At 42.6% G+C, this 128,363-nt stretch overlaps 1 protein-coding gene across 1 annotated transcript; it reads left to right on the forward strand.

Annotated features, from left to right (window-relative positions):
- The first annotated feature begins 54,005 nt into the window (after positions 1-54,005).
- On the forward strand, positions 54,006-117,321 carry LOC126176254 (uncharacterized). The gene is made up of 5 exons (XM_049923400.1): positions 54,006-54,180; positions 65,842-66,062; positions 84,973-85,176; positions 105,099-105,244; positions 117,192-117,321. The coding sequence occupies exons 1-5, from the start codon at positions 54,006-54,008 to the stop codon at positions 117,319-117,321; spliced, it is 876 nt and encodes a 291-aa protein (XP_049779357.1).
- Positions 117,322-128,363: the final 11,042 nt, after the last annotated feature.

Raw genomic sequence — 128,363 nt, forward strand, 5'->3', positions numbered from 1 at the left:
GTTCGTGCTGGACGTGCAGGCCGCGTGAGACGCTTCATCCAGTCCCAAACATGCTCAATGGGGGACAGATCCGGAGATCTTGCTGGCCAGGGTAGTTGACTTACACCTTCTAGAGCACGTTGGGTGGCACGGGATACATGCGGACGTGCATTGTCCTGTTGGAACAGCAAGTTCCCTTGCCGGTCTAGGAATGGTAGAACGATGGGTTCGATGACGGTTTGGATGTACCGTGCACTATTCAGTGTCCCCTCGACGATCACCAGTGGTGTACGGCCAGTGTAGGAGATCGCTCCCCACACCATGATGCCGGGTGTTGGCCCTGTGTGCCTCGGTCGTATGCAGTCCTGATTGTGGCGCTCACCTGCACAGCGCCAAACACGCATACGACCATCATTGGCACCAAGGCAGAAGCGACTCTCATCGCTGAAGACGACACGTCTCCATTCGTCCCTCCATTCACGCCTGTCGCGGCACCACTGGAGGCGGGCTGCACGATGTTGGGGCGTGAGCGGAAGACGGCCTAACGGTGTGCGGGACCGTAGCCCAGCTTCATGGAGACGGTTGCGAATGGACCTCGCCGATACTCCAGGAGCAACAGTGTCCCTAATTTGCTGGGAAGTGGCGGTGCGGTCCCCTACGGCACTGCGTAGGATCCTACGGTCTTGGCGTGCATCCGTGCGTCGCTGCGGTCCGGTCCCAGGTCGACGGGCACGTGCACCTTCCGCCGACCACTGGCGACAACATCGATGTACTGTGGAGACCTCACGCCCCACGCGTTGAGCAATTCGGCGGTACGTCCACCCGGCCTCCCGCATGCCCACTATACGCCCTTGCTCAAAGTCCGTCAACTGCACATACGGTTCACGTCCACGCTGTCGCGGCATGCTACCAGTGTTAAAGACTGCGATGGAGCTCCGTATGCCACGGCAAACTGGCTGACACTGACGCGGGCGGTGCACAAATGCTGCGCAGCTAGCGCCATTCGACGGCCAACACCGCGGTTCCTGGTGTGTCCGCTGTGCCGTGCGTGTGATCATTGCTTGTACAGCCCTCTCGCAGTATCCGGAGCAAGTATGGTGGGTCTGACACACCGGTGTCAATTTGTTCTTTTTTCCATTTCCAGGAGTGTACTTCTTATTGATGCTGACAAAAAGCTCCTATCTACGACCATTTTTAAGTTTAAACTATCAAAAGCATTTCGTAAACAGAGCGCTGGTGTAAAATGTGTGCAATTTTGAAGACATGGTACGTTCATAATCCCTCTACAAGCAGCTTTTTTTTTTTTTTTTTCGAAAGGTGACGTCGAAATCGGTAACTACGCATGTAAGACAAATAATCGACTTAACACATGGACTGTTCAGTTGATTAGCTCAACAAACAAACATTAGTCACCTCCTTAAACGTGCGCTGTAGGTGGTGGAGAACCGGTACCAAGAATTCATGTGCCTCCTGGTGCTGATGTGTCTCAAGACAGGGAAGTGGTACATATGTACCTAACGGTTAATATAGAACTGGCGCAATACAATTATCAACGTGGAGACATGACAGAACGGCTGAAAGGAGCTATCATATTTGGGCATGCTCATGACCACACCGTGAATGAAGACCCCAAATTTGGTGGTGTATCAACGCAGGCTGTCCAAAGCATCTACAAGTAATGGAGCACGACTGGCAACTATTTAGCAGAGTGTAAGTACAGTGGCCATAAAAAGATCTTAACCGACAAGGCCTTCTCAATGACAATCGGTTTCAAAATGGCTAGGAATTATTGTTATCAGTGGACGCAGGTCCATCTCAACCAGTTTCTGAGCCAACGTCGCGAAGGGAATTCCATGCGATGGTCAATTTGAGTCGAGTACCATTGGTCGCAGGGAGACATAAAATTGCACCTTCTCAATGGCCGGGGCAAGAAGTCAACTAGACAGTAGCTGAGTGGAGGTGTGTAGTGTAGTTGCAGTTGTTGTGGTAGTTTTATACATCTGGCGCTCTGTTTTACGAGGATATTGGACGTGTATTGTTATTATAATTAAAGAACAATAAAAATAAAGTAATTCACTTAATATGTGAACTGATTTATTTTTGTTCTTTTTAAATTACACTCATCTTCAGAAAGAAACAAAACACTTTGAACACTAGAAATAGGACATTCATATTCACAGGACATGTACATTATTATGTTCTGCAGAAATGATTAGCATGCCAATCACCTCGGTTCATCATGTGTCCTATTGCCTAGCAGGCATACGGTCCGCCATGGGCACTGATAACTTGTTCTATGCGTGATGGCATCGGCGCGTATAAGGCGCGAATGGCATCTTGTTACACTTAAGGGGACATTGTACGTGAAATTCGTTGAAATTTGACATTTTCTGTTTTCTACTCCATAATGTACTTTGGACTTTCCTGAACATATTGGTATAAAATACATTAAAATCAGACAATTGTGATACCTTCAAAAAATATTTTCAAAGTTGACAAGTGACTGTCAAATTTCGCGGGTACGCATATACTGCCACAGTAGAGCAGTCATATCATAGGAACTACACAGTCTAGAAGGCTGTGAATTGCTTTGTTTTGTGCCTACTGCTACGTCTCAGAAGTTGGCATTACGCATAAACCTAAAAACCAAGCTGGGTAACACAAAACTGTCTGATGGCAAGACAATAAAATGTGCTGGAAGACTAACGGACAAAGTAACTGATGAATAACAGGAATATTATGGGAAGACCATTAGAGATAACTGTGACAATTTAGAGAAGATGAAAAGAGCTGTGTGCAGCACTTTCTTTCATCGAATATCAACCGACGAAAAGCCATGTCATGCTTTGTGTCCACCTCCACCAAACACTTCGTGTAAATATAGGCAAGCTGAATTTTCTGGCACCCTGCTTGAATTTACACATAAACATTCTCTTCCTTTGGCAGTAATGGAGGCAATGAAACCTATTTACAGAAATTTGACAAATCCTGAGCTACTAAAGAAAATGATTCAAATGGCTCTGAGCACTATGCGACTTAACTTCTGAGGTCATCAGTCGCCTAGAACTTAGAACTAATTAAACCTAACTAATCTAAGGATATCACACACATCCATGCCCGAGGCAGGATTCGAACCTGCGACCGTAGCAGCAGCGTGGTTCCAGACTGTAGCGCCTAGAACCTCACGGCCAGTCCGGCCGGCAGCTACTAAAGAAGTGTTCACATGGGGAGACCCAGAATGTGAATGAGTCCTTCAATAATGTTGTGTGGTGCCGAGTGCCAAAAAGGTTTTTGTTGGCCTTATGGCTCTAAAGTTAGCAGTATGTGATAGTTTTTTTGTTGTGGTTTTAGGGCGCAAAGAGTATGTGATACTGTAATGACTTTTAATGGTAGGAACTATGAAAGACTTAAGGTTCTGGAGAAGTTAGGCATAAGATTTGGACAGAACACAGCTAAAGGACTGCTGGAACTGGATGAGCTTCGATTGCGTGAAGCAAGAGTTAGTTGCTCAGTAAATGACAAAAGAAGCAAGAAAGAAAAGGAGACGGCAAGCATTGGGCTGTTGTGACACTGACGAAGACACAGACTATAGGCCAGGGCAATTCTAGTCCATAAAAGACGCTGAAATATATATATAATAATTTGTAATAAACATTTTTAAACCTCAATATCTCTGAACTACAGTTTTTGCAATAAATGACCTGTTTTCATGGAGACATGAAATTTTCACAGCATGCCAAGTGTAAGACTCAACACATATTGAACTAGAGTAATTAAAATATCCTGAGTTGTTTTGTTTTTATGTTCATTTATTTACAAAATTCTGACAAAAAATTGAGAGTTTAAAAAAAAGGTAACATGCCCCAAAATACAATTTTATTAATAATTCTAGTTCAGTGTATCTAGAAAGGTGCATCCAATAATTATGGAAAATTTTAAGTTGGTGTCTTAAAAAGTTTCCAAGATAATGGGTCACAAAATTTGATAATTTAACATTGGCGGCATAGGACATACAATGTCCCCTTAACACGGCCTCCTTTGGAATAGCCGTCCATGTTGCATTCACCAGGTTCCAAAGTTCATTTGTGGTGGTCGGCATTGGATCACAGTGCTGCGCCCGTTGTTTCACCATATCCTACACATTTTCGGTTGGCGAAAAGTCTGATGATCTCGCAGCCCGGGGCAAAAGGCTGACTTCCTGAGACACCAAGAAGGCACGTGTTCGTGCAGCAACATATGGTCGTGCATTTGCTTGCTGAAAAATGGCGTCTGCGGTGTTGTGGAGAATGGGTATGCCTAGGGGTCGCTAAAAGTCATTCGCGTAGGTCACACTGGTCACTATGCTCAAGATTTGCAGCAACTGTGATTCGTGGTTGTGCTCAATAGCACCCCACACCATAAGGCCTCGAGTTGGCACTGTATGTCTTGTACTAATGCAGTCACTGCGATGCCGCTCCCCTTGTCAGCGGGGAACCAAAATGTGGCTATCATTTTCAAACAAACAGAAGCTGGATTCGTCTGACAACACTATCTGATGCTATTCCTGTCCACAGTGACGTCGTTCCGTACACCATTGCCCTCTAGGATTTTTCTGCAAATCCGCCAGAGGTAGGCGGAGAACTGGACGACGCGCACTGTTATCTCTGATAGTGCACGATGTGTTTCATTGTTCCACTACTGCGCCAGAACCAAAGAGGACGCTGACCTATCCTGCAATGTCATTCGGATGAGGTGTCGATCTTCTCGAGGGTGGTGTGGGTGGTCCCATCAGACCCATCTCGTCTTGTTCTGTGGTTTTCCGTGAACCATTCTACACACATCCGTTGCACTGCCGAAACGCTCGGTCTTACACGAGCAGCAATTTTCCGCATGGATGCGCTACATTCTCTCATGCCAATAATGCGCCCTCTTTCAAACTCACTAATTTCACGGTACGGTTCGCACATACATCTGCAAGGCATGCTACACGTCTGCTTAATTCGCGCTGATCCATTACCTTCAGTTAACAGCGACAACGAGAGCCACAGGCACATTTTACAAGTTGCGCCGCGATATCGATTTTGGCCTAGAACTGCGGGCCGACACGGTTCAAATGCTAATCATTTCTGCAGAACACACTAATGTACATGACCTGTGAATATTAACGTCCCACCTCTAGTCGTTCAAGGTGTTCTGTTTTTTTTCTGAACATGAGTGTATGTTATACACTACTGGCCATTAAAATTGCTACGCCAAGAAGAAATGCAGATGATAAACGGGTATTCATTGCACAAATATAATATACTGGAAATGACATGCGATTACATTTTCAAGCAATTTGGGTTCACAGATACTGAGAAATCAGTACCCAGAAAAACCACCTCTGGCCGTAATGACGGCCTTGATGCCCCTGGGCATTGAGTCAAATAGAGCTTGGATGGCGTGTACAGGTACAGCTGCCCATGCCGCTTCAACACGATACCACAGTTCATCAAGAGTAGTGACTGGCGTATTGTGACGAGCCAGTTGCTCGGCCACCATTGACCAGACGTTTTCAATTGGTGAGAGATCTGGAGAATGTGCTGGCCAGGGCAGCAGTCGAACATTTTCTGCACCCAGAAAGGCCCGTACAGGACCTGCAACATGCGGCCGGGCATTACCCGCCTGAAATGTAGGGTTTCACAGGGATCGAATGAAGGGTAGAGCCACGGGTCGTAACACATCTGAAATTTAACGTCCACCGATCAAAGTGCCGTCAGTGCGACTAAGAGGTGACCGAGACGTGTAACCAATGGCACCCCATACCATCACGCCGGGTGATACGCCAGTACGGCGATGACAAATACACGCTTCCAATGTGCGTTCACCGCGATGTCGCCAAACACGGATACGAGCATCATGATGCTGCAAACAGAACCTGGATTCATCCGAAAAAATGACGTTTTGCCATTCGTGCACCCAGGTTCGTCGTTGAGTACATCATCGCTTGCGCTGCTGTCTGTGATGCAGCGTCAAGGGTAACCGGAGCCGTGGTCTCCGAGCTGATAGACCATGCTGATGCAAACGTCGTCGAACTGTTCTTGCAGATTGTTGTTGTCTTACAAACGTCCCCAACTGTTGACTCAGGAACTGAGACGTGGCTGCACGATCCGTTACAGTCATGCGGATAAGATGCCTGTCATCTCGACTGCTAGTGATACTAGGCCGTTGGGATCCAGCACGGCGTTTCGTATTACCCTCATGAACCCACCGATTCCATATTCTGCTAACATTCATTGGATCTCGACCAACGCGAGCAGCAATGTCGCGATACGATAAACCGCAACCGCGATAGACTACAATCCGACCTTTATCAAAGTCGGAAACGTGATGGTACGCATTTCTGCTCCTTACACGAGGCATCACAACAACGTTTCGCCAGACAACGGCGGTCAACTGCTGTTTGTGTATGAGAAATCGGTTGGAAATTTTCCTCATGTCAGCAGATTGTAGGTGTCGCCACCGGCGCCAACCTTGTGTGAATGATCTGTAAAGCTAATCATTTGCATATCACAGCATCTTCTGCCTGTCGGTTAAATTTCGCGTCTGTAGCACGTCATATTCGTGGTGTAGCAATTTTAATGGCTAGTAGTGTACCAACGTTTACAGGCATACGGGTCTAGTATGATAAGGATGGGACGAGTAGGCAGCCGTGGCCTTATATTAGGAGCCACTCCGGCATTTACCTGAAATAATTTAGTAAGGCCACCGGGATCCTAAATCAGGATGGATGGATGAAGACTGGAACCTCCACCCTCCCACTCACAAGGTTACTCTCTTCAAAACAATCGGTTTACCCTTAGTGCACAATACCGTTTAACAAATAAGTTATTTAATAACGAAAAAGACTAATGCTACATTGCTCATTCATTTCTCACTCTCAGTCACTGCACACGTTACACACCCTGTATACACATTGTTACATAACATTACACACACTATAAGCTGATGTGAGGACCATCTTGTGCACCGCAACTTCCCATTTGGTAGCTTGAAAAACTGAGTCAGTATTCCTTTATAATGAGTGAAGTGTTGCATCCAAAAAGAGGATAAAATGTTAGCTTTGGAAGTAATCTTTTACAAAAGGAAAAAGAAGGAAAAATATGGTGCTAGTATGGGAAGTGTTATATGGAATGTTAAATGTTTTATTATCGTAATTATTAGTTTTTTGTGTTACAGCTTTTACAAACCCATACTCTGCGTTAGCTCAGTAACTCTTCAGTGCATCTAATGTATTGATTAACAACTACCTTTCAACTGCCTTTTTAAATACGTTTGTTCTGCCAATTTCTATAATCTCCCTCGGTAATTTATTGTACGGTTTTATTCCTTGCAGAAAACTGTTTTGACCTGGCAAAAGTAAGATCAGCCTAGATCTTGTTCTAAGCTTATGGACAGAGCTGTTTGTGCAGTAATTATCAAGGTTATTTTTGATATGTTCAATTGGCTGATAAATGTATTCACATGGTACAGTTAAAATTCCCAGTGTTCTGAACTACTATTTCTTGTTATTATTCTTATGGCCGTTTTGTGCAGTTTGGAAATTGTGTTCATGCTTTGTGCATTTGTTCCCCATAAAAGAACTCCATAGTTAAGAACTGAGTGACAAATGAATAGTATACTTGAAAAAAGAGACAGCATTGGTCGTATATTTTTCTATTGCAAAATCGATTTTCTGTCACTGAGTGACCATCTTCAGTGCTATATTGTATAACAAATTGGGATGCACTGTTGTTACTAAGCTTACGGCAATCACATAGACTGAGGTCGACCTCAGTCTATGTGATTGCCGTAAGCTTAGTAACAACAGTGCATCCCAATTTGTTATACAATATAGCACTGAAGATGGTCACTCAGTGACAGAAAATCGATTTTGCAATAGAAAAATATACGACCAATGCTGTCTCTTTTTTCAAGTATACCTGTTACCTGGTCGTAGTGCACAAGACAACATGGAGTCGCCAATCAATAAATGAATAGTATCTAAACTAAGAGGCATTGGCTGTTATACACTGACGACAGAGCTCTAAGTGTATAACATGCTGATGACATTCTGTTTGTAAGTATCTTTGTGCGTTCCTAACACCTCAGCTGATAATCAGTTTATATTCCCAGAAATTTTGCGTTTGCTACGCAGTCTCCAGAGGTGCCATCTACATTTAATTTAACAGTGTAATTTTCCCTCTTGAAGCTGGAATTCATGGCATTTGTTTTCTTTGTGTTCAATTTCACATCATTGCTTCTTGACTAATTGTAAATATCCTTAATGGTTTCAACTGCTTTCTCTACAATAAGTTCTCTTGTTTTCTTAGCGACTAGCTGTCATCAGAGAAGAGAATTCTTTCCCTGTGGCTAACACTACTGCAAAAATTAATTGGTGTATATCATGTACAGTACTGACCCAAAAATGCTACCATGAGGAATTCCCTGATTAATATATTTTGGTTCTAATAAGTGCTTTATTAAAAGTTTAAACTTGTTTGAAGTATGTGTTATGTCTACCCTTTGTACCCTATCTGCTAGGCATGACTGGAACCAGTCATTAGCTACCCCTCCTAACGTTTCTATAGTACAATCTTATGGTCAACATTATCTAAAATCTTTGAAAATTCTAAAAATATTCGTGTGTCATAACCATTTTTGTCAAGAGCATCAAGAACCACTTTTGTGGATTCTACTGTGGCTGGTTCCGTACATATACCACTTCGGAAACCAAAGTGTGATTAATTTAAAAGGTTGTATGTATTCAAGCAATTCATTAATCCGTCTTTCATAACTGATTCTATTATTTTTGAGAATGGTGGCAGCAGATAAATGGGCCAGTAATTTTTCTACATCTCCTGCATTACTTTTCCTTAGCAGAGGTTCAACTCTACATCGACATCTATATCGATATTTCGCAATCCACCTGACGGCGCGTGGTAGAGGGTACCCCGTACCACTGATAGTTATTTCCTTTCCTGTTCTACATGCAAACATAACGAGGAAAGAACAACTATCTATATGCCTCCGTATGAGTCTTAATTTCTCGTGGCTTATCTTTGTGGACCTCACGCGCAATGTATGTTGGACGCAACAGAATCGTTCTGCAGTTAGCTTCAAATGCTGCTTCTCCACATTTTCTCAGTAGTGTTCCTCGAAAAGCAAAAAGCTTTGAACCTTCCTCTATCCAGTGACATGCTCAATGTGTTTATATCTTTTATAGTTCATCTGTAATAAACAATCAAAATGTGTTCTTCCTTTTTGAATCATTCGGTATACTGTAGAATTTTTCACGGGTTTTATGCTTGTGTATGACATTTATGGAAACTAAAAATTTCCTCTGTAGGAATCTTTATGGATTCCGTAAACTACAATTGTATGAAACCTCCGTCCGTCCTGGCGACCTTGATAGCAATAGATACCGACACCCTGGTTGATGCCGTGTTCCTTTATTTGTATAAGGCATTCGATATAGTTCCGCGATGTCGCTTGATGACCAAAATACCAGATCGGTTTTGTTCTTGGGTTGGCGAGTTCCTGGAAAACAGGACACACCATGTTATTCTCAACCCGGAGAAATCTTCGGACGCAAAATGAATTTTGAATGCACCCAGAGAAGTGTTGTAGGACTCTAACATTTACAGATGACGTAGCGAATGAAGCTGGATGTTCCATGAGGTCTATCGCGGATGACGCTGCTACATACACACAAATTGCAACGCTACAGAAATGTACAGAAATACTGGTAGGGCTACAGAGAATCGACACTCGGTGCAGGGACTGGCAGTTGGGCCTCAGCATAAACAAATGTAACCTCTTGCAAAATTAGACAGAAATAACTATTAAAATATAATTATTGATAGCAGAACATCCACTGGAAGCAGTCACGTCCATCAAATGTCTGGGAGTATTCGAAAGGAGCGATTTAAAGTGTACCGACCACATAAAACTAATCATAGGAAGGATCAGCCAATCAGATTTTTTGCAAGAGTCTCAAAGAAGTATAGTCCACCCACGGAGGAGGTAGTTTATAAAATCCTCTTTCGACTAACGCAGTTTACACAAGCCTCGTTTCACTGGTATGTGAATAATTCTCTTCCGTCTGAGATCAAGATAAAGGAAATTGATAAAGGAAACAGGGAATGAAAATCAGCAAGTTTCGTCATTTAGCGAAAGCGTCACGAAGATGCTAATCAAACTCCAGTGGCAGACGCTATAGGAGAGGCATTGTGGATCAAATCGCCAAAACTGTTAGTACATTAATCCCCTTGTGAGACAATGTCTTCACGGAAAATTTCTGCGGTCGCCTACGGAACCGTGATTGTACCCTGGCGTCCACCACTCCGTCTTCAGCGATTCGACTGCCACGAATGTCTTTTTTCAGGGCTTCAGAAATATGGAAATCGAAGTTGGAGAGATCGGAACTGTATGGTGAATGCGTACGATTTTCAGCGCGAAACTTCTGTTTCTGCTCGAAACAACCTTGGCCACACATTACTGTCTTCTTCTAGATATTTTATTTTACACTCACAATCAGCACCTCAAATGCTATGTTTTTAACAATAGCTTTCATGTATTCAAAAACTGCCGCTGTATTTACTTCAGATGATTCTTTCTATAGCCTCTACATTCTAGTATTGAAGACGTTCTCATATTTTCATCTTGTATACTGTCAAATGTTAGAACAATCATTTCGATCCATCTCAGTGCAGTCTGTTTTTACAATGTTACCATTATTACTGTTTATACTTTTCCACGCCCAAAAACATTTCAGTTTTACTAGATAGTTGTCCGATCCACATTGGGCTGCTCTATAAGATGTTGCGACATTTACCTTAAAAGTATTTGCTTGTTTATTGATAATATAGTCTATCACTGATTGTAGGTCTCTGGAATTCTGCTGTCAAGGATATCTACGAATGTCTTCGTATTCGAGAAGTGTGTTGGCAATTTGTAAATTTAACTGTTCACCAATTTCAGTTAATCATTCTCCATGGTCATTATATTGTGCCGCTCCGTTTTTGACTACTGTCGCAAACGGTTCTCTTATTCCTACTCTTGCATTCTTGCCCTTAGCACCATCAATTCTTTCCTTCCTGGGAATTTCACAATATTGGAGTTGCCCGGAAAGTATCTTTCTAAGTCGTTTGTGTCATTCGTTGATTCTTCTGTTCCAATAACGACAACTTCTATGGTGAACAATGTCATTCCAACTACACTCACGCTCATAAATTAAGCATACTGCTGATACATGGTGCAACAACGCTCTGAAGGGCAGTTTGCGGGTTTAAATCACCTCGGGGTATGACCACGCGATGCATCTAACCTGCGGTCGTCGCACGGTGGCGCTGGTAGCAGTCCACATACGCAGAGGTGTGTTGGCACATGTCAGAGTACGGTGCAGCGAGTAAGTGTGCAGACGTTTTCAGACGTGCTAATGGTGACTGTGTGATGAAAATGGCTCAAAGAACACATATTGATGACGTTATGAGGGGTAGAATACCAGGGCGACTGGAGGCTGGTCAAACGCAGCAGGTCGTCGCACGGGCCCTCCGTGTGCCACAAAGTGTGATCTCAAGATTATGGCAACGATTCGAGCAGACAGGAAACGTGTCCAGGCGCTACAGTGCGGGACGTCCACAGTGTACAACACCACAAGAAGACCGATATCTCACCATCAGTGCTCGCACACGGCCACGGAGTACTGCAGGTAGCCTTGCTCGGGACCTTACTACTGCCAATGGAACAGTTGTCTCCAGACACACAGTCTACAGACGACTGAACAGACATCGTTTATTCGCCCGGAGACCTGCAAGGTGCATTCCGCTGACCGCTGGTCACAGGAGAGCCCGTAAAGCCTGGTGTCAAGAACACAGTACATTGTCATTGGGACAGTGGTTCCAGGTGATGTTCACGGACGAGTCCAGGTATAATCTGAGCAGTGATTCTCCCTGGCGTGAACCAGGAACCAGATACCAAACCCTTAATGTCCTTGAAAGGGACCTGTATAGAGGTCGTGGTTTGGTAGTGTGGGGTGGGATTATGATTGGTGCAAGTATACCCCTGCATGTCTTTGACAGAGGAACTGTAACAGGTCAGGTGTATCGGGACGTCATTTTGCAACAGTATGTCAGCCTTTTCAGGGGCGCAGTGGGTCCCACATTCCTCCTGATGAATCATAACGCACGGCCCCACCGAGCTGCCATCGTGGAGGAGTACCTTGAAACAGAATGTATCAGGAGAATGGAGTGGCGTGCCTGTTCTCCAGACCTAAATCCCATCGAGCACGTCTGGGATGCTTTCGGTCGACGTATCGCTGCACGTCTTCAAACGTGCGCATGGTGATCATATCCCATATTGATGTCGGGGTACATGCGCAGGAAACAGTGGCGTTTCGTAGCACTTGTGTTTCGGGACGGTTTTCTCGACTTATCACCAATACCGTGGACTTACAGATCTCTGTCCTATGTGTTCCCTATGTGCCTATGCTATTAGCGCCAGTTTTGTGTAGTGCCACATTCTGCAATTATCCTTAATTTACGAGCATGAGTGTATAATAATACGTACGTTAGTAAATTCTTGATTCTTTTCACCATATTTTCTTTATCAGGATGCCTTGATCCTGGGAGTGTTTCATGTCCTGTCTCAAAATATGTACGTGTTCATCAAGATCTTCCTCCCCATTACCGTTCCGCTTCGTTTCAGAGAATATAGTAACACCCACTTCGAATGTGTCGTTTTCTGTAGGTGATATATTCAGTTTAGTGGAAATATCTTGTATATTCCTACATTCAAACGTCATTTTCGTTTTTTCATCGTGAGCTCGTCGTCTGGAAGAAAATAAAAAGAAGATAACTTGGATAGGACCAATGAAACTGAAAATGAAACTAATTACATTTTGTCAAACAATACAGTACCGGTAATCGAAAAAATTTAACAGCACAAACCATGTCAGAAACTCCAAGAGATCATAGAGTAAAAATGGATACAGAGAAGCAGCGTAAAATAGATGGAAACATATATATATGTCAAACATGAAGTCAAAAATGTGGAGTACGGGCATTTATTTAAGAATAAGAACGTAAATCATATTAAATGAAGCAACAAACTTAGCGTCTTAAAACACGAAAAGGACATCCAGAAGTGCAAAAAATGTTGAAGGTATGAAGAAAAGCAAACTTCAAATAGAACGTGGCGTCTTTCAATGACAACGCGTGAGTTTCAAAATAACCGTAGTAAGACGATACTGAATTGAACAAAACTCTTCGGAAATGTTTTAGAAATAATGTGAAATGAGAGAATGAAAGGTTCGAGTCAAAAACAGTAAGAGTATGAAAATAAAAAAGCAGATTTTTTGGTTCATAAGAACCAAGTGTCATCAGACAAGATGGTAGTAACTAATTAACAAAGAAGAGAAAATTGTAAAAGAGTTCCAGATATTCTTTAAATATTGACATAATTCGAGAGCTGAATCAGAAACACAGATAGTTAGTCATAAGCCAGAACAATTGGCAACAAGTGGAGAGAGGTAAGGACATGCTTGAAGCAACCAGCAGAACAGAGACATCCTTGCTGATATGAAGGTGTAGAGACGCATTACTACATGCGACAGAAACTAAACTACATAGCAAACGCCACACCTGATATGGACAGTGGTAGACTCTTTGATCCATTTACAGCATCTATAATTGGATGACGAGCCAATCCGTTAAGTGTGTGGGCAGTCGTTATGCACTGTGTCCAGTTTACAACCCCATCGGTGTGGTTATGTAACAGTGCGCAGTTAGCCCAACGATACTCTTATATTAAGTGCTTTCTATTTTCCCTTCTCATGAGATGGTTATGTATTCTAGTATCAGGTTTGATATCACTTTCATCTGTTTATGTGGAACACATAAGCAAGCATGAATGAGCACTTACCAAGGACGCACATAACTAATCAAAGCAATATATGCCACGTGACGCACGTAATAACACTTATTTAAATTTCAGAATATTTTCAGCTCGACGTAGCACTTAATTGCAGCAGACTGGCAAGAAACATACAAACCGATAGTTGTTACGTTTTTTTCGTGCTTACCTTCCTCCTGGATATGTGGCGTGTTCCTTCCTGAGCTCATCCTATTAAGCAAACAACAAAATAACTTCAATATTATGCTGATAAAATTAATTTGCAATTTTTTGACAGCAATCAATGAAATTATGCTTGACTAAAAGATTTATTCTTTAATATTTTCTGCCATCCAAAAACAAAAAGGAAAAACTAATAATACCATGAGATTCTCGCTTACTGGTCTAAAGAGCTAAATTACAGGAATCTGGCGAGGCATTTATCACATACTTATTGCACCTATGAACTACATAGAAAATAGCTTATACATTCGTAAAATTTGTAACATAATAAATAAGTTATTTAAGAAAGCGTAAAATTTACGACTTTTTCAACCGACTATAGTACACACTCGATTTAAGGTCGGCATAGTCACATTAATGGAACGAAATAAACGTTTTGTGAACCTATGTAAGAAACCATAACAATTATTATAACTGTTATAATGACAGATCAAACATACGATAATGCTGAGATCTACTGATGATACAATCCTTCTTGGGGAAGCAAGGAGTTCTTAAGCGAACTAGAAAAAAGAAGGGATATTCTGCTTAACGTAGTATTAACAGAACAAAGGTGAAAGTACGAAAGGGTCACCCTATGAAAAGTGAAGGTTCTGTTAGGTCTGCAAGACTTCGAGTCCCTTTGTTCAGTGACAGATCAACAAATCTCGTTCATCAAAAAGTCAGTGTATACAGTGTCATATTCAGATTTCAGATGTGTGATTTTTATTTCTATGTTCATAATTCATTGTAAATTGAACAAATGTTAAGTCCGTAACCATGGGATGACCCAGATGTGTTATCCGGCATACGATAGCGTGTGTAATAACACCATTAGGAAATAATTTATGTGTAGCTATGTTTTGCAGAATTAGGAGTATTGTTTATGGGGCAACACTAGGTAAGCTACGAATCAACTGTAAATATGGATGAATCTTATGATTATGAACATAATCACGACACTAGTCTTGAATCAGCAACCATTTTTGTTTTGTATTGTGATTAATTCAGTGTAAATTATATTTACACTAGCTTCGCGCTCAATGTTTCACTCTTGTAGACTGTGTTGATTTCAGTTTCCTTTAATCCAATTTTTATGTTGGTCACAAACTGCAACACCTTCTAAGCTTTTGACACTAATTAAGGCCATAGGAGCATGGTCTTTTCCGAATGTACTTCTGGCCAAAAAGTGATCCTTGTAGCTACACTCAAAGGTTTTGGTTACCATGCCTTTTGCGTTCTCATGATGATATTTCAATACAAACATCCATTCCTTAACAAATGTTTATTTATATCTAGTCGAGACATGAAACACCTATTTTTATAGATTTAGCTTTAAAATTTTTTTTAATATAACGAAATATTTTCTTAAAATTTTGATTCTTTATTTCATCGCCTTAAAGTTTGAATTTACAAAAACAGCGAAAAAAGTAATTTTTAATTTCTAACAGAGAAGCTAAATACAATTTCTCATAGATTTAGCTTCTAAAGTGGTTTCATAATGAAATAATTTCATAAACGTTTTCTTCCTCTATTTCAATCGCTTAAGGGGTTGCATTTCCATAACAGTGAAACACGTATTTGTTGATTTCTAATTGAAAAGTCAAGCACCAATTTTGATAGATTTAGCTTCAAAAATGCTCTTACAACGAAAAATTTCCATAAAAATTTTCAATTCCTATTTCACCCCCTTAGGGATTAAAATTCCAAAAATGCTCAAACACGTATTTCTTCATTTATTACCGAGAAACCAAATACCAATTTTCGTAAGTATTTCTTCAATATTCCTTTAAAAGCGACATTTTTCAAAACCCCTTTAATCCCCTGTTTCACCCCATTAGGGATGGAATTTCGAAAAATTCCTTCTTATACGATGCCTGCACTATAAGCTTAACACCCCTTCAAAATTTCTGGTTTCTATCCTAAGGAGTTTGGACTGGTCAATAATGAGACAGTCAGCCAGAACATTGCGTTATATTTGAAAATGTTAGGAGAAATGATAAATGATGTTGGATATGTCCTACAGAATTAATTTATTTAGTTAATCAGTTTCCGGCATAGAAGACAAACATTAGACTTTAACCTTAAAATGTAATGATGGACTTGTAAGCCGAAAACCGGTTACTAAATAAATTAATCCCGTAGAACATATACAAAATTGTACCACCTCATTTATAATTATGTTGTTCTATCAAAAACCGATGGAGAAATTAATTAACATGATAAGCAGAGTTGCTCAAGGATTTTAACATTCCATACATTCTAAGATGTATCCTTTACTCTTTTATTTCACACTAACACATTAACACTCACTCTCCTGCAGGCGTAATATTCTATATTACATGCTGTGTGTTCACTGCTCACACCAGTGATTAAAGTGTATACATCCTAAGTTAGAAATGTAATTGTAGGACAATGTAAGAGGACCATGACTAAGGAATTTATTGCTAGCGCACTCGAGCAGATGTAACTTCGATGGATTGCTCACACGCTGCCTGTGATATGTAAGCTAGAGAGTAGTAATAGATATGTAAGCTAGAGAGTAGTTATCGAGTTGTATAGCTCACAGAGAGCACTTGTGTGCTGGAGTTCGGACAATGGTGTTTTGTAGCTCGAGAAGAGCAGTAGGGTTATAGAATTACCGAGGCCTGTCGTGGAGAACAATGGCGGTGCCTGAGCGATGTAGTATAAGGTAAAAGCAAAATATTATTGTTCTTTATTGCCGCTAGCATATGTTAATTGCTACAACTGATTTTTGTACTATTGTTATATCAAAGTCCCATGTAAATGTTTTCAAAAATCTTTCAATAATAATCTTCCTTCTAAAGATAACTTTTGTCAGTCATTCATCTGAATTTAAAGTTTTTAATAATTTCTCCTATCCATAGTCATGCCGATTATCGTCAAGAAAATCAGTTGTCTTTCATACATAACAAAATCTAGTGGCCAGCATTGCACTGGGCTGTGCCAGAAAAATTTCTTATAGGAGCAGATATATACGCGTTATCCGGCGATATCGTTGAGGTAAGAATTTTCAGTTTATTCAGAATGATTTTTCAGGGCCATGACGCGGCACTGCTGACGTCCAGATTTACCAGTTTACATTCACAGTAAGTTAATTATTGAAGGATTACATTACGAGATTCCTTTTGAATGGTTATATATAAGTCACATTTTTACCGGGAGGTTAGTCACTTTTTTTATTGGGAGGTTACGGAATTTATCTGTTGGGAGGTTACAACCCATTAGTACCTAAACTATGTAGTTGTGTTGACTACCTCCCATACCACACCGGCAGTGCCGAGTATGTCAATAGCGCTGCTATCTCAAGTCACTAAATATTTTTGAGTCAAACAGTGTCACTGCCAGAACCACACGCCCTTATAAAGACGGCACCCGAGACCATAAGCAATCTACTTACTTCAGCTAGGTATTATTCAGATGGCACTAGGAAGCCAATCCTTCTACGCCTATAGCCATGGAACAAATTACGAAATAGACACTGATTCTGGTTGGACTTGGCATTGTTTCGTAGCATTGACTCTGAGAATCTAATTCCGTGTAGGATTCAGAACGCATGCGAAACACTGTCTCGCAAAAACCAGATTCAAGATGCAATGTCACGAACTCATCTGGGTTGCAGTCTATACGCAGGTCTCCAACAGTGAGTCGCAGCTTTGCATCGCAGTGCGAATCGGGCTTCAGACTACTGTAGGGTACGCTTTCATAATCTCCGTCTATCTCTTTGTCGGACGTAAACACGGTGCTGCAACGAATCTCAAGTCTTCTCTTTCTTTGCCTGGTAAAACATAGCGCAATATTGGTATCCGTGTTAAACTTACTCTGAATAAAGCATAGCAATACTGTATTGATGATTTTGAAGTTATGTTCACATACAGCTAAATAAGTGACGTGAGCAGCTCATAAATATATATACATTTCATGCTACCGTTACCGTTTACCTCTGGTAACCTAACCGCTGTCAGTTTTTCCTGCTGTCTGCGTTGTGTCTGATTCCGCAGCTCGAAGTGCCTTCATTCGTTTCGAACAGCCTCAAGCTTAATAATGGACAAGTCAAGAAGTCATCTTTACATGACAAGACATAATGTTTATTCTTTCCACATGTAGCTCTCCTAGAACTAACTTCACTGCATGTAGTAAGGAAAGCTTGATGAAATCCTGTCCTATTGTAAGAGGTTTCTTGGTTTGAGAGACTTGAACAACGATGAAACTTCAAGACCACCTTCCGTTGACTGGAAAACAACAGCTCGAAGAATCCATGCGTGAACTTTTCAGTATAATATCTTTGCTTTCGAAGAATTCAATGTCTTCCCTTCAAACTCTGCATGACTTCTTTTTTAAATGGCTGGGTTTCATACTCTCTGCTGTTAGCACTTCACTGCACAGAACATACAGAGGTTTCTCATTAGCTTTTATAAACTATCGTGGTAAAACTCCATGACCGTAAAGTATCTTTCTATGATATTTTTACCTGGTGACATGACTCCTGAAAACGGTAACGGTAGAAGCCTGCGAAGTTACAGACGGTCCGGGCAGCTATTCCAGAATAGAAGTTTCACTTCAGATAATTACGTAACTGGTAACTTCCTACACGGCCTAGTCGCTGTTGTAAGGTGTATTCTGTATTTACATTGACAACTGTCTCTTCTTTTTAATTGGTTGTGTATCACTCTCCATATTTCATACCTCTTGATGCAGCTTTGTCTAGTACTAATTTTATCTTTTTTTTATTAGTTTTGTTTATTAATAGAAACTGTTATGTAGGCATGCTATTCCTATTTTGTGCTAAAGGTTTTCCTGCCAACTCCATTGTTATTTATGTACTGTTGAGTTTTTACTATTTCATTGCAAAGATGTTACTTACTGTATGTTTCTACCTCACTCTAGATGTGTTACTCCTCTTCCAATGTTGTCTGCTAACATTTAACTTCTTTGGTGATAATACTCAGTAAATGTCTGAAGATGGCCTTGTAAGTCGAAAACCGGTTAGCAATAAAAGTAATATTGTAGAACAAAAGCTAACAGGTGCTTTTCATTTATTATTATATAAGACCTTCTTTAGAGAGATGTCAATTTTGTTAACAATATACAAAGAATAAATGATTAGAGGTATTATTGTAGCTTTTTGTTGTTACTACTTGCCCCGGTAGACGTTACAACTTGCCCCAAGCACGAGGTAAGTTGTAACACCGCAGTTCTAGCAAATAATTGATTGTAAAATAATGACCAATAGTTATGGTATTATTTTTACTTCTTTTGGTAGAGGAAGAGTTACAGCATCCAACCATCTTTATTTAGTAGCAATTTCATCAATGGATCTCAAGATATATTAGTTTTCATGAAAATTGTTACAACAAGCCCCTCGCTCCCCTACATCAGATTGGTCGATGACTGTAAAGTGCCAGTTGAATGGCGGGCCGTCTATAGACAGGCAAAAATACTGCGTCGCCACAGTCCTTTAAAAATGATTTTTTCTGTATTCAGAGGAGTTATCAGTCAGATCGTTGGGACGCCCACTCCTGGTCGCTCGTCGCTAGCCTTGAGTAAGCTCCAACAAGCCTATTGTCTCACTTTTACTTTACTGTTTTGCTAGTGAGTACTACTTCTGTTAACTCTCACCTCAGCGTCTCAAACACTGACTCCTGATATCCAACCAGTTGCATCCTTTGTTTTATTAGTGCTTAGAATTAGTCTACAGTGTGGTAGTTAGTCTGAAGGAAATAAATACTTGTAAATTTATTCAGACACTTGAGTCCTCTGAGTCTCCTGCGAGTATCTCATCGAGTCCCAAAATCCACGCCTCTCGTGCATTCCCTGCGGCAGTGATTAGTGATGTACAAGCAATCAACATGCCATCACTGGAAGTCTGTCTTTCTGCATTTGCTCCTAAATGCGCGGAGATTGCAGACTGGCCTTAAGCCCTTTTTCCGTCTCTCCTTGGAAACTAGCGGCGTGTTTACTATCGTGGGACCCTTAACTGATATGCAAGTGAGGGGGGAGAATCACAACGCTATGCAAGTCACACATCGAATCTGCACAAGGTGTGAAATGCAGTCTTATAAAGGCCCTGATACAAATCATTTGTGGGGTGGCTAGCCTCTCATATAATTTATTCATTAAATTAAATTATGAAAGTTTCACTCCATAAATTACGATGAGAAAGCTTTCTGGTGAATGTGACTGTTTAACAGGTAAACGCTGCTCTAAGAATTTAGAATTACATTTATTTTCCTTTAACAGAACACAAAATTGGATTCGTACAATGAACAGTCCTGTATATTAATGTAAAACCAACATGTAAACAGTCCTCACTTGATAGAGGTGTCGGCAAGAAACTAGTGCAAACGACACTGAACGGGATCTAGTGTGCTTCTCTACTACGAATGTATGACTAATATAAAAAGTGAAATGTAGAACAAGTGGATAATCGGATGCAGTACCACTATATGACCTAAGGAGGCAAAGTGATTCTATGGATGCCATCGCTGAGGAATCTCAATTCCAATTTTTAGAGGTTGAAATATCAACTGAAACCCTACAGGCCGGAGCTGCGTATATTACCGACGGTACGTCGCAAGGCGGCGTGCTGACGACGGCTGCAACCTGTCGTCGGCTGCGCTGCATGGAGATGGTCTCCGCCTTGGAGACCGATCGAAGCACGAACGCGAAAGGAAAAAAAGTCTGAGTGTTTGTCGCGATGGCCGGACAAGTGAAACCTGAATGAAATTACTCTGCAACAAGGGTGGCAAAGCACGCGACCGACTCTTGCGGCGGCCAGACAGCCTAGACGGCGCGCTCTCTGCTTGTGCCAGAACTCGACCAATCGTCGCCAATAAACTAAACTTTCGCTTCCTAGACTCCCACAACCATACTCCGCCAGACTAGGCACCAAAACGTTCCTTCCTACCAATTCCCGACGATGATTGCAAATGCATGCTGTCGTAACGTCGAAAGGCCTATCATAGCCTCCGCCAGGACTTCGCGCGGAAAGCATTTTGACGACGGGTGTCAACGAAATGTGATATTTGAGGTGCTTTGTGTCGCGCCTTTCTGTCGGCTATGCCATGGTGTTCGGCAACCATTTCTCTGAAGCGTCCGAGACAACAGTACAGCCGTGGCGTCGAGCTGGTGCTTTCCTGTGCAAAAAATGAGGCATTCGTGAGAAAACTGCCCACAGCCATTGTTAAATAGCGAGCTTCCATCTCTCTGGCCCCTGAGATCAGACATCAAAAGAGAAAGCCGCTAGCCAGACGTCGGGACTCTGGCCGCAAAATCTCACTGACTGGACAGCGTCCCACCTCCTGCACGCTTTGCATGACAGTATAATAAGATATCGAAATGACATTAATATGCATGTATGAAAATTCATACATGCAGGAGACTCAGGGGACTCAAGTGTCTGAATCAATTACCAAGTATTTATTTCCTTCAGATTAACTACCACACTGTAGACTAATTCTAAGCACTAATAAAACAAAGGATGCAACTGGCTGCATATCGGGAGCCAATGTTTGAGACGCCGAGGTGCGAGTCAACAGAAGTAGCAATCACTAGCAACACAGTAAAGTACAAATATTGAAAGCACCACTTCAAGTGAGAAAACAGGGTTGTTATACGAGTTACCAGGAGTGGGCGTCCCAACGATCTGCCTGATAACTCCACTGAATTCAAAAAGAAAAAACCATTTTTTAAGGGACTGTGACGACGTCCCGCCAATCCACCGGCAATTTACAGTCATCAGCCAATCTTATGTACGGCTCTGCACCTCCCTTGTATCTCTGGCCAAGCATTTTCAGATCTCCTACTATATAGATGGGGATGTTCCTGGCTTTTATATTAACAAGCTCCAAGTTTGGTAGCAACAGCATTCAGGTGAAATCTAGATGTCACTGCCCGTTCTATTATGGCTGCCAACAATACTTTTTTTACGTCACTTGGCCACATTTGGAGGCCTCTCATCAGTTGGCACAGCTGTTTCAGCAGCTTTACTCATTTCCTACCTCTCTGTAATCCACTGACTTCGCTGTTTTCAGGAGCAAGTACCAAGATTGCTGCCTGTGCTACGACGTACGTGTTTGAGACCATCTCGTAATGTTACACCTTACAACAGCGACTAGTCCGTGTATGAAGTTACCAGTTACGTAATTGTCTGAAGTGAAACTTCTGTTCTGTAATAGCTGCCCGGACCGTCTGTAACTTCGCAGGCTTCTACCGTTACCGTTTACCTCTGATAACCTAACCGCTGTCAGTTTTTCCTGCTGTCTGCGTTGTGTCTGATTCCGCAGCTCGAAGTGCCTTCGTTCGTTTCGAACAGCCTCAAGCTTAATAATGGACAAGTCAAGAAGTCATCTTTACATGACAAGACATAATGTTTATTCTTTCCACATGTATCTCTCCTAGAACTAACTTTACTGCATGTAGTAAGGAAAGCTTGATGAAATCCTGTCCTATTGTAAGAGGTTTCTTGGTTTGAGAGACTTGAACAACGATGAAACTTCAAGACCACCTTCCGTTGACTGGAAAAAAACAGCCCGAAGAATCCATACGTTAACTTTTCAGTATAATATTTTTACTTTCGAAGAATTCAATGTCTTCCCTTCAAACTCTGCATGACTTCTTTTTTAAACGGTTTTTTAAATGGTTGCTGTTAGCACTTCACTGCTCAGAACATACAGAGGTTTCTCATTAGCTTTTATAAACTATCATGGTAAAACCCCATGACCGAAAAGTATCTTTCTATGATATTTTTGCTAGGTGACATGACTCCTGAAAGAAGAAAAAACTGTCTGAAGCGAGAGTATTAAAGAGCAAGGTAGGCTGGTGTTTTGGTCCGGAGTAAGTGTATGAAGGCTCAGAGGGCTTGCCACCTTGCATCCAATGCCAAGACACAAGGATTTCTTTCTAACAACACAATCGGAAGTGGTATCATAGACAAGAGATTCGATATTTTTTACACATACTCAACGAAATAAGATCAGGTCACTTATTTGTTACATGAATTGAGCTACTTGTTCCCTGCTACTTGTCTATATTCTACACGTAAAAGACGACGGCCTGGAAGAAGAATACTTGTTCGAGGTATTACTGGACGCTACTAAACGCGGCGTAGGTGTTTTCTGAACAATGAAGAATTTTGTTGAGAAAAGTGAAATACATTGGTCGAATTTGGTAGGTGTATGTACAGACGAAGCACCTTACATGTGTGACGTTCACTCTAGATTACGCATATTGATTAAAGAAGTTTTACCAAACACTGCATTCAGCCAGTGCATTATAACATTATATCTTTATACCTTTGGCAGTGAAAACACTTCCTCTTGATCTGTTGAACGTACACACTCACGTGGTGACGATGGTAAACTACGACCGAGGTACTACAGTAACCACAAGAGTTCTGAAAGAGTTGTGCAAAGAAGTTGGAGCCAAAATGATGTGTTTTGGGTCTACACAGAAATAAGATGGCTATCACATGGCAAGATGCATCATAGAGTGCTTTGTTTTTCGAAAGGGCGAAGTCGGAAAAGCAGAAAGATTCACATACAAAAACAGCAGATAACATATTTATTTCCAAAGTGACATATCTTTCAAGGATAAATGGCGAATATTTTGACAGCACAGGACGAAGTTGCCAATTTTCGTCATAGATTGGAGCTTTACCAACGTAGGGCTGATGTTCAGGACATTTCGATTTTCCCAGTACTGATAGCAATGTTCGACGCTCACTCAGTGAAACATGCTCACTCACGCATGAAATAAGTCATCACTTATGAGCAGTAAGAAATTCTATCAGTACAGATAACTACTTTCATGGACTGGAGAATCGACAAATAATTGCCTCGGTCTTAAGATACTGAAGTTCAAACCAAAACAGAATTTCTTGGACTATGTGAAGACAAGAGACTAAAAACAGATTTATCAAAAAAAGAACAAGCAACATTTAGGAGAAATATTTGTGAAGAGTATGCAGTATCATCAGAAAAAGCGTTAAGAGTAGTGGTTCTATTCGCCGTGACTTAAACGTGCGAAAGTAGATTTACGACTATAGTGACAAAGAAAAAAAGCAAGGAACCGATTGAATTTGGTACACGATTTACGATGTTGAAAATAAAATTATTATCTGTTTCCAGTAATTATAAAAATAGGACTGTTCAAATATTTCTTCTTTTCAGTGTAAAATTTAATAAGATACTAAATTCTGTTGCGCAGTGTTGTCTATTATATGATCTAGTTCAGGAGTAATGGCCTCAGAGAAGTTGGGGACCACCGATATAGTACAACACTCGGAAACAGCTCAGAACATCCCACTGTCTCTTAATTTAAATATGCTGAAAATTTGCGGAACATTTTAAAAACTTACACCTACGTTAAGAGCTATGAGCGTTTGTTGAGTAGAGGAGATGTGTTTCACAGAAGTGTTGATAGCTCCTCAGGTATGCATTTTAGAGCCCATGTTTACTGGGCATTTTTTTCCTTGTTTTATCCATACTACCGCCTCCGAAAGTTGCCTGCCCTACAATCGCAGCAACAACAGTAGCGTTACCTTTTTTTCCACTGTCAAGAGGTATGAGAACAATTTTCGCTTATAACTTTCGACTCATTCGTTTCCGGACCAGTGTCCCTTACTTGAGCTTGATACATTTATCCTTCCCCATCATGCCTGAAAGTTTGTAACACCATCAAGGAATCATCCTGTATATGCACACACGTACAGGAGCCTGTACCTATAGCTTCGACGCTCTGTAGCGGCGTTGGATAATGTTTCCGGACATGGGTTCTTATTCTCATTTTGTCCCTCTAGACACCTTCTACATCCACTCGAAGTCTGTTCATGCAATTATGAAACACCCTGTATGGAACAGTTTCCAGAAAAATAAAATTAGTATGTCTCAACAGAATATTAGGGGACTGAAAACAAGGTAAATGAGCTCCTTGTATGCCTCGAAGATGTGGAAAATTCTGCTCTGAAGAGCTCAGGGACTAGCATCATTTTCGTGTAGAGGAACATCGGGAAAAGGACGAATTGCAACATAAGTAAAAGTTGGACACAAAGTCAATAATGTTCATACAAGCAGTTTTTGTGTAGATTAGAGCCTAGAAGCAAGTGCTTGTGAGCTGTTACTGTAGAATACTTCCACTGTAACTGTAACAGTCTAAAGATCGCCTCTAGGAAACTTACAGTAATTTATGAGAAATCTAGATACATTACTGAGCTGCCAGACAAGAAGAAATCGTTAGATGTATGCGGAGATTTCAATGTATTATAGATTTCTTAAAAGATTGTGACAAGAGAAATGAACTGGAATCATTGTTTGACCGTTTCAGTCTGACCTCAGTGGTTGGAAATTTTCCATCTCGCGTGCAGGAACTTTTTTTACACAGTCTGCAGACCGAAACAATTAATGTGTGCCTATTTGCTAATGGGCTATCTGATCATAATGCACAGTTAATGGAAATAAACAATGTGGTGCTTTACAGCTGTGAGACATGTTCATACAATGCAATGAGGCTTATTAATGAGGACAGGGTACACTGTTTTAATAGTGAGTTAAAAGAGGTACTGCGGAATGAGGTATATGTAGAAAGAGATGCTGATGTGAAATTCGATATATTCCATCGAATATGTGAGTCAGTATTTAGAAACAGCTTTCCTTTATTGAGGAAGTCCATTAATAAAACAACTAAACCATAGATAACTAAATGGGTTAAAACTTAATGTAAGAGGAAGAGGGGAATTTGTATAGAGGCCAGAATAAGTCAAGATCCGAAATTATTAGCATTCTATAAAAAAATTCTGTGATATTTTAAGGAAAGTAATTATAACGTTCAGAAATAAGCAAAGAAATTAATAATGCAGGTATTAAGATCAAAACTATATGGGGTATTGTGAAATGGGAGACAGGACAGCCAGTTAGTGTACAAGATACCAACCAGTTCAACTAAATGGCAGAGTTATCAGTGATAACACGTAAGTTGCAAGTATTTTTAATAATAATTTTATAAATGCAGCTGCCAAAATAGGATTAAATGATTCAGTTGACAAAGCAAGAGAATATATTAAAAATATTGTTTCATATAACTTTAAACAACTATAAGAAACACCAACACCCTTCACTGAAATTAAAAGAATTGTAGAAATTCTAAAAAAAACAAAAGTTCATACAGTGTTGATAGAATTTCAGACATACTTTTGAAAGAGAATTCTAAATTGATAAGCAACGTCCTTACTAATACAGTATATGTAATGTATTACAGGAACAGGCAATTTTTCCAGACAGATTACAATATGCAACTGTTAAGCCTCCTTATAAGAAAGGTGATAAGAAAGACTTAAATAATTATCGTCCAGTTCCCTTACCGATGTATTTTTGCAAAATATTCGAAAAAGTATTTTAGTCCTGCATTTAAATAGAAACAACATAATAAGTACATCACACTTAGGATTCCAGAAGGGCTGCTTTACTGAGAATGCTATGTATATATTCACTCACTAAATATTACAATCCTTAAATAATAATAAATAATAAATTTTGTGATCTCGCCAATGTGTTTGATTGTGTAGTTCATGTTACTCTCTTTAAAAAAAAACTTAGAAAAACTTAACTGAAGGATTTACATAACAACTGGTTTGAATTATACTTAACAAACGGAATGAGAAATCACATGCCGAACAACTGAAATAACATTGAAGGGAGAGAAAATTTTACCGACTGGCGAGAAATCATGAAGGGAGTTCTGCAAGGTGCAGTTCTGGGTCCACTCCTATTTCTTATACATATGACTGACTTTCCATTTAAAGCTCATCGAGCAGAACTGACTCATTCTGCAAATGATACTGATGTTGTAATAAATCCTATTAGGGAGAAAGCAACAGAAGAGACTGTTACTGACTTTTCCAATGAACTGTTGAGTAGTTCTTTGTGAATGGAGTCTCCCTTGATTTTGAGAAAACACGTGGTATTCAGATCTGTACAACAAATAGATGCATACCAACAACTAGTATAACACATGAAAAGGCGTCAGTAAGCAGGGCAGAATTGTCCAATTTTTAGATGTACATATGGTGAAACATTGGAACTGGAAGAAGCATTTTACTGAGCTGCTCAAACAGTTGAGATCAGCTACTTTAACTCTTCTTATAGTTGCTATTCTTGTAAACCAATGAATGAACCACCTTATATATTTTGCATATTTCTGCACAGTAACGTCTTATGCAATAATTTTCTGGGGTAACTCACCACTTAAAAACAAAATACTGATTGCATGAAAGAGAATAGTATCAGACAGTTTCATCATTGGCACAAACAATAGATTTGCCTCGCTACCACCGTCAGCGAAGGAAGAGGCTCAAGTAGTTGTAAGTGTAGTCAGCACTCAACAGACTTTCACTAGGAAACGAACTGTTGCAAAAAAGTAGAAAATAGCAGGAACGTTCTGTTGTTAGGTAGTAGCCATGGAAGAGGTGTTGACCAGATCTTGCAGGAAAAAATAGGTGACAGGTACAAGGTCACGAGTATTTTCAAGCCCAGTGCATGTCTTAGCCAAGTGGTAGAGGATGTAGGATCATTGCGCAAGGGTTTTACAAAGCAGGATCATGTTGTGGTAGTGGGTAGAGCGGGAAACAGTATCGATAGGGATCAGGGCTACAATATTGAGTGTGACCTGCTAAAAATAGCATCTGCAACGGACCATACAAATGTTGGCTTGGTTCCTGCTTTCATGCAGTATGACTGGCCCCAACTGAACAACTCTGTCAGGACGGTCAATATGGAGCTAGATCAACTGATTTGGGTGGCTACTTGTCAGGCATAGGTTTGGTTCCTGTTGATGGTATTGGTAGTTGGGACTTCAAGAAACATGACCAGCATATCAATAGGAAAGGGCAGGGTAAACTGTCTGGATGATAGCAAAGTCTTTAAGGGGGGTACTGAAACTCATGGGAGTACTTTTTTAGGCTAAGATCAGAGTCCAGTCATCCTACATTGGTTGAAATTAAGCTTAATGAGAAGTTCAGACAGGCAGGTACTAGAGATGTGAAAATATAACAAGATTCTCGTAACAGTAAAGTGAAAAATAATGTTGGTATGTCACAAGATTTACATAAAAGCACAGTGAAAAATAACGTTAATATATTGCATCAGAATATCAGGAGATTAAAAAACAAAGTAGATGAGCTTCTTGTATGTTTAGAAGATTTAGAAACTGAGGGTGGAATAGATGTACTATGCCTGTCTGAACAACATATAGTCAGAGGTATGGAAATGGTAAATGTAGATGGATATAAGCTTTCAGCACATGTAAGTAGAGACACTGTGGAGAGAGGAGGAGTTGTCATACATGTTAAAATCAGTCACAGCGTGAAAAATTTGGAAACTAAATTTTTTTGCGTAGATCAACATATAGAAGCATGAACATTTGAGCTTAAACTAAATAATGGCTCTTTTATAAACGTAGTCATGTATGATTCTTTGTTGGACTACCTATAATTAGGAAAGCAAATTTGTGGGGATATCAACATAGATTTTCTGAAAGAGTCTGATAGATAGCTTGACCTTGAAGTATTACTTAGTAATTTCAATTTGACATCAGTTATTGATTTTCCTACTTGGGTGGTACAGGAAAGCAGCACACTGATAGATAACGTTTTCATAGACCAAGATAAATTTAACCAAATAAAACCTTTTCCTGTTAAGAATGGTCTGTCTGATCCTGATGCACAGCTAGTTACAGTATATGATATAGCTCCATACATCAAAGCAAAAAAGTCCTCCAAAACAGTGCATTCCATTAATGATATAACAATTCAAAATTTTAAGGAAAGCTTGCAACAATTAAACTGGGCAGAAGTGTACAGGGAACATGATGCTAATTTAAAATTTAACCTATTTCATGATACCTTTTTGAGTATATTTGAAAACAGTTTCCCTAAGAAAACAGTGTAATATAATTGTATGAAACCATGTAAAAAGCCATGGCTTACTACAGGGATAAAAAATCTTGTAAACAGAAAAGGGAAATGTATCTTATAACTAGGAAGAATAATGATACCAAAACAGTGAAACATTATAAAAACTACTGCACTGTGTGAAGAAAAGTTATTAAAAAGACCAGAAGTATGTGCATTATGTCTAAGCTTAGCATCTCTAATAATAAAATTAAAACAATTTGGAATATTGTGAAAAGAGAAACAGGGCAACTGAGAGCACAGGAAGACTGTATTTTTATCAAACACAATAAAAAGTTTGTTAACAAGAAGTCAAAAGTAGAAAACATTTTTAATAATCATTTTAAAATGTTGTAGAGAAAATAGGATCCAGGTATTCATTAGAAAATGTAAGGCAGTATATAGAAAATGCAGTACCCATGCAATTTAATAAAATTGAAATTCAACCCACCCCTCCTACCGAAATTAGGAAAATAATAAATTCACTAAAAAGTAAAAGCTCACATGGAATTGATGGCATTTTCAACAGAGTAATGAAAGCATGTTCCCAACAAATAAGTAGGATTCTCAGCCACATATGTAGTAGCTCACTGAAACAGGGCATTTTTCCAGACAGACCATTGCTTAAAAAAGGGGATGTATCTGATGCTAACAACTACCACCCAGTCTCACTTCTGACAGCTTTATCCAAAATTCTTGAGCTAGTAATGTATCCAAGAGTAGCATCACATATTTGTAAAAATGAAGTATTAACAAAATGTCAATTTGGTTTTCTGAAAAGGCTTTTCAACCGAAAATCCTATACATGCTTTCACTGATCAAATACTAAATGCATTGAATAACCGAACATCACCCATTGGGGTATTTTGTGATCTCTCAAAGGCTTTTGATTGTGTGAATCATGAAACTCTTCTAGATAAGCTTAAGCTTTGTGGTATGTGTGGGACAGTGCACAAATGGTTTAATTCATACTTAACTGGAAGAATACAGAAGGTTGAAATTAACAGTACAGAAAGTCTGCAAAAACCAGCAGAGTCCTCTAACTGGGGAGGTATCAAGAATGGTGTCCCACAGGGTTCAGTCTTGGGTTCCTTATTGTTCTTAATATATATTAAAGACTTGCCACTTTATTTTCATGAAGGTGAAAAACTAGTCATTTTTGCTGATGATACAAGTATAGTAATCACACCCAAAAGCAAGAATCTGCTGAGGAAATTGCAAATAATGTGTTTCAGAAAATTATTACATGGTTCTCTGCAAATGGACTCTCATTAAATTTTGAGAAAACACAGTTTATACAGTTCTGTACAGTAAATGGCATAACACCACTGATAAATATAGACTGTGAACGGAAGTCTCTTGCTAAGGCAGAATACTCAAATTTTCTTGGTGTGTGCATTGATGAGAAATTGAGTTGGAAGAAACACATCAATGATCTGCTGAAACGGTTAGGTTCAACTACTTATGCTACTAGGGTGATTGCAAATTTTGGTGATAAACATATCAGTAAATTAGCCTACTATGCCTATTTTCATTCATTCCTTTCATATGACATCGTATTTTGGGGCAATTAGTCATTAAGAGAGAAAGTATTCATTGCACAAAAGCATGTAATCAGAATAGTAGCTGGAGCCCACCCAAGATCACCTTGCAGACATTTATTTAAGGAATTTGGGATATCCACAGTACCTTCGCAATACATATATTCATTTATGAAATTTGTCATTAATAACCCATCCCAATTCAAAAAATAACAGTGAAATGCATAGCTACAACACTAGACGAAAGGATGATATTCATTATTCTGGATTAAATCTCACTTTGGGGAAAAGGGGTAAATTATGCTGCCACAAAAATCTTTGCTAATTGGCCAAATAGTATTAAAAGTCTGACAGATAGCCAACCAACATTTAAAAGCAAATTAAAAGAATTTATGAATGACAACTCCTTCTACTCCACAGATGAATTCTTAGATATGAAGTAGTAAATGCAAAAAAAAAAAAAAATTAATTCATTCATTCATTATTTTATGTAAAGAAAACTTATGTTAAAGTGACACATTCCACATCATTGCAAAATGTCATATTCATGATCTATGGAACAAGGATTAATGTATGTATGTATGTACATGAGCCATGAGAATAATATGTGGTGTTCACCCACTGTCGTCATGTAGGCACCTCTTCAACGAATCCGGCATTTTATCTACACCATCACAACACATCTATTCCCTAATAAAACTCCTCGTAAACAATGCACCACAATTTGAGCAGTATCTACAACACTAAAGTAAATACTGACCCTCATTAACCATTATTATTAAAGTTGTCAGTGTATCAAAAAGGGATTCAATGTGCAGCAACAAAAATTTTTCATCGTTTGCCCAATACCATAAAATGTCTGACAGATTGCAAAGCAAGTTTTTGATCTAACCGAAATAATTTATCCTAGACAATTTCATCTATTCCACAGACAAATTTTTATGTAAACAATGATAGGCTGTAAAGTAACAAGTTATTAAGTTGTAGTTTCATAATTAGGACATAAAAATTATGTGTTCTTTAACGAGTTTCGGTAAAAGAATCGTTAAAATGATCGAAGGAACATACAACTGATAAATATATTTTATACTTAGTGTTCATAAAGACTGAGAAGAGATATATTAATAAGACAGGAATTGCTTAAGTCCACCACAAAGGAAACCGAATACATGCTGCGTTACATATGGCAACACATTCAAATGATCTTATCCCCAAAGAACATAATAAATATCTTTCTACCCCCAGAAAATGAATAGGCTCTACCTTACTGTTGTTGTTAATTTTACCTACTCTAGTAACCTGCAAAGAAGAGCTAATGCCCGTTATATTTTGATTTTAAAACATAGTAGACGAGGACCAAATGTAAAAAAAAAATAAATGTTCAAATGTGTGTGAAATCTTATGGGACTTAACTGATAAGGTCATCAGTCCCTAAGCTTACACACTACCTAACCTTAATTACCCTAAGGACAAACACACACACACACACACGCCCCCGAGGGAGGACTCGAACCTCCACCGGGACCAGCCGCACAGGAGGACCAAATATGACACAGCACTTTATTTTACGAGATATGCGTGAAATATTAACAGGCCCATAATTTAAGTTGCCATCAACATGTACAGTACAGCGTTTACTACAGCTCTTTCCTACTCACACATAATAAATAATGCTGCTAAAAAGAAACGGATTTTTTTTTTCATGTGTGTTTGCGTTGCAGGCAGGCCTTGCAGATTAAATATATGCTGTTCTCTGTGGACAAAAGGCCACAGAAACATTTACGACCCAGCGTACCTGCTCATTTCACAAATATTTCAACCCTATTGTTTCCACAGACTCTCAAAGAGTACCCCAGAATCGTAGCGTCTTTACGTTCCCGAGTCTCTGGAGGCATGCTTTACGAGAAATGCATCGATAACTTCCAGAATCCTTCGAGATATGCTTTGTCATTTTCCATTTCCACCGCATAGTGTACTGTCCTTCGTGTTTAATAAGCAATATCGTATGTTAGCTCATCACATTTGCTACTGGTCCTAGGCGGAGAACGTTGTTACACTGTACCTTAACAGCACAGCATTACCAAACGATGTCAGAGATGCATTTCATATTATTATTTTCCTTAACAAATGTTTTTCGTTAAATCAGATTTGCCTATCAATTGCTTTTTTGTGGCAGTGGAATAGTAATCAGGTAAGAGCACACTTAAATTTAAACTAAAACGAAAGACTTGTCGCCAGACATCTGAAGCTATGAATAATATTTACATTAGGCGAAATTTATTGTTCAACAAGCAGATCGTGAAAAGAAGTTAACGATTTCAGTATTCTAAAACTCAATGTAAGACGCATTCAATATTGATCTAGTTGTTTTGTTAACTATTCGTGTTTATTAAATCATTCAGATTTATGTGTATATATAGTAACCATTTCATAGTATCTAGATAAGAATGGTCATAGTATTACCTGTATTGTTTGTAAAATTTCTCGTCGACTTTGTTTCTGTTGTCTTTCAGTCGATTAACTTTTCAAGATTTGAAACCATAGTTTTCTTGTGCGTCATGCTTTATTTCTCAGCACCTGTGAAGTCTTTTGAATAATAACGTATTCACAAACTCTTCCTGATTAATAGCCATTCAGCGTTGTTTCTTCCAGCACCTGTCATTTTGTTACTGAATAATCACTAACGTGCACACAGCACCTACGTTACGTTACGAAGCAATCAGTTAAACTGTTTACTATATTTTCACAACAAATACAATAGACTGAACGAGGCTTCTTACATCTACTTGTAGAAGTGTTGCAGTCTTTTGACAAACCTTTTAAGGTGAGAGGAATAGCTATTTCACTAAATGTGTGCACACATGCTGACCAATCGCAACAGCCGCTGTAAAGGGGACGATGTATCGCTCAGCTCTCTTGTAACAGTGTGACGTAAACAAACAACGAGCGAAAAGTCACAGATACAACACACTTTGTTCTCGCCCGAATTATAAAATATCTTTGACAGGCGTTGCGTGTATGTGCCTTTAAGAGCCCCCACATGAGCAACGGATCGCAGCGATTCGCCGCCAGCGGGATCGCCTGCAATCGGTCCTTAGCCTCGACATCCCAAACACTAGCAATTTTCCAAGCACTTTCAAACTGTGTAATAAATGTCACTGAGTTGAGAAGTTCCACTATGTAAAATGAATCTCTGCGTTTAGTATCAGTTACAGCTGATTTCCGTGTTCCCAAGAATACTTGCGAAACACAAATTAGAAATAAACGAGAGTTGTGATTTATTAATAGGGTTTTGAAACATTTTTCTCGGGATCTGTAGGTTACTTTGTAGAATATATGACGTTCTTCTTTGACGGCAAATGGGTTGTGTACATCTTTAAAACGTGCCAGTACAATTTATTCTACGTTTATTAGTCCTAAATTCCTGTTTTTATTCATTATTTTTCTAATTTAACTGCAAGTATTTACACAATTTGCTCGATGTGTCTACAGAGATGATATCAATAGCAGCACTACTGATTGCCACAACTGTTGTTATAAATTGTATGAAGGAGGACCAGATTATATGAAATAACAAAAGACTTGAGTATAGTTGTGTAATAGATTTTCCCTTAACATTTCAATTAAAATATCCTCTAAACATTACAGTGGGTATCTATGTCACTCTGTTTAGAAGTTAAAAACTTTAATAATCCGTATAATTATTTCATAAATAATTAAAAATCATAAGAGCGAGCCCATTGCATCACGACTATTACTATGAAGTTTCCAGCAAATCTACTTCTATAGCACAAGCTTCAAAATGCTAACCATTGCGAATTTGTAGAGTACATCTTGTATTACATCTTATAATGGCAACTCAGAGCAGTTCGTGGTCTCTAGATAACTATACATCGTAACGTAAATTTCTTGCTCACGTGGGCAAAACTGCACATCCACGCTTAATAAATAGAGAAACCAGTCGCAGCCATGTTACCACAAACCGCTGCTATCCAGCGAGCCAGCCATGCTGCGTGCACGAATCGCATGTGATTCATCATATTGCCTGTGATTTCCATGCGATCAGCGATCACCGACCGATTGCTGCGATCTACGAGGATATCGGTCGCCAATGCGACGGATCGCTGCGACCCTCGTTCGTGTGTAGGACCCTTAAGGATGTTTCAGGGAAGGCAACTGGCGCGAATAAGACGAACCAAATTAACAAAAATTGCTGAAAAAAAAGAAAAAAGACAAATCCGCACTAAGTATAAAGAGTCAAGTACAATTTACATGGCAGAGAAAATGGCGCGCTATGAAGAAATGAAGAGAAGAAAGTAGAAAAATTCCAGACTGGCTTATCATAGATGCCGAAGTAATTAAATGATGATGCTAACAGGATTAAGGGCACTGTGGTCTTTAGTTGCCCTCGAAATCAAAAGTAACGCAGCTCTAAATCACATGATGGTGAACTGAAGCAGTTGTGGTCTCTTTAAGAAACTACACAGGTACCTCCCTCAAGTACGAGGTGCATTCAAGTTCTAAGGCCTCCGATTTTTTTCTAATTAACTACTCACCCGAAATCGATGAAACTGGCGTTACTTCTCGACGTAATCGCTCTGCAGACGTACACATTTTTCACAACGCTGACGCCATGATTCCATGGCAGCGGCGAAGGCTTCTTTAGGAGTCTGTTTTGACCACTGGAAAATCGCTGAGGCAATAGCAGCACGGCTGATGAATGTGCGGCTACAGAGAGTATCTTTCGTTGTTGGAAAAAGCCAAAAGTCACTAGGAGCCAGGTCAGGTGAGTAGGGAGCATGAGGAATCACTTCAAAGTTGTTATCACGAAGAAACTGTTGCGTAACGTTAGCTCGATGTGCGGGTGCGTTGTCTTGGTGAAACAGCACACGCGCAGCCCTTCCCGGAGGTTTTTGTTGCAGTGCAGGAAGGAATTTGTTCTTCAAAACATTTTCGTAGGATGCACCTGTTACCGTAGTGCCCTTTGGAACGCAATGGGCAAGGATTACGCCCTCGCTGTCCCAGAACATGGACACCATCATTTTTTCAGCACTGGCGGTTACCCGAAATTTTTTTGGTGGCGGTGAATCTGTGTGCTTCCATTGAGCTGACTGGCACTTTGCTTCTGGATTGAGAAATGGCATCCACGTCTCATCCATTGTCACAACCGACGAAAATTAAGTCTCATTCATGCTGTTGTTGCACGTCAACATTGCTTGGCAACATGCCACATGGGCAGCCGTGTGGTCGTCCATCAGCATTCGTGGCACACACCTGGATGACACTTTTCGCATTTTCAGGTCGTCATGCAGGATTGTGTGCACAGAACCCACAGAAATGCCAACTCTGGAGGCGATCTGTTCAATAGTCACTCGGCGATCCCCCAAAACCATTCTCTCCACTTTCTCGATCATGTCGTCAGACCGGCTTGTGTGAGCCCGAGGTTGTTTCGGTTTGTTGTCACACGATGTTCTGCCTTCATTAAACTGTCACACCCACGAACGCACTTTCGACATATCCATAACTCCATCACCACATGACTCCAACTTTCGATGAATTTCAATTGGTTTCACACCACGCAAATTCAGAAAACGAATGATTGCACGCTGTTCGCCATTTTAAGTATTTACACAGTTCTCATTCTCGCCGCTGGCGGTAAAATTCCATCTGCTGTACGGTGCTGCCATCTCTCGGACGTATTGACAATGAACGCGGCCTCATTTTAAAATAATGCGCATGTTTCTATCTCTTTCCAGTCCGGAGAAAAAAAATAGGAGGCTTTAGAACTTGAATGCACCTCGTAATTTGGGAAATCAATGTAAACCTAGATCTGCATAGCCGGACTACAAGAACTGAGCTGCTTTCATATGCGATATACACTGAAGAACCAAAGAAACTGGTACACCTGCCTAATATCGTGTAGGGCTCCCGCGAGCACGTAGAAGTGCAGCAGCACGACGTGGCATGGATAGACTAATGTCTGTAGTAGTGCTGGAGGGAACTGACACCATGAATCCTGCAGGGCTGTCCACAAATCCGCAAAAATACGACGGAGTGAAGGTCTCTTTTGAACAGAACGTTGCAAGGCATCCCAGATATGCTCAATAATGTTCATGTCTGGGTAGTTTTATGACCAGCGGAAATGTTTAAACCCATAAGAGTGTTCCTGGAGCCGCTCTGTAGCAATTATGGACGTATGGGGTTCCCATGAATGGATACAGGTGATCAGACATGACGCTTACTCACGTGTCACCTGTCAAAGTAGTATGCAGACATATCAGCACTCACTCATTTGTTACATAGTTTAATTCTTAATTTCTTTGCGTGTTTTTGGTACCTGCATTGTTTAATTCATAAATTTCGGGCGTATTATAGTATTTGAGAGTTGTAGCATCGCGTTTTAGTACTCGAATAGTGTTAAATCGCGTAGTCTCCTTCCGCCGCCGAGCAGTGTGTCAGCAGTGCACAAGTGGCAGCATTACTGCATTTACTAGGCAATCTTGTATTTTAATAACCGTTTAAATTTTGTGTCGTTTTGTTTGCGCTCTCTGTAGATTAGTTCAGACGTTCTTTGCACAACAGTTTTTATCATGGATAGGGACTGCAACTGCTGTGTTCGGATGCAGGCTGAGTTGGCATCCCTTCGCTCCCAGCTTCAGGCAGTGTTGGCTTTGGTCACACAGCTTGAGGCTGTTGCCAATGGGCATCACTGTGGGGGTCCGGATGGGGGTTTGTCGGGGACGGCCAGCTCGTCCCACGCATCCCCCGATCGGACTACGACTGTGGTTGCCCAGGATACTGCCCGCATTGAGGCTGATTCCTCACCTGTGGTAGAGTGGGAGGTCGTCTCAAGCTGTGGCAGGGGGCGAAAGACATTCCGGAGGGCTGAACGGAAGGCCTCTCCAGTTTGTCTGACGAACCGGTTTCAGGCTCTGTCTCAGGCTGATACTGATCTTCGGCCTGACATGGCTGCTTGACCTGTTCCAGAGGTTGCCCCTCAGTCTGCAAGATCCGGGCAGTCGCAGAGGGTGGGCTTACTGGTAGTTGGGAGCTCCAACGTCAGGCGCGTAATGGGGCCCCTTAGGGATATGGCAGCAAGGGAGGGGAAGAAAACCAAAGTGCACTCCGTGTGCATACCGGGGGGAGTCATTCCAGATGTGGAAAGGGTCCTTCCGGAAGCCATGAAGGGTACAGGGTGCACCCATCTGCAGGTGGTCGCTCATGTCGGCACCAATGATGTGTGTCGCTATGGATCGGAGGAAATCCTCTCTGGCTTCCGGCGGCTATCTGATTTGGTGAAGACTGCCAGTCTCGCTAGCGGGATGAAAGCAGAGCTCACCATCTGCAGCATCGTCGACAGGACTGACTGCGGACCTTTGGTACAGAGCCGAGTGGAGGGTCTGAATCAGAGGCTGAGACAGTTCTGCGACCGTGTGGGCTGCAGATTCCTCGACTTGCGCCATAGGATGGTGGGGTTTCGGATTCTACTGGATAGGTCAGGAGTCCACTACACGCAACAAGCGGCTACACGGGTAGCAGGGGTTGTGTGGCGTGGGCTGGGCGGTTTTTTAGGTTAGATGGCCTCGGGCAAGTACAGAAAGGGCAACAGCCTCAACGGGTGTGGGGCAAAGTCAGGACATGCGGGGACCAAGCAGCAATCGGTATTGTAATTGTAAACTGTCGAAGCTGCGTTGGTAAAGTACCGGAACTTCAAGCGCTGATAGAAAGCACCAAAGCTGAAATCGTTATAGCTACAGAAAGCTGGCTGAAGCCAGAGATAAATTCTGACGGAATTTTTACAAAGGTACAGACGGTGTTTAGAAAGGATAGATTGCATGCAATCGGTGGTGGAGTGTTCGTCGCTGTTAGTAGTAGTTTATCCTGTAGTGAAGTAGAAGTGGATAGTTCCTGTGAATTATTATGGGTGGAGGTTACACTCAACAACCGAGCTAGGTTAATAATTGGCTCCTTTTACCGACCCCCCGACTCAGCAGCATTAGTGGCAGAACAACTGAGAGAAAATTTGGAATACATTTCACATAAATTTTCTCAGCATGTTATGGTCTTAGGTGGAGATTTCAATTTACCAGATATAGACTGGGACACTCAGATGTTTAGGACGGGTGGTAGGGACAGAGCATCGAGTGACATTATACTGAGCGCACTATCCGAAAATTACCTCGAGCAATTAAACAGAGAACAGACTCGTGGAGATAACATCTTGGACCTACTGATAACAAACAGACCCGAACTTTTAGACTCTGTAAGTGCAGAACAGGGAATCAGTGATCATAAGGCCGTTGCAGCATCCCTGAATATGGAAGTTAATAGGAATATAAAAAAAAGGGAGGAAGGTTTATCTGTTTAGCTAGAGTAATAGAGGGCAGATTTCAGACTACCTAACAGATCAAAACGAAAATTTCTGTTCCGACACTGACAATGTTGAGTGTTTATGGAAAAAGTTCAAGGCAATCGTAAAATGCGTTTTAGACAGGTACGTGCCGAGTAAAACTGTGAGGGACGGGAAAAACCCACCGTGGTACAACAACAAAGTTAGGAAACTACTGCGAAAGCAAAGAGAGCTTCACTCCAAGTTTAAACGCAGCCAAAACCTCTCAAACAAACAGAAGCTAAACGATGTCAAAGTTAGCGTAAGGAGGGCTATGCGTGAAGCGTTCAGTTAATTCGAAAGTAAAATACTAGGTACCGACTTGACAGAAAATCCTAGGAAGTTCTGGTCTTACGTTAAATCAGTAAGTGGCTCGAAACATCATGTCCAGACACTCCGGGATGATGATGGCATTGAAACAGAGGATGACAAGCGTAAAGCTGAAATACTAAACACCTTTTTCCAAAGCTGTTTCACAGAGGAAGACCGCACTACAGTTCCTTCTCTAAATCCTCGCACCAACGAAAAAATGGCTGACATCGAAATAAGTGTCCAAGGAATAGAAAAGCAACTGGAATCACTCAACAGAGGAAAGTCCACTGAACCTGACGGGATACCAATTCGATTCTTCACAGAGTACGCGAAAGAACTTGCCCCCCTTCTAACAGCCGTGTACCGCAAGTCTCTAGAGGAACGGAAGGTTCCAAACGATTGGAAAAGAGCACAGGTAGTCCCAGTCTTCAAGAAGGGTCGTCGAGCAGATGCGCAAAACTATAGACCTATATCTCTGACGTCGATCTGTTGTAGAATTTTAGAACATGTTTTTTGCTCGAGTATCATGTCGTTTTTGGAAACCCAGAATCTACTATGTAGGAATCAACATGGATTCCGGAAACAGCGATCGTGTGAGACCCAACTCACTTTATTTGTTCATGAGACCCAGAAAATATTAGATACAGGCTCCCAGGTAGATGCTATTTTTCTTGACTTGCGGAAGGCATTTGATACAGTTCCGCACTGTCGCCTGATAAACAAAGTAAGAGCCTACGGAATATCAGACCAGCTGTGTGGCTGGATTGAAGAGTTTTTAGCAAACAGAACACAGCATGTTGTTATCAACGGAGAGACGTCTACAGACATTAAAGTAACCTCTGGCGTGCCACAGGGGAGTGTTATGGGACCATTGCTTTTCACAATATATATAAATGACCTAGTAGATAGTGTCGGAAGTCCCATGCGGCTTTTCGCGGATGATGCTGTAGTATACAGAGAAGTTGCAACATTAGAAAATTGTAGCGAAATGCAGGAAGATCTGCAGCGGATAGGCACTTGGTGCAGGGAGTGGCAACTGACCCTTAACATAGACAAATGTAATGTATTGCGAATACATAGAAAGAAGGATCCTTTATTGTATGATTATATGATAGCGGAACAAACACTGGTAGCAGTTACTTCTGTAAAATATCTGGGAGTATGCGTGCGGAACGATTTGAAGTGGAATTATCATATAAAATTAATTGTTGGTAAAGCGGGTACCAGGTTGAGATTCATTGAGAGAGTCCTTAGAAAATGTAGTCCATCAACAAAGGAGGTGGCTTACAAAACACTCGTTCGACCTATACTTGAGTATTGCTCATCAGTGTGGGATCCGTACCAGATCGGGTTGACGGAGGAGATAGAGAAGATCCAAAGAAGAGCGGCGCGTTTCGTCACAGGGTTATTTGGTAACCGTGATAGCATTACGGGGATGTTTAACAAACTCAAGTGGCAGACTCTGCAAGAGAGGCGCTCTGCATCGCGGTGTAGCTTGCTCGCCAGGTTTCGAGAGGGTGCGTTTCTGGATGAGGTATCGAATATATTGCTTCCCCCTACTTATACCTCCCGAGGAGATCACGAACGTAAAATTAGAGAGATTAGAGCGCGCACAGAGCCTTTCAGACAGTCGTTCTTCCCGCGAACCATACGCGACTGGAACAGGAAAGGGAGGTAATGACAGTGGCACGTAAAGTGCCCTCCGCCACACACCGTTGGGTGGCTTGCGGAGTATAAATGTAGATGTAGATGTAGATGTAGATCAGGTGTCCCATATCAATCCAACTGCACATGCCCCATACCATTACAGAGCCTCCACTAGCTTCAACAACCCCTGCTGACAGGCAGGGTCCATGGATCCATGAGGTTGTCTGCATACCCATACACGTCCATCCGCTCGATACAATTTGAAACGAGACTCGTCCGACCAGGCAACATGTGTCCAGTCATCAATAGTCCAACGTCGATATTGACGGGCCCAGACGAGGCACAAAGCTTTATGTTGTGCAGTCATCAAGGGTACACGTGTGAGCCTTCAGCTCTGAAAGCCCATATCGATGATGATTCGTTGAATGGTTCACATGCTGACACTTGTTGATGGCCCATCATTGAAATCTGCAGCAACCTGCAGAAGGGTTGCACTTCCGTCACGTTGAACAATTCTCTTCAGTCGTCGTTGGTCCCGTTCTTGCAGAATCTTTTTCCGGCCGCAGCGATGTCGGAGAATTGATTTTTTACCGGATTCCTGATATTCACGGTACACTCATGAAATGGTCGTCCTGGAAAATCCCCACTTCATCACTATCTCGGAGATGCTGTGTCCTATCCTCGTGCGTCGACTGCGACAGCAAGTTGAAACTCACTTAAATCTTGATAACCTGTCACTGTAGCAGCAGTAACCGACCTAACAACTGCGCCAGACACTTGTTGTGTTATAGAGATGTTGCTGACCGCAGCGCCGTATTCTGTCTGTTTATATGCCTTTGTATTTGAATGCACATGCCTATACCAGTTTCTTTGGTACTTCAGTGTAGATCGGATCCACTGCTTTTCCTGTCAGTACAACGAAGAAATAATCTGATTACTCAGCACGCAAACGGGAACATCCGAAGGTATTGCGCATCAATATCACGATCGAATGAATAGTACATATTATTATTATTATTAATGAGCATCCAGCAGAACTATCATTCATTAAAACTTAAAAATATGTTTTATACTCAAAAATAATGATTTTTTGGAGTCAGAATAGTAGCTACAGGGTAATTCTCTGATAATGTTACAAACTTTCAGGGATGATGGAGAAGGGTAACGCATCAATTTGGGATAAGGGATTCAGTCAGCCTCTGACAGAATCCACGCACGATACAGTGGTCGATGTGCAGTGAGCAGTTTTCGTCCAAAGCATTGAGCGAGTTCATTCGTTTGTTTGGAAGGGGAGGCCGTCAGTGTTTGCCACCCTTCGGCCGGTCAGCGATGACAAAATCGAATGCACACTCTGCAGTCCATCTCAAACGATTTTACGGTAACTATTCTGCAAAAATTTCATTTTTACGTTACTTCTAGCTTTATATGCCAGATTCATGATGATGTGCCCATCATTTCGTTAATGGTAATTGTTATTGAGATATAAATGTGGAAGTGAGGCACTCCGCGATATTTGAAAAACTTTGCAGTGAAAAGTAGGAGTTGCTATGATTTTCCGTTTGGTGCATATTGTATAATATGTTGCTGTGTATGAAATTTAGCTAAAATACTGAATGTTTCTTTAGAATTGGGGTGATGTCTCTATCTATCACCAATCTCGAGAAAATTAATGTGATGTAGCACACTAATTTGCCATCGTGCTGCCCCAGCGATAAAGCTAGAGTGAAATATTCATAACATTCTTAATATTTCATAAACAGTTTGAGATATTGAAATAAGATTTTAGCACGTGACAGCACACAAAGAGGAGAGTATTCTGCCGTATGGTTATTATGCAAAACAATTATCTAGTGTGTCACTTCACCAACAACTGACTTTTTTGATGAAAGAATTCATTTTTAAGGGTCATCGATACCTGTTGAAACGAAAAGTGCTAAGGGGTTTTGAAACAACGTAAGTGAAGACTTAATTTGTACCGAGATTATGCCTTTTCATAAGCTACTGACCTTACATATCCTCAGTTCCTCAATTAATAAACCACTGTTTCAGAAATCTCTCGCAATTGCGGCTGCACAAAATCTTAGAGTGTTGAGACTGTGTAAACTCCACCTTTTTGGCAAAAGAAGCAAATTTTAACATGGCAACAAGAGAAACTTGTAGGTTTTACTCCAAATTCGCCACTCATGATGCTTCTCTGAAAGTTACAAATGGTTAACTACTCAGGCGAAAATAAATAGCTGCATTCTCAGTGGAATTCTTTTTACATACAGTACTAACCAAGGCAGAGGTGACAGATCTTTATGAATGGTCACCATGCAAGTGTGGACATGGAGGGGCTCCACTTAATATCTAGAAAAAATGTGAGGGGAGGTTTCAGTTTAAAGTGGCACTTCCCCTCCAGCACTCAGCATTTCCTCTAAGTACCTGTCAGTAACCCCTCACCCACATCTCCCTCCTCTGCCGCTCCCCCCACGCATGCCCTGCCGACTGCGCATCTACAGTCCATCGTATTCTGCTGGTCTTTGGGGCTCTACATGTCACGATGAAAATTATAGTAAGTAAGACTTACACATGGCTCACATTCCATGCATGTGATAGAATATTTACATTAGACTGTAAACATTTTGATTAAATCATAATTTGTTCAGCCGTTCAAATGTTCTATATTTAAATAAATATTTATATAGTTACACTTTCTTCATTGTAAGTAATGTCTCTGCTCTGGTGAGAAGTTGTCGTCCACAAAGGATTAAACGCTGTAGTAATAGGTTGTCGTGTGGTATCACAGTGGGCAGCCAATAAGGATGTTATTCTTGAAATTTTCCCAGCGTAAAGCGTATTCCATGAAGTTTCAGGACTGTAGTTGGATAACGGTGACTTCCTGCCATGAAAGACATCATGTGGGATGAGGAGATGCTAGGTTTCTTTGGGAGAGGAAGTGAAGGGTGTGGAGATGGAGAGAGGGTGGGACACATCAGTAGAGGTGCAGCAGCAGGCAGGAAGTGGAGAGGAAAGGAGACACCAGGGAGTGAGGAGGATCGATGATGGTGTAGAGGATACAAACATGTTCAAGGAAAAGGAGGAGATGTGGGAAAGGGATGAGGTAATAGAGGATCCTGACAGGGGGTGGGAGACAGAGCACATGGCGTTCAAGGATATGGCGGGCTCTGTACAATTTAGGAGGGGCAGAGATCAAGGCTACACTGGTGTAAAAAGGCTGGGACAGTTCAAGAATTTGTAGTTATGAAGGTTGGTGGAAGGATGCAATCCCCATGTCCGGCCAGACAGGAGGTTGAGGAGATGGAGTGTATTGTGGGCATTGTGCTGGATAGTTAAGGAGATGGGGAGCCCAGATGAGGTGATGGTCAAGGTTGAGGCCAAAGTATTTCAAGATGGGAGTAAGTTGAATAGGACAGTCATAGATGGGGAAGTAGAAATTATGGAGCTGTAAGGAGGAGTAATGTATCCTACAACGTTTATCTGGGTTTTGGAAGGATTGATTCGAAGGAGCCACTGGTTGCACCAAGTGGTAAACTGTTGAGGTCAGTTTAGAGGGAGCACTGGGGCCATTGAAGAGTAGGATGGAGGGCAAGAAACACAGTGTCATCAGAGTATTGAAGGAGATGGACGGGTGGGCAATTTGGGCACATCAGCAATGTACAGGAGATAAAGGACAGGAGAAAGGATGGACCCCTAGGGCACGCCTGTAATAGGGTAGAAACTATGGGAATTGATATTATGAACAGTGACATACGAAGGACTGTGGGAGAGGAAAGAGGCATGAGACAGATAAAGTTGATAGAAAGGGCGTAGGTCTGGAGCTTGAAATGGAGCCCAGAACGCCATTCATAGTTATAGGCGTTCTGGATTACGAGGGGAACAAAACTCGCAGAACGACGGGAGTTTAGGCAGAGGGAGAGGAGATGGGTAACGTTAGGGAGCTGGTTGTCGGCAAAGAAGGAGGGCCAGAAACTACATTGAGTAAGAGGAAGAAAGTGGTGTTGAGTTAGGTGGTGATGGATACGGCAGACGAGGATGGATTCGAAGACCTTGGTGAACACAGAGGTGAGGCATATGGGGGGATAGGAGGTGGTGTCAGAAAGGAATTTGTTGGGTTTAAGGAACAACAGGATGCAGGAGATCTTCCATAGGTCAAGATAAAAGCCAATGGAGAGGATGGTGTTGTACAGAGTGGCAAGGGCGGCGAGGAAGGTGAGAGGGCATTCCTTGAGGTGGCGGTAGGTCATGCAGTTGTGACCATGGGCGATGTTGCATTTGGAGTGGAGGATGAGTTTGATGTCGTGTGCTGTAATAGGAGTGTTCAATTGTGAGAGTGATAACTAGTCCAAGTATCAGCAAGTAAGAACCAGTGGCGGGACAGTGGCATCAGTGTGGTCAAGGACATCATGGAAGAGAGAGTAATCAAAGTGAAGGTCATTGGGTATGGGAAAGACTTGGGAAAGGTGGGAAGCAAAATGATTAGCCTTACTGAGGTCAGGGAAGGGGCAGTTGTCATGGAGGAGTGGATAATGTGGGGCAGGATGGCTACCAGTAAGGTGGGGGAAGTACACCAGTACTTCGAGGAGTTGACAGGGAGGGTGGCGTTGAATCATGTGCATGTATGGCGCCATCCCTGGCGTTTCTTTGCTGTCAGAAGGTTTCTAATGGGTCTTTGTAATTGCCAGTGGCACAGGAGTGTGTCCCGCTCACAAGTACAGAGGAAGAAACGGTAAAGCCGGTGGGATTCTCGAAGGACAGGATGGCATGTGGAGGAAGGGTAAGACGGTGGGGGTGGATAGATTTGGTGGGAACATGGGCCACCACAGCTTCAGAGATGGTCAGTAACAGAAATGAAGTACTTGTTTAAGAGGTTTGCAGCACTACATACACTTGTTATTAAAGTCTCATTTATTTTTAGAGCTAGCTGTTCCTCTTCCTTTTCGGCCCCACCTGTCTCTGTCTTCACTACAACCCATACAGTTCCTATCTTGTTGTCTGATGTAATTATCTTTCTCTCATAATAAAGCTGCTTTGATTTCTGGATTACTTGCTTCAATATTTTGCAATATTCCTTGTAATGCATTACAATTCTAACATCAGAGCTGTTCCTATATAGTAGATAAAGTCTCTTTTTGTCCCACATGATGTCTTTATTCCTTGTGTAATCTACGTTTTATTTTTTGACTTATGTGTGATTTGAGTTACTTTTATGGTAAAACAATTTTCAAAGTGGAGGTAACTTTATTAATGAATGCATTTGAGTCAGAAGTATTGTAAAAATCTATTCAGTTCATGTCTTTGGGCAATTCCCTGAAGATTGGTTTAATGAATCTCTCCATGCAACTCTATCCCGTGTGAGCATCTTCTTCTACAAATAACTACTTCAACTTACATCCTTCTGAATCTGCCTAATATATTCATCTCTTGGTCTCCCTCTACGATATTTACCTCCCAGAATTCCTTCTAGTACTAAACACTTGATCGTTCGTGTCTCATAATGCGTCTTATCAACAGTTTCCTTCTTGTAGTCAGGTTGTGTAGCAAACTTCTTTTCTCCCCAGATCTGTTCTGTACCTCATCGGTTACTTGATCTATCCATCTAATCTTCAGCATTCTCTTGTAGAACCACATTTCAAACGCTTCTATTCTCTTCTTAATTAAACTGTTGTCGCCAATTTTTCACTTCCATACATGGCTACTCTCCTTTTGAGGAAAGACTTCCTGGCCCATAAATTTATATTATACGTTAACAAATTTCTCTTCTTCATAAACGCTTTTGTTGCCCTTGTCAGTCTACATTTTATATCCTCTCTACTTCGGCCATCACCAGTTATTTTGCTGTCCAAAACTCATCTACTACTTTTAGTGTCTCGATTCCTAATCTAATTCCCTAGCATCACTGACTTAATTCGACTGCATTCCATTACTCTTGTTTTGCTTTTGCTGATGTCCATCTTACATCCTCCTTTCAAGACACAATCCAGTCCGATCAAGTGCTCTTCCAAGTTTTTTGCTGTCTCTGACACAATTACAATGTCATCGGCAAACGTCAGAGTTTATATTTCATCTCCTTGGACTTTAATTCCTACTCCAAATTTTTATTTGATTTCCTGTACCTCCAGCTCATTGTACAGATTGAAAGACATCAGTTATAGGCTACAGGCATGTCTCACTCCCTTCTGAACCACAGCCTCCTCTTCATGGCCCTCGACTCTTATAACTACCGTCTGGTTTCTGTACAAGACGTCAAGATGTAAATACCCTTTGGCTCGCTGTATTTTACCGCTGCTGCCTTCAGAATTTCAAAGAAAATATTTCAGTCAGCATTGTCAAAAGCTATATCTAAGTCTACAAATGTTAAAACGTAGGTTTGTCTTTCCTTAACCTGTCTTCTAAGGTAAGTCGTAGGGTCAGTATCGCCACGTGTGTTCCTAAATTTCTCCGGAATCCAAACTGACCTTCCCCGTGCTCGGCTTCTATAAATTTTTTCGTTGTTCTGTAAAGAATTCGAGTTAGCATCTTGCAACCATAGCTTATTAAACAGATATTTCGATAATTTTTGCACTTGCCAAAACTTGCTTCCTTTGGAATTGGAATTATTACATTCTTCATGAAGTCTTAGGTATTTCACCTGTCTCATACATCTTGCACACCAGATGGAAAGGTTTTGTCATGATGTGTTCTCCCAAGGATCTCAGCAACTGACAGACTGTCGTCTACTCCCAGGGCTTTGTTTTGACTTAGGTCCTTCAGTGCTCTCTCAGATTCTTCTCGCAGGATCATATCTCGCATATCTTGCATGTCATCTTCATCTACGTCCTCTTCCATTTCTGTAATATTGTCCTCAAGTATATCTCCTAGACCCTCTACATACACCTCCACCTTTCACCTTTTCCTTCTTTGCTTGGGCCTGGATTTCCATCTAAGTTCTTGATATTCATCCAGCTGCTTCTCTTTTCTCTAAAGGCTTCTTCAATTTCCCTGTAGACGGTATCTATCGTTCCCTTAGTGAAATATGCTTCTCAATCCTGATGTTTATTCTCTAGACCATCCTGCTTAACCATTTGCACTTCCAGTGAATTTCAGTTTTTTAGACTTTTTTATTCCCTTTCGCCTCCTACAATTACTGCATTTTTACATTCTTTCCTTCATCCATCAAATTCAATATCGCCAGCGTTAGCGTTTTTCAAATATTTGTACTAGGCCTCGTCCTTTTACCTATTTGATCGTCTGCTGCCTTCACTATTTCATCTCTTAAAGCTACCCCTCTGCCTTCTACTGTATTCCTTTTCCAGGTTCTTGTAAATAATTGCCTAATGCCCCTGTGGAAGTCCCAACAACTACTGGTTCCTTAAACTTATCCAGGTCCCATTTCCTTAATTTCCTGACTTTTTACAAGTTCTTCAGTTTTTATGTACAGATCATAACCACTAAATTGTTGTCAGAGTCCACATCTGCCCCTGGAAACGTCTGTAAGTAGGCTGCTTAGGTGTTTTTATTGGTAACGCCACGTAGCGCTCTGTATGAAAATCACTGGCTGTGCTGTGTGCAGTCTGTGGCTGGTTTGCATTGTTGTTTGCTATTGTAGTGTTGGGCAGCTGGATGTTAACAGCGCGTAGCGTTGCGGAGTTGGAGTTGAGCCGCCAGCAGTGGTGGATGTGGAGAGTGAGATCGCGGAGTTTTTAGAGCGGATGATCTGGAGAGAGACAGTAAATTTGTAAGACTGGATGTCATGAACTGATATATATATTATGACTTTTGAACACTATTAAGGCAAATACATTGTTTGTTCTCTATCAAATTCTTTCATTTGCTACCTATGCCTATCAGTAGTTAGTGCCTTCAGTAATTAGAATCTTTTATTTAGCTGGCAGTAGTGGCGCTCGCTGTATTGGAGTAGTTCGAGTAACGAAGATTTTTGTGAGGTAAGTGATTCATGAAAGATATAGGTTATTGTTAGACAGGGCCATTCTTTTGTAGGGATTATTAAAAGTCAGATTGCGTTGCGCTAAAAATATTGTGTGTCAGTTTAGTGTTGATCAGAATAACTAAAGAGAGAAATGTCTGAGTACGTTCAGTTTTGTTCAGCTGTTTGAAAAGAAAATAATGTAAGAGGTTTATCAGCTCAGTCATTCATAAATTTTTCTAAGGGAACGTTTCACGTCTTACATTTTAAAATCTGATTTCGAAATCTCTGTCTTACCGTTATGTAATCAATATGAAACCTTCCGGTGTCTCTAGGTCTCTCTGACATATACATCCTTCTTTCATGATTCTTAAATAGAAAGTGTTAGCGCTGTGCAAAATTCCCGCAGTCCACACTCACCTACAAGGAGTAACATGCGGTAATTCGTTACCTAAATTTAAAGGGAGACGACGCTCCAATAATCCATGAACTGGTAAAAATGTACAACAACAACGCAAAATCAAATGTTACAGTGGCTGGGTGGCACAGTCAGTTCACTGTGTTGAGACAAGTCTGAATGGCGAAGAGTGATGTGGCAGAATCCAGAACTGCTGTGGTAGAATCTCGAATTGCAAGAGGCTTGGAAACCCCGGAACTCGAAGAGCGACGGGTCATAATTGTGGTGATGGTGGAAAAAAGTGAAAATCAGTTGTGTATCGGCATCTAACACGACGTTTTGAGCATGAGACAGGTCGCCGCTCGATAGGTTCCGCGACTGGTGACACTGTTTCAAAGAAAGCCCGCCGAATCGAGGCAGTAGCGGAAATGCTGCGTTGCAGCCTGATGACCTCTAGCGCTGCCTATCACCAAGGGTAAACGAAGAAGCAAAGTAAGCAGTACAGTATATAGATATACCATAGCCGTAAAACGCGACGGCTCAGGCATCGGGCAAGCTGACGCTGGGTATTTTTTTGGGGCTGCCGTGGTGCGGCGCTGCAGATTAAGCTTGTAAGAGGCAAACAATCACAGGAGCGCAGTACGGAAATCTCTTGATGAGGTTAAGAAAGGATTTCAAGACGAAGAGTCGAGGGAAGATTTCCAAGGAGTTGGTTTTCCTCGACGACGAAGCCCCAGTTCGCTCTGTTCAGTCAAACGTGCTGCTTTTTGGGCTACTGATCTTTGCCTAACTTCCCAACGCCACCGTGTTCTTCTGCTATGGCACCCAGCGACTGCTTCCTCCTTCCCCGAAGTAATTTTCGATGTGCAACTTTCCCTGATCAGCCAGAAAGCTGACTTCGAGGTCGCCACCAAGTCATCCATCGCAGATTTTTTCTCAGCAATAGATGACATCATGTCGCGTGTAAGGGTAAATATGTACAGTGTGATTCTGTGATGATATTACTAACTTTCACGAATGATGGAAAATTGTAAGTGTATCAATTTGAGGTAAGGGACCTTCGTCCAGAAACGGCCAAATCGAAAGTTATAAGCGAAAATCTTTATGATTCTTCTGACACTGGAATACACGACCGGTACTGTTGGTGCAAAGATTGAAGGGTAAGTATGATCCTGGAACGTTTCCCATATGTTATTCGTCGATGGATGTTGTTCCAATATGATGAGGGTTCGTGAGAGCCTGAATCAGACATTCCCTGGAAAGTGAGTAGACTAAGTAAGTCCTGAAACTTCCTGGCAGATTAAAACAGTTTTGATCTGCCAGGAAGTTTCATATCAGCGCACACTCCGCTGCAGAGTGAAAATCTCCTTCTGGTAAGGAGCACTTGCACCTGATGTCACCCTATTTGATTTCTTCAAATGTGTTTGAATTCCTAAGGGACCAAACTGCTGAGGTCATCGGCCCCTAGACTTACACACTACTTAACCAACTTATGCTAGGAACAACACACACACCCATGCCCGAGGGAGGACTCGAACCTCCGGCGGGAAGGACCGCGTAGTCCATGACATGGCGCCGCGTGGATTTTATTTCTTCTCATGGGGCCACGTGAAAAGTCTTTGGTACGAGACGCCTGTCGAGACTGAAGGGGACCAAGTGGTAAGAATTCTCCCTGTCTGGGAACTGTTCAAACGACGCCGGACATATAAGAACGGGTACTAAGCCACTTCGTGCGAAGATTCCATGCATGCATTGAGGCAAGGGAACGCCATTTGCAACAATTGTTTTAGATGTTGCAGCTTTTGAAACTTGTGTAGTTAAGGGGCTCCGGAAAGGCTCAAAATCATGAAAAGTTCAATTTTTACTTTTTTACGTTTTCTGAATCTGCAGACTATTACCTTCTAATAGATATATAATTTATTCAATTCCGAAGACTACAACTATTTTTAAATTTTTTTTGAAATGTGTTCTACATGGGCGTGACCCACTGTGGCGCTGTTAAACTGCTGTCAAATGGTGTTATTATTAACGTCCGTGTTCATCAGGTACATTTTAGTGATGTGAGATAAAGTATGTGTTGTGGCTAACCTGTGATGGTTCAATATATATCGCTGGCGTGATTGTCGATTGTTTCATGTTTATTTACTCTGTCGTTATCCCGAATATATTCGTAATTAATTCTGTTTCTTGAGTCTCTGTTTTGTTGAAGTATAATAATGAGTAAAAGTAAAGTTGCTGTTGCGACTTTCAATGATGGCAACATTGTAAGGTGCAAGGTATTTAGAAATATGGGAATGAAGATAGGTTCTAACATGGTACGAGTGATGCTTGCTTTAGACAAGGAACGCCTTCGGGCTGCAGACAGGGCTGTAAAGAGTCTAGAAATACAAGCAAGAGTAAACAGGAGGAGGAACAAGAGGAAGCTGGAAGAGGAGTTTGCAGAGGATGAAGATAATCCATCCTATGGACCTGGAATGCACTAAAAAGTTAATCCAATCTTTGTCGCTCGATTCCCAAAACTTTTATTTTCTCATACTAATTACATGTTTTCTAAGGATCTTCCACACATATTTGTTTCAAACTTTCAGTAAATGTTACACAGTACCTTCTGCATAATTTAACACAGCCTTTTTCCAAAAAACTGTATATTTTTGAATATATAAATAAAAAATTGCAAAAAAAGTTGTGAATTTTCATTACAATTGAAAAAAAATCATCTTTAATAACTGAACTAAAGTTTTGTAAAATCCCTGTGTTAAGTTGTAGCTCATATTCCAATAAATAATCTGTAAAAAGTTCAACTTCCTACCTCAAATACTTTGTGAGAAAAGATGTAATTTATAAGCGTTATTTTAACATTTCAATTATAGGGCGTTCCGGAGCCCCTTAAATGGAATTAATTATTAATATACCGTACGCACAGAATTTTTAGACTCTGACAAGTTACACGCGCTGTTAATAGACAATCAGCAGGGCAAATTATCTAAGGGTATTGGAGAGTATCAAGCGATAATTATGTACGTCATGATCAGGGTTCGGAAGTTGGAGTCCTCTGTTTGAGTACTGCACGACGCTAAAGAAGAGCTTAACTAGTTTTTCTCGCGTACCTTTCGACTTGCCATACTGCCAGCTGCCGTGTCCGAGCGGTTCTAGGCGCTTCAGTCTGGAACCGCGCTGCTACTACGGTCACAGGCTCGAATCCTGCCTCGGGCATGGATGTGCGTGATGTCCTTAGGTTAGTTAGGTTTAAGTAGTTCTAAGTCTAGGGGACTGACGACCTCAGATGTTAAGTCCCATAGTGCTCACAAGGGAACCTCCCCATCGCATCCCCCTCAGATTTAGTTATAAGTTGGCACAGTGGTTAGGCCTTGAAAAACTGAACACAGATCAATGGAGAAAACAGGAAGAAGTTGTATGGAACTATGAAAAAAATAAGCAAAATATACAAACTGAGTAGTCCATGAGAAGATACGCAACATCAAGGATAATCTGAGCTCAGGAACGCCATGGTCCCGTGGTTAGCCTGAGCAGCTGCGGAACGAAAGGTCCTTGGTTCAAGTCTTCCCTCGCGTGCAAAGTTTTTTATTTTCAGACAATTATTATCTGTCCGTCCGTCCGTCCGATGCGATCACTTTTTTGGGAGTGATTATCACATCGACAAGAAAACCTAAATCGGGCAAGGTAGAAGAATATTTTTACCCATTTGCCAAGTGTACAAGTTAGGTGGGTCGACAACATATTCCTGTCATGTGACGCACATGCCGTCACCAGTGTCGTATAGAATATATCAGACGTGTTTTCCTGTGGAGGAATCGGTTGACCTATGACCTTGCGATCAAATGTTTTCGGTTCCCATTGGAGAGGCACGTCCTTTCGTCTACTAATCGCACGGTTTTGCGGTGCGGTCGCAAAACACAGACACTAAACTTCTTACAGTGAACAGAGACGTCAATGAACGAACGGACAGATCATAACTTTGCGAAAATAAAGAAAGTAAAATTTTCAGTCGAGGCAAGACGTGAACCAAAGACATCTCGTTCCGCAGCTATGCACGCTAACCACGGGACCACGGCACTCCTGATCTAGCATTGTCCTTGTATTGCTTATGTTGGACGTGGACTACTCAGTTTGTATATTTTGCTTTTTTTTCATAGTTCCACACAACTTCTTCCGGTTTTCTCGATTGATCTGTGTTCAGTTTTTTAAGGCCTATCCACTGTGCCAACTTATAACTAAATCTGAGGGGGGTGCGATTGGGAGGTTCCCTTGTCAGAGCCATCGTTGCCGTACTAGGGTCCGTTACCTCAAATAATTTACCCTTCTTCATCATTCCCGAAAGTCTGTACCATCATCACGGAATCACCCTGTATAAAAGGACTAACACCAAGTTTCATGTTTGCTGCATGATTTTCGAGACGATAACTAAAGTTTTCTGATTACCTCTCGTAGGTTAACTGAGGACAGCGATGACAGGAAGGAATCATGATCACAAAGTTAAATACAATAAATTAGTAGAAAAGAGAGGTACATGGAAGTACCAGGTACGGTAAGGTGCGGTGAGTGACGGAGACCGAGGACGGCAGATTGCGGAATACGGAAGCGCGTGGCCACAGCGGCCGGCGTCGTGCCGTGCGTCTCGCGAGCGCCTCGTCTGCCATTGTGCATTGTGGCGGCCGGTGCCGCTCTGTTTGTCGCGGCAGAGAGAGTATCCGTCGCATATATAGGGCCACCTGCCGCCGCGGGAGCGCTTCTGCTGCACCATGGCTGCTGGGAAGCTGCCGGCGGCGCTGCTGCTAGTGGCACTACTGGCTTCGAGCCCCGCGCGCGCCATCGTGGCCGGCGCGGCAGCCAACGACTCCGCGAGCGAACCCCCGGCTGCCGAGGACCAACTGCAGCAGCTCCCCTCCTCACACAGGAGCGCTTCCGCCTTCCCAGGTACGTGGCGTTTCAGTCGAATGGCCCGAGTGTGGAACAACGAAGTGTTCTGTTGGCAAGATTCTAATGAACACTTTCAGAGATGCTCAATAAGCAATGCAAATCTTTTTCCTGAAAGCAGGTTGGGTTAATTCAATATACCATACTATTCCCCACTCTTTTGCTACAAAACCCTGATTCTCAACATAATCTCCGTTCAACGCGACGGCCTTACGCCACCTTACTGGAAGGGCGTCCGTCCCCTGTAACTGAGTGGTCAGCGCGACAAAATGTCAATCTCAAGGGGACCGGGTTCGATTCCCACAAAGAGAATTAAACTCCTGAATCAAGCACATGAGACAAGACAAGTACTTCACAGAAAACGCAGCACAGTCCCTGGTTCTACATCTATATCTACATTTATACTCCGCAAGCCACTCAACGGTGTGTGGCGGAGGGCACTTTACGTGCCACTGTCATTACCTCCCTTTCCTGTTCCAGTCGCGTATGGTTCGCGGGAAGAACGACTGCCGGAAAGCCTCCGTGCGCGCTCGAATCTCTCTAATTTTACATACGTGATCTCCTCGGGAGGTATAAGTAGGGGGAAGCAATAGATTCGATGCCTCATCCAGAAATGCATCCTCTCGAAACCTGGACAGCAAGCTACACCGCGATGCAGAGCGCCTCTCTTGCAGAGTCTGCCACTTGAGTTTGCTAAACATCTCCGTAACGAACGCTGTCACGGTTACCAAATAACCCTGTGACGAAACGCGCCGCTCTTCTTCAGATCTTCTCTATCTCTTCTGTCAACCCGACCTGGTACCGATCCCACACTGTGAGCAATACTCAAGTATAGGTCGAACGAGTGTTTTGTAATCCACCTCCATTGTTGACGGACTACATTTTCTAAGGACTCTCCCAATGAATCTCAACCTGGCACCCGCCTTACCAACAATTAATTTTATATGATCATTCCACTTCAAAGCGTTCCGTACGCATACTCCCAGATATTTTACAGAAGTAACTGCTACCAGTGTTTGTTCCGCTATCATATAATCACACAATAAAGGATCCTTCTTTCTATGTATTCGCAATACATTACATTTGTCTATGTTAAGGGTCAGTTGCCACTCCCTGCACCAAGTGCCTATCCGTTGCAGATCTTCCTGCATTTCGCTACAATTTTCTAATGCTGCAACTTCTCTGTATACTACAGTATCATCCGCGAAAAGCCGCATGGAACTTCCGACACTATCTACTAGGTCATTTATATATATTGTGAAAAGTAATGGTCCCATAACACTCCCCTGTGACACGCCAGAGGTTACTTTAACGTCTGTAGACGTCTCTCCATTGATAACAACATGCTGTGTTCTGTTTGCTAAAAGTTCTGTTCTGTTTGCTAAAACTTCATTATGAGCACATTACCTATTGACTCCTCAAAGAATGCCCTGTCTGCTTTTTAGTTGCCATTGCAACCCTTTACACCACTGTCCTCGCTACATGTTACTATACTGAACTGTGGGAAACGTTCAAAATCCTATTTTTCCTCAAACAGAGCAAACCCCTATTGACGGCTCCTCCTACAGCTCCATCTGTCACACCTCAGAGTTCAGCAAACTTGTCTGATACATTCATCAACACCTGAATCAACACCACCTCCTTCCCATTAACCAGTGCGGTTTTCATCCCACCTTCTCCTCTGATGACCAGATCCTGCACATCACCCATCTCCTATCCTACCAGATCAACACCCATAAATCTGCTATTTTTGTCTCCCTCGACACTGAGTATGCCTACGACCATGTATGGCATTCCGGACTCCTTTTCGAAGACCAAACTTACGCACTTCCAATTAATTATGTGAATCTTATTGGATTGTTTCCCTCTAATCACTGTCACAGTTAACAACAACTCCCCCACCTTCCTTCCCACTGCAGGCGTGCCCCAAGGCTCCATCCTCTCTCCTTTCCTCTCCCCCCTTTTACATAGCCTATATGCCCAAACCAGTTCCACCAGCGCACCTCCTTCAGTACGCTGATGATACCGCTTTCGTCGCCTTCTATCCTGCATTCCAGAAATCCATTCGAATCCGCCTCAGTCATTTTTACCTCCTGATTAACCAGTGGCTTCTCAAGTCTAATTTTCAACATTCGTCCATAGCACCACATCTCAAATGCTTCGATTTTCTTCTGTCCCGGTTTTCCCACAGTCTATGTTTCACTAACATACAATGCTCTGGTCCAAAAGTACATTCTCAGAAATTTCTTCCTCAAATTAAGGCCTATGCTTGATACCAATAGACTTCTCTTGGTCAGGAATTCCCTTTTTGGCAGTGCTAGTCTGCTTTTGATGTCCTCCTTGCTCCAACCATCATGGGCGATTTTGCTGCTTACGTAGGAGAATACCTTAACTTCATCTACTTCGTGTCCGCCCCCGGTAGCTGAGTGGTCAGCGCAACAGAATGTCAATCCTAAGGGCCCGGTTTCGATTCCCGGCTGGGTCGGAGATTTTCTCCGCTCAGCGACTGGGTGTTGTGTTGTCCTAATCATAATCATTTCATGCCCACCGACGTGCAAGTAGCCGAAGTAGCGTCAAATCGAAAGACTTGCACCCGGCGAACGGTCCACCCGACGGGAGGCCCTAGTCACACGTTATTAACATTTACAGGAAGGGCCAATGTACCGGAATGGTACCACTGTGCTGGTCGACGTCGGAGCCAAAGTCTTACCGCATCAATAACCTTCCCATCATCCACGTACTGACTCCCGTGGCCGGCCGGTGTGGCCGAGCGGTTCTAGGCGCTACAGTCTAGAGCCGCGCGACCGCTACTGTTGCAGGTTCGAATCCTGCCTCGGGTATGGGTGTGTGTGATGTCCTTAGGTTAGTTAGGTTTAAGTAGTTCTAAGTTCTATGGGACTGATGACCTCACATTTGACTCCCGTGGAGTGCATTCTTCATTGGAACAAAGAGCTGGAATTTAGAAGGTGTGAGATACGGACTGTAGGGAGTGTGATGAAGAACGGTGCAGTGAAATTTTGTGAGCTCTGACTCGTGTGAGGCCTTGCGTTGTCATAGAGAAGAGGGATCCTTTATCGTATGATTATATGGTAGCGGAACAAAACACTAGTTGCAGTTACTTCTGTAAAATATCTGGGAGTATGCGTACGGAACGATTTGAAGTGGAATAATCATATAAAATTAATTGTTGGTAAGGCGGGTGCCAGGTTGAGATTCATAGGGAGAGTCCTTAGAAATGTACTCCATCAACAAAGAAGGTGGCTTACAAAACACTCGTTCGACCTATACTTGAGTATTGCTCATCGGTGTGGGATCCGTACCAGGTCGGGTTGACGGAGGAGATAGAGACGATCCAAAGAAGAGCGGCGCGTTTCGTCGCAGGGTTATTTGGTAAGCGTGATAGCGTTACGGAGATGTTTAGCAAACTCAAGTGGCAGACTCTGCAAGAGAGGCGCTCTGCATCACGGTGTAGCTTGCTGTCCATGTTTCGAGAGGGTGCGTTTCTGGATGAGGTATCGAATATATTGCTTGCCCCTACTTATACCTCCCGAGGAGATCACGAATGTAAAATTAGAGAGATTAGAGCGCGCACAGAGGCTTTCAGACAGTCGTTCTTCCCGCGAACCATACGCGACTGGAACAGGAAAGGGAGATAATGACAGTGGCACGTAAAGTGCCCTCCGCCACACACCGTTGGGTGGCTTGCGGATTATAAATGTAGCTGTAGATGTAGATGTAGAAGGAAAATTTCGTTTGCATTTTTGTGGCGATGAACACGTTGAAGTCGTTTCTTCAGTTTCCTGAAGGAATCACAATATACTTCAGAGATAACTGTTGCAACTTGAGGGAGGACATCAAACAGAATAGCCGCTTCAGAGTCCTAGAAGAGAATCGCCACGACTTTGCCGGCTAAGGATGCGGCTTTGAACTTTTTTTTCCGAAGAGACGTCATGCAGCCTCACTCCACGGATTGCCGTTTTCTTTACGTTTCGAAGTTACGAAACCATGTTTCATTCCCCACCAACTCACCGTGCTTTTGTTTACCGCCAGGCCTCCGTAGATATTCTGCAAGCGCCCATGAATATCTGCGCACCTCGAGCTATCGAAAGCACGGTCAAATCGGGTATAAGGCGAAATTTGTAACTGAACTGAGGATTTCGTGGAATACACGTAATGTTCCCTTGGATGGAAAATCATCGACACGTGTAACAGTAACTTCAGTTGTGCTCCAGAGATGTGTGTAGGGACCAGTACGGTTCATATTGCATATTACTGACCTTAAAGACAATATTAATGCTATCCTCAGACTTCTCGCAGATTGCGCAGTTATTTATAATAGTCTCAGCGCGGAAGCGCTGTAACAAATATGCCTGAAAAGGCTGCATGTAGAATCGCGGTTTGTAGGGGTCTTGGTACTCAGCTTCTGAGCAAGGAAGACGAGGCAAAAAGTTTTTGGTTTGGCCCGGACCAGCGGCCATTTCTACAGCCGCTCGAACATCTGTTTTACTGTAGCTATATTACAGTATTTTAAGCAAGGTTTGAACGACCAACCGGAGCTGGCACCCATGTAAATTGTGCGAACTGATTAATTTCTTTTGCTGTGTTCAGCTAACAGCACTATGTGTATGTACATTGTTCTCATTTTGAGTGCAAAAACAGTCACCCTCGTTCGGATTTTACATGCGATAACAGTCGCCCTAAAATAACTACGGATTGGGTGAGACTGAGAGTTCATATTTGGTACAACTGTGTATTGGTCTTTGGTCTAAGATAACTCATAACTGTTTAAAAAAATCTCGCTTAATTTGGATTTTACGTGCATAAAACGCATTTTTCTGAGAGGTTTTTGAAGAGCGCAACTTCTATACTTTAAACTTGTACGAATCGGTTCAAATTTTCTACGAAGGAAGAGAAATTGATAAAGTAACAACGATTTTTTTTATCCTATAATCTTTATCCGTTGTCGACAAATTATTGTTTACATTCGAGTTAAATGCACCATGTAGGATTCGTTCTTACCTTAATTCAGTGGACGGAAACGTTTAAAGCGAACCAAATAAATAAAATACGGTAAAATTGAAAACTCGCGAAAGGCCATAGATTCCGAGTTATTCAAGATAAACGTGCAAAAGTGACAAGTGACCTTCAAACGCACCTCCACTCCCAGCTTCAGCCCCCACCGGTCAGGATTTCTAGTATGTTGTTCACGGCACTCCCTCCAATGACTGTACAAATATTTGCGACTGCGCGAATTATTCTCACATACGACCTGTTTAGTCTTCATTGTCTGGTCTTATTAGGTCACCGGCTTAGTCGAGCACTTACAAAATGTAAAACTGCCGTTTGTGTAAATTTCACCTAACAACTCTGCGAATTTTAACAGCATAAAATAAACAATTACTTAATTGTATTTGGAAGACCTTCTGACTACGAAATTACTGCGCTTGTAAGGGTTAAGTCTCGATCGCATTGACAACGTAATTAGTTTTAGCCTAACGTTTACAAAAATGGTTCTTTCATTCATTACACTCACTGGCACATTAAAATTAATAATGTTATCGAAGCAGCCAACTATACTGGTGGCTTAATAGCCCAATCAATAAAGACCAAAAGGATCGAATAACGGGAATAGTTTGTGCAGTCGAAAATTTTTGTACAGTTGTAGCAGGGAGTGCAGCGGACAACGTAGTAGAAATCCTGACTGGTGGGGATTGAATGTGGGGTAGAGATAAGTTTGAAGGTCACTTTTGTACGTGTTTCCTGAATTACTCGGAAACCTTGGCCTCTAGCGGAAACGTATCCTAGTACAAAAGTTAACAACATCAAATTTCCTCCAAAAGATCCTCTCCTTTTTTTCTGAAGAATTAATAGTTTGTGTGTAGCGAGTGAGAGAATATGAGAATCTCGCACGTGGTTCATGAAGGCCAGCTACAACGTTGCGGTTGCATGAAACGACAGCGGTAGTGGCAGCTGAATAATCCTGTATAAATTCGTAGTCTTCTACACCCGATGATGATTCATCATTATCAAATATAAAATGCTAGAATATTAAAACTAATGAAGTTTAACGGTGTTGCAGCATGTAAATCGCGCCAGAAGTACGTGAGTTGTTCTGTTAGAACCTATTGTCAAACAGAGAACCAGACGGAAGTGAGTTTTCAATTCGGAGCACAAGTGACGAATCTTTCCGATTAAAATTCATAATACAGGGTGGTTATTAATTTGCGGGACCATGACTAACGGTGAATATTAACCACAATATGTAGGATAATCTCTGTGGGTCCCATTGTCAAATAGAGAACCAGACGGAAGTGAGTTTTCAATTCGGAGCACAAGTGACGAATCTTTCCCATTAAAATTCATTATATAGGGTGCTTATTAATTTGCGGGACCATGACTAACGGTGAATATTAACCATAACATGTAGGATAATCTCTGTGGGTCCCATTCAACTTAGTCTGTTTCATAGCTATAGAATGAACAATAATTCGAACAGCGTTCTAGCTGTGCATAGTTGCATCGATTTCTGCTTGCTCGTTCTAACCAGAGCTCACTACCGTCAGATAATACATGAAATTTATCTTTTGTTGTTACCACAGTGGTAGGCGCTGCTACCTCCTCTTGGTCGAATTCATTAATGTAATTCGGGCGTTAACATTTTCACCTATTTCTCACGCCAAATATACAGGGAGATATTCTGCACAAGATCTTGGAAGATTTTTTTTAAATTACTGAGCTGGTTAGAAAAATGAGTACACATCACTGGGCCTTATCTTAATCATTTTGGACATGTAGATGACTGATTTGTATGCCTCGTTGCGGGACTTCAATAGAGAGTGTTAGATCTCTATATACAAGGCGATATAGCTAAGCTGTTCACCTCAGAATATTTCTGCAACCGCTTAAGATAAGCGTAATTTTGTTTTCAACCAGATGACTTGTGAGAAACTCCTCTCTAAACTACGTATAGTCTTTTTTTCATAGCCGTATTAATTACGGAGATTTCGGTATCAATATCACATTTTCAAGTGGAACTTAGATAATTTCTGCTGCTAGTTTCGCTGGTCGCAAAGACAGCGCTTCACTCTTTAACAACCGATTGCTAGTTTCAGAGTAAGTACACCATTTAAAACATGGAATTTAATTATTTTTATGATGAAACCGATTGCTATCTTATGCAGAAGTTCGTCATTTCATTCCTAAATAAAGAAATACGTCACGACGGATAAGGAGGAAACAGAGTGCCCCTTCGCCATGATAGCGGCATAAAAGGTACACAGAGAAAATAAGAGCCGACTATATCGTTCACGTGTGTCGATTGCTGGTTAATCTGAACAAAGTAAACTAGATATGCTACTCCTTTATGGAGAATGCAAACGGAACGCCAAGAGAACAGTTGACTTGTACGCAAAAAGACATCCCGACAGATGCTGTCAATTCAGCGAATGTTCTGGAAATTGTTATTGGAAGAGCACTGGAACACAATGTTGAGGCTAAGGAGAAAGCTTGTAACGAGCGGAGCGAAAAAATTAGTCGTTCCGGCAGTTATTGCTCATAATCCACATGTTAGCTCCAGAGAAACGGCGAGTGATTCTGGACAAAAACAGGCCATCGTTGTTGCATTTTGCACTTAGACAGCTTCTATCCATGTCACGGGTCACTTCATCAGAGGCTTAACCACTGTAACTACAGAAGATGCACGGAATTCTGTCGCTCGGTTCTGATGTGACATCAGGACAATAGGTTCTTTCTGTTTACCATGAGAATCAGGGAAAGCTAGATATAAGAAATATACGTTATTGGGCCGCTAAGAATCCAAACTAGCTGAGGAGTTTGAACACCACAGCCAGTGGATTCTGAATGTTTGGCACAGGGTTGTTGGAGACTACGCAACTGGTCATTACTTCTTTGAAGAAACTTTAATGGTTAAAAGAGAGGCACAATTTTTTTTACCGAAGTGCTACCGGCTATCCTACTTGATGTACGTGGTTGTGCTACCAGTTCGATGGGTGAAGGGTGCCCGGCTCACTACTGGCTTGTGGCTGGCAAAGACCTCACCCAGTCCTTTCTTAGTCTCTGAATGGGACATAAAGGCATAATAAGTTGGCCTACACGGTCGCCTCACTTGACGCCAGTCGACTTTTATTCTGGGATGAACTCAAAGATGAAGTCTCTTCACAAGTTTTGACGATCCAAGAAGATTTAAAACGTCGCCTCGTTGCAGCATGTGCAATGACATGGAAAGAATCTCTTCGACCGGTCCAGAAGTCCTTGCACCAGAGGAGGGACAAATCGCTTATATCCACCGTCATTACCTACTTTTTAATGTCTGAGTATGCGATCTACGCCGGCCGGTGTAGCCGTGCGGTTCTAGGCGCTTCAGTCTGGAACCGCGTGACCGCTACGGTCGCAGGTTCGAATCCTGCCTCGGGCATGGATGTGTGTGATGTCCGTAGGTTAGTTAGGTTTAAGTAGTTCTAAGTTCTAGGGAACTGATGACCACAGATGTTAAGTCCCATAGTGCTCAGAGCCATTTGAACCATTTATGCGATCTACTTCCCAGGTTTAGAATAATAGAACTGCTGAGAGGCCAACGAACTACCGGAAATGAAGAGAGTCTAAGGTGTTACAACTGTCTCAGAATGTTGTAGTTGCTAGAGCTATGCTGTCACTCAGGAAGCAACAGCGAGCTACCCGGCAGCGCGGCGATAATGCAGCGGCGAACGAGGAACGCCAAACTGCCCCCGCGGATGTCTGAACGTGTTTGATTACTAGCTGACAAACCCAGCGTTGCTCGGGGATTCATTCTGTCAGTTTTCTATTAGGAACGAAAACAAAAAGTGAACTGTGTTTGTAGTGAAGCATCGAAAATATTCTTTGCCATGTATTCGTGAAGATACCATTCAAATTATGAAACGGTCGTACAAAGAAATGTGCGTTGCGTATAAACGCATAAGTACAATATCCATATTAAGGAACACGATCCCGGACAGCTCCTGTACATTGCGTACAGCTGCTTCGAATGTCTACAACGCGGTTTTGTAAACGTCTCTATGGCAACGCCCCTTCGTAGCTCTATAGATGGCTATGGTTTTCGCATACAGCTGTTCACCCTTCGCAGTTGAAACCTGTGAAAAACCCTACCAGATGTCAGGGATTTCCTTAAATTAACTCGACTGTAGTAGTGTCTTAGTAGTGTGCGTATGTATACATGTATGCATGTATGTATGTGTATCCCACAGAATAAATTAAAACGTCATGCCTGGTGCAGCAGTTTTACTGCACGAACAGCGAAAATGTAGTAAGAAATATTTCTTTCCTTTCATCATTTTGTAGAGGATGTCAAAGAGAAAAAGTCTCGTAAAGGTTTGAAATTGTGCGTGAAGTTTGTTGCAAGCCGCTAAGTTCTCTCATTATCCAATATGGCATGAATACAGTCAGTGGTATATGTGAATACCATCTGCAAATTTTTTTTCCGAATAGCAGAAATAAATTAAAACGTCATGACTGATACAACAGGTTTGCTGCGTAACCAGCGAGAATGTAGTAACCGATAATTTTGTTTTTCCTTTCATCATCAAATTTCCGCCTGCTTAGCTGGGTGATAACGTGCTCGCCTCGCATGGAAACGGGCCCGAGTTCGATTCCCGGCCGGACTGGAGATTTTCTCCGTTCGGGAACTGGGTGTTGCGTTGTCTCCATCATTTCACCCTCATCACCGGCGCCCAAGTCGCCCAATGGGGCGTCGACTCAAATAAGACTTGCAATTGGCGGCCGATCTTCCCCGGGTGGGGCCTCCCGTCCAACGATACCATACGCTCATTTCATTTCATCATTTCGTGAAGGGTGCCAACGAGAAAAGTCTCGTAAATGTTTGAAATTGTGCGTGAAGTTTGTTGGAAGTCATTAGGTGCTCTCATTCTCCAATATTGGACGAATATAGCCAGACTATTCGTGCGCTGTGATCTACGTTCTTTTCACCCCCAGCTCCATTCTTTTAAGAGGTAGGTGAGGTAGGTGGTACTTACCCCCACAAGAGTTCTTTTCCGACAGTTAGCAATATGCGTACATAATTCAGTTGAAATCAATCCAGTGGTTTATGAGATGTAGAACATACATACATACACTTTTATATCCACTTTTATAATATTTGTGAAACGGGACAAACATTTGTACGGTACTAATTGTAATTGTTGACTGGAATACTCCCTTTCAAATTCTGAAGGTGGCAGGGGTAAAATACAGGGAGCGAAAGGCTATTTACAATTTGTACAGAAACCAGATGGCAGTTATAAGAGTCGAGGGACATGAAAGGGATGCAGTGGTTGGGAAGGGAGTGAGACAGGGTTGTAGCCTCTCCCCGATATTATTCAATCTGTATATTGAGGAAGCATTAAAGGAAACTAAAGAAAAATTCGGAGTAGGTATTAAAATCCATGGAGAAGAAATAAAAACCTTGAGGTTCGCCGAAGACATTGTAATTCTGTCAGAGACAGCAAAGGACTTGGAAGAGCAGTTGAATGGAATGTATTGTGTCTTGAAGGGAGGATATAAGATGAACATCAACAAAAGCAAAACGAGAATAATGGAATGTAGTCGAATTAAGTCGGGTGATGCTGAGGGAATTAGATTAGGAAATGAGACTCTTAAAGTAGTAAAGGAGTTTTGCTATTTGTGGAGCAAAATAACTGATGATGGTCGAAGTAGAGAGGAAATAAAATGTAGACTGGGAATGGCAAGGAAAGCGTTTCTGAAGAAAAGAAATTTGTTAACATCGAGTATAGATTTAAGTGTCAGGAAGTCGTTTCTGAAAGTATTTGTATGGACTGTAGCCATGTATGTAACTGAAACATGGACGATAAATAGTTTAGACAAGAAGAGAATAGAAGTTTTCGAAATGTGGTGCTACAGAAGAATGCTGAAGATTAGATGGGTAGATCACATAACTAATGAGGAAGTATTGAATTGGATTGGGGAGAAGTTTGTGGCACAAATTGACTAGAAGAAGGGATCGGTTGGTAGGACATGTTCTGAGGCATCAAGGGATCACCAATTTAGTATTGGAGGGCAGCGTGGAGGGTAAAAATCGTAGAGGGAGACCAAGAGATGAATACACCAAGCAGATTCAGAAGGATGTAGGTTGCAGTAGGTACTGGGAGATGAAGAAGCTTGCACAGGATAGAGTAGCATGGATAGCTGCATCAAACCAGTCTCAGGACTGAAGACCACAACAACAACAGTTGTAATTATTGCTGTCGCACTACAAGTCATCCCCATGATACAGATACACAATTATTTCGCTAGAAGAAAGCAATGGTGAACCACCCCCACTAGGGCCCTGCCCAGCACAGCAGCTGTCCCAAACGCACATTGCTTCAAGAGTTCTTCTTAAGGGGCAGCCGCAACTGTACAAGTCCATTTTGAAAAAATGAAGAAACCACAGGACAGTCGCTTAGTCCACAGTCTTTTATTGTGTACAAGACTATTTTCGGAACACTTTTCTACACCAGGAGATGGAACTTTAGGTGTTCCGAAACTGTGCGTGTACGCAATAAAAGATTGTGGATTAAGCAGCTGTCCTGCGGTTTCTGCATTTTTCTACATCTACACTATTTGAATATGGACCTGGCTCTGACTATACTCGATGTACTGATGTTACAGCATCTGGCAGTTATGGGGTGTATGGCAGCGGCGGGCTGGAACACGGCGGCTCCTTCGTCAGTGGTCCAGGAACAGGTGTGAGCTACGGTGGCGCCGGTCTGGTCGGCGGCTCCTATGGCTCGTATAGTGTGGAGGGCGGAGGCAACGTGCATGGGGGCTTTGACCACCAGCCCCTGCCGCTGCCGCATCCTCATGTCCCGAGCCATCACCCCCACTACCCGGTAAGCGACACTTCTACTAGTTTAGTCCTTGCTCCTCTCAAATACTCTACTATACATGTGTGTTTGTTGCTACAGTAGGAGATACATTTATGAGCCTCAAACATTATGGCTATTGCCCATCGCGAGACTGAATACTCCCTCGAGCACATGATGCGGTAAGGAAACTATACAAGCAGAGCAGAAACCAGTGGAGAACCATTCTAGCTATGATACGGGCCACAAACCAGATGTCCACTGACATATCAGACTTCGACAAACAGCAGACCGTTATGGCCCGGCATCTGGAAACGGGCACTTCGGAAACGGCAAAGCTGGTCGACTGTTCGCGAGCTACAGTAGACAGCACCTATGGAAAGAGGCTGAAGGATGGTGAAACCACGAATAGATTACAGGTTGTTGGATTCCCAGGCTTCATTGCGGAACGTGGAGGTCGGACCATGCCTGCTCTGTAATGCAGGAGAGGCGGCGATCTGTGTCATACCCGACGAGAGAATATTATGCTGAGTCCAACGACTTCGTCAGCTGTGGTTGCAGTGGATACGGGTTCATCGAGACTGGAGTGTGGTCAGACGATTGACTCTTGTTATACCAGGTCAATGGTCGTATCTTGAGACGCCGTTATCCTGGCGAATGGCTTTTCGAAACGTGGACCGCGCCTCAGATGCAGTCTGGTGGAGGCAGTATTATGCCGTGGGGGACATTCACTTGTGCTTTCACAAGTATAATTAAATAACTTCACCTTTGACTTTGGCACAGATAAGGCAGCTACTGCGTTTAAACTCTCTTTTGATTTTCCCCCTAGATGCAGAGATTTTAAAGTTTTGGGGTGTCTAATATAAAAATTTGTGAAAAAAATTGCCTATAGTTTTATATGTTTTTTTCGTGGCAACTGTAACGAGAGAACGTGTTAAATACAGGATGAGCTGGCGGTCGGAGATTTCCGTTTCTCCGGTTCTCAGAGAATGCCAGACAAAGTCGGATAAAACTACTACAACTCGCGATGAAAACCCCGTCTCTCATGGCAGCTAAAGTAATCGCAGTCGCCATAAGAGTTTCTCGAAACAATTTCAGAATGAGACGGTTGAACAACAGTAGCAGTATTATATCTCTTTACTAACAAACTGGTCGCTTAGGGAACGTCTTTAACACACAAGCTGACGGCGAAATATTTCGCGTCGTGTGGAGTGTGTTAGTAGCAGATTCGCCCATCATTGTTAATTTGTGAAAAAGCACTATGCACTGGATTGCAAAACACACTAATAGTTTTATGAAAGTCCGGGGATCCAACATCGAATAAAGGTTTGTAGACGATATTTACCTTCTTTTTCACAAAATAAATTTTTTATTCTTGATAATTGCGATTAAGTTGTATCTCCTCTGCCCTTCAAATTACATCTACATGCAAACTATGTATCTGACCCCCATAAAACAATGTCCAATCACCATTCCTTATCTCCAAAATTACAAAAGGCATCGATGCTCTTCTTCACAGCAAAGAGCATTGTTGTCTCAATTACAGTAGCGTATCATCGCTGGCACTCGCAGCCGGAATATTACAATAATATTAATTTACCGCTCCGCTGCGTCATTAAGGTGCACTTTTTTTTCGTTCAAAACCATAACATACATAGACACAACTAAAAGATTTTCACACTTAGAGCTTTCAGCTAATGTCATTTGTCAACAATAAACACACATACACACACACACTCACGCAAACGCAACTCACACACTTGACTGCAGTCTCTGGCTACTGAAACCACACTGCGAGCAGCAGCACCAGTGAATGATGGGAGTGGCGACTGGGTGCCGGAAGGAGGCTGGGGGGGGGGGGGGGATAGTATGGTGGGGATGGCGGACAGTGCTGCAGGTTGGGCGGTGGGCAGGGTATAGGTGAGGAGGGTGGGGGAACTACTGGAAAAGGAGAGAGAGAGAGAAATAAAAAAATAAAAAAATTAAATAAATAAAAAAAGAGAGAGAAAAAGACTGGATGTGGCGGTGGAATGACGGCTTTGTAGTGCTGGAATGGGAGAAGGGAAGGGGCTGGATGGGTGAGGACAGTGATTTACGAAGTTTGAGGCCAGGAGGATTATGGGAACGTAGGATGTATTTCAGGGAAGGTTCCCACCTGCACATTTCAGAAAAGCTGGTGTTGGTGGAAAGGATCCATATGGCACAGGCTGTTAAGCAGTCATTCAAATGATGGGTATCATGTTTGGCAGCGTGTTCGGTAACAGGGTGGTCCACTTGCTTCTTGGCCACAGTTTGTCGTTGGCCATTTCATGCGGACAGACACTTTGTTGGTTGTCATGCTTACATAGTATGCAGCACAGTGGTTGCAGCTTAGCTTGTAGATCACATGACTGGTTTCACAGGTAAATTCAGTTACATTCCATCCTGGATTTTCGATTGTTTGATACATATGAGTTTTCACTTCGCATGAAAGATATGACGCAAATAAAATAAGCGCATTACTATACACCATAGAACCCTCAGTTCACATCACGTAGGGACATTACACAAGGCACCACGACAGTTGTGGACTGCGTACCATTATTATGGATAACCTATTTGATATCTTCCCCTGCGGCGATGGCATCTTCGAGAGGACAGCTGCCTCTGTCCTAAGGCCACAATCGTGCTGCATTTCTTTGAAGAGCATAGCAATGAACTAACATTCGTGATTTGGCTACCAAATTCACATGATCTGTACCCAGTGGATCACATCTGGACATGTGGACCACTAATGCACACCAGCTCTGCCCCCACAAATTACCAGCTCGTAATTTACGGGAACTGCGTGACCTGTGCATTCACATATGGTGCCACGTATCTCTGGAGGCCTACAAAGAACTTGCCAAACAACTGTATTGGTTTGCAGAGATGAACCAACACGCCAATAAGATTTTCATTAAGTTTTGTATCATCAGTGTATGCTGCATCGCAGGGGTAACTACGAATTCGGTTCTGGCAATAATAAGAATTTTTCCCATTTAATACTTTGAACATGCCTAGAAGAGTCAGATAGCAAGATCTAGCGTCCCATTGACATGGATGTCAGTACGGAAGGCCGGCCGCGGTGGTCTAGCGGTTCTGGCGCTGCAGTCGGGAACCGCGGGACTGCTACGGTCGCAGGTTCGAATCCTGCCTCGGGCATGGGTGTGTGTGATGTCCTTAGGTTAGTTAGGTTTAAGTAGTTCTAAGTTCTAGGGGACTTATGACCTAAGATGTTGAGTCCCATAGTGTTCAGAGCCATTTGAACCATTTTTGAAGTACGGAAGGAGCACTAGACCTGCAGGGTGAGGATGGGGAAACAAATACGGACGGAGTCTTGTGAAAGGAATTACCCTAGTATTCGCCTGATGTCAGTCCAGAAAAGCGTCATTTCGGTAAATCACGACTGCTGGGTATTACACTCTTCACAGCAGATGGGCCGAGACATGTTTTCACTGTAGCGTCTAGTTCCCTCCTTTTCTTCGAGTAACATAAAGAATGCGTCAGTTTCAATTATCTCCTCGACTAAATTAAGCAGCGACAATGAAATTTGGTGAAGGTGTCAGTCCTTCTCCACATAGGCACCCGTCAGTGCAGCATATATTTCCCAACGATCGATGACATGACAGCGATCTTCATTGCAGAAGTCTCTATTTTGGCTATTCAGGAAACATTCCACCTCCAAAATTACATCGTCGTCATTCTTGATATGCATGCGACGCAATGGTTTCTTCGCCCTGCGAAACAGAGTGAAGGCGCTAGGTACCATGTCAAGAGAATACGATGGAGTGGGCTGGGGTGCTGTCACGGCGTATAACACTCCCATTACCGCGACAAGATATTTCGGCAGTAGGAAAGAATGTTGCTTCTTGACGATAGTGTACCAAGGAACATATGATATTTTTTGGTCGGTACTTCAGTCTAGTGACTGATTCTAGAACCAAATGAAGGAATGCGAACTAGGTACCACCATAAGCAGTTTCCGCCATTTCTTTATTGTTTTTGTTGCTGCTAGACATGAGGTTGTGTTTTGTGTAGCATTTGTAATTATTTCCGCTTTACATTCTTGAGTGATGTATAATAAAATTGAGGTGAAAAAAGTGATGGGATACCGATATATATACATACAGATGATGGTTGCATTTCGTACACAAGGAATAAATGGGCAGTGCATTGATAGAGCTGTCGTTTGTACTCAAGTGATTCATGCGAAAAGGTTTCCGACATGATTATGGCCTCACGACAAGAACTAAAAGACTCTGAAAGCGGAATGGTAGTTGGAGCTAGACGCATGGGACATTACATTTCGAAAATCGTTAGGGAATTCAATATTCCGAGATGAACAAATCACGACTGTGCTGAGAATAACAAATTTCAGGCTTTACCTCTCACCATGGACAACGCAGTGGCTGTCGACCTTCGCTTAACGATCTGGAACAGCGGCCTTTGCGTAGAGTTGTCAGAGCTAACAGACAGGCAACAATGCGTGAAATAACCGCAGGAATCAATGTAGGACGTACGACGAACGTATCCGTTAGGACAGTATGGTGAAATTTGGCGTTAATGTACTATGGCAGCAGACGACCGACGCAACTGCCTTTGCTAACAGCACGACATCGCCTGCAATGCCTCTCCTGGGCTCACAACCATATCGGTTGGACCCTAGACGACTGAAAAACCGTGACCTGGTCAGATGAGTCCAGATTTCAGTTGGAAAGAACTGATGATAGGGGTCCAGTGTAATGCAGACCCCACGAAACCATGGACTCAAGCTGTCAACAAGGCAATGTGCAACCTGGTGTGGGATGTGTTCACAGGGGATGGGCTGAGTCCTCTCGTCCAAATGAATCGATCATTGGCTAGAAATGGTTATGTTTGGCTACTTGGACACCATTTGCAGCCATTCATGGACTTCATGTTCCCGAACAACGATTGAATTCTTATCGATGACAGTGCGCCATGTCACCGGGCCATAATTGTTCTCCACTCGTTTCAAACCATTCTGGACAGTTCGAGCGAATGATTTGGCCACCCCGATCGCCCGACAAGAATCCCATGGAGCATTTATGGGACATAATCGAGAGATCAATTCGTGTACAAAATGTTGCACCGGCAACACTTTCGCAATTACGGACGGCTATACAGGCAGCATGGCTCAATACGTCTGCAGGGGACATCCAACGACTTGTTGAGTCCCCATTGTCACCTCAGTGCATATTAAAGCTATTGGGCACATACAGTTAATTTTTCAGGTGCAGAATTTTATACTGTTATGTTTTATAGTGCTATGTTAATAATTTTAGAACTATTTTATGTGTGGACGGTTTATCAATACCTCGTCCGTCACGTGCCTTGTTGTACCTTCGAACAGACGAAGATCTTACTGTGGAGCATATGATACTTCGAAAGAAATGAGTTTCTTTAATGTCTTAAGAATCTTACCATCCTTGAAAATGGAAGTTTGTGTTAGTTCCCTACAGCTCCTACTTCAAAATTTATTTATCCTGTAACATTTTTTTAATAATACTTCTGTTCAATTTGATTTATCTCGCTGATCGTTACTGTGTAGTAGAGCAATAATGATACAAATAGAGTATTAAATACCGTATTGACAAGATTTTCTCTCTGCTGTAAAGTTTTTAAATTGCAACAAAATATTTGTTCCTAGATACATGACCACGTACTTTTGAACATGATTCACATTTGAAAAACCTTTATTTCACAGAGTAATTGTTATAATTTCGTAAGAAGACTACAGAACATAAAAATTAAAAATGGAATAAGAAATATACCAGGGGAAAAATGCTCCTATTGAAGCACAAAAAATTAGAATATGTTCCTGTTTATTTAATAGACTCTGAATGAAAAGTGGAGTATCAGCTGTCTCATTCTATTTTTCTCAATACCTTTAAAATTTTCCCACTGATTTCGATATGCGAAAGTATTCGCTCTTTTTTAACATACATGTCAATTCTTCACACTACCTGTTTCAACATACTAGCCCCGGTCATCAGAATAATTCAACTATTCCCCTAAATTCATACATGTATTTTATAGTTTAATTATTTATTCCACAACTCCTGATGTGGGAACGTAGCCTTCTGAACCAGTGGCAAAGGCAAACACTCCTTTCATCACTGCTTGTCGATGTCGAAAAACAGTTACGCGTTGCTCCAAAGACAACCATCCGATTTCACAATAGTGCATGTTTAACATGAATGTAAATAGAAACGTGAGGTAAATTTAACTTACGTATTGGAGTACAAAGACTTGTTTTCAAAAGAATCAACTGATTTTACAAGAGTATATGTTTTACGTGTATGCACATACAACCTTCGGATTGTTTTTGCAATTAGGACCTTGAAGGCTACTGATGCTATGCGAGATCTGTGCGCCCATAACAGCCACAGGTTTAGTGCGGTACTCTCGAAGAAAATCGAGAATTGCACCCGTCGAAACGGCGAACGCAAAACATGTTTTGCTGGTATGTCACCTTGGTCTCGACTTGACGCAAATTGGGTAACGAACAAGTCAGCTAGCACCACCATGGAGACTCCTACTGGCAATCGTACGAGCTGGTAACTTACAAGTGGGGCCGACGTAAAGTTTTAGTTTAAATTCGTGAGTTAAAATTTATGCAAGTTTCTACGAGGCTTCGACAAAAATACGGAAACGCCAAAACACGACACGTTATCATGCTTAATACGATGTAGCCAAACCACTGGTAGTCAACACAGCTTCCAATCGTTTCGGAATGGATAACTACAGATCCTGTATGGTTTTCAAGGGAATCTTCCCCTAAGATAGTGACAAGTTCGGGTAATGATGATGGAGGTGGATAGCGATGACGCAGATTTCACTCCAAATTAGATCATGAAGACTCAATAACAGGTCTAGTGGCTGTGGTGCCCAGGGGAGATACGATAATTGATTCTCGTGTGAACAAAACCGGTCCTATACGATGCGAGCAGTCCGAACAGGGGCAATATCGTCTTCGAACACAGCAACACCATTAGAGAATAGTATAATAAACAGTGTACAGCACCGTAGTTCCTCCTCTAGATTGTCGCACAGATGACAAAACGGTAGATATCGAAATAGACGACAGAGGGATAGAGAAACAATTAAAATCGCTCAAAAGAGGAAAGGCCGCTGGACCTGATGGGATACCAGTTCGATTTTACACAGAGTACGCGAAGGAACTTGTCCCCCTTCTTGCAGCGGTGTACCGTAGGTCTCTAGAAGAGCGTAGCGTTCCAAAGGATTGGAAAAGGGCGCAGGTCATCCCCGTTTTCAAGAAGGGACGTCGAACAGATGTGCAGAACTATAGACCTATATCTCTAACGTCGATCAGTTGTAGAATTTTGGAACACGTATTATGTTCGAGTATAATGACTTTTCTGGAGACTAGAAATCTAATCTGTAGGGATCAGCATAGGTTTCGAAAAAGACGATCGTGTGAAACCCAGCTCGCGCTATTCGTCCACGAGACTCAGAGGGCCATAGACACGGGTTCACAGGTAGATGCCGTGTTTCTTGACTTCGCAAGGCGTTCGATACAGTTCCCCACAGTCGTTTAATGAACAAAGTAAGAGCATGTGGACTATCAGACCAATTGTGTGATTGGATTGAAGAGTTCCTAGATAACAGAACGCAGCATGTCATTCTCAATGGAGAGAAGTCTTCCGAAGTAAGAGTGATTTCAGGTGTGCCGCAGGGAAGTGTCGTAGGACGGTTGCTATTCACAATATACATAAATTACCTTGTGGATGACATTGGAAGTTCTCTGAGGCTTTTTGCGAATGATGCTGTGGTATATCGAGAGGTTGTAACAATGGAAAATTGTACTGAAATGCAGAAGGATCTGCAGCGAATGGACGCAATTGAATCTCAATGTAGACAAGTGTAATGTGCTGCGAATACACAGAAAAAAAGATCCCTTATCATTGAGCTACAATATAGCAGGTCAGCAACTGGAAGCAGTTAATTCTATAAATTATCTGGGAGTACGCATTAGGTGTGATTTAAAATGGAATGATCATATAAAGTTGATCGTCGGTAAAGCAGTTGCCAGACTGAGATTCATTGGAAGAATCCTAAGGAAACGCAATCCGAAAACAAAGGAAGTAGGTTACAGTACGCTTGTTCGTCCACTGCTTGAATACTGCTCTGCAGTGTGGGATCCGTACCAGATAGGGTTGATAGAAGAGATAGAGAAGATCCAACGGAGAGCAGCGCGCTTCGTTACAGGATCATTTAGTAATCGCGAAAGCGTTACGGAGATGATAGATAAACTACAGTGGAAGACTCTGCAGGAGAGACGCTCAGTAGCTCGGTACGGGCTTTTGTTGAAGTTTCGAGAACATACCTTCATCGAGGAGTCAAGCAGTATATTGCTCCCACCTACGTATATCTCGCGAAGAGACCATGAGGATAAAATCAGAGAGACCAGAACCCACACAGAGGCATACCGACAATCCTTCTTTCCACGAACAATACGAGACTGGAATAGAAGGGAGAACCGATAGAGGTACTCAAAGTACCCTCCGCCACACACCGTCGGGTGGCTTGCGGAGTATGGATGTAGATGTAGATGTGTACAACTGATCAACCAAATGGGCCATATAGCCCTTGGCAGTAATGCAGCCTTGCAGAGTAACCGTGGGACACGTAGAATACCACGATATGGCTGCCAAATTCATAACCGAACCCCCGCCATGTTCTGCTCTTGGGACGTAAACTCGGCCAAAAACTGAAAGCAGTGCGAAACAAGAGTCATCCGACCACAAGACATTCCTCCATTGCTGCATAGCCCAGGTTTTATGGCTTCGGCACCACGTTCTCCTGTTACGGGCGTTTGCATGGCTGATGAGTTGCTTTGCAATTCCAGCTCCCCCTGCACTTCCTTGCTTATGGAGACGCCTTCGCGTTACTTTGGTGCTGACAGAGCTCCCAAGTGTATTATCCAGTTCTTCAGAAAACTTTTGCAGATGGTGACCTTTTCTTTTCGTCACATCCCTTCATAATGGCACAACACCTGGGAGGCAATGAGTTCGGGAGCAAAGTGTACGACTGCGGACGTGGTTTCAGCCGAGACGACAGCGTCTACGATGCGGCACGTGCCTTTCCGTAGTATGCTCCCGCTCGTCCTGAGTCAGTCGTAGTGTAGTTGCGACCGCTGCTTACAGGGGCGATGAACCAACTAAATGGTGTGGCAGATCGACTACCGGCGAGGCTTGCTCCGTCGTGGGACCATCTGAATCCCCAGTCAAGACGGTGCGTCCTGCTAACGCGGTCATGTGCGTGGACGACTAATCTCAGATGAATAGCGACGCAGAGGAAGCTCCTCCTGGGCCGTGCCGCAACTGCAGTCTTTCCGAGGATGCGTGAAAGAACGCTAGGCAGGCAGCAGCGTCATTCTTCCGCCTAGACCAGGAGCAGAGAAGCCACTGGAGGACGGAAGCACACTCATCCAGTAAGAAGCCTTGACCGCTCGCGTTATCGACGACTAGCGGGAAGAAGCGGGGAGTGGTGGACACGAGAGTGGTCTACATCTACATCTACATTTATACTCCGCAAGCCACCCAAAAGTGTGTGGCGGAGGGCACTTTACGTGCCACTGTCATTACCCCCCTTTCCTGTTCCAGTCGCGTATGGTTCGCAGGAGGAACGAATGCCGGAAAGCCTCCGTGCGCGCTCGAATCTCTCTAATTTTACATTCGTGATCTCCTCGGGAGGTACAAGTAGCGGGAAGCAATATATTCGATACCTCATCCAGAAACGCACCCTCTCGAAACCTGGACAGCAAGTTACACCGCGATGCAGAGCGCCTCTCTTGCAGAGTCTGCCACTTGAGTTTGCTAAACATCTCTGTACCGCTATCACGCTTACCAAATAACCCTGTGACGAAACGCGCCGCTCTTCTTTGGATGTTCTCTATCTCCTCCATCAACCCGACCTGGTACGGATCCCACACCTATGAGCAATACTCAAGTATAGGTCGAACGAGTGTTTTGTAAGCCACCTCCTTTGTTGATGGACCACATTTTCTAAGGACTCTCCCACTCAATCTCAACATGGCACCCGCCTTACCAACAATTAATTTTATATGATTATTCCACTTCAAATCGTTCCGTACGCATACTCCCAGATATTTTACAGAAGTAACTGCAACCAGTTGTTCCGCTATCATATAATCATACAATAAAGGATCCTTCTTTCTATGTTTTCGCAATGCATTACATTTGTCTATGTTAAGGGTCAGCTGCCACTCCCTGCACCAAGTGCCTATCCGCTGCAGATCTTGCTGCATTTCGCTGCAATTTTCTAACGCTGCAACTTCTCTGTGTACTACAGCATCATCCGCGAAAAGCCGCATGGAACTTCCGACACTATCTACTAGGTTATTTATATATATTGTGAAAAGCAATAGTCCCATAACACTCCCCTGTGGCACGCCAGAGGTTACTTAAACGTCTGTAGACGTCTCTCCATTGAGAACAACATGCTGTGTCCTGTTTGCTAAAAACTCTTCAATCCAGCCACACAGCTGGTTTGATATTCCGTAGTGGGGCGAGCATGGACGTCTGTGGTAGCGAATAACGCCACATCCTGCAAGTCCGGTACAGCGAAGATGGCTGGACAGAAGTGAAGAAGGGGTGTGCGGCTCGTTCCGCGCCAGCCACAAAAACTGATGCATCAATAAAGACGTCTGCCAACTGCTTTACAGCGTTGACGGATCCACATCTCGCGCTGGAACAGCAGCAAAACCAGCAGCAAAAAAAAAAAAAAAAAAAAAAAAAAAAAGACTGCAGCAAATGAATTGAACAGCTCCTAACCGCCTACAGCAACTAGGCGTCATGAGCTGAAACCACTGCCAGTCGTCCTGGAAGTCAATAACGATTACAAAGGGTTCCGGGCTGTGAAGACGACAGGGCCGTGCACAGTGAGGATACAGCTGGCCAACAGTGAAAATTTTCAGTGGGTGACGAAGGAGGTGTCGAATCTTTTGGTGGCTATCTACACACACGTCACCGTGCCGCAACGACTGATCAAGGCAGTTTACGAGAGGTTTCCGCAGGCGGCAACTGCAGGAGCTCGGCTCCCATGCTGCCTACTGTCTCGCGCGTCGAGGATCATCAATCACAGAAAGAGTAGCCGTCTCTCCTAGTTATAGCTGTGGACGACTTGGAAAACAGGACGCTCTTCCAGCTGACGAGAAGACCCGCAGGGCAATCACGCTGTGGGGCGACTAAGACAGAAATGAGTTGTCCAGTGCTTTCACTGACAGGGGGCGGGGCATGTGACTCACCACTGCTCGTTGCCCGACGCATGCATTAGATCAGGGGTCTCCAAACCACGGCCCGCGGGCCGAAACCAGCCCGCGAGGGCCGGCAAACCGGCCCGCGTTAGCTGGCCGGACATCCCTGGTATCCGGCCCGCCAAATATTTGAGGTGGTGCCTATACTGCCAACAATTGAGTTTCGAGGCCTATCGCGACCAGTTCACCGCAACATTGTCGGAGCTCTATCTTTACATAGCAGAAGGTGATGGTTGAACTTGTGGCTATCCACAATAAACAGATAGACCATTTTCCGTGCGACAGTGAAAAAAAAAGAATGGTTAACAGACTAGTGTGGCGAAAACATTTTAAGTAAAAAAATTCTTTGCATTTTATTCTACTCACAAGTCTGGTGCAAGTCTTTCAAATGGACGCCACTTCGGCGACTAGCCTTAGTAATCAATCATTATGGAAGATGTTTCTTAAGCGAGGTTTCACTTTCTTTTGATTACGTTGTAAAATACACATAACAAGTAAATCGTATAAAATATTTTTATTTAAAGGCAATTTAAAGAAAATACAATACCTGAAGTACATAATGATATTGGATATTTTAGCTGTAATTGATGTATAAAAATAACTGTAATTAATTTATATCTTGAAAATTCAGGGGGTTAGAGTATTCACGTAAAGAGATTTAACATCTTAGTGATAATTAGTGACTTTTATGTAGCTGTAACTTTCCTTTCATAATTACATCCAGTTGTAGATCAAGTTTACTGGTACAGATAATCACCAGCGACTTCAAATGCTCATCAGTTAATTTTGATCTGTAGATACTTTTTGCATGTTTCATTTTGGAGAAAGTTTTTTCACACAGATATTTAGTGCCAAAAGTGAAACAAAAGTCACGGGCAAATTTATGTAAATTTAGAAACCGTGTGGATGGAAGACACTTATAAAATTCCAGTAATGTTGACTTTGAATGTTTCTCTTTAAAACAGTCGCTACATTGCAAATCAATAATTTCAAACTGAAGTTCTGCGGGTAACGCTTCTATATCGACGTCAAAGGGATTTTGAAATATCTTGATATCGTTTGAATTTGCATCGATATCTGAAAAACGTGATTCAAAATTAATTTTTAAAGCGCCCAAAGCTTCAATTGCGAAAGTTACAGAAAACAGAATCCCAGTTTGCTGACTGAATGTTTCGCATGTATTAAAATGCGTGAAGCATACTTTGTTCAACTCAGATTGAAACAAAGCAATCTTTTGTGGAAAGGACTTAACATGCGTGTATAAATCAGGTAGAAATTGGTTTTCACCTTGCAGTTTTAAGTTAAGGTCATTCAGATGTTTGGTTAAGTCTGTATAAAATGCTATGCTAGCTTCGATAACCACTCACCGTTCCGTAACTCAGCCAGAGGGCGATTCCTTTAGTTCAAAAAAATTTCAGTTACTGTTCGGAGTTCAAAAAAACGGGTCAGAACTTTACCCCAGCTAAGCCAACGCACTGCAGTATAATATGGCAAGTCGCTTTCCTCAATATCTTCAAGAAACTCGCGGAACTGGCGATGACTGAGTGCATGAGATCTGATATAATTAACAATTGAAATAACTGGCTCTAAAACTTCTGACATACCTAAATGTTTCCCACACAAAGACTGTTGGTGAATAATACAATGCACTACTAATGGTTTTGAGCCACCGTCATTTTCTACGGCCTTGGAAAGGAGAGCAACAACACCTTTGTTTTTCCCATTGGGTAGATCTTAGCCCTGATGACTCCGTGGAGGAGGCAATGTGGCCCGCGGAGAGTTTGGAGACCCCTGCATTAGATGCGCAGGCAATCACACCATCAAATAATGTCCGCTTCCGAGGGCGCACGAACCAAATAGGCGGCGTGCACGTGGTGAGTTACCGTGGCTGTGAATATTTGCACGCCGCAGCGGCTCGTCAGCGCAGCGAGCCGCACAAGCCGAAGATTGCCCGCTCCAAACGACGTCCGCGCCCAGGTTCACAGGCTGTGCAGAAGAGAGCGTACACCGACGCTGCGAAGACGGACGGCGCGGCTGTCGACACCGCATCTGCACCAGGAAGTGGAAGAACACGCCGTCTGCGCGCCAGAAAGCGTTGTGACAGCACGCTTGACGGCCTGCGTGTCGACCTCCCTAAGGTGAAAACTCGCAGGCAAACAGAAGACACTAGCAGAAGTAAATATCCTCAGAGTAGTGAAGCAACTTAAATCACTTAATAAAATCAAGTCTCCTGGTCCAGACTGTATACCAATTAGGTTCCTTTCGGAGTATGCTGATGCATTAGCTCCATACTTAACAATCATATACAACCGTTCGCTCGACGAAAGATCCGTACCCAAAGACTGTAAAGTTGCACAGGTCACACCAATATTCAAGAAAGGTAGTAGGAGTAATCCACTAAATTACAGGCCCATATCGTTAACGTCAGTATGCAGCAGGATTTTAGAACATATATTGTGTTCGAATATTATGAATTACCTCGAAGAAAACGGTCTCTTGACACACAGTCAACTTGGATTTAGAAATAATCGTTCTTGTGAAACAGAACTAGCTCTTTACTCACATGAAGTTCTGAATGCTATTGACAGGGGATTTCAGATCGATTCCGTATTTCTGTATTTCCGGAAGGCTTTTGACACTGTGCCACACAGGCGGCTCGTAGTGAAATTGCGTGCTTATGGAATATCGTCTCAGCTATGTGACTGGATCTGTGATTTCCTGTCAGAGAGGTCACTGTTCGTTGTAACTGCGGAAAGTCATCGAGTAAAACAGAACTGATTTCTGGAGTTCGCCAAGGTAGTGTTATAGGCTCTTTGCTGTCCCTTATCTATATAAACGATTTGGGAGACAATCTGAGCAGCCGTCTTCGGTTGTTTGCAGATGACGCTGTCGTTTATCGACTAATAAAGTCATCAGAAGATCAAAACAAATTGCAAAACGATTTAGAAGATTATTGGAATGGTGCGAAAAGTGGCAGTTGACCTTAAATAACGAAAAGTGTGAGGTCATCCACACGAGTGCTAAAAGGAACGAGTTACGCTTCGGTTAAACGATAAATCAGTCTAATCTAAAAGCCGTAAATTGAACTAAATAACTAGGTATTACAATTACGAACAATTTAAATTGGAAGGAACACATAGAAAATGTTGTGGGTAAGGCTAACCAAAGACTGCGTTTCATTGGCAGGACACTTAGAAAATGTAACAGACCTACTAAGGAGACTGCCTTCATTACGCTTGTCCGTCCTCTTTTAGAGTTGCGCGGTGTGGGATCCTTACCAGATATGACTGACGGAGTACATCGAAAAAGTTCAAAGAAAGGCAGCACGTTTTCTATTAGTGCGAAATATGGGATAGAGTGTCACAGAACTGATACAGGATTTGGGATGGACATCATTAAAAGAAAGGCGTTTTTCTTTGCGACGGAATCTTCTCACGAAATTCCAATCACCAACTTTCTCCTCCGAATGCGAAAATAATTTGTTGACACGGACTTACATAGGGAGGAACAATTACCAGGATAAAATAAGGGAAATTAGAGCTCGTACGGAAAGATACAGGTGTTCATCCTTCCCGCGTGCTATACGAGATTGGAATAATAGAAAATTTGAAGGTGGTTTGATGAACCCTCTGCCAGGCAAAATGTGATTTGCAGAGTATCCATGTAGATGTAGATCTGCAGGCGGCAGGAGCGCGCGAGCTCCGAGCGCCAACCGCTGTGGTGGGGAGCATTGAAGACAGCACAACTCCTTGCCGGCATTGCTGGGAAAGAGAAGACATGTGAACCTGAGAATATCTACTGACCAGGCAACGTGAAGAAACTCCACACAACAAGCAGATAATGGGAGGAACAGCAACCCTACTTAACCCCCGCAGCAACCAGGGATGAGGGAACCCTCATGAAATCCTGTCTACAATGGCCGTCTGTGATGATCACTCGACACACACTTTCGTCCGCCTTGTGACTTAGCGGATAATGTTTTTCCTCTACCCCAGTATGCAGTATAAATCTCATATATGGTGCTGATGAAAAACCAAACATTTCGGAAGCACGCACTATGAAAACACCAACGATTTACTCACGTTCGAGGACGTGGCACAGGATCTGTTCGTGGTCAAATACAACAGCGCAACATGCAGGCTTGGCTAGCATCTACATTTATGTTCAGGCCTGCATTTCTCGTTGGTTTTCTATATCTTCGTCCACCTCCTGCATCTTCAACATGTAGAAGATATGAAGAGGGGAAGTGGAGAACATTCTAGAGCCATTTCTTCCAAAAACGCGTTTTCAGTGATGTTGTGTTCTCGGTACTCTGTTGCATGTCCCTAGATTTCTTCCAAGTGTCAAATCATGGAGAAAACATTTCGAAGATTAGTTACCAGAAGGTGCGTGGTCTCTGTCCCAAGCAGTGCGTCCTTCGGGAGTTTCAAATGCCATTCCAACGCACACAAGCAGCAACTTTCATTCCATAGATGCTGCAGAAATAGGGCCTTTTCTCGTCAGTGACGCTTGTAAGATCTCCAAATACAGTACGATGAAAGTGTGACATACTTATCAATCAGAATAGCTATTAAAAGTTCTTACTCTGAAACAGCAGAATGGGAAAACGTCAATGAATTCAAAAGAGGGAACACCATGACAGATGTTTGTCATGCCGTACTTAATCTGAAAGACAAGCCGTGTTTATCAGCTGCTAAACAGAAAGACCTGTTGACAAAGTTTCCACTTTCCTCAACAGCACAGGAAGCTTTACAATGCAATTTGTAACATTCGATCCCAAGAATGGAGCTGCACAAGAAACACAAGTCAATACTAAGGGAGTATTGTCATGAACTTACTTCTATTAATCTCTTGTATGAAATATAAAAGAAATGAAAAATGATTTTTGTCACTACAGTACCACTAGTTCAAATATTTCTGCTGTGTTCCTGTACTTGTATTATCACAAACAAAATGTTGTGCCTCAGTATTAATGGCATTTGAAACAAAAAGTCTCTTACTGGCCCTAAGAACCAGTCACATTACTGGCAAGACACTTAGAACGTTCTTAATAAATCAGTTGTTTTCTAATTTACCTCATTAGTTATTGCAGTGATGAGGTGGATAGCAAAACTGTTCGGTATCAGAATATTTTCTCTTTTTTTTGGATACAAATATTTAATTAAAGACATACGAGTACATTGTGTTTTGATTCTCTTGATAAATGTGAGATCTGGCACTTAGAACGTTTCCCACTTCCCCTCTTCATATAGCCTTGTGAAATCGGACAGCGTAATTTTTGCTTCTGACATCAATTCTGTTTCATTCCTTCCTGTCTCTTTTCAGTTTATACTGTCTCCCCAAATAAAGAGACTTATTTCCGACAGTATACAGTAGGGTATGATGGGCTACCGCTTCATCTTGTCTCTTTGCCTTTAAGGAAGACGAAAACATAAAGAAAATGCAAAAGGTTTATCACAAGTTCTATTCTTCTTCTACTATTACCCTTAGCAGACGAAATGTTCCCGTGAACTCCGTACTCTCACATAACATTATTTATAGCAGCTCTAGATACCTTTTGCAGAAAATCTTTTACTGTCACGAATCCACCAATTGAAAGGTCTTTAATTTGCTTCCGTTCGAGTCTGTAAACTCTAATGATCACGGACTGTTGGCTCAGAGGACTTCGAGAAAGAATTTTTTACCGGGGAGCACAGAACACACAATAATTAGAATTCCCCTCTTGCACACTTCCCTCTACTGAAGGCGTCCGGTTTTGGAAGATTACACTTGCATCTTCAGGCATGTGTCTTTGCATAATTCTAAGCACATGTCATAGGCTGTGTTACATGTCTACAATGATATTTGTCGTGGGATCAGAGAGAGGAGACAGTACAATCGTTATGCAGTGCAGCATTCCATACGACCCTTCCAAAATAATAACACCATCTACCGTATCCCAACGCATCTATAATTGTCCAAACCAAAAAATACCCTTTCGAAACAAGTCACGTCAACAAAGGATGGAGTGGGCAATTTTTTTATACTTCTTCTGACTGGTTAGATGCTGCCCTCAACAACTTCCTCTCCTGTGCCAAGCTCTTCATCTCAGAGTAAACTCGCACCCATGGCGCTAGAATATTTACATTCTGATCTCTGGCTTCCTCTACAGTTCTGCCCTCTACAACTTTCTCTAAAATCATGTAAGTTATTCCATGTCTTAATACATGCACTCTCATGCCGTCTGTTTTTATCGTATGTTTCATACGAACGCCGATTACGCGGAGGACGTCCTCTTCTGGTATAAGTTGACTCGACTTTTGGCGTCCTTCTCTAACGCTACACCTCAAACGTTTCGATTCTTTTCGTTTCCCGGTTTTTCCACAAATGCGTATGGATACAGTGCTGTGCTCCAGACGTGCCACGGCTATATTTTGTTTGAAGGTCCGTTCATCGCGAAATTAAAACCACATTGAAAAGCCGATTTTTACACAGATGGATTGTGTAGTGCCCCTCGCACGTCCGTCGATCGCGTGTCGTCGCTCTTTTCAATCCTGAGCGCACAGTGAGCATGTAAAAATACCCAGCACAATAGTGTCCCATGCCGATTGTGACATGTGTGCTGTCACTCGATTTCTTCATTCAGACGGGTTTCGCCTGATTTCATGCAATCCGCGTAGCGTAACTGTCATGCGGGATAGCAAAGTGTGGCAATGCTACAGGAACTTTCAAGTAAGACGTACAGAGGTTCATGATGCAGGCGGTCAGGGAAGGAAGCGAGTGTCAATTAATGTTTCTATTCAGCGAGTGGATCAGGCGCTTCGAGAAAATCGTCTACGAAGGGCATTAAAGGAATGTTGCCATCACGCATTGCCCGCCTTCATGACACAGTTCGGTCGCACACTGCAGCTGCAACCAAGATACTCCTGGAGCGTTTTCGATGGAAAGTGATCACCCACCATAGAGCCCGGACTTTACTGCCACTGATTTTCATCTCTCCGCTCACGTGAACCGCTGGTTATGAGGTAATTATTTTGTCACAATGAGCTGAAGACCAGCCTAGATAAAGGGCAGTAAGCATAGGAGGCTTCCTTCTATAATGAGAGTATTGGAAAGTTGGTACAACACTGCAACAGAGGTCTAAGTTGGAGTGGCGACTATGTAGAAAAGTAGCAGGAAGGTGAAGCTAAATGTTGTAAAGAACACATTTTTGAGATCACTGTGGTTTCCATTTCGCGATTGATCCAACCTTGACACAATTAACCTTCCTACATTATAAGAATTTTATTCTGCATGATAAGACCTATGTTTTTTTTTCTTTTAGCGAGGAATGTCCTTCTTATTTCCACCCTTCCTTTTTCTGTCATGGGCTAATTTGCTTACAAGCTATCAGAATTCCATCACTTCGTCTACCATGTGGTCCCCCACTTTTATGTTGAGTTTATCGTTAGTTTCGCATATTTGGTTTACTCTCAGTCTATATTCTATCCTAAGACACTACGGGTCACGAATGGACGAGTGTATCGGAGACTGCGTCTTAGCAATACAGGTAAGTCAGAGAACAATGATCAGAAATTAGCTGTTTACCTTAGAGTGTTATTACTTGTGCGGGTCCAGGCTTCCGTGCTGAAGGGCCTGCTCATCCCGCTGGCGGGGGCGGCGCTGCTGGGGGCGGCGGCGGCGCTGGCGGCCAACCCGGTGCTGCTGCAGATAGGCGTCATCTCTGGGAGGCGGCGCCGGAGGCGAAGGGACGCAGCAGCGGGGGCCGAGGCGCAGCGCCGCCTGCAGCAGTTGCGGCTGCTCGAGGACTTCCTCGCCTCCGTGAGTGCCGGCCGTGGCTGCCACCTCTCTGCGCTGGCGCCTTATTGATGACACTTGCGCTGCTCGCATCTTCTTCTCCCTCTTCTTGTTCTGTTTTTGTTCTTTATTGTTAGTTCATCCCCCTCGCCCCGTATGCTCTGGGGGTTGGCTGTCAGCGTCACAAATTCCCGCTCTTCAGCCGAGCGTACAAAAAAAATTATAATGAGGAATCGAAACAAAATTTGGGGCTATCAGTTAAAAACCGAAAACATATACTTTAAAAACCGTTCCAGGAAGGTGATATTCTTGTGAAAAAAAAGCACTGAAGCACTGTACTTTTACTTAAAATGTGAAGTAATTTTTGAGAACATATCTCGTGAAGAAACAGCTATCTGCCTCAAAAAGTACTTAAAAATGGATTACAAACAATCTCGACCACAAAAACTTTTTTTCGATATTTTACAGAAGTAAGAAATGTGGCGCGTACTTCAATGCGAGATCCTTTTAATAATTTCCACAACGAAATTATGTCTCGAAATCTGACAGAAAACCCAAAGAGATTCCGGTCATACATAAAGCACACCAAAGGCAAGACACAATCAATACCTTCACTGCTCGATCACAACGGTGAAGTCACTGATGACAGTGCCACTAAAGCAGAGTTATTAAACACGGTTTTCCGAACCTCCTTCACCAAAGAAGACGAAGTAAATATTCCTGAATTCCAATCAAGAACAACTGCCAAGAAGCAGATATCCTCGGTGTAACAAAGCAGCTTAAATCACTTAATAAAGGCAAGGCCTCCGGTCCAGTTTGTATACCAGTCAGGTTCCTCTCAGAGTATGCTGATAAAATAGCTCCATATTTAGCAATTATATACAACCACTCGCTCACAGAAAGATACGTACCTAAAGACTGGAAAATTGCTCAAGTCACACCAATACCCAAAAAGGGAAGTAGGAGTAACCCGCTGAATTACAGGCCTATATCACTAACGTCGATCTGCAGTATGGTTTTAGAACATATACTGTATTCGAACATTTTGAAGTACCTCGAAGAAAACGATTTATTGACATATAGCCAGCACGGATTCGGAAAATATCGTTCTTGTGAAACACAACTAGCTCTTTATACTCATGAAGTAATAAGTGCTATCGACAGGGGATGTCAAATTGATTCCATGTTTTTAGATTTCCAGAATGTTTTCGACGCCGTTCCTCACAAGCGTCTTCTAATCAACTTGCGTGCCTATGGAGTATCGCCTCATTTGTGCGACTGGATTCGTGATTTCCTGTCAGAAAGGTCACAGTTCGTAGTAATAGACGGAAAGTCATCGAGTAAAACAGAAGTAATATCCGGCGTCCCCCAAGGAAGTGTTATAGGCCCTCTATTGTTCCTGATCTATATTAACGACGTAGGAGACAATCTGAGTAGCCGTCTTAGATTGTTTGCAGATGATGTTGTCATTTACCGTCTTGTAAAGTCATCAGGTGATCAAAACGACTTGCAAAATGATTTAGATAAGATATCTGTACGGTGCGAAAAGTGGCAATTGACCCTGAATAAAGAGAAGTGCGAAGTTATTCACATGAGTACTAAAAGAAATCAGCTAAATTTCGATTACGCGATAAGTCACACAAATCTGAGGGCCGTAAATTCAACTAAATACTTAGGGATTACAATTACAAATAACCTAAATTGGAACGATCACATAGATAATATTGTGGGTAGAGCAAACCAATTCACTAGCAAAACACTTAGAAGGTGCAACAGGTCTACTAAAGAGACTGCTTACACTATGCTTGTCCGCCCTATTCTGGAGTACTGCTGTGCGGTGTGGGATCCGCATCAGGTGGGACTGACGGATGACATCGAAAAAGTACAAAGAAGGGCAGCTCGTTTTGTATTATCACGAAATAGGGGAGAGAGTGTCATAGACATGACACGTGAATTGGAGTGGCAATCATTAAAACAAAGGCGTTTTTCGTTGCGACGGGATCTTCTCATGAAATTTCAATCACCAATTTTCTCCTCCGATTGCGGAAACATCCTGTTGGCACCCACCTACATAGGGAGAAATGATCATCACGATAAAATAAGAGAAATCAGGGCTCGCACGGAAAAAATTAAGTGCTCGTTTTTCCCGCGTGCCGTTCGAGAGTGGTACAGTAGAGAGACAGCATGAAGGTGGTTCATTGAACCCTCTGCCAGGCACTTTATTGTGAATAGCAGAGTAATCACGTAGATGTAGATGTAGATATAATCAGTTTCGGTCAGTATTTGACCATCCTCAGACCATTCCAGATGGTAGGCAGTGGCGGCGAACGGAGCAAGTGATATGATTCCACGAGCGTCCAGTGCTGAACTGGGTGAGTAGTACTGTCGGAGGAGAGAGTATGTTCCATAGAGGCGAGGGGTGTGGATAAAAAGATAGGATCCTGTCAAGCAGGAAAACTATGAACGTAATAGGCAGAAATCGAGGTGGATAGTGGGGAATACAGTCGGTGGGAAAGGCAGAGCGTGAGGAGTAGTGTGCTGCGTGGTTAGCGTAGTGGCTACAGGAGATGGGGATGGATGGAGAGGAAAATTTCGTAGGAGCTATAAATATAGGGGCGGATCTCTTTGTGTGGGAGGGGGAGTTGGTTGAAGTTGCGTTGGGGTAGGATATGGAGTGTGTGTAGATGTAGGGACGGAAGGATGTATTTGTGAAGACGCTGCAACATATCAGGGTTGGAAATCAGAGATGAAACAATGGGTTATTCGAATGTAGTTTGGCCCAGCATAGGAGATGTGCTGGTGATCAATGTCGGTGAGGAGGGATGGGAAATATTCCTCTCCTTCTTCTTCTTCTTCTTCTTCTTCTCTACATATGTACAATCAATCGAAATCTTATGCGTATGTTCAGGCTAATCTCAGCAAATCGGGGAAACAGGGATTTTGATATGGTCTCTACTAAGAGGTAGATTGATTTACAAGAAAGGTTTGTGTATATAATTTACCAAGATTTCGTGCGAATTGGCTGACCTACGACGAATTAAAGACAACTGGCGCTATGAAAACGAAGTCATTGCCATCTAGCGGTCAATGGCAGAAGTATAAGTGAAAATGACTTTATTCAGTTGCCTAACGTTGCTCTCTGAACTCCATAAATAAAATTATCGCTACGACACACAACTCGCTGGGCCGCAGATACTTAGTGTCACCCTTGCAAAGCTATTGTGATTTGTTAGTTAAGGTCCACTTCCGCGATATGTAGGCTGCACTAAACCACATTTGAAAATAATAAGTTACCAGCCGGTAGATATCTCCGCCTTAGTGGGCTACTGATCAGTAGCTGTGCGTTACAGATCTGCGAAGGTAAGAGTAATGACATTCACAAGTCCCTTAACCGCATCGGTAAACCCTTCCTATGCATCTGTGGATATTTCAAACTTGTAAACCATTTTAATCTGCTCGGTATGTGGGTTCTCTGACGTAATTCTAAATTTTCGTCTTCATAAGTCAGACCTCGTGATTTACATTCAGTTGACCAAGAACACAGAAACCGATCCAAACCACATGTTAATACACATAGCATGTCATACCCATAATACTTGCCGAAAGCTACAGCTTCCTGAAACCCTCCCCCATGACAGCCGAGCACGTTTAAGCACCGCTTCTAGAAGAAAGGGAGGCGAACCTGCTTTGGATCGAATACGCCTCACGGGTTAAGGACGAGGGCTGCTGAACTAGCCAGCCTAGACGTGATTTTTAGGCGGTTTCCGACATCCAAGTAGGTAAATACCGGCCTAGTACCCACGTCCCGCAGCAGTTACACGCTACACAGACATTTAGAAATCGTCCTCACACTTGAGCATGGATTTACGAGGTGCATTCAAGTTCTAAGGCCTCCGATTTTTTTTCTCCGGACTGGAAAGAGATAGAAACATGTGCATTGTTTTAAAATGGGGCCGCGTTCATTGTCAATACGTCCCAGAGATGGCAGCACCGTACGGCAGATGGAATTTTACCGCCAGCGGCGAGAATGAGAACTGTTTTAAATACTTAAAATGGCGACGTTTTCCTTACTTGAACAGCGTGCTATCATTCGTTTTCTGAATTTGCGTGGTGTGAAACCAATTGAAATTCATCGACAGTTGAAGGAGACATGTGGTGATGGAGTTACAGATGTGTCGAAAGTGCGTTCTCAGGTGCGACAGTTTAATGAGGGCAGAACATCGTGTGACAACAAACCGAAACAACCTCGGGCTCGCATAAGCCGGTCTGACGACATGATCGAGAAAGTGGAGAGAATTGTTTTGGGGGATCGCCGAATGACTGTTGAACAAATCGCCTCCAGAGTTGGCATTTCTGTGGGTTCTGTGCACACAATCCTGCATGACGACCTAAAAATGCGAAAAGTGTCATCCAGGTGGGTGCCACAAATGCTGACGGACGACCACATGGCTGCCCGTGTGGCATGTTGCCAAGCAATGTTGACGCACGACAGCATGAATGGGACTTTCTTTTCGTCGGTTGTGACAATGGATGAGACGTGGATGCCATTTTTCAATCCAGAAACAAAGCGCCAGTCAGCTCAATGGAAGCACACAGATTCACCGCCACCAAAAAAATTTCGGGTAACCGCCAGTGCTGAAAAAATGATGGTGTCCATGTTCTGGGACAGCGAGGGCGTAATCGTTACCCATTGCGTTCCAAAGGGCACTACGGTAACAGGTGCATCCTACGAAAATGTTTTGAAGAACAAATTCCTTCCTGCACTGCAACAAAAACGTCCGCATAGGGCTGCGTGTGTGCTGTTTCACCAAGACAATGCACCCGCACATCGAGCTAACATTACGCAACAGTTTCTTCGTGATAACAACTTTGAAGTGATTCCTCATGCTCCCTACTCACCTGACCTGGCTTCTAGTGACTTTTGGCTTTTCCAACAATGGAAGACACTCTTCGTGGCCGCACATTCACCAGCCGTGCTGCTATTGCCTCAGCGATTTTCCAGTGGTCAAAACAGTCTCCTAAAGAAGCCTTCACCGCTGCCATGGAAGCATGGCGTCAACGTTGTGAAAAATGTATACGTCTGCAGGGCGATTACGTCGAGAAGTAACGCCAGTTTCATCGATTTTGGGTGAGTAGTTAATTAGAAAAAAAATCGGAGGCCTTAGAACTTGAATGCACCTCGTACTTTAGACGCCGTCAGATGGAGTACACAAGATTCTGACGCCGTATGTGTGCGCTGTGTGTGTTTGGGAGAGGGGAGTGGTGACGTCAGGAAGGTCATCCAGGCATTAACATTACCTCAACCTAGATAACAATGGCGACCCCGTAGTAGAACCGCGAAAACGAAAAGAAGAGGATGTCAAACGAAGCTATGGTAAAAGTTCTCGCCACAGTCCAGGGTGAGTCAGATAATTCATTTATTACGGAGTTGAATAATGTTAACGTGCTATACGTTCTCCTATGTGACCTTGAGCTCCGTCTTTAATGACTTCATCACAGGCGGTGCATTAAAGCCCACTGTTCAGTTCGAATTCCTTCTGAAACTTCCTGTATCGTCCTAAGACGGTCTTTTAGCAAGCACTGCTTAAGTCACGCACGCGATATATAACTTCCAGTCCGTGTTTGAAAGTTTCGTAATATTCGTCACGTTTGACTGCTTTTTCCTTGGTGTCGCCATTTCGAAATTATTCAGGTTTTGTGAGGTATCAGCAACCATGGCAAGAGAAGTGGTTGTTACCGGCAATAAAAAGTTGGAAACTTTCTTGGAGTGTGGAGCCCCTTCTGCGACACACTCGAGACCCGCGTCACGGTCCGGAGATGACGGCCACAGGATGCCTCTCATCGCGTGACACAGGTCGCTACTGTGTGCTTTCTGCAGCGAACCTTCTGTGTGCCTTCTAAAATGGACACGCAGCTCACGTGAATATCTCGCAGCTACATTCCGAGCCGTGTACTCAAGAGAGCAACTCGGGGAAGTTCGAGAAATTAGGAGCATTTCTTTTCACAAAACTTATTGCGGCTTTTTTGTTTGGCCTAAGACTTGGATGGGCCATAGATGTCTCTGAAAAGCATAATGCCCTGGTTTTTCATGGCTGATATCGTACAGTCTTACGAAAATAAGAACCAAATCAAGGATCTGCAGGAGCGAATAGGTTAATAAAGTTTCTACAGTAGAGGTAACTGCAAAGTTTGAGGGAACAGAAACCAAGATAACATGTTTCACGTACTATACAAGATTACATCCTTCTCTTGCGTGTTTGTTTATTTACATACTTTACGCCCACAATGGAGCACTAAAATCAAAGATTACATTAAATGTAAGTCGTATGTATTTGTTCTTCAGCTGCAGCTTCTCTTCCCTGTGTTCAATCAGACGTTTGGTAGCGTTCATTCCATTTAGATTCTTTTGCACTTCTTTAAACCAGTTGTTTTTTTGTCTTACTGTTTCAGAAGTAGTTAAAAAGTTGTTTCAGGAGTCTAGTATTCGGTAAACGAGGAATGTGTCCGAAAAATGCAACCTTTCTTTTTTGCATTGCATCAGCAATGGATTAACTTATTTGGTAAACCACTGATTTGGAAAAGAATCTCCATTTACCATTAACTTGATGTTTTTATTGATAATCGTTCGGAGTGTTCTTCTATCAACTTCCTGCAATTTATCAGTTGTTGCTTGAGTGTTTAGTTTAAATAACGTTTCACTTCCGTATGTTGCCTATGGTGTAACAACGTTGGAATAATGCCGAAGTTTAGCATTTAACGAAATAGATCTTTTTTGTAAGTTGGCGACGTAATTCTCTGTGCTCGTTGTAGTTTTAATGTTCTATTACCTATTAATGCTTTTTCATTGGCATACCAAGTAACAATCTCATCAAGATATTTAAACTTTTTCACCACCTTACTTTTTTGAGCATTGCGGAGTATAGTATGTGATGTGCCAACTAGAAAGATGGGCATCATTTCTGTTTTCTCCAAAGAAATTTGCAACCCCATCTTTGGCGCTAATGGTTCTAGTACTCCTATCTGCAGCTTCGCTTCATCGATATTGTTTGCTAGCAACGCAAAATCGTCTGCAAATGCAAGACAGTTAAGTCGAATCATTCTTTTAGTCTTAATAATCTTATCCTGTTCAATTCGCACCTAAATCCTAAGCGAATTAATCGCTGCTTGTAATTCGTCTGGATGTGGCAGATGTAACTTATTTCTCGTATAAGGGTCAAATTCCAAATAATATTCAGATTGCGCACTATTTAGTAACTGTTTGAAGTATTCAGCCAAAATCGTTGAACTGTCATAATCGTTCTGGTAAACCTTCCAGGATGTAAGGTCGTGGTCCATGAAACTCTTCAGCTCCTAACGTTTCGTCCAGAGCTGCGCTGGATATCTTTCTCCTCCGGTGAGTCTTGCCGACTGACGTTAGGAGCTGAAGAGTTTCATGGACCACGACCTTACCTCCCGGAGGGTTTACCAGAAGATATGTCATCCGGTCGTGAAAGCCTTCATACTATGTCATAATCGTTATTTACTACCTTGCTGTTCATATCCTTCATCATAAGGGTAGGTGGAGTATATTTCGATTGGTGCTGTTTAAATACCTGATAGTAATCTCTCGTCTTATGGCGACTGAAAGCCTCCTCGATAGACTTTAGGGAGTCCTGCTGAAATTTCATCTTGACCTTTCTAACTTCTATAACCGTGGATCGTCTACAGTTGATTAATTTCTCCCTGAAACTTTCAGTTTTCTTCTGTTGGTCACTTAACCAAGCGTCATGCTTGCTCAGGATTACCATATCGCTTTCCTCATTCCATCAAGCATGTCTCTTCCGTTTCCAAAACTTTTAATCAATTGACAATTGCTGCTAGATTGTCACTTACAGCTGTTCTAGATTTCTCGTAATGAATCGGATTATTAATAATATAACTAGGATCATTAGTTCTCCTTCGACCTAACTTTTGAGGTTTGTTTTTCCTTTTCGACGTCAATTTGATTTTGTATTTTTACCTATAGTGCTCTGAATCAATATCGACCCCACGGGGGCCTTTAACATTATATATTTCTGTACGACATTTCCGATCCATGACCACATGATCAATCTGAAACTCTCCTAGCTTGACTTTGGGACATTTGCAACTCATTAACTTACGTGGTATTCCCTTAAACTTTTCTGTCTCCAAAACCAACCCATGTGTAGTACACAACTCAGTTTACCACTCTCCTTTTCTCCTTGTAAGTTTATGTGCTGATCATCGCCTCACCACAATTCGAAATATCTTCCCTCATCCTATCTTTGCATTAAAGTCTCCAAGTAGAATTTTTATATAAGTTTCCGGTACGGTTGTTATCAATTGGCCCCGGCCGGGTTGGGGATTTTCTCTGGACGGGGACAGGGTGTTTGTGTTGTCATCATCATTTCATCATTATCGTCATTCGTGATAGTGGCTAGATTCGACTATGTAAAAAATTGGAATGTGACGAAATTTGGGACTTCGTACGGGCGCTGATGGCTGCGCAATTGAGTGCCCCAAACCAAACTTCATCGTCATCATCATCATCAATTAGTCAAGTTCACTCAAAATTTTTCTGTTCCATCCTCATCAGTTCTGTTTTTAACATTAGCTGGAGCGTGAACATTTATCGGTGTGTAGATTTTGGCGTCCACCTTAATTGTTAACAATTCCATTCGTGGGGGGTTAGATGAAAAATCCTCAATGGATTCCAATATTCTATTGTCTACCAAGATACCCACCCCGAACAGGAGAATATTTCCCACTACCCTTTCTTCTGGTGGTCCCTCATAAAGCCGATATCCTCCCGATTCCATCGTGTCCTGATCAGTATTACGCATGACTAACTCCTGAAGGGCTTTGATAACTGTCGGGGTGGCCGAGCGGTTCTAGGCGCTACAGTCTGGAACCGCGAGACCACTACGGTCGCAGGTTCGAATCCTGCCTCGGTCATAGATGTGTGTGGTGTCCGTAGGTTAGTTAGGTTTAAGTAGTTCTAAGTTCTAGGGGACTGATGAACTCAGAAGTTGAGTCCCATAGTGCTCAGAGCCATTTGAACCATTTGATTTGATAACTGTCTTGTGTTGATATAAGATAGCTGTTAGATGTTTCGACTTACAGACTTTCATTAAAGAAATGATTCTTACTGTTGCAAAATACGCAAAACATCCTAGTTTGTTAAAGCCTATTCTTGCGTACAATATGTTGCATATTTTTTTGTTTATTCAAGGCGTCGCTAGGTGCTCCGATTCACCTTAGCCCTCTAGGTGACGCTCCATCGTATCTGAATGATGTCTTCACCTGGGTAATCTTGATGTGACTATACACACCGGTGTATTCTTTCGATAGAAGGCTCCTCATGTTCATTTGATTATCCCATCTACGTTCAAGTGTCTTTCCATGTCAGTGCTTACAATTCCAGATGTGATCTGGAACGGTGATGGATGAAATACGGAAGGATGAAAAATGAGATTGATGCGATGTGTGTTTAATCCGCGAGAGCTATTTTATTTCGCTCAAGTCCGCCAGCGAAGCTCTTGAGGAGCCCGTATTCGCCACCTGGGATGCGCCACGTGGGAACACCTCTCCTCCGGTATTTTGGGAAGAGGTAGTATAGACCAAAACAAGAAGAAAATGTCCAATAAAGCTGGACTATAAAGTGCATGCCATATGAGCCCTGAGCACATTTGTTCATCTTTGTTACTGTGAAACACATCCGTCCTACTGAACAAGTGTTCGTAGCTCTGAAGGTATGCATTTTAGAGCCCATGTCTGCTTGACAATTTTTTCTTGTTTTGGTGTGTTTTACCGCCTCCCAAAGTAGGGAAAACAAAGAGCTTGCAATAGAAGAGATTTGTTTCATTGTACAGAAGATAAAGAAGTGCTCATAGCTCTTAAGGTATGAACTTTAGAGTCTATGTTTGCTACCCTTTGTTGTTTCTAGTATCGTGTACTTTCAACTGAATGCGTTTGCGTCATTAATTATGGTAAATCCTGTATACATACCTACAGGTCTAGTTTGACAAGCATGAGACAGGTGGTTAACCGTGGCCTTATACTGGGATCCATCCCGGCATTTGGCTGAAGTACTTTAGGGTAACTACGGAAAAACCTAAATCAGGATGGCCAGATAAAAACTGGAGTTACACCCTCCCGAATGTAAGAACAGTGTGTTTAAAACAGTTCTACCTCATTTGGTCTATCCCTAGTATATAATAGCATTTTGCAAAGAATTTATTTATTAATAAAAAGCCAGTGCTACACTGTTCATTCATTTCTCACTCCCAGTTGCCGCATACACTACACACTCTAAACACATATTGTTTAATAACATATCACTACACACGCTATCAGCTAATGTCATGGTCATAGCGACGATGTCTGTTTCCATTTTGTGAACTGCAACTGCCATTCGGTAGCCTGAAAAAACTGAGTAAGCATTCCTTTATAGCGAATTAGATGTTAACCTAAGAAAGAGAAAAAGGCGTGCGTTTTATACACTGGATAGCTTTGGGATCAAGTTTTTTCCAGAAAAGTAAAAGGAATCGATAAATAGTGTGAAAGTGGTAGCTGAAATGAAATATGCTTTATTAACGTTATTAGTATTTACATGTGTTCCTTTTTTACCGAACCTTTGTTGCCCGACTAATCCTTCAATGTATAGAATGTATTGACTGACAGATACTTTTTAAACCTCCTTTTAAACTAAATTTGTTTTAGTAGCCTCTTTACTCTTCTTGGACAATTTATTGAACAATTTTATTTCTTGGCTGAAAATGCTGTTTTGAGTTTTGTGTTTATTCTTTCTTGGTAAATGTAACGGTAATTCAGCATGCATCACCTTACAATTTATAACAAAAAGATTAAATAATAATATGAGTCATTGCTCTTGTAATATCTAACAGATTATACAGTGTAGACTTTCACGGCCGGTACTGACATCACTTAAAAGTTTCAGGCTGATAGCAGGTGGTCAGTGCATAAGACTTTCCCCTTACGTTTCACGTCCGATCTTCAGAGGTAAAGCGGCGAACTGCAGTTCGCCATTTTACCTGCGAAGATGTCTGCCGTAGTCGGAGGTGAAACATTAGGGGAAAGTTTTGTGCATCAACCATTGGCCATCAGCCGGGAAGTTTTAAGCGAAATCTAACAAATTCCTCGTTAAAAACAGAGACTCTCATTATACAATATTGCCAATTGGTTAAATAGATTACAGATTAAATAAGTATGTCTCCCTAAGTAACATTAACAATGGGACACTACTTACTACAGAGCAATTAGTAAAGAATGTTTGAGTATTGACCACAGTATCTAGAATCAAGATCTTGTTACAAATAATCTAACAGAACATTACAGGAAGAATGGGAGAGGGAAAAAGTAGAACGAGGTTTTCTTTTATTGGCTTTACAGTATCCAGATGTGGCTAGTAAGAAAAGTACGTTTGGTCATTCTGTAGCAGTTCTGGGTTGTTGTTCTGATGTCGTTCTCTCCTTTTTTAAATGTAATATCTCAGGTCCTAAAAGTATCAGTTCTCTCTGTCCAGAGCTGTATCAAAATACTACACACAGGATATATGAAACAATGAAACTATAAAACTGGCTTGTTACTCGAAACCTATGACGTAAAATAAAACGTTGTGAAAAATGTAATACAATGTGTTTCCCTGTGTAACAATGCTAGGAACCCACAGTCAAGTTAGTTAAAATGTTTCACATGTTATAACTGACTTTCGCGACATAATATAATGTATTGCAACAAATAATTATTTTATTACTTTTCGGATTCAAATGCAGTTCATTACCTCGTACAGATTTCTAGGTACTAGTATTCCTTTGGCTGGTTTACCCTATAAAACGTTTTACTTTAAGGCTTTCAACTCAGCCATCTCCAGTTAAGGATTCTGTACCTGAAATTAACATGTTTGCTCTTCTCCGCAGTCTTCTTCACCTACATCTACGGTTATACGTTAATACGTAAGTCAACTTATAGAGCGTGCCGGAGTATACTTCTTATACCACTATCATTACCCCTTTCCTTCGACCAGTCTCTAAGAACGGTGACCTGGATGCTTCCATATGAACTTCGTAGTTCCCTTATACTCTCGTCTTGAGCAGTGCGGGCGCTGAAGACCTTGCTGTCGTGCGCCCACAAAACCCTTCTACTACTACTACTACTTGAGCATTGCGTAAGATTTGTGGGACGAAGTAATTTGCAGTCTGCATTTTCTTGACACGTACGCTCTCGGAATTTCAATAACCAACTTCACCTTGATGTACGGTGCTTCTCTTATATTGTATATTATGGCACTGGACTTTCATCTTAACAACCTGCGCTTACTACATGAATCTTCTTTGGATCTTCTCTGCCTCTTCTGTTGATTCTACCCGGTAAGCCTCCAAGACTGTCAAGAAATGTGTATTACTAAACGCCTAAAACGGTCACCAGCTTCCAGTTGACGGTTTTCTATTTAACGACAACAGATATGTGGTTTTCATTATGTCATATAATAAAAAAATTTAAAATGCCGTGATAAACTACTCATTAAGAGGCATAATCTTACGCTCAAGGCTTAGCAAAAGAAGCCAAAAATTATATTTAGAAACTGTGTATATGTTCTGAGCCAGCATAACTCATAGCGCGCTAATTACGCAGACTACTTTCATCCTATATTTGAGAAAGAATGAACGTAGCGACTTCCAAAAATTACACACTTAATTTTAAACGTTTTCGGAACCTTTCCTCTCTGTCATCCCTCACAAAATAATGAAAGGAAAAAAGTTTTTTTTTAATTTTTTTTATTTGGCCTTTGAGTGTGTACTCAATTTAGCCATCGGCAACACATAGTGACAATGTACACATAATTGAATAAACAAATACAGAAATGCATATTTGCAAGGATAAAAAGCTTAACTGTTCCACTTTTGTACATAATGTTTTAAAATTGAATTGAATTGAATTGGAAAATAATTAAAAGTATCTTGGCTTACAATTCACACCAATTCTGAAATATCTTCATCAGCAAAACATATTTATAATTTATGTACACAATTAAAACCTACAGATTGTAACCAGTACTCTTGATGAAGTTAACTATCACTTTATATAGACGAACGTCTTTAGTACACAAAAGAGAAGAAGCTGATTGAGGAAGATGGTAACCCATACTCAGCAATGTCTTCAGAAAGACCAACCGTTCACGGTCAAATTTGCGGCACATAAATAAGATGTGGTTGACATCAGCTTCTGACTCAGGATCACACTCACATGCTGGTGAACTGTAAACGTTGATCCGATGTAGATGTTGTGGGAAAGAGGCATGATTGAAGCGGAGTCTTATGATGGTAGAAATCGTGGATCGGTCCAGATGTGTCCTCATGAACAACGGCTGTGAAGGAATCCGAGGTTGTAGCACTGCGTAATAACCGCCTTTTGTCTGTTGAGAAACGTTCCACATTTCCTGCCACTGTTGTCTTGCGTGATCCTTGACTTCACGTAAGTAGTCTGTATAAGGAAGGTGCAGATCCAGGACGGTGCCTAAGGTTGCCGCTTGTTTGGCTAATGCATCAACTTCATCATTATAGAGGATACCAGAGTGGGAAGGTACCCACAACAAATGGATCGTCCGGCCCGTGCGTGCCTCCGATTTTTTTTTCTAATTAACTACTCACCCGAAATCGATGAAACTGGCGTTACTTCTCGACGTAATCGCCCTGCAGACGTACACATTTTTCACAACGCTGACGCCATGATTCCATGGCAGCGGCGAAGGCTTCTATAGGAGTCTGTTTTGACCACTGAGGCAATAGCAGTACGGCTGGTGAATGTGCGGCCACGGAGAGTGTCTTTCATTGTTGTAAAAAGCCAAAAGTCACTAGGAGCCAGGTCAGGTGAGTAGGGAGCATGAGGAATCACTTCAAAGTTATCACGAAGAAACTGTTGCGTAACGTTAGCTCGATGTGTGGGTGCGTTGTCTTGGACGTTTTTGTTGCAGTGCAGGAAGGAATTTGTTCTTCAAAACATTTTCGTAGGATGCACCTGTTACCGTAGTGCCCTGTGGAACGCAGTGGGTAAGGATTACGCCCTCGCTGTCCCAGAACATGGACACCATCATTTTTTCAGCACTGGCGGTTACCCGAAATTTTTTTGGTGGCGGTGAATCTGTGTGCTTCCATTGAGCTGACTGGCGTTTTGTTTCTGGATTGAAAAATGGCATCCACGTCTCATCCATTGTCACAACCGACGAAAAGAAAGTCCCATTCATGTTGTCGTTGCACGTCAACATTGCTCAGCAACATGCCACACGGGCAGCCGTGTGGTCGTCCGTCAGCATTCGTGGCACCCACCTGGATGACACTTTTCGCATTTTCAGGTCGTCATGCAGGATTGTGTGCACAGAACCCACAGAAATGCCAACTCTGGAGGCGATCTGTTCAACAGTCATTCGGCGGTCCCCCAAAACAATTCTCTCCACTTTCTCGATCATGTCGTCAGACCGGCTTGTGCGAGCCCGAGGTTGTTTCGGTCTGTTGTCACATGATGTTCTGCCTTCATTAAACTGTCGCTCCCACCAACGCACTTTCGACACATCCGTAACTCCATCACCACATGTCACCTTCAACTGTCGATGAATTTAAATTGATTTCACATCACGCAAATTCAGAAAACGAATGATTGCACGCTGTTCAAGTAAGGAAAACGTCGCCATTTTAAGTATTTAACACAGTTCTCATTCTCGCCGCTGGAGGTAAAATTCCATCTTCCGTACGGTGCTGCCATCTCTGGGACGTATTGACAATGAACGCGGCCTCATTTTAAAACAATGCGCATGTTTCTATCTCTTTCCAGTCCGGAGAAAAAAAATCGGAGGCCTTAGAACTTGAACGCACCTCGTATTCAGATATCGCTTAAAATAAGGAGAGATTAAAAAAATTCCACCTGAAGGTGTTGCCGCAGTGTATATGCAACGTAACGCGACTACGATGCGGGTATACAGGGTGATTCAAAAAAACGCTTACAAACTGGCATGCCACATCCGACATACAATAAAGATCAGTAATCAAATAGGAACCGGGGGGTGGGGAGTCGCAAAGGTCTTCCGGGGCTACTAAATAGCGTTGACAGCGTTGCAGTTATTTAGTAACATGCTAAAAATTGACGCGCAGTACAGGAGATATTCAAAGTTTCGTCCTGATTCATCGAGACACGCCTGGCATCGACACTGCATTGAACGGCGCACCATCTCAAAGATACTTCGTGCATCTAGAAAACATTCTGCTGCCGCAACAATCCTACCCACTAGGTCCTCGGTCGATGTAACAGGAGCAACATACACAAGGCCCTTCTGATACCCACACAGGAAAACGTCGATTGGGGACAGAACAGGTGATCGTGATGACATGCAACTGGCCCACCGTGACCAATTCAGTGGTCGGGATAGGTTACCTGCTGATGTGCCCTCACCCGTCTCCTGAAATGCACGGGGACTCCGCGGTGCTGAAATCGAATGCGACGACGAATAGGTACGTCTCGCAGGAGTATGAGGAAGGTGCTACCATCAAGTCGGTCCGGGAGAAAGTACGGCCAAAAAAACTGTCTCCGACGATGCCAGCCGTCACGTTAAGGGTAAATTTGCGTTGTGAGGCACGCGTACACATCCTACCACGTATGCGGGTTGTAAATGTCCATCACACACTCGAGTGAGAACGCAGGCACATAGGTGAAGAGGACACTCGCTGCAAAACTTCGACCTCGTGACCGCAGCGCCCTCTCGTGACGTTTGCGACCCTCGGTTCTTATGTGATTATTGATGCTTGTTGTGGTACCATGTCAGTTCGTAAAAGTTTTTTTGAATCACCCTGTATGAGCACCGACACTCAGGCAAGGGACTAGTGTGGCATTCGTAACATTCCGACCCGCGTTCGGTAAATGTGGAAACGTCAACTAAGGCGACGTCATTACTAAATGCGTCCGCACAGGGCCAACGTGCTGTTATTCTTTTCTTAGCTGCCAAAGGACAAACACTGGTAACAGTCCATAGGAGAATAACAAATAGGTTTGGGACAGCATGTCTGTAGGAAACCATCATTGAGGAATGGTGAGCAACAATGTCTGCTCCTGCTTCTTGATGACGTACGTCCCCATATCGCAAATGTGGTAACGCAGAAGTTAGACCAGCTGACACTCGAGCGCCGGCCCTAAAGACCTGATCTCTCTCCATACGGTTATCAATCCTTTCGTCTGTTAGAAAAGGCCTTGAATGGTCGATGATTCCTGTCTGATGAGGATCTGCAGCAGACAGTTGCAGACTTCTTCACACAGCAGGACAAGGTGTTTTACCAAACGAGTATCTTCAACATGGCGCGTCAGCGGGATGATTGCCTTAATGCTCAAGGCGATTTTGCCTGATTGGCATAACGATTCTGTACTGTACGGCCTTCGATCTGAAACTTCTTCATCGCTCTTACACACTTTCGCTGTTCATGCAATAAAATTTCATCATCAGGTATGTCGCTTTAACTTCTTACTTATTTACTACTAACTCTGTTCGCAACATACTTTGCAGGCAGTGTTTCAATGTACCACTGAATCTGCCTACAAAATTATATCATTGTATGACATACTGTTCAGGAGATATGAATGAATAATCTGAAACTAATAAAAACAACTTTAATTAGAGGTTTTCGTCTTCAACTATAAAGCTTTCACATGCTTAACATAAGATATTTAACAAATTAACTCATTTACACAATAATCAGTCGTTTGAAGCTGCTTTATAAATGGGAGATCTATTCTTGAAAGAATTGAGTGTGCTGGTAGAGCAGAGTGGGGTGCGTCTGAGTGGCGGGTAAGTCTGCGCAAAGCCTCTATCTCAGTTTGTAATCACGCAGCACTTAGTTACTCTTCTGGGCATGAAAGGACTTCTCTTCGTTTCCCTAGTATGGTTGTTGTCCTGGGGCTAAACGTTGTGCAACGCTTCAAGATCAGTTTCACGTTACTTTAATATAAAATTTTCTGTTAAGAAAATAGGCTACAGCTCAGGCAATAATGTGCTTACGAAATTTAACTCCATACTGTCATGTACTAAAATGTCATTCTTGTGATATATTAACACACCAATGTTGCTACAAAGCAGGCAAAAACTGCAGTCGTGGAAAACGGGGCAAATTTATGCGTTGCAAGTGAGTCAAACTTCCGACGTGCATAATCTTGCACGCGTTACCATTATATTTTTTCGTGGTATAAGACTATAAATGTCCATGAGCGTTACCAATGGATGTTATATACCTTCTAAGAGGAAACTTTTCCATTTACAAAAGAAAAACAGAACGGAGACTGTACAAATGCTGAAAGCTGCAAAAGAGGTCCTGAAAAAAGGGAAGTCTCAATGACAAGAACGAGGGAGGTGAAAATAAGTTTTCACTGGCTCTATTTGCTTTATTTTATTGCTCGCGTAACAACTAATATATGAGATAAAATACGTTGCTACGAAAAGAGCCCTGAAATACTTTCTAGGGATGTTGTGCTCTGACTTTCTTTGGATCATTAATTTGCAACAAAACAAAATTTATTATGTTCTTATTATTCTGGATCTGGCTTTCTATTAAAGGAACATTGTTTCGTTACTGTAACTCGCATTAAAGTTCAACATATCTTCCTTACTTTACAGTTATTGAAAAGGCTACTGAAAATTATTTCGTTATCAATACTGATGTTACAGTACGCAATGTTTGTTCAACATCAAACTTTTTCAGTGGACTTTTGTTAACAGTAAAACACCAATAAGTACCACGACTAACACGAGAACATGAGACTATTATAAGAGAAAAAGATGTTTTTACTATAATGTTTGCCAGACCAGAACTACGCACAGCAAGATTTCTTTTATGTTATGAAAGTAAATTATCTTTTTGCACTGTTAATAATATATCATCGGCAGCCCGCGTCAACCTGTAAAACATCATAAAATCTGCTGCTCTGCTCTGCAATTCCGAAAGCTCAAAGAAATAATTTTAGTTTACTATTACGTGTCCGCTTCTTTGCGGTATGATTGGTTTAATATAATGCAGTTCGAATGCGCCACGGCAGCGGCTCGTTCGTTCGTAGCGCAGCTCTGCACCACGAATAATATTTAAATAGCTGAAAATGTCTTAAAACTTGCCCTCAACATTAGCTGTTCTACCAGAGGATTGGAATGATAGAGAGTTGTGAAAGTGGTTCGATGAACCTTCTGCCAGGCACTTAAATGAGATTTGCAGAGTATCCATGTAGATGTAGATGTAGATGTGGACAAGCGTCCGGCTCTTATTCTGAAGATTCTGGACGTTGAATTTGTGATCTTTGTTGAATAGCATTTCCTCTGACAGGAATATTTTCATAGGTTTTTGAATTTTTTACTCTGCCTTGTTGACGAGTCTCGGTAGTGTACACAAAATCTAATTTTGTGTTAGTAGTAACAATTATATGATGAGAAACAAGGTACTTTATATAAAGGTGCACTGTACTCGAAATAAATGTAGAATAAGAAATTAAGGACACTATTGTTTTCTCTTTTTAATAATAACGTGCAGTAATTTTTTATTTGGTGCCACAGCTATAAATGTATTACAAGACAATTCCATTTTCCACCCTGGCTGTGTTATGATCACAATCATTAATTTTATTATTATCAGTTGAACTCGGCGATGCACCATTTTCAACTCATTACGCATATCCTAGTAATTTTACGATATCACGAACATGAGTAAGCACTTGAAAATGGCAAAGATCAGTTGACCGTGCGAAATAAATGACTGCGATCATAATAAAGCCATGGTGCAAAATGAAATTGCCTTTTAATCAGACGCAGGTTCACCCCACTATAAATGCACTCTTACCCCAATGGTCGGTATATTCAGAAGAAAAGCCAGTTGAAGTGTTATTATAATTGATGAAGTTTCCTTGAGTACACGCTCATTAAGTCTTAAGTGCGCAATTTTGCCATACTGTTCCCTATTGAAGAATAGGCCGAACGAGCTTTTTGTAAACCACTTGTTTAGTTAATTAATTACAAGTGGTAGTTACAAAGCTCTAATTATCACCTCGAGAAAAATCAAGCTACGACCATGAAACTTGATGTTAGTCTCTCCCTGCACATTTGCTCTTCAGTCCGTGACGTTCTTCCCAACGATGGATGACTTGGTGGAGACACCTTGGTTGTCAAAACTGTATTTTTGCTGTTCAGTTAACGTTCCACCTCGAAAATTACTTCAATGTCATTCTGAAAATGCCTGTCACGGTCTGGTTTCTTCATCCGAGGAAAGATCTCACTGGGTGCCATGACAGGAGAATACTTGAACATCCCAAAGAAGCAGCTTATGTGACTATCCTGTGCGGAATGAGCTGCGGCCTTGTCGTGGAACAAAAACGCCACCTTGCACAGCTTTCCGCAATGTTTCGTTTTGACTGTTTCATGAAACCTTATCAGAAGATTTCGGCAGTATGCTTCTGTGACAGATTGTCCCTCAAGAGCGTAATGTGTTACCAGTCGCCCCACCCCAACAGATAAAAACGACAGAAGCACTTTGACCGATCATGTTTGAGACTTCGCCATTTTAGGCGGTGGTGAACCACTTGTTTCCACTGTTTGCTACGGTCCTTTGACTCAGGGTCGTAATGATACACCCCACACTCGTCCTTGGTGATTAGGCTGCTGAAAAAATCTTCTGGACTGGCAATATTTCAGCTGCTGCCCCAGTTCGACGGTCTCTTCCAACGGGTGTGACCATTCACGGGACCCAGTCGGCAGTGACTTTTGTGATGTTTATAATGTCGTGCAAGACCTTGATAACTGATCCACGACTGCTTTTCACTTTTTCCACCATCGCCTCGATTGTTATACGTGGAGCACCAGGGCGCAGTAGACGGTGCCCCGATGCTTCAGCCACATTGTTTCTCCTGTGTCCCAGGTGGGCCCCCAGGAGAGGGCGGAGCGCTCCCTACTGGCCAGCTACCTCAGTTGCTCAGGGCAGCGCGAGTCCTCCTGTCTGCAGCGACTCGTCTGCGAGATGCAGCGCCCCGACGCTCCAGAACTCGACCGCCGAGTCATGGATGTGTAAGTACTCAGCTTTCATACATACTACACCCAACATCCTTTTGGCTCACCAGGTGTCTATAACTCGGTAGAAGTATTTTCTTTGGCGTTTCAGCTGTTATTTGCCATTTCATTCTTGGTATGTGTAGAAGGACTTAACCCAAACAAATAAAAATCGTCATGCGTTGATAGCTTCCCTTCTGATGATCAGCTTCATCACCTAGTACACCTCCTGTATTAAAAACACAACAAAAGCCTGCGGCGGGGCGATTCGCCACTATGTTCGCTAGCACTGAGTGAAGCAAGCTGCAAAATTAATGTCCGCCTACCTCAGTATAGCGTTCGTTCACCTACCGTTGCTCTGCATTCGTAGGTACTAAGCAGGCGATGTTAAAATCAGCGTTGAAGAAAACCATCGTCCATACGATTGCATAGTCCGCGTAACTCAGGTAACAAAATAAACCTGCAAATCACTAGTATTAACGGGCATAAGGGGATCCTTCCTTCCTTCATTGAAAATGTCCGCTTATCGATGCTAATGTTTATTATTGTCTTTTAGCTATTGTGTCAACAAGCCCACATTTACGTCAATAGCGCAACCACTACTAAAGTGCGCGTCATTTATGATGGCGGCCGAGTTTAGGTTCGTTCTGCGCATCTCACGTCACAAAACACAGTCAGCCAATGAACAGAGAACGACGTTGCCAGAGCTCGACTGCAGTGCAGAGCATGGACGAGTGTCTTCAGTTTTAGAAACGTTCAGTCATAAATAAAGTAATTGAACAAAAGCAATGTCTTGATAGCAGACTTTCTTTTATAGAAAGTTTGGAAAAAGCATTCTTTATACCAATTGCTTCATATTCTATTAATTAATTAAACCAAATAAGCAATAAGCCTCCTAATTCAGGCGATACCAAGGAAAGGTGTTTGTATCATTCTCACTAATCGCTTTTTCGTAATAAAGAACAGCGGTAATTGTTTATTTCCTATTGTACTTCGACGAAACGTGAGTAATTCATAATCATACCAACAGTGTTTGTCGGTATTTTGCGCGGTATTTTAAAGTCCTCCGGGAGTTACATTGAATGACAAGCTGTGTTAGCGTAATGGTTGAAGTGTATGGGTGCTAAGCAGAAGGTTCTGAGTTTAAACCTTGATCGGTGCTCAATATTTTATTTATTTGAGAACAATATCGAAGTGTCTTACTTCATGAATTTTATTCGTTTTAATGCAATTTTTTGAAATTTCTAGTGGCAACTAAAATCGACCATACGGAAAGTATACACTATGGACTTTTACCTCTGCAAACTCTTCAAAATTTCGTGCAATGGTTTACTACATACACTCCTGGAAATGGAAAAAAGAACACATTGACACCGGTGTGTCAGACCCACCATACTTGCTCCGGACACTGCGAGAGGGCTGTACAAGCAATGATCACACGCACGGCACAGCGAACACACCAGGAACCGCGGTGTTGGCCGTCGAATGGCGCTAGCTGCGCAGCATTTGTGTACCGCCGCCGTCAGTGTCAGCCAGTTTGCCTTGGCATACGGAGCTCCATCGCAGTCTTTAACACTGGTAGCATGCCGCGACAGCGTGGACGTGAGCTGTATGTGCAGTTGACGGACTTTGAGCGAGGGCGTATAGTGGGCATGCGGGAGGCCGGGTGGACGTACCGCCGAATTGCTCAACACGTGGGGCGTGAGGTCTCCACAGTACATCGATGTTGTCGCCAGTGGTCGGCGGAAGGTGCACGTGCCCGTCGACCTGGGACCGGACCGCAGCGACGCACGGATGCACGCCAAGACCGTAGGATCCTACGCAGTGCCGTAGGGGACCGCACCGCCACTTCCCAGCAAATTAGGGACACTGTTGCTCCTGGGGTATCGGCGAGGACCATTCGCAACCGTCTCCATGAAGCTGGGCTACGGTCCCGCACACCGTTAGGCCGTCTTCCGCTCACGCCCCAACATCGTGCAGCCCGCCTCCAGTGGTGTCGCGACAGGCGTGAATGGAGGGACGAATGGAGACGTGTCGTCTTCAACGATGAGAGTCGCTTCTGCCTTGGTGCGAATGATGGTCGTATGCGTGTTTGGCGCCGTGCAGGTGAGCGCCACAATCAGGACTGCATACGACCGAGGCACACAGGGCCAACACCCGGCATCATGGTGTGGGGAGCGATCTCCTACACTGGCCGTACACCACTGGTGATCGTCGAGGGGACACTGAATAGTGCACGGTACATCCAAACCGTCATCGAACCCATCGTTCTACCATTCCTAGACCGGCAAGGGAACTTGCTGTTCCAACAGGACAATGCACGTCCGCATGTATCCCGTGCCACCCAACGTGCTCTAGAAGGTGTAAGTCAACTACCCTGGCCAGCAAGATCTCCGGATCTGTCCCCCATTGAGCATGTTTGGGACTGGATGAAGCATCGTCTCACGCGGTCTGCACGTCCAGCACGAACGCTGGTCCAACTGAGGCGCCAGGTGGAAATGGCATGGCAAGCCGTTCCACAGGACTACATCCAGCATCTCTACGATCGTCTCCATGGGAGAATAACAGCCTGCATTGCTGCGAAAGGTGGATATACACTGTACTAGTGCCGACATTGTGCATGCTCTGTTGCCTGTGTCTATGTGCCTGTGGTTCTGTCAGTGTGATCATGTGATGTATCTGACCCCAGGAATGTGTCAATAAAGTTTCCCCTTCCTGGGACAATGAATTCACGGTGTTCTTATTTCAATTTCCAGGAGTGTATAATGCTGCACAATAACTGCGTTGAACATCGAAACAAAATTAAGTCATTTATGGGGGAAGGTATCAGTCAAGAATATGTGTAAAAATCAAATTTTTGGGCCAAATAGTTTTTGTGAAATCGAATGTTAAAGTGTGTCAAAACAGTTGAAACATCATGTGTCTGCACAGGCGAGCAGTGCAATGATGACCAAATCGCGCACTTCGCGGAATGCGGGGAGCACGTCTCTGTAGCAGCGAAAGGGTTAATGAGGCCGTGGTGGCTTTACATCATAAACTGCGCGCTCTCCCCTAAATGTAAGTTTGCGAACTATATGGCGCTGTTTCTCTTGGCGCGTACAACTGGCAACACAGCAATCTCCCGCGTCTGGGCGGGCATGCGCGAACCGCCAAGATAAAAGAACTGAACTATATAGTTCATGCAGTTTATGTCACACACAAGACATCCAGAAATGTGATAAGTCCAACAGTCAATATTCTGCTACGAAATGAGTTTCACACTCGGTCCTTTTCAGTGGATTCTTCAAATGAAGACGCAAGCCAAAAATGTTCTGTAAATGCATACTGAACACGCCACGCAGAATTCTTTACAAAGGCCGATAGTTTCACATACAGTTTTTTCTACAACAAACACTCCACAATCTCCCAAACTTCACAGAACTGTCCGTAACTGCATCTGCTTGCACGGTGATACAAACCGAACGTGATATAGCAATCTTTTCTTCATTTTACAAACAATTTTTTCGGACATGTTTACCATGACCTTCTCCTCTGGCAGCTAGTCCACGACTGACTGAATGCCGTTGCTTTCAGGGCATATAACTCATCCCAATGTGTGGGAAAGACTTTACTCTCATTGGTTGATCAAAACGAACAGCCAATCAGATTAATCTTTCATGATCATATTCGAACTCAAATCTGCTTTACTCCAATCAACATTCGCAGATGCATCTACGTCATTTCATGCTGCAAGTATTAACCAAATGTTCCACCAAACCAAACCAAACGAAAACTAAGAGGAAACTATGTTTTAGAACTGATTATCATCTTACTACCTTTCTGGCTGCCTTATTACAAAAGCAAACGCTCATAGACATACGTCATCCGCCAGTTAGGGGGATTCACATTTTTTTCATGACATCCTGGTGGCGTAACACTTGCTAGTTATGTAAGGTGTAATACAACACAGAATTGAAATTTGACTTATGTCCCACATACACACTCACTCACATTCATGCTCATTTACTCTCACCCTAACACAAAATATAAATATTACCTTTTAAACTGTTATCGGAAGTTTAGAACTGAAAATCATTATAAAATAAATCGGCACACAGAGTGCTGTTACTGTTTTCAAATAACAAAAGATATATAAACTGCTATTCTTACTATCTGAATTTATTTCGTAAGTGTCGGTTAGGTACTTTTTAATAGGTTTTTTATATCTCTGAAACTATTATAGGTAGCGGTATCAAATTTCGACACAAAGCTCGTCTGAATAACAAAAGGTCATGTACCTAATTTGGAATAAGACAGCTAATATTTAACGTAGTTATTTATTTTCTTATGTGAGGTAAATAAGTGGTTTTAGTACGTGCCACAGTGAGCATTCCCACGGTCCACTTAGCGACAGGTGGGGTTATGACGCATACAGCAGGCCACATGCCGGCCGCCATACTGCAGGCTCCCAAAACAGCTTGCCATAAGCTAACACACTGCAAAAATCTGCAGTCGCATAATAGCAGCGACGCTACAAGACGTCTCTCCCTCTTCCTGCCCCTAGACATCGAAAAACCCTATGACTCTCTGGGATTCCAGTCTCCTCTTAAAACTCCACTGCTATCGACTTCCTATCAACCACGGCCGCCTAACTCCATACTTTCTGTTTCATAATGAATAATCCCAAAAAAGTTGAAATAGTTTAATTAGTAATGTTTCTTTACTACAAGCTTGTATGTGTTGTATGGCTTCTGCAACACTACTACGTGCTAATAATCAGAACGAGTAAATGAACATTTGCTTACTGCAACACACAGGCAAATGTACATTCAGTTCAGATCAAACGCATATGAATCTGCCCTGGCTGAGAACTCAGTTCCACAAATTAACAGTCTCTTTCAGAAATAAAGAACTGTCCAGACACAATGCCAGTTACCCTTTCGCTGACCAGGCTGTAGTCATCTCTATCTTCGTGGGCAGTTTAGCTGTGGGTGGCAGATTCCGGACTGGTTGCTAACCAAAGTTCCGACCTGCATAGCTGATGTCATGTGACCAAGAACTGGTGAACACAGACTTCTGGCTGTCAATGATGAATTGCTGGTTGTCGAGGACTCCTCATCTCTTAGCTCCGCCATTGATGAAGTCCTCCAAGGAACTGGTGCTGACTCGCTGGTTCACAAGTAATAAAGCAGTGTGGGTTCCTACACTAAATCCGCCTGACTGGCTGTCGCTGCAAGCAATAACATGTGCCTCGCCCATTGGCTCCGCAAACGGCATAATGTCATCGTTGTGCATGACTGGTGGAAGTGACGAAGTATAGCGAAACAGTGCATTCTCCGCTGGCCGGATCTAGGGGCAACTACCGTGACTCTCACCATCCTTGGCCTTGCCTAAATGTAGGCATGATGTCACTTGGACTACCCAGAAGGGGTAGTGATGTGGGATACAACATCCCTCCCCTTCAATAGCTGGAGGAGAAGCCTCTTCTTCTTTGGCAGGTGCTGTGGTGTAATGGGCAAACTTCACCCCCATCCTGCCACTGTGTTGACTTTCCTGGAGTCTGCGTCCAAGGGCTCAGATGGTGGCAGAGTGTCATGACTGCGAGGCTGCTCCATTGCTGAAGCTTCCCCTTCTGAGACTGACACATTGCTGGCATGTGGGACTGAAATGTGGTTATATCTCGGAAATAAGAGATGTATTGGCACTTGTCCAGAGCTGGTGGACATGTTTCCACAGTGTGTCTCCATCTGCCATCAATACGAAGTACATGGGTTGCTTGGATGGCAAACCACCATCCCCAGTTACCATTCTTCTTTTCTCCACTGTACCTCTGAATATGAGATCTTGGCATTGGCCTGAAGACCGTTTTCTGTTGCCAAATCCTCTGATGACGGTATTCCCCCGCTGGCAGGGTGCCACGAGGGACAGGACGGACTTCATCTACCGACGATGCAACATATGCTCTGAAGATGCGTCCTTGTGGAGCAAGTTTCTGTAAAAAGAAAGAAAATTTGCAGAAAGTCCTCCAAAGCATAACAGCCATGAATTTCTTCATTTTCTCCTTGAATGTCCAAATGAAGCATTCAACCACGCCACCTTGCCCTGTTGAAATGATACTGTGGAGATGCTGTATACTAAGGGCCATGCAGAAAGACTCGAATTATTGACTAATGAACTGTGTGGCGTAATTTGTAACAATGGCTGTAGGGAGACCCTCCAGGGCGAAAATCTCTTCCAGAGCACGGACCGTTTGAGGTGTCCCCGTACTGTTCATACTGACAACATAGCAGTAATTGGTGTAGGTATCCACAGACCACAAGAATAAGCCAGTTTGTCCTCATGTAGGGCACAGTGTAACAGAGCTGAAGCTGACTCCAGGGCTCTGTTGCCTCAAGCCAAGGCAAAGTACGCGATCCACATTCTCATCAATGAAGCAGATGTATTTGCCCGAATCTTGTACCATGAAGCTCAGCTGCGGGAAGAAGTCCAGTCCCATGAAATTAGCTACAGCATATTGTTGTAACCTGTTGTAACCGCGACTGGAACGGTCGCGGGATGGCCGAGGAAACGCGGCGGGACCAAACGGAGAGCGGCCCGCGAGCAAACAAACAAACGGAAAGGACGGACACGAAACAACAACGGACGATGGAAAGAAACCTTACGACGACAACACGCAAGAAGCAATGCAGTGACAGAGACAACCAAACGAATCCAAGACGTCCAATAGTAATGAAAACAAAGAACGGTAAACACGCTGTCTCTTATCGAGGCGATATGTTAAGACTGATGCAACAATTAGACTTGCTGGATGAGAGAGATGCAGGCGCTTGAATACTCTATCGGGGGCGCCGTTATTGGCCGCTGGAACCACGTGTTCCACTGTGGCGCCCTTACACTAAATGCGGGCCAGGAGGCGCGCGCCGCCACAGCTTACGGCGCGATGGTGCAGAGATCTCTAGGGGTCTTCGACGTCCATGACGTCTGGCGGGGATTAAAATTCCGCAACGCGCGGTCCCACACATATGATTTCGCTACTAGAAGCGGATCCTGCACTTTTTTGTTTTTATACAAGACATTCACCACAGAAAGACCTTTCACTTTGTCTGATCACTATAATTCTTTGCCATGCCGTGAATTGGTTAACTGCGGATCACCAATAAAAGCAAATTTCTGACTGCTATGATAATTTTCGCGAAACCGGTGTCAAGTTGGAACTGAATGTTGCGCCCATTTAGTCAACACCTACTAACATTGCTTTATTGAAGTAAAAAACGAATATGAAAACACTGTTTTCAAAATAGTGTACATCAGGTTCAAACTCATTGCCAGTACAAGAAGAGCACTTGACGGTTTGTCTTTGTTTCTGTAAACAATGCCTTTGACATTGTTTCTGACAATATAAGTACTTAACGGTTTTGTAAAAACGCAACTGTCTATCATGAGCCAGGACGCTCTGAACACAAAATTTAACTTTAGTAGGTTGATGTCCTAAGGATTTTAATTGGCCTCCAGTTTGAGGAGTGGAGCTGTTCTAAGACCAATGGCAGATTTTGCCGTCCTGTTGACCATTGTGACCGAGAGGTGTGCCGCCTTGGACGTCCTCTGTGTTATAGAAATCGCTCGTTTGCTTAGTCTGTTCAAAGGTTTGAGCATACAGGGTGATTCTATGATTATGTTACAAATTTTCAAGGATTATGGAGAAGGGTAAATGTCTCAATTTGAGGTAAGGGATCCTGGTCCGGAAACGACCGAGCCGAAAGATACAAGCGAAAATCGTTCTGATACCTCTGGTAGTAGGTGTCTCCTGCAGCAAGCTCTTTGCTTTCCGCATTCTGAAAAGAGGTTGCATGGGCCAAAATAAGAAAAAGTTGTCTATGCAGGATAGCGATTTTCTGGAAAACCTGGTATTCTCCGAGAATTATATTTTACCTGGATATATCAAGGAAATCTCAGGGAATTCTTTGTTTTTAACCTTTCACCGATATTTAATTATTTAGTTTTCTAAATCTTAAATGTTTAACTAACCCATTTAGTATTTCAAGGTGAGTTAATTATATGAATAGTATTCCGTATAAATTATCGATGTTCTAAAAACTGCGGTTAAACTACTGCTTATGGGTAGTTTATCTCAGGTTAGAGGAAAGGGGAAATTCTCAGAGACTTTTTTTTTCAAGTTTGAGTATTCACCCTGCTATTAAACATGGGCTCTTAAATGTATACCTTAAGAGCATTTGTTCAGCAGAACAGTAGCAAAAATGAACAAGTGTTCATAGCTCTTAAGGTATCCGCTTTACAGTCCATGTTTAATGAATATTTTTTTCTTGCTTTGGTCCATGCCATCATCTCTCATAATATGGAAAGCAAAAAGGTTGCAGTAGAAGAACTCCACTGTCAGAGGTACCAGAACGACTTTCTCTTACAAATTTTGACTCGGTCGTTTCCTGACCACAGTCCCTTACCTCAAATTGACACACTTACCCATTTCCATCATCCCCGAAAGTTTGTAACGTCCAAACGAAATAACCCTGTTTGTCCTACACAATTTATAGTGTGCCGCCACCACCAGTAAGTATTCAGCTTTCAGATCCTTCCCCAGAAAGTTTTGTTGCATGAAGCATTTAACAATAAAGAAAGCAAGTTTGATAAAATCAACTATAGTTCCTTATGCTGTAAAGTGTTGTCATAGACTGTAGGTGTAGCTGACTCATTGTACCTTTGCCGCGTCAAATGGGCGGACAGCTGATGGCGTCCGTAAATTTGTTGCTGTCGTTTCCGTTCCTGGAAACGTTACAACAAATTTTCTTGGGTAGCACTCACCTTTCCCATTGTAGAATTAACGGACTGGAATACGTTCAACATTGTCAACGTAAAATCAGTTTGCTGCGCCATCTGGAATGTATTGCCGATAGATCAGTTGTCAGCCAACTTGATAGAGTAATGAGATAAGGTTCCAACAAGAAAAATACCCAACAAGAATGTTGGTTCCAAAAATAAAAGTTCCAACAAGAAAACTGTCCATCAAGAAAAATTATAAATTCCCCAGTTCGGAAATATAACGAGCTCAATGCCCTGTAATACTGTCCTCAAGTCAACACCATGAGTTGGAAAAATGTGAAAATACTCTATACAGTGCACCCTCGAAATGCGAAACAACTCACCAGTGTGATCCACTCTATTTCCTCTTCATTGGCTGCCAGTGAGTGCTCTTCCCGGTTCAAAGTGGCTGGTTGACTGCGAGTGTTTCATAGGTTCGTTAATCCGTACGACTGCAGTATCGTGCTATATGTTCTGCATCACGTTGTCCGCCTGATTAGCTGAGTAGTAACGTGCTACCTCCCCTGCAGCGGGCCCGGGTTCGATTCCCGACCGGGTTGGAGATTTTCTCCCCCCCACGGACTGGGTGTTCTGTCGTCCTCATCATCATTTCATCTGCGGCACTCAAGTAGCCTAACGTGGCGTCGACTGAAATAAGAGTTGCACTTTGCGGCCGAACTTCCCCGAATAATGGGGCCTCCCAGCCAACAATGCCATACGAACATTTCATTTTTGCATCATATTAAACGTAAATAGTTAAAACAAGTAAATGAACATCTGTTTACTGCACCACCCACACAAACGTGTATCCAGTTCAGATTAAACACCTCTGAGACTGTCCAGGCCGAGAACTAAGTTCCACAAACGCACAGTCACTTCCAGAAGTAAACAACTGTCCAGTCGAAATCAGTTACCACGCGCTGCCCAGGCTGTGGTGGACACTACCCTTGCGGCCAGTTTACTTGTGGATGGCGGATTTCGGACTGGTGGCAACTCTCTTCCGCATTTTGCTAACCTGAGCGCCAGCCTATGTAGCTGATGCCCTCTGACCGAGGACTAGTCAGGACAGACTGCTGGCTGCCGATGCCGATGATAAGCTACTGGTTGTCGAGGAATCGCCAACTCTTGGCTCCGCTGAAGATGAGCTCCTCCGACGAATTGCCGCTGAATCACTGAGTCGCGGGTCATAAAGCCTCACGCATTACTATACTGCATCCACTCACTGGCTGGTGCTGCAGGCAATAACGTGCGCCCAGACTGTTGCTCTACAGGAGGGGTGATGTCATCATGATGGGCGATTGGCGTACATGACGAGGCATGACGAAATGGTGTGGTCGTCCCTAGTGGCACTTGGGGACAACCGCCGACGTCCTCGCCTCAATATAGGTATGCTGTACGCTGCTACCTCAGAAGTGCAGACTACCCAGCAGGGGTAGTGACGTGGGATACAACAGTATCGTGTGGAACCTGTAACCAAGGAACTGCTTACAAAACACTGCCACAATGGAATTCTATCCTAATATCAGACAAATAAATTAGGTTGGACTAACAGAAGATACTGAGTGTATAGAAATAAGGGTCGCTCAAAAGGGTCACAAGCTTGTGTCACTCATGACAAAGGGGAAAGAAACGTTTCAAAATCTTTACTGGAAGACGCTTGTAACAAAACACCTGACACTGTAATTTGCGGAACTCTGCTAACAATATCGTGAGAAACTGTATTCAGGACAAATCCACGAATTTTCTTCACCCTCCATATATAGTGTTTTTACGGAGGTTGAAAAGAAAATTAAGTTAATACGGAGGCTATTTTTTTTTTCAACCTCCGTTTGGTTGCGTATTGGAAACCGCAGTGAAAATAAAAGATGTTTTGTTTGCAACATTTAGCTACACCTTCCAGCTGCTTCTCTTCATAGTCTCCGCTCCGACTTGAACATTTGTCGTAGCGTGGTACCCACATCCCTATACATTCGTCATAGAAAGCAGTTACTTGTGCTTTCCGCCGTTTCCCTACACTGGTCTGCAGCTCGTTGTCTGCGCCTAAATGCTGTCCTCATAGCCAGCGGTCAAGCGAGCGAAGAGATAAAAATCAGAGGGAGCCAAGTCCAGGCTGTACCGCGATCAAACACCTCCCATCGAAAACGCTGCAGGGAGGAGGACTGCCCCTGCAGTGTGTGGCCAGAATTGTGATGTGGGCTGCATGCAATGAGGCGAAACCTCTCAGTAGGCACCTAACACTTGGCAGAAGACGCTATTTCCTAGACGTCTTTGCGTGTTCACTGAGCACTGAGAAGTGAAAAGAAAAAAAATGAAATAAAATAAAAATGAAATAAAATATATATCCACAGCCCCTTCTTTTCAGTGCAGAAACCCCGTTAACAATTACCCATCCCACCAGCTTATAGCCCTAGTCCCCATATCCTTCCCTTTGATTAAAGCCTGCACCGCCACCTGACCCACTAGTGCCTCTTCTAAATCCAGCATTCATTTACAGATCCCATTTCCCAGGCCAATGTAATGCCCCCACCCCCCACATGCAAAGTAACCCACTTATCTGTCACTATCCTACTTCCCCATCCTTCCTACCCCTACAGCATTTACTGGGACTTCGAGGGACTTGCCACGTGCATCGTCGTCATCCTCATTATTGTCTCAGCATCAGCTATGCCGTCGCCAACTGTGGTCTGTAGCAAATCACCAAAAGGAATGACATTATTCCATTTTAATCTTTTAACACAAAAACTTCCGTTTATGTATTATTATACGGCTGAATAGCACCAATACGTAAGGTACCAGCCCCTCCCAATTTGGGGGAGGAGAGGAATGAAATGACCAATGAGGGAAAAAGAATGAGAGATGTACGCACTTGTTCTTATAATGTCCCACCTGAGAATGGAAGAGGAAGATATCGTAATATGTAGTACAATAAAAGGAATTCTATGCCGTGCACTTTACGGTGATTCGCACGGTAAGGCGTAACTGTGGGCTTTGTTGACAGGCCACTTACACCGCAAGAAACGCATGCATTGCCCAGGAAATTCCACTGTTTTCAGTGCCAGCCGTAGGGCAGTCTTAAACCAATCGATATTTACAACTGAATCAGTACATTAAAAGCCCTTGTCACATACTATTCTCACCAGTGACTGTATAAAAAAAATTGTCTGTTTTTCAGTATAAAAGAAGAGATATTTTCAAACGAACTTGTTCCCGACGCTGTCAAGAAGAGGATCACCCGAGCTTCGGACGTTGGTTTGACATCGGGAAAATGTGAACAGTTCCCATGCAGTGAGGTGCAGCTTTAAACCAGCGCCGCAAATCATACCAGAATGCCTGCATGGCACTACCAGAGAAAGCATCACAAAAGAAGTATTACTGTATAAATTCAATCCTGATATATTTCAAATAAAATGTTCATTATTACCTGACAGTACAAAATACATTATTTTATTTCCTCTTTTTGATAACGACTTATCCCAGTAGCCAATTCTCTCTCTCTCTCTCTCTCTCTCTCTCTCTCTCTCTCTCTCTCTCTGTGTGTGTGTGTGTGTGTGTGTGTGTGTGTGTGTGTGTGTGTGTGACGTCTATATTTGTGTATAAGTTCTGCTCATTACTGTCGAGATTGAGTTTGTAATTTTGATTTGCCGACATTACACAGAGCACAAATTCAGGGGAAACTGGCACAACTGAAAGCATTCACTTATTTATTCCATTCTATTCCTGCTTATTACCTATAATTTACACACAAGGTGTATTGATTCTTACACAAATTACGAAAAACACATTAATACTTAATTTTATCCTACACATTACTACCTCCAGTCACCATGACTATTTCTACCGTTAATAACAATAAAAAATTTTAAAAATTGCATTCTCCTATGAATAAAAACTACATCTACTACCAAATCGAGGTCTACTACTATCATAATAACTTCAGTTTTGGTCTGTCACATTCCACAATGCATTTCATTGCTCCCTGGTCCATAGACATGGCCTGCTAATTCTTGGGCTCTTGGAGGGTGTCAGGTTGCATCTGCCTCTTCTATTGTTTGTTGGCTCCCTGGTTAAAGGGAAGGATTTCCCTATTCCAAGAGAATCTTGTTGGTGCCAGTAAGCGGTGCAGCCACAAGCCGATCGTAGTTACCCCATTTCTAGTTGCTTGGGTGGCGAGACACAGCCCACGGCCACGGCATTAAGTGCAAGCAAGCTAACACTGAACGCAAAAAAAAAAAACTAATTATGTGCAATATGGAAAAATAAGTGAACATGAGAACCTAAATCCCACCATGGAGAGCAAACAGCTTGAAAGAGTACAGTGTGCAAAATTCCTGGGTATGCACATTGATGAGAAGATAAACTGGAAGGAACATGTGGTGAGCTTAGCACTAAAACTAAATTCAGCGTGTTTTGTACTTAGAATAATTTCAAGAGTTTGTAGTAATGACTGTACCAGATTAGTATATTTTGGCTATTTTCAGTCCATTGCATCCTATGGTATAGTATTCTGGGGAAAAACAAATTGTCGTCAAATTACAAAAACGCGCTATCCGGATAATGACACAGAGCACACCTCAAACACATTGTAGGCCCCTTTTTAAAACACTAAAAATTTTAACAATTCCATCATTATACATTCTGAAATGTCTGTTGGTGATCAAAAGAAATCAGGACAAAATGAAAACCAATACAGACTACCATAATTATGATACACAGCAATGTAAAGATCTCCACTTACAAGCTGTAACAAGGACCCAAAGTCAGAAACATGTATGTAATCAAGGCATCAAACTTTTTAATGCAGTACCAAAACATATCAAAGAGCTGGAAAATGAGGATAAATTTAAAATTGTTATAAAGAATCACATGCTTGACAAATGTTATTACAATGTAAGTGAATTTCTATGCTCAACTGTATTAGAATATAAAGAACCAGAATATAAAGAACCACATGCTTGACAAATGTTATTACAGCATAAGTGAATATCTCTTCGCAACTGTATAAGAATATATGTTTAAATTAATGTGACAAATGAAATTACATCAATGAACATGTCTGTCAAGCACATAAGAAGATTGAGAACCACAAGTTCCTCCCACACTCGGCGCAGCATGTCCCCATCAATGAGTTCGAAAGCATCGTTGATGCGATCTCGCAGTTCTGGCACGTTTCTTGGTAGAGGAGGAAGTGCTTAACAAATGTCACTATAGTATAAGTGAATAGCTCTACTCAACTGTATAAGAATATGACATCATAAATGTGACAAATCACAACATCAAGGAATAGGTCTGTCAAGCACATAATAAATTATGTTATAAAAACACTTATTAATTGTATATTGTATTAAACATAAGATAGATTTATATGAATTCAGCATAGAAAAATTTTTTGTAAAGATATTATATACAGGGCTATTACAAATGATTGAAGCGATTTCATAAATTCACTGTAGCTCCATTCATTGACATATGGTCACGACACACTACAGATACGTAGAAAAACTCATAAAGTTTTGTTCGGCTGAAGCCGCACTTCAGGTTTCTGCCGCCAGAGCGCTCGAGAGCGCAGTGAGACACAATGGCGACAGGAGCCGAGAAAGCGTATGTCGTGCTTGAAATGCACTCACATCAGTCAGTCATAACAGTGCAACGACACTTCAGGACAAAGTTCAACAAAGATCCACCAACTGCTAACTCCATTCGGCGATGGTATGCGCAGTTTAAAGCTTCTGGATGCCTCTGTAAGGGGAAATCAACGGGTCGGCCTGCAGTGAGCGAAGAAACGGTTGAACGCGTGCGGGCAAGTTTCACGCGTAGCCCGCGGAAGTCGACGAATAAAGCAAGCAGGGATCTAAACGTACCACAGCCGACGGTTTGGAAAATCTTACGGAAAAGGCTAAAGCAGAAGCCTTACCGTTTACAATTGCTACAAGCCCTGACACCCGATGACAAAGTCAAACGCTTTGAATTTTCGGCGCGGTTGCAACAGCTCATGGAAGAGGATGCGTTCAGTGCGAAACTTGTTTTCAGTGATGAAGCAACATTTTTTCTTAATGGTGAAGTGAACAGACACAATGTGTGAATCTGGGCGGTAGAGAATCCTCATGCATTCGTGCAGCAAATTCGCAATTCACCAAAAGTTAACGTGTTTTGTGCAATCTCACGGTTTAAAGTTTACGGCCCCTTTTTCTTCTGTGAAAAAAACGTTACAGGACACGAGTATCTGGAAATGCTGGAAAATTGGCTCATGCCACAACTGGAGACCGACAGCGCCGACTTCATCTTTCAACAGGATGGTGCTCCACCGCACTTCCATCATGATGTTCGGCATTTCTTAAACAGGAGATTGGAAAACCGATGGATTGGTCGTGGTGGAGATCATGATCAGCAATTCATGTCATGGCCTCCATGCTCTCCCGACTTAGCCCCATGTGATTTCTTTCTGTGGGGTTATGTGAAAGATTCAGTGTTTAAACCTCCTCTACCAAGAAACGTGCCAGAACTGCGAGATCGCATCAACGATGCTTTCGAACTCATTGATGGGGACATGCTGCGCCGAGTGTGGGAGGAACTTGATTATTGGCTTGATGTCTGCCGAATCACTAAAGGGGCACATATCGTACATTTGTGAATGCCTAAAAAATTTTTTTGAGTTTTTGTATGTGTGTGCAAAGCATTGTGAAAATATCTCAAATAATAAAGTTATTGTAGAGCTGTGAAATCGCTTCAGTCATTTGTAATAACCCTGTAGTTGTTGAAATGTATCCTGACAAGTCCTATATAACAAATTTAAATGTAAATAAATTCCTCTCTGGCGTTGTTACGGTGGCTGCGCATACAGTGTTGTCAGTTCTTCTGCCATAACTGCTAATCTCAACTGCCTTCGCTGTGTTGCTTCTCGAACTTTGGTCACAACCTCTCGTAGTGTAGTAGGCGGGGGCTGACTGATAAGATCACGCGCTGTCCAAGCCTTTCTTGAAACAGCACCAGCAATGTTGTCTGAGGTCTGCCACTCTGTCTCGCAAAACAGTATCTCCTTGACATCGAGTCTTCCGTGCCGATTCAGTTGTTGCCAGTCAGTATCACCACTTTTACATACAGCGGACATGTTCTGACGTACCTCCTTCTCCACAGGCATGTAAGAGGTCTGTCTTCAGCAGGTGGCGTGGGGCCCTTGACCAATCAAGAAGTGTGTTAGGCCTGTTGAGGGATTCATGTGACTCATTCCCAGTCTCTGCTGTATATTTGGCAGAAAACCATAGGTGCCCTCACTGTTTGGGCATCACCCCATTGTTTCTGCCACAGGTGGAAGATCTGATTTTGAATATTCTGCTTGCTGTGGCTCAGATTCCTACTAAATTTAGGATTTCATGATATTGCTCCTTCTTCAGCCACTACATTGCTGCTTTCTTCCGTATCTGGAGATCAAGTGGACATATTCCTAGTATTACTTGCAACGCCTCAACTGACGCAGTGCAAAAAGCTACTGTCAACCGAAGAAGTATTCCACGTGACACTCTGTCAAGTATCCATGCTAGTGTTACAAGCAGAAGTCTGTGGGCCAAAGCAATCGCACAGTATCCCATGACCATAGTTAAGATAGCGTCACCATACATTTTAACTCTTTGCATCGGCAGCTCATTATCAACAATGCCGAGACTGAAAGTATATCGTAGAAGCAAAAGCATTCCAGTAAACATGAGTCCGCAAATGAGCTGCCTGTGAGGTAATTGCGATTATTTGCTTACGAGGCGCACAAGGCGTCAGTATGAAATATTGTCCTCATTAGTACAAATGTACAGTGCTGGAGAAAATGCAGCGCGTTCATGAACTGTGTTCAGTGGTATCTGGGTAAAACATGTGCATACTAAGGACTTGTAGTGTTAGTGGATTATGTGTGATGGTCAAAGGTGATGAGGCGGTGCTCAGGAGGTCTACCTGTACACCCTCTCTTTTGACTCTGCAGGCAGTAATCATGGTGAGTTTAGAAGTGAACAGTGTTTGGAACATTCAGTCTAGGGCAGAATTACACCTCACCGTCAGGTAGATACTCTTGAATAGTTTCAGTCATTTGAACAGTCGCATGGTGGGCCTGACTTATTGACAGACTGCAGTAGATGTTGGGCACAGTGTGTCGGTGATGTATCGCAGTTTACAATAGTCTGTGGAGCACTTCCACATCTGTAGACCAGATTCTATATGCCTGTGAAGTACAGAGACACATCAAGATTGACACACTGTGTGAGCAGTGGTGGCCGAATGAACATCAACCAGGGTCGAAACCTGGGCACATGTTGAATCAGCTGCGGCATCAGGGGCCACTGCAACTCGATTAAAATCACACTTGCCTCTGGCCAGATTACCATTGATACTACAACACCGTCAAATGTGGCTCCTCTGGTGTCGTGAAATATTTGACTGGAGAGTGTAATGGCCCTCTATTGCCTTCAGTGATGCCTGTATGCGAGTCATGGAAGCACATGTGTGCAGCGCAGACCTGGCGAGATGCCTATTCCAGAGTGCATTCGCTCAGGATACATAGGTCCCATCCCAAGCTTCATGGTGTGGGGGTTATCAGTTACGACTCACGGCCACATCTGGTGTTCCAGTGCCCACTACATTGCACAGGCTGTTATCCCCTTGCTACTGTCATTTCTTAGACAAAACGGTGATGTGCTTTTACAACATGGCAATGCACATCCACATAAAGCTACTAGAAGCAATGTGCCCTACGTAGTGTACAGCTGTCCTGGCCAACAAGCTCACCAGATCTCTTGGCAATGGAACATGTATACGACATGACGAAGTGGGACACTACTTGTTCTCCAGGCCCTGCAAGAACCGTTACCAAATTACAACAAAAGGCTCAAGCTGTTTGGGGTATGCCATTCGACACCATTATGATCGTTTGCATGCCAGAACACACGCCTGCATTGCAGCCAGAGGGGGATACGCATGAGACTGCTTCGGTACTCTTTACTGTGACAGTCAGTTTCATGTGGTTTGCATTTGTTATCACGAACTCCTACAATTTTGAACTACGAACTAACGAAGTAGTATACAGAATAGGATTCCTGATATGTGAGTAGCTTCAAGACTTCTTATGTAATGGAACCCAGTGCATTGTACTCTACTATAGTATTCATCAAAGGCACAGGTATCCTCAGCAGTAGTCCTACCCCAGGGAAGTGCGATGGGACCGCCGCTCTTGTTCTCTGTATACATAAATGATTTGATGGACAGGGTGAGCAGCAATCTGCCGCTGTTAGTTGTTGATGATGTGGTGTGTCAAGGTGTCGTCATTGAGTGACTGTAGGAGGCTACAAAATGACTAAGACAAAATTTCTGGTTGTTGTGAAGAATGGCGGCTTGTTCTAAACATAGAAAAATGTAAGTTAAAACAGATGAGTAGGAAAAACTATTCCGTAATATTCGAATACGGCATTCGTAGTGAGCTGCTTTTGTAGTTACGTCTATTACATATCTAGGCGTAACGCTGCAAAGCGATTTGAAGTGAAATCAGCATGTAAGGGCCATAGTATGGACGGTGAATGGTCGACTTAGGTTTATTGGGAGAATTTTAGGGCAGTGTAGCTCATCTATAAACGAGGCCGCGTATAGAACACTAGTGCGACCCATTCTTGAGTAATCTTCGAGTGTTTGGGAATCCCACTAGGTCAGATTATAGGAAGACATCGAAGCAACACAGAGAATAACTAGACTTGTTACTCAGAGAGTAACTAGATTTGTTACCAGTAGGTTCGAACAACACGTAAATGATACAGAGATGCTTTGGGAACTCAGAAGGCGACGTTCTTTTCGAGAAACACACTTGAGAAAATTTAGAGAACCGGCTTTTGAAGCTGACTGCAGAACGATTCTACTGCTGCCAACATACATTTCATGTGAGGACCACAGACATAAGACAAACCAGGACTTGTACTGAGGCCTATCTACAATTTCTTTCCCTCGGTCTGTCTGTGAGTGGAACAGGAAAGGAAATGAATAGTAGTGGTACAAGGTACCCTCCGTCACCCACCATACTGTTTTGCGGAGTATGTCTATTATATGGGTTACAATAGATTTTAGTTTATAAAGGATTCGATGGTGAAATACTGTTAATGAAGGTGAATTTGATAATTTGATTTATTTAATTTAACTGATATTGGCTCTGAGCTGTAGATGTACACCTCACTTGTCAATAAAATGGCCTTGTCGTTGAGGGTGTCGCATTTTTTCCAGCAGTGTATTTTAAAAACAAATTTTTCGATTGAGTTCCTCAAACTTCACCGTTGCCCCCAAGATGTGGTACATGCATGGTGTAGTACAGGGCTTAACAACTGGCCGCTTTTGGGCGCGAGTACTCGCGTCTGCTTAGGCACGTGCTCGCGAGCAGGTGCAAGGTCGCGGAGTAGGGAGGGAGGGGAGGGAGGGACGCACGTATGAGTAGGACCGCAGCGTGCCTATTGAATTCGCGCCGACTGTGTAACGTTAAAAGTACTACGATCAGCTCTAACAGTCACTTCGCTGGTTAAGAATCATGTCAAGTCGCCGTTGTGTAACCCCAACCATGCTTTCGCAGTTCAACCCCCATTGGGAGGAATTGTATCTGTTTACAGAAAAAGATGGTGTTGCAAAATGTTTAGTATGTCACAAAACGCTGAATTCTTTTAGGAAATTTAATTTGCAGCGACATTATATGTCGTAGCACGCGAAAGACTACGGAAATGGAAAATGTTATGGACCAGATCGTGCACAGGAAGTTATTAAACTTAAAAGGAAGCTATCCGAAGAAGATCTGGATGACGAAGAAAAATCAACTGAGGCAGCTCTCAGAGTGAGCTACAAAATTGCTTTGTTTTTAGCAAAATCCCTGCGCCCCTTCACTGATGGCGATTTAATAAAAGATGTTTGGTAGTTGCAGCCGAACATTTGTGTCCATCTCAAGTTGAACAGTTTCGGATTGTGCCCTTATCTGATATGACCATTATGCATGGCAGACGACGTCCAGAGCCAGCTTGCAAATATCTATAAAGATTTTATGGCGTATCCTCTAGCTCTGGACGAAAGTGTTGATATCACTGGAACAGCGCAGCTTTCTATATTTATTAGAGGTGTTAATAGAAATCTTCAGATGAGGAAGGAGGTCCTCGATGTAGTAGCCATGAAGAACACTACAACCGGAGGTGATATTTTAAGTAGTGTTGAAGAAAGTGTTGAAAATATAGGATTGTCGTGAAATTCTTTAGTTTCAGTGTCTACAGACGGTGCACCAGCGATGACAGGGAAAAAATTCGGTTTCGTTGCGCTGTTAAAGGAGAAAATGCAAAAACTGACCGTGCCGAATGAAATAAGGGGCGTTCACTGTGTGATCCACCAGGAAAACTTATGTACAAAGAGTATCACTCTAAAAAATGTGATGAGTGGTGTTGTTCGTACAACCAATTATATAAGGAAGCATGGGCTACAACACAGACAATTTAAAAGCTTTCTTGAGGATGTAGAAAGCCAGTATGGTAGCCTGCCTTATTACAGCGAGGTCCGCTGGCTTAGTCGTGGCGAATTATTAAATCGAATTTTTGCCTATTAGATGAGATAAATATGTTCATGGAAATAAATAACATGTGTGTTCCTGAATTGAAAGAGCCTGCATGGAAATGTGATCTCGCGTTCTTAGCAGATTTAACTAGCCATCTGAATGCTTTGAACATTTCACTACAAGGTAAAGATCTGCTAATAACTCATTTCATAGATCGAATACGAGCTTTTAAAATGAAATTGACACTTTGGGTGAGTCAGCTGTGGACAGGAAATCTACCTCATTTTCCTAAATTATCATCCATGCAACATGTTCACAAAGACTGTGAACGTTATTCACATAGTTTAGTTGCCCTTAAGGAAGAATTTGATCAACGCTTTCAAGATCTGACACCACTAGGCAGTGATTCTGATCTGTTCTCCTTTCCATATTCAGCGAATATTGAAGAGATTCGTCCTGAGCTGCAACTAGAAATTATTGACCTGTAGTGTGACAGAGAATACAGAGACAAATTTCAGAACAAGAAAAACATTTTGGAATTTTACAGACACTTTCCTCAGGATAGATTTCCTCATTTGCACAAACTGGCGGCTACAATAATATCAATGTTCGGTTCCATGTATGTTTGTGAATAACTGTTCTCTGCAATGAAATGTAACAAGACGCGCCTGAGAAAAGCATTGTCTGATCGAAATTTAAACTGCACGCTGCGCCTACGATGCACAAGAACAATTACTCCGAACATAGACGCAATTGTAAAGGGCAAAAAGTACAAGATAACAGAGAATCCCACACTTCAGTGACACCTTTTATTGTGTAACAGTTCACAAATTAATACGAATGTAGAGGCATACACTAAGCTACAAAAATTATGTGGCGCGTGTACATTCTCCTTCATTTGTCACAGAAATAATTCGTGAATGATATCCCTGCAGGTGGCCGCGGATTTACATTGACTGGCGGCAGCTGTTGTGTGCCCCACGTGACTCTCCGCTCTCGTCTGGTAGTGGGGGTAGCGTGCTCGCGCTGCTCCGTGCTCGCGCCTTGCTGCTCACAGCTTGCTCCGCGAGCACGTATGTTGTGAAGCCCTGGTGTAGTACATTTTGCTGCTGGTGTATGACAACGTTTAACGGGCCAATAAGTTAAAATATGGGTGGGTTGAACGGGGTCAGTTCCTTGCGCTCCCGCATCACCTGATCTAAATTCTCTGGATGAGTGGTCGTCAAACTGCAGCCCAAGGCTCGCATGCGGCCCGGATCTAGTGTTCGTGCGGCCTGCGGTTCTCAGCCATATTTTATAGCAGTATGCATCAAGCAACTAACGGCCAAATTCCAAAACGTCAACTAACATTAAGAGCTTCTTAAGAGTGTATTTTGCTTCTTCAGTAACAAACATAAATACTTAAAGACACAGTAATATTTTAAGATATGCTCAATTTTAATTGACGTTAGTGGGTATGACCGTGGGCTAAGTAAAGTTTGCCGTTTACATCAGGGACAGAGTGGTGTGTAGTGCGGCCACTGCAGTGTTAATAGAAATGCGAGGGGAATATTTCAGTGTTCGTCTTTCAGTGGTGACATCCCACAAGCGTGCGCCACTAGCAATCATGGGCTGATGTCGTGTAGATGTCAAAAAGAACTAACACGGATTCATGAACGCGAACTGTGGGGACGGTCGTCTTCAGATTTGGTACATATTTGTAGCAAGCCGTCCATGTATGGGCAGCGCCTATTAGACGGAGGGGGTCCGACAGCCGATCAGTTCCAGTCATTCCACCAGGAAGGAGGTACACGGCTCGTGTTGTCTGTAGTTCAACCATGCCTAGACGCCCAATACCGCGGTTCGATCGCACCCGCATCGTTACTTTGAGCCAGGAAGGACTCTCAGCAAGGGAAGTGTCCAGGCATCTTGGAGTGAACCAAAGCGATGTTGTTCGGACATTTACAATGTACAGAGAGAGAGGAACTGTCGATCACATGCCTCGCTCAGGCCGCCCAAGGGCTACTACTACAGTGGATGACCGCTACCTACGGATTACGGCTTGGAGGAACCCTGACAGCAACACCACCATGTTGAATAATACTTTTCGTGCAGCCACGGAACGTCGTGTTATGACTCAAACTGTGCGCAATAATCCGCCTGATGCCCAACTTCACTCCCGACGTCCATGGGGAATTCCATCTTTGCAACCACATCTCCCCCCACAGCGAATGTCACTGCTCAGTAGCGTGCAGGAAATCTACGACAAGCCTTTGCCAGATGTCACTTTGTTCCATTCAGGGAACTGAGTGTGACCATTATGTACATCATTGATCCATATAACTGACAGCCTTACACGCTAAAGTGCTGGTGTATTTATGAAGTGAAGTAGTGGCTAATGTTTACTCAGCATAATACAAGCAAGGCAGCTTCGCTCTGGCACTTGGAAAATTTTAACTGTTTGATGCCTTATGGAAGGTTGGCATGCAACATTATATATTAGCTATGCTGAAATTACTGTACATCATTCTATGTGGACGTAACAGCTAACTTACTGTGTACACAAATGAATGGGCACCGTGAAACTGTGACAACCAAAAATTTCCCATCCAGTTGCTGAACATGCCACTCACCACAACACAAATGACTAACAGCTGCTTCATTATGTCTGCCATTTGGATGTTCCCTTACAAGACTAGTTTCTCTGAACTACACAAGTGGGGATTGTCTCTCTAGAGACCCTGCATTCTCACAATCCCCCTGGCCTACACTTTCACTAACCTGTTTCCCATTGTCTCATCTCACCTTTTCTCTTGTCTCTTCTTTCAT

Source organism: Schistocerca cancellata, chromosome 3 (genome assembly GCF_023864275.1).
Source record: "Schistocerca cancellata isolate TAMUIC-IGC-003103 chromosome 3, iqSchCanc2.1, whole genome shotgun sequence".
NCBI lineage: Eukaryota > Metazoa > Arthropoda > Insecta > Orthoptera > Acrididae > Schistocerca > Schistocerca cancellata.

Excerpts from the sequence above, each read along its gene's own strand:
- LOC126176254 (XM_049923400.1), top strand. The coding sequence starts at position 54,006 with ATGGCTGCTGGGAAGCTGCCGGCGGCGCTGCTGCTAGTGGCACTACTG. Across the intron at positions 54,181-65,841 it reads GAGCGCTTCCGCCTTCCCAG|CATCTGGCAGTTATGGGGTG; the intron begins GTACGTGGCGTT and ends CTGATGTTACAG. Across the intron at positions 105,245-117,191 it reads GACCGCCGAGTCATGGATGT|TATAAAAGAAGAGATATTTT; the intron begins GTAAGTACTCAG and ends TCTGTTTTTCAG.